This window comes from Musca vetustissima, unplaced genomic scaffold, assembly GCF_032173495.1.
Source record: "Musca vetustissima isolate MV318-11 ecotype Yass unplaced genomic scaffold, APGP_CSIRO_Mvet_v1 utg2274, whole genome shotgun sequence".
NCBI classification, from domain to species: Eukaryota; Metazoa; Arthropoda; class Insecta; order Diptera; family Muscidae; genus Musca; species Musca vetustissima.
In genome coordinates, this window is record NW_026879689.1 from 57098 (window position 1) to 189244 (window position 132147).

General features: G+C 34.2%; 6 protein-coding genes across 7 annotated transcripts; 3 read left to right on the forward strand and 3 right to left on the reverse strand.

The window, feature by feature from the left end:
- Positions 1-16238: 16238 nt before the first annotated feature.
- Positions 16239-44860, reverse strand: LOC133324750 (plasma membrane ascorbate-dependent reductase CYBRD1-like). The gene is made up of 4 exons (XM_061533590.1): positions 44743-44860; positions 25579-25782; positions 16471-16834; positions 16239-16404 (listed from the first exon to the last, which is right to left on the reverse strand). Exons 1-4 carry the CDS (start codon positions 44822-44824, stop codon positions 16239-16241), a joined length of 816 nt encoding a protein of 271 aa, XP_061389574.1. The 5' UTR covers positions 44825-44860.
- A 27851-nt stretch (positions 44861-72711) lies between these two features.
- LOC133324756 (protein ecdysoneless) lies at positions 72712-76172 on the reverse strand. Its single transcript, XM_061533596.1, has 3 exons — positions 75871-76172; positions 74200-75179; positions 72712-73518 (listed from the first exon to the last, which is right to left on the reverse strand). Exons 1-3 carry the CDS (start codon positions 76169-76171, stop codon positions 72712-72714), a joined length of 2088 nt encoding a protein of 695 aa, XP_061389580.1. The 5' UTR covers position 76172.
- Positions 76173-81886: 5714 nt separating this feature from the next.
- LOC133324753 (cleavage and polyadenylation specificity factor subunit 6) lies at positions 81887-93243 on the forward strand. Of its 2 annotated transcripts, XM_061533593.1 has the most exons (6): positions 81887-82028; positions 82105-82350; positions 84679-85152; positions 91624-91779; positions 91991-92829; positions 92957-93243. In XM_061533593.1, exons 1-6 carry the CDS (start codon positions 81972-81974, stop codon positions 93231-93233), a joined length of 2049 nt encoding a protein of 682 aa, XP_061389577.1. In that variant the 5' UTR covers positions 81887-81971; the 3' UTR covers positions 93234-93243. The 2 variants fall into 2 exon arrangements, with proteins under 2 accessions (XP_061389577.1, XP_061389578.1); XM_061533594.1 differs by lacking the exon at positions 91624-91779.
- Positions 88308-105075, forward strand: LOC133324755 (bax inhibitor 1). The gene is made up of 5 exons (XM_061533595.1): positions 88308-88311; positions 100804-100870; positions 103453-103906; positions 103971-104141; positions 105030-105075. Exons 2-5 carry the CDS (start codon positions 100815-100817, stop codon positions 105066-105068), a joined length of 720 nt encoding a protein of 239 aa, XP_061389579.1. The 5' UTR covers positions 88308-88311; positions 100804-100814; the 3' UTR covers positions 105069-105075.
- A 2799-nt stretch (positions 105076-107874) lies between these two features.
- LOC133324757 (gustatory receptor for bitter taste 66a) lies at positions 107875-115717 on the forward strand. The gene is made up of 5 exons (XM_061533597.1): positions 107875-108112; positions 113964-114847; positions 114910-115095; positions 115330-115419; positions 115490-115717. Exons 1-5 carry the CDS (start codon positions 107875-107877, stop codon positions 115715-115717), a joined length of 1626 nt encoding a protein of 541 aa, XP_061389581.1.
- A 13843-nt stretch (positions 115718-129560) lies between these two features.
- LOC133324749 (polyisoprenoid diphosphate/phosphate phosphohydrolase PLPP6) lies at positions 129561-130197 on the reverse strand. The gene has a single exon (XM_061533589.1). The coding sequence runs from the start codon at positions 130195-130197 to the stop codon at positions 129571-129573; it is 627 nt and encodes a 208-aa protein (XP_061389573.1). The 3' UTR covers positions 129561-129570.
- Positions 130198-132147: the final 1950 nt, after the last annotated feature.

Sequence of the window (132147 nt, forward strand, 5' to 3'; positions counted from 1 at the left end):
TTAAGTTAATTTAGATGAATTCCGTTAATTTAAGAATTTGAATTGTAACGTAAATTTCTACTACGCAGTCTATTTGAATAACTTCACAACAACAACCACTGTATAGATTTTTCTACATCCTTCCATTTCCTCTTTCATTTTCTATTTTGTTATTGTCGTACAATTCTTGTTAAACGTTATTCCTCTTTCTTTGTTATTCCCTCGCCTGTATATGTGTTGTTATTCCTCTTTCTTTGTTATTCCCTCGCCTGTATATGTGTTGTTGTTATTCCTCTTTCTTTGTTATTCCCTCGCCTGTATATGTGTTGTTGTTATTGTAAGTTTGTTTACTCAAGTTTGTTGTTGTTATTGTTCACTCAGTAAGTTTGTTGTTGTTATTGTTACTCAATGTGTTTGTTGCATTGGTAGATTGTTCGTGATCTAGGTGTTACCAGATCGTCTAGAAACTTCTGTAGCGACAGGCAGGGCTCATATAAATAGAGGGAATGGAAAGGCAGTGAGTCAGTTGTGAATCAGATCGCGAATTGAAACCGTCGAGTAAAGTAAAGTGCAAAGTAAAGTTGTGTGAATAAAATCATTGTAATAATCGTAATCAGAACGAACCCGCGTTTTATTTGGTACGAACGGTATCGGGAAATAAAACAACGTCTACACGGGGATAAGTAAAGTCCAAGAACGTAACAATATATTTTGCAACATTTTCGCGGATTTTTCTCAAAATGTTCTTTCATTAAAACATTTCCATTTCAATTACAGACTACTAACACAAATTTTAATTCAAATCGGTCCAACCGTTTCCTTTATATATATTTTTTGCATCATTCTAGACTTAATTCAGTACCCTATACCAAAATTCATGCAAATCGAAAGATATATAGGGACTTTGGTGCACCAATTACCTTAAAACGGACGAAAATATGTATGGGAGCTATATCTAAATCTGAACCGATTTTCACCAATTTCAATAGGGTTCGTCCTTGGGCCAAATAAAATGTCTCTAATTTCATTTGAATTTTGATATGAGCCAATAAACCAATGAGCGGAGCATGATACAACTACGACTGAGCTCTAAGTTTCTGCGGATCTATATTTCGGGCCTGAGTAATATTATTACCCTGTGCTATGGACCAGAGATCCCATTTGTATACCCTACATTTCTAAGAAAAAATCTAAATCAAAATTCCCGAAATACCGAATAATTGGGTGTCTGTTTAGATGGGGCCTACCCCTAAATATTGATGCAAATTTTATAACACAAAACAAAGGTTGACGGATCAGCTACTATATATACTTTTATCCGTAAATTTAGTGTTCAATATTTTCTCAACTTACACATTCAACATATTATGTTTTTCCAATATAGTTTTCAGTTCTTTTAAATCGTTGTCATAATCCTTCGATTTGAAATTTTCAATGCGATAACAAAGAAAGTCGAACTGCATTATAACCACAAATATTGTACATATTAGCAGCATATCGGAGCCGACATAGTTACACGACACGCTAAGCCCAGCCATTGATTGTGTGACATAGGCAAATATATAACCAATTCCACGGGATGCATCGAATGGATATACCATAATGTAGGGTAAACGTGTCACAAACTCAGCATTCTCCGCATCACTGATCAAATATTCGATTGTCGACTGGGCAATTGGAAAGACAATAAACATCACAGCAATGCTAAAGTGCTGACCGCTCATGAACTTTACGTATCGCATAATATAGGCATAGTTGTGGGCCAACCGAATCTCCTGACGTTCCTTTAGTGTCTCAGGGAAAAGTCGTTCAATATCGTTGAGAGCGGTATATATCTTTTTTCGTCCAATTGCAACGGATATGGTTTTGAAACAGCCGTTAATGGCAAACATGAGATAGATAATCCATTGAGTTGTGTGCATCGTATCGACGAATTCACCAAACACAAAAAACAAGGCCTTGGCCAGGAAACAGAAAAAAACGTTTATGCACAGAATCACAAAGATACACTTGTCCCTGATGGTCATGGAGTCATCTGCATTCCATTGAAACATCTTTATACCGACAGCACTATACAATTTCAACGGCAAGTGTATGAAGTCGAACAGAGTTAGAGAATTATCCGTTGCCAGTACCATTGCGATTGGATGGAAATAACACTATGAAGGCCTAGTTCACCTACCATGGCCACAATATATTTCCTGTTCAAAGGAATATTTTTTTAATTACAGGGGAAATTGCCAATTAACGAATTGCAGGAATGTTGGCAAACATTGAATTACACATTTAAAGTACCTGAAATCTGCATATTAACCATGAGCTAATTAAATGGTAAGTGTACAAATGCGGATTTAATCTGAACTCCTTGGGCTCTTCTATAATAAGAGGTAAGATATCAGAATTTTTGCGATTCAAAAGGTAGAGGAAGAGGTATCTGAATTATTGCTGATTCTGATCGTAATAACCATTTTATTTTGCGAAGAGGGAGAAAGAGCACGCCGAAGACGCCATCGCGGTTACCCCTGTATACGTTTTGTTGGGGAACAATGATTTAATGAATAATATAATACAGTCGACCTCATGGTCTGGGGTGGGAAATTCCAGCTTGCAATATGTAAGAACTCAGAAGTTCTTTAGTTATAGCCATAGACTAATGAAAATATAGACGATGAAATGCTCTCACCAGTCCTCTCGGAATGCGCTACTCATTTTTAAATGCCGATTTACTTAAATGTTTGAACCTTCTAAATATAGTTAGTTTTGATCAAAAACTGTATCCTCAGATAAAAACATTAAACAAAAATAGGCCATTTTCCCTAAAAACGTCTTTAAAAATTGTTGAGTTTTTTATTTTGAGTCACTTGACCGCGTATTTTTTTAGTATTTCGTCGTCTATATTTTCATTAGTCTATGGCACACCAACAATTGAGTGACACAAACTCAATTGTTGGTGTGTTGGTTTGTATGTGCATTATGGACTCGAAAACCGTTGAACCGACTTCGCTGAAATATTAACAGGAATACATTCAAAAAGTCGAAAGCCGATTTGGGTCGTTGTCGTTGGTGGGTGGAATAACTGACCACGCCTATTTTTGAAAAGTTTACATTAGGAAATCGTTGTAAACAAGTAAAGAAGATATCCTCCGTATTATGTTCAACACTAAATATAAATATTGAACGGTAATATACCCTCAGAATTCCTAATTTCATCTATTAAAATAAATGTTTCTTTTCGATACAGTAGATATTATTAACTATTATAAATACGAAGATTTTCATGTGTATTGATTTTAATTCTGTGTATTCTAATGTATATTTTTGCATGAATGTTGAAATTATAAAATTTCAGTTTATGAAAATATAAATCCTTACAGACTAGATTATTATAAGGTATATTAGGAATCTAATAATTCTTTAAATTTGTCTATAGTATAAGTCAAGGTGTATTTAATAAGGTGTATGCATCAGCTACAACAACTAACATTTTACAAAAACAACATTGCTGTTATAGAAATTAAATTGTCATGTTGACAATTAGTTTTTGACAAAAATAAATAAAAACAATTATCCATTTATGTTTATTAATTTTTGTCAAGAACTATTCTTTGAAGAATAATTAAGGAATTTGTATTTTTTTTTTTTTTTGGATTTTTGACAATTTTAAGTTTAAGACCCTGTCACGAATTATTTTGAAATGTTTCCAACGTGTAGCCCTTGGTTCCTGGTGATGTTGCTTATTGTAAATTAATTTTTTTTTCGAAGAATTGCCTTCAAATTTCGCCTCCTTAATGGAAGTTTGGTGGACGTAAATCCCCGGCCAAAGACTAAATCAAGGAAATTGTGTTGCCCTTGTGCAATCTGTCTATAGGAGTATATCAAAGACTTTCACCTTTGGATTGATTTTTGGAATCTGCCTATTATAGGCGTATGTGTAGCTAGGATTTATGAACAGATTTCACCACGGGATACAAAACGTAAACTTTTGGATCAAATCAGCGAAAAGGTTTAAAACTGATTTAAGCCTAGGTTTGCTTTTCTCCCTCTCTATGAACATATTTTTTTTTATCTAAATCCTAAATTTAAATTCAATTTTGTAAATCGTAATTAATTGTTGAAAATGTTTTTGACAATTTACTTTACAAAAAATAAAGAAAAAAGTTTAAAACCATATGATTGTCACTTACACCTTATTTAATACACCTTGGTATAAGTAAAATCCCAACTTAATTCTAAATTTATAAAATTAAATTCTTTAAGCATTCTTAAAATGGTTTTTTTTGACATAATTACTTTTATATGTTGTTTATTAAAATATTTAACAAATCTAAGCGACAATTGGTACAATTTTAAATTGGAGGTATGACTGAACCCGGAATACTGACATTTGAAATTAACATTCCTGTCGGAGTGTAGGATTAAGATATGTACGTAGTTTTGGATTTTTTTACTTATGTGTACTAGTTCGGCTTTGGGTGAATCGATTTGTTATTAGATTATTGTTGGAGTACAGGATTGACGAAATGATTTAGTTTTGGAAATTCATACTTATGGATACTAAATTTGGTACAAATTGAATTTTGGGTGAACCGATAGATTTGGAATCCTGAAATTTGAAGTTAAGATCACTGCTGGAGTGTAGGATTGGGGTATGTATTGAGATTTAGTACTAAGTGGTACAAAACTTGATACAATTTGGATTTAGAAGACCCGTTAGACCTGGCATACTAAAAATGTATATTATTGTTGGATTGTAGAATTGTATGTAAGTATTTTTTGGAAATTCGTACTTATGTGTACAAAATTACACTAAATTTAGTACAATTAAAATTTTTGGTCAACGATTTGAAGTGGAATCCCGAACTTTTAAGTCAGGATCTCTGTTATGGTGTAGGAGTGCGGTATGTAGGAAGTTTTGGAAATTCGCACTCAATCGTACTATAATTGGTACAATTCGAATTTAGGGTGCGCCGATAGGTCTAGGAAGTTTTTGTTTTGGAAAAATTTGGATTTGGAGAATCGATCAGGCTGGAATCCTGAAATTTTAATATAGCATTTCTATTCGATTGATGAGGAGGGTACTTAGGGAAATGTATATTAATGTGTACTAAATGACATTACATTTGCTAAACTTTGGATTTGGGTGAACCACTAGTGTTCGAACTATGAATTATTTTCGGAAATAAGTACTACGAGAAATTGGGCAAATGTACTCAACATTGCATCGATATTTGGTATTCATAGAGAACTCTCTGTGTCAAGTTACAGCTAATTGGATCGCAAAATGTGTCTAATAGACATAAAATACCTCAAATCGGTACTGTTATATGGGGGATATATCAAAACTTGGACCCCATTTCCCATACCAGTATTTGTATTGATTTAAAAACCATGTGAGTCAAATTTTGGCTGCCTATGTCAAGTGGGTAAATACTGGACCTACATCTGTAAATTTGTAGAGAACTCTCAATGCCAAATTGCAGACAATTTGATTGTAAAATCTGTCTTATAGACAAAAAATACCTTAAATCGGGAGGTAGGGTTATATGGGGGCTATATAAAAATTGGACCCCTGGGACGCCATATTCGCTCTGACATTTAAAACTTGTGAGCCAAATTTTGGCAGCCTATGCCAAGTGGTTCGGGTAAATACTCGGGTTTATATTTAATATGCAGCTTGTAGGTACATATTATTTGGATTTCATATATCAAGACCTGATTATGAATGACACAAATCAAAAAAAAAAAAAAAATTGGTTTGGCTTTTCAATATATAGAGAAGAGGGCAAATTTGTGTACAGTACTAATTTGTGTATACTTTCCAAATTACTTAAATTATGCCACCAGATTTTGTTTATTCTTGTAAAAATGTATGTAGAGAATAATCAAAAATGATTTTTCTGTCGATTTTGCATTTGGTTTTCATGATATTGGACTTTAATTTTTTCGAATGAATGTACTGTATGATCCGAATGCAAAGATGTAGCGATGTCAAATTTTGTGCATATCCTATTTAGAATAGTTGCATTACATCTGTAAGCAGAAATGTGTTCTAAGATTGCGGAAAAAAATCGGGGCTAAAAGGGTTAAACATTGCAATATGTTCTTTAATTTTTTTAACATAAGTAGGGTTTGCGAAGCGCCACGGCTTCAGGGGGAGTGAAAAACGCCCACTAAAAATGTCATTCCAATATCTTTTAATGCTCGGAATTAACATTTCCAGCATTTTTGATTTTACCTACGTTAATCATTTACGTAAACATAAAACTTTTGTTGAATCAAAAAACCAAGGGGGGTACAAATATCAAAATTAGTGGGTATAGCAGACATTGATAATATATTCTTTTTGTAAACCTAATCTATTGAATTGTATCGAATATACTAATACATTAACCACTTGCCACGATATTATTATTGATATTGCTCCACGTGCATGCATTTTTTTCTTTTTTATATGAGAACATGAACATCTTAACTTTAAATCAATGCAATAAAATAAACAATATTTATATGAATTTAATATAAAAAATAATGATTGTTAAATTAAAAAGGGTGAGGTTGCAAGTATCGAAGATAAAAGTTTCTTTTTTTAATAAAATGATTTGGATGGTTAATACTTAGTACGAAATCCCTTGTTATCTTTTAGAGCTTTCAAACTAGCCGGAATATATTATACCAAGTTTTTAGTTTCCTCCATTCTACTTGTAAATTATTTTTCAAACTTGGTTATGGCTTCTAATATTTTTCTCCAAAATACTCCATAAGTGGCGTAGGGGATGATAGATACCAAGCAACGGCTCTGATTGGCTTTAACATGGCGAAGTCCAGGCTTATTTTGGTCCCTCTTTCATCTCAATTGTGGACACTGACCTCCCCGCAGTGCCACCTGGGGAGCTATTCTCATCACCCGATGAAATAGTGTGCTAATATGTGCCGCGAGTTCACCCATAAGAACTATAAAAAATGGGTTGAGGCGTCGGTTTAGTTGCCCACTCTCGGAAAACCCAACCTACTATGAAAAAGCTAAGAAAAAGAAAACCGAACCCCCCTAATGTTGACGACCCCCGCAAACGTATAAAGGACAGAACAGGCGCAGTGTTCGCTTTGGCGGATATACTCAAGAAGTACAAAGCCGATATTATTGCCTTACAGGCAATAAGGGACAGACGTAAGTAATTCAGACGATTACGCCCTGTATTATAGCTGCCATGAAACGAGACATGAATTTGGCTGCGGATTTATGGAATAGAATAAAATACCTTGTCTCCAGATTTATCCAGTAGATGAGCGAATTGCTATAATCCGTATAAAAGCGAAGTTCCTTTACATCAGTCTCATTTGCGCCCATGCCCCGACCGAAGATAAAGAAAAACAGACCAAAGACAAATTCTACGAGCACCTAGAAACAGCATATGACCGTTGTCCTGGCCATGACATTAAAATTCTGCTAGGAGATTTTAATGCAAAAATCTGAAGGGAAAATATCTTTGGCCCCATCGTCGGAAAATTCAGCCTTCATGAAGAAACATCCGACAACGGCATGATTGATTGACTTAGCGGCAGCAAAAAACATGGTAGTTAGCAGCACCAGATTCAAGCATCTCGATATACACAAGGCCACATGGATCTCTCCTGATCAAGTAAAGAGAAATCAAATTGATCATGTTGTGATAGACGGAAGGCATTCAGCCAGTGTTTTAGATGTCCGATCGACCCGAGGGGCAAATATCGATTCGGAGCATTACCTTGTGGCAGCCAAGGTACGCAATTGTCTTAATGTTGCAGCAAAGGTGTGATCTAATACAACAGGGAAATCCAACGTCGAAAAGCTGCAAACACAACAGGTAGCCGAGGCCTACTCCGCTCAACTTACCCATCTGCTTGAAGAAAGCACTTCTTGTCCCGATAATAGTATAGAAGCACAATGGCAAAGAATTGCCCACTCCCACTCCCAAAAACCACCACCAAGAAACCCATGGTACGATCAGGAGTGTCGTAATGCTACTGATGTGAAAAACGCAGCATATAGGGCAACCCTGCAGACAGCAATTAATAGCAATTAATCGGCTCAAGAACAACAATGCATTGGAACCTCAGCATCCTGTGTCCCGTGCACAAAAAATGAGACAAGACGATATGTGCCAACTATAGAGGAATAAGTCTCCTTCCAATCGCATATAAAGTGCTATCCAGTGTTCTGTGTGAACGATTGAAGCCAATGGTCAATGACATCATCGGACCATACCAATGCGTCTTCAGACCTGGCAAATCCACCATTGACCAGATTTTCACTCTGCGCCAAATCTTAGAAAAGACCCACGAAAAACACATCGACACATACCACCTATTTGTCGACTATAAAGCCGCATTCGACAGCCCTATCCGTTCAGAGGTGTTTAAAGCCATGTCTGTGTTCGGCATTCCTGAAAAATTAATACGGCTATGCAGGATAACTTTAAGTGGCACAAGGTCAGCAGTTAAAGTAGGAAAGGACTTATCGGAGCCCTCAATACCGAACGAGGATTCAGACAAGGTGACAGTTTATCGTGTGATCTTTTTAGCATCCTGTTGGAAAAGGTCATATGAGACGCAAAGGTGAACAGAAATGGCACTCTGTACACCAAACAACACATGTTACTCGCCTACGCCGATGGCATCGATATAATGGGTCGAACATTGCGAGTAGTAGGAGTCTGTCAAAGTGGGTCTGGCAGTAAAGGGCGAGAAGACCAACCTCATGGTATTAACGCGCAAGACGTCCAGTAGACTCGGACCAACTGTGGAACTTTAGAACTACAACTGGAATTCTCGAAAAAAAAATCAGTAATTTAAGGTAAATACGACAGTTAAATGATTTGGGTGTACAAATGATTTTTATCAATGCCATTGAAAAATTGTCGGCATGACATGTTACATAGTCATAGATCCCGACTTAGAAAAACATAAACTATACATATATATAATAAATTTTTGGTATGTGTTTAAAATTAATTTCATGAATGACAAAGCAGCAACTACCTTAACCCTCTGAGCCCCGATTTTTTCCGCAATGTTAGAACAAATTTCACAGATTTAATACAACTATCATAAATGGATTATGCACAAAATTTGACATCGCTACATCCTTGCATTCAGGAGATACAGTACATTCTTTCGGAAAAATTAAAGTACAATATCAAGAAACCATATGCAAAATCGACAGAAAAATAATTTTAAATTATTCTCAATATTAATTTTTAAAAGAATCAAAAATAATTCTGATGGCAGAATTTGTACAATTTTAATACGAAGCGATGTAAATAATTTGGACTGTATACACAAATTGGTACTGTACATAAATTTACACTTCTCTGTTTTTACTTTTCTCTATATTGAAAAGCTCATAACTTTACCAAAATTTAGAATTTTTTGATTTTTTCTTTTGATATGTGTCGTCCATAATCTGGTTTTGACAAATGAAATCCAAATAATATATATCTACTAGCTACATATTAAATACAAGCTCTAAAACATGTTGTTGCCTGTGGGAAACATTGGGCCACAGAGGGTTAAGGGGACCTCCCCCATTCTCGATTTTAAATTTTCACAATTTTCATTGGGCTGGTAAATGAATACCAATGCATGGTAAGGTTAGTAACTTTACACATATATAATTGAATATTTAAAGGAGAAGAACAATAATTTGAAAATTTTGGTTGTTTTTAGTGATAAGAACATCAACAACCATATAACTACTCACTTGGGACATCGGAATCCGGAAATTCCAAGGGTGTTAGAAAGAGTACATGTCTGGCTCTGGTATAAACTAGGATTATTGACTTCGAACCTTTGATTTTTTTTGGAAATTCGCCTATATTTGGCTTTATCCTAGTTCACCTTAAAAGGCGGGATTTTCTGACTCCTATGATCAATGTTCAATTAATACTTAGAGTTAAATCTATATTTTTGACATTGTTCAATACCTTGACACCGCCATTGCGGATGTCTAAAGGAAAAACTGTATTTAAATACATGGAATCCTCAATCACTGCCTATGCTAAAATACAACATACCACAGTCTAAGAATACAGAACGAGTTATTAGAAATCGTACGTTCCCACGCCTCTCACACTCGCACCTGCTGACCAGGGGGCTAACTCCCTATACGCAGGCCGAACTAAGTCGGATTAGTAGTACACGATCCGAATTGAATGAAATTTGGCACCGCTCAATTATTTGGCCCAAGGACGAACCCTATTGAAATTGGGAAAACCGGTTCAGATTTAGATATAGCTCCCATATATATATATATATATATATATTAGTCCAATTTAATGTTAATGGTGCACCACAGTCCCTATATATCTTTCGATTTGCACGAATCTGATAAATGATAAATGACGTAACCTGGCAACCCGTCATTTCACTAGGCTCAGACCACCTTCCGATCATCGTCTCCGTAAACAGACCATCAGACTTCATAACCTCTGAAAGCAGTACTTTCCTGAACCATGGGAAAGCTAATTGGCCTGGCTTCAAAGAGTTTACCAATCACCGCTTCAGAGAGCTGCCCACTCCCTCAGATCCACGGGTAGCTGAGAGGAATTTCCGTAAAATCATCGCTACTGTTGCCGCTCGCTTCATACCTGCTGGTCGAATACCCGAAGTAAGACCTAACTTACCAGCAGAAGCAACGGTATTGGCTAATGAGCGTGATGAGCTCCGTCGTACTACTCCTGAAGACCCAAGGGTGCGAGAGCTTACTCTTGAAGTCAACAGATTATTATGCGAGCACAAAAGGAAAAAGTAGCTAGACCACCTGAAGCAATGCAGCATTGCCACCGGAACGAGTAAATTGTGGGCAACGGTTAAGTCACTCTCGAATGTCGTTAACCACCCACATAGTTCCTGAAGCCTGGAAATTAGGCAGGGTGGTCCCACTACTGAGGCCAGGCAAGGATGCCAGCAGGGGTGAATCGTACAGGCCGATTTCACTCCTGTCGCCGCTAGCGAAGACACTTAAGGCGCTTCTCCTCCCATCGTTGAGAAGCAGTTTTCCAGTCGCACAAAACACCAACATGGATTCCGTAAGATGCATAGCACAACAACAGCATTACACGCCATTTCCACACATATTAGAAGAGGACTCAACCAGAACAGGCCGTGCAACCGAACAGTTATGAACTTGACCTATAAAAGGCCTTCGATACCGTCAACCATACCAAGTTGTTCGAGGATATAGAGAGGACAAATCTCCGACAGTGTTTGAAACGTTGGATAACTATACTATACTGCTGAGAACTGCAACAGGGTGTCTCCTCATGACTCCAGTGGACCATCTTCATGAGGAGACGAAGATCTTACCCGTCCATCGTCACAATTATATGTTGTCGATGCAGTACATATCAAGCAGGTCTGAATGGTATTCATACGGATGCAGTCGCTCAGGCAGTAGAGTAATATCGAGTGAATACCATAATTAGAGACCACCCCCATCCATCGCAGCTGAGGAGAAGCAGCTGCCAAGGCAAACACGAGTAGTCTTAGCTCAACTAAGATCAGGATGGTGAAACCGCCTCAATTCCTATTGCGCAAGAATTGACGGCTCGATACCTAACACATGTCCGACATATGGACTAGGACCACATGACAAGTTGCACCTCTTCAATTGCCCAGCTAAGCCTACTCACCTATCGCCGAATTCACTTTGGACGCAACCCGCTGAAGTTGCAGCATTCCTGAATTTGGAGGTAGAAGATGCAGAACCAGACGATGCATGACATAACGACATGTTACAACAACAACAGACAGACGGACATGGCAATCGTCATAGAATTTTACGCTGATCAAGAATATATAGGGTCGGAAATGATTATTTCGATGAGTTACAAACGAAAAAAACTAAATTAATATACCCTTCATACTATGATGAAGAGTATAAACACGGCAATTTGAACGAAATGTTATTATTTCTTCCCAAAATCAAGTAGATACATAGAACTTTTTTCAGATGAATAATGTTAATTAGGTGAACATATCACAATGAGCAACGTTTGGATGAAATTGGATACTCAGTTCGTTTCATATAAGATTTACAAAGTTTCAAAACGCAAACCCTCTGTGGGGATGGGAGGAACTAGAAGAAGTGGACCGGTAAGTCCCATCTCCCAACATGGTTCAAATATCAGGTTGTGATTTGCATCCGATGCCCTCTTCACATGATATTATAAAATTTTATTTCAACACAATTTTGATCGTTTTGTGAAGGAGGTACTACAAGATGTGGTCCTATATTCCCCATCTTCGAACTAGATTTGAGTTTAAAAGAAATATTACGCTATGCAAAGTGTGCATCAAATCGGACATATCATTCGCCTATTATTGGATTTATTAGATATCTTGACTACACCCTGTTACTTCAACGGATAATATTCGGAATTACGTTAAAGCTAATATTGTAAAAACAGCTAATTTATAAAAACAACAAACTGGGATTCAGCTTGGCTTTTTTGCAAAAAAGTAAAAATATTTAATTTTAATCAACCACTGGATATATTTTCCTTCGGTATGAAGAGCCCATATTCAAAAACAAAACGATAGCCATATCAAACAAAATTAAGTATCTGGGAGTAATTCTAGACAAGAAACTTAAATGGAAATACAACATACAGCAAAGGGCTGACAAGGCCCATAGATACTGGTCTCTCTGTAGAAGAGCCGTAGTCACTAAATGGGGTTTCAATCAAAAGGTGATACACTGGATCTATAAGAGCGTTATTAGACCAATTCTAACATACGCGTCTGTTGCCTGGTGGACAGCGGTGGAAAGGATAAAAAATGTAACGTATAAGTGTTGCAGAAAGTCCAAAGAACGTGTTGCCTAGGTATATGTGGAGCATTGCGTACAACCTTGGAGACAATATTATATATACATCCAATGGACATCCAAATAAAATATGAAGCGGCGGTTGCAGCTTTAAAACTTAAGGAAATGGACGAGTGGATAGACACTGGACACAACATACCGCACAAAAACAGTTTACAGGCAACTGTTTTTGTCAACAATCAAAACCTTTGATTCAGACCGCATACCTGAAACGAGAGTAGTAACACGGTGCGAAAATATATTACCAGATAGAGAACAATGAAATAGTGGAACACCAGCTCAGATGCCGCCTGGTAACTGTTGCTACACAGATGGCTCTCGACTAGGAGGAAAAACTGGACTGGGACTTTTTATAAAAGAACCGGGTACCGAAATTTCTCTTCGTCTTACAGATCACAGCACGATCTTACAGGCGGAGGTTCAAGCTATAACAGAGTGCCTTAACTGGTTAAGTTCAAACCAAGGACAATATACAATAAATATTATTACGGATAGCAAACAAGCTATAAATGCAATTTCTTCCAAAATAGTTAAATTCAAAACTGTACTGGAATGTATAAATACCATTAATGATTTCTCACAACAAGGACCTGTACGAAGTATATGGGTACCGGGTCACCAAGGAATCATAGGCAACGAGATAGGAAATCAACTAGCCAGGAGGGTTACTGCACTACCCACAATAGATGTGAATACCACCAAACCCTTTAGCGAAACACGCCAAGAAATGAGGAGATGGGCGAATGACCCAAAAAACCCCTTTGGAAAAATGAGGGGACAGAAAATATCACCAAATGGGGTGACCCAAGTGAAGACAAAACTAAGCAAATCCTAAAGCTAAACAAAAAAGAAATAGGCCGACTGACGGGTATTCTAACGGGACACCTTAGCCTGAAGGCACATCTACTTAAGATTGGATGCGACGGTAGCAGCATATGCAGAACGTGTGGAGAAGACAGTGAAACGCTGGAACATTTCCTGTGCCATTGCCCAGCATTTACAAGCCTTCGGAAACAATTCTTGGGAAGTGACACTCTTCACGACTACCCGATCTGAAGGGGTGTGAATGGAGAAGACTGAAAGAGTTCACAAAAAATACGGAACTCCTATATTCACAGGGATATCAAACCCAAATGCTTGTTAACCCTACGGCCAATAACCAAAAAAGTATGTGCAGATCAATAACCGTAATACATTTGTACCCATCCAAAGATAGCTCTGTAATTCATTAAAAAACTGGGCTATCGTGAGGTTTTTTGTTTTAAATTAGTCTATACCGATCTGATCTAGATGTAGGAACTAAAAACTATACATATTTAAATCCATGCTTAAATGATAATCTATCTAAAATAATCATAGCAAATTCGTTATAGGTTTCGAATGGGTTAAGCTTTATTATTTATTTTTTATTGGGATCTTATTTAGGTGTTCCTCAACACTTCTGCAAATTTTTGTGGCCCTAGACAACATAGGACCATAAGGGCGACTCGTGGAACTCAGAAACTACCATGGTTTTTCTTTGGTATTCAGGGACGAAAAAAGAAACTTTCACTAATTCCAACTTTCTTCGCATTTTTAGAGCGCACGACTGGCCTCATTTGGCTTATGTGTATGTCCATCTCATGTTGGACATGTGGTGTTATCATTAACACTAGAACGCCGAAGGCGGTCATTTTGACCGCTTTCCAATTTCAAGTAAAAAAGCAACTGTGCATTTAATGACACTTTTTTTAAATTTGGTGACTTTTTGTATCTCATAGAATTACGTTTATTATAAAAAAATCACCAAATTTAAAATAAAAGTGTCATTAAATGCACAGTTGCTATTGTACTTGAAATTGGAAAGCGGTCAAAATGACCGCCTTCGGCGTTCTAGTGTTAATATGGCGTATTGGCTTGACGGCTTGATAAATTTGTTTGTAGGAAAATATCTAACCAGATTAATCTGCTCAAAAAAAAGTGCAGTCGTTGTCTTTTTTATAACAAAATACCAGGTACTAGAAGGAGTGAACCAATGGGTCCCAAATTTCGACTTGATCTAGGCCTGATAAAGAATATAGGTTTTGCAAATTTTGATTCAAATCCTATAGTCCGTTCGAAAATTTTATTATAGGCCCCATGATTCCTTGGACCAAATTCACTTCAGAGAATTTGGAGTCGTTTTATAAATGTCCGTCTGATTTGAGTCTTCGAACTTGATATGAGTTTGAAAGAAATATTACGCTTGTCAAATCTGTATGAAATTGGTTACTCCCTTCGATAGTTGTCGAGCGCACCAGACAGTCATTTATAAATTGACTCCAAATTGTCTGAAGTGAATTTGGTCCAAAGAAACATGGGGCCTATAATCAATATTTCGATTAGGTACATGCTTGCCGTATGAATGTGTATATACTCTCATCAGCCATAAGGGTGAGGGTATAAATATCAAATTGGAGTCAATTCGGTTGTCAAATGTGCCCAAAGTCACCAAAATAAGAGCTAATTCGTGCCTAAAGTCACTAAACTACGAAATATTGTGGGGTTACCTCTCTATGGGGACTGTCCAAAATGATGGGTCAAAATTTATCATGTTTGTAGGGAGATTTTCTACCCAATTAGAATGAAAAATATCAAATATCCGATTTTGCTAAATACCGAAATTTGGAACAAGCGTTACATGGAGGTTACCCTAAAAAGTTGATCAATATTTATAATTTATAGCCTTTATCGTAATTTCAGCAGATGGACAGACCTTTTTGCAATGTAAAGATTGCGATGTATAGAAGTAGTGCTCAGCTAAAAAATATTTTTATGCCAACAACATTGTTAGATTATGTTTTAATGAAATTTATATTTTGAAGAGTTGTTGTGTGTAAAAAATGATTTATTCGTTGTTGTTTATATAGATAAATATAATTTAATAATATTTATTTAATAATGGTATATTAGCATAAAATATATAAATACACAATCATATTGTATACATGGACATACATATATCATTTATTTGGTTAATCATAAAATAACATTTTAGTATCGAATTTTCAGTTTTGCAGGGAATAATAACAATTTCAATTATATTTCAGAATTTCTTTACTTTTGGAATAATCTATACAGTTATTTCTAAATCGCTTTAAAAAATTAAACAAAAGGGGTGTTTTTATTTCCCATTGTGTAGCACCACAATTCATTTTGCACCAACATTTTGAGCTTTCTTTTTGTAACAGAACTTTAAATGTTTTTTTACAATAAAATAATACAAATACAATTTTAGAACTTTACAACATTATATTAAAAAAATAAAGAAACAATAATAAAAACAATTGAGCTTTATAATTTTGTGACACCATTTCTTTACGTAAATCGAAATACAGATGTTAGAGACGCTTGCAAAAACCTTTAAAGCACCTATGCTCTATTCAGCAGAACCAGTCAAGATTACAGTATCCTCAGGTATGGGTTTTCGCTTATACGCTGGATTAGTTGCCAGATATATCACCAAGCCACCGAAGACCACAAACAGGACACCACAAAGATTGACCATAACAGCTGAGCTTGGTAACTGGGCATAACTGTTGCCTCTGTAAGAATAAATATGTCATTGTTTACATTAATTCAATTAAACACCATCAAAATAGTGGACTTACAATGAAAATATGGCCTTTTCCGTAATACCCATACAGGCCGATGCAATTGAAAGTACAAAACCAAACAGACCAAAATAAACATGCAATGGCATCAATGCAGCACGCAATGATTCCTTGGCACCGGGTGCCAAATAGGCCGTAAAACCAATCACATATTGCAATGAGAAAATCAATACAGCCGATAGCCCCAGCCACGAGTGCAACGAATACATATTTGGTATTGGTGTCTTAGCCAAATTATGCGAATCGAAAACAGTTTTTAAAGCGATCACAGTTAGTATAAAGGCGCCCATATGCAGCGCAGCATGGGTTACTTTCAATGTCTTTTTGCGCAGTGTACGGAAGCCACGATAAACCAAAATAGCTGAAAGCAAAGAAGAAAAACAAAAATGAATATAATTTAAAAAATGAAATTAATACAATAAAATATTTTAAAAAATTCTATATGAAAAACGTATGCCACCTTAAAATGCATTTTTACAAAGCATACTTTTAGGCTTATAGGAGTTATAATTTATCTGCTTTTTAGTTTGCCATAAACTATTGTTTTTGTTGTTATTCACCAACAATTTTGGGAACATCCATTCACGCTAAATATTAAATCGGTAGGTGGCTTTATATAGGGGCTAAGACTAAAAGCGGCCGATGTAGTTCATTCTCAAACCTAACGTTATAGTTTTTTATGTCGATATCTGCCGATGGTAGAATGATTACAACAGATAGCTAAATCTTCGAATTTCATAATTTGTAGGGCATAAACAGACAATTACGAGTATAGAATATTCCCCATAGTATGGTGGAATGCCGCTATACGGAGACAACCCCAAAACGCGGAATAAGTCAGTTAAATATTTTTATACTAGCATATACCCGCTACTTCGTTAGCGAATGTGGGAATGTATTTAAACCCTATATCGACCATTATTAAAATTTAAGAACCATTTAGTACGTATGTTCTGCTATAGTATGTTCTCAAATCTACCTCTTTATCTCAACCCTACATACCCATTCCGACCGCAACAGAAATCTACCTCTATACTAAATTTGGTGTAATTTTTTACCATTTGTACTCTTGTAATACTTATTTTGAAAAACATCTAATATAGCTTCACCCAAATCCAAATTGAGTATCAGTTAGTGCACATTAATATAAATTTCCATAACTACCTACTTTAACAATCATAAGTACGAATTTCCAACACTTCCCACATACCCCAATCTTAATTCCAAATTTCAGGGTTCTATCGGTTCACCTAAATCCAATTTGTATCACATTTAGTACCACTTAGAACACATAAGTAAAAATTTTCATTAGTACCTACATCATGCAATGCAATTGAAATCATGAATTAGATAAAATCTTAATTATAATCCAAATAGTATCAAATTTAGTACACAGTAGTACGAATTTCCAAAACTTCCTACTTAACCCAAACATACACTCCCACAGTGATCCTAAATCCAAGTTTCAGGGTTCCAACTCTATTGTTTCTATTGTTTTACGAATTTCCAAAACTTCCTACTTAACTCAAACCTTCACCCCCATAGTAATACTAAATCCAAGTTTCAGGATTCGGTTCACCCACAATTTAAATTGTACCAAATTTAGTACACAGTAGTACGAATTTCTAAAACATTCTACACACCCCAATCATAACCCCCCCTCCCCCCACACTGATTCTAAAACCAAGTTTCAGGATTCCACCTCTATCGGTTCACCCACAATTAAAATTGTACTAAATTTAGTACATAGTTGTACCAATTTCCAAAATTTTCAACATACCCTAATTCTACACCTCCACAGTGTTCCAAAATCAAAATTTCAGGATTCCACTTCTATCGTTTCACCCACAATTCAAATTGTACTATATTTAGTACATATTAGTATAATTTTCCAAAACTTCCTACATACCCTAATTCTAGACCTCCACGGTAATCCTAAATCAAAATTTCAGGATTCCAACTCTATCGGTTCACCAACAATTCAAATTGTACCAAATTTTGTACACAGTAGTACCAATTTCCAAAACATCCTACATATCCCAATCCTACACCACCACAGTGTTCCTTAATCAAAATTTCAGGATTCCAACTCTATCAGTTCACCCACAATTCAAATTGTACCAAATTTTGTACACATTGGTACCAATTTCCAAATCTTCCTACATACTCCAATCCTACACCTCCACAGTGATCCTGAATCAAAATTTAAGGATTCAAACTTTATCGCTTCACCCACAATTTAAATTGTACGGAATTTGGTACACTTAGTACAAATTTCTAAATCTTCCTACATACCCCAACCCTACACCCCCACAGTGATCGTAAATCAAAATTTCATGATTTCAACTTTATCGGTTCACCCACAATTTAAATTGTACCAAATTTAGTACACATTAGTACAAATTTCTAAAACTACACACACATACATACATATTTCAATCTTACACCTCAAGAGTGATCCTCACTCCAAATTTCATGATTCTAGCTCTATTAGTTTACCTAAAACTCTAATTGTATCAAATTTTGTACCATTTAGTACCCATAAGTATTATTTTCTTAAACTGAATCCTTACACTAATCCTACATCCCTACAATGATCCTATCTCCAAACTTCACTGTTCCAGCTCTATCGGTTCACCCAAATCCAAATTGTACCAATTATAGTACGATTTAGTACTTTTTGTACACATAAGTAAAAAAATTTCCAAAACTACGTACATATCCCAATCCTACACTCCGACGGTAATGTTAATTTTAATTTTCAGGATTCCAGCTCGATTTGTACCTCCAAATCAAATTTGTACCAAATATAGTACCATATTGTACTTTTCGTACACATAAGTACACGCTTTCCAAACCCTCCTCATATCGACCCTACTTCTCAACGCTAATTTACATGCCAAACATTACATTACGAAATTGTACCAAATTTAGTACATTTTCATACTTTTCGGATAGTTATAGTTCGAATTTCCAAAAACCCTTTAGTACATCTATCCTACACTCAATCAACGACCACCAACCCAAATTTCAGAGTTCTAGCTCCTCCGGTTCGCCAAATACAAATCGTATCACATTTAGTATTTTTTAGTACTTTTCGTACCGTTCTAGTACGTATTTCCAAAAACCCAGCCTTGTCTGTCCCATTTGGACCAAGAGTGACCCTCACCCAAAATTTCAAGATTCTAGCTTCAGCCGTTTCGTCTGGGCGTTGATGAATCGTTAAATCAGTAATCGTTACTCGTTTATTAGTATAGATTAGTACTTTTTAGTACTTTTCGTACCGTTCTAGTACGAATTTCCAAAAACCCAGCCTTATCTGTCACATTTGGGCCAAGAGTGACCCTCACCCAAGATTCTAGCTTCAGCCGTTTTGTCTGGGCGTTGATGAATCGTTAAATCAGTCAGTCAATCACTTTACTCTTTTATTAGTATAGATAAAAAGGGTGTATGGGGACTACCCCAAAAAGGGAACGAATATAAACAATTTTTGAGAGGGAGATTTGTTACCAAATTCGACTACAAAATACCAAATTATAGCGAATTCGGTTGAAAATTTGGGGTACATATATTTATAATTTTTGGTGGAAGGATTTGGTACCCAATACGAACCCAATGTATCGCAAAAAATCTGTTCCGAATTTCTATATCTTATATACAAGTAAGAAAGATGTACCAAGATATGTTACAAAATGTACCATTCATAGGAGAAATGTTAAAACGAAGTGCCATATAATTAACAAAATTTTGAGGAGGTCGTCCACTTTTTACTACTCTCAGTTATTATTTAATGCCTTCAAGATGATACTCAAATTTGAAATAGCAACAGTGTAAAAATGTGCATCTACAATCTACCGTATTACAGGCAAGTCAGCTATTAAAAAGACTTAAAACGGCCAATATGAAACCTTTTCAGAGACATGGACCGATATTTTCCGTTTTCAAAACCAATCAATCTATCATAAATATTATGTTATAGACCACATAATATGTAAAATTCGTTACAAGTTACTAAAATACCTTTAGCTGTGAACATGTCAACCAGTTTCAATTTCGATCGTCTATTTTCATAAAATTCGAAACCTACGTATTCGATATAAAATATGAATTATTGAAATTCGTTAAACTGAAAAATTGTTTGCTTATGAGAAGTTCGGATAACTGAAATTATTTTCAGTTAACCGAATTCCGCTTAAGTGAAAACATCGGATAACTGAATCAAACATCCAGACTTTTTTCCGTTTCAGTAAAGCGGAGGCGACTGTATTGGTCCAGCCCTTTTGGAACCTTACCCATAAAATGGTCAACATGTTGGTGCCTAAAGTCACCAAATTATGGTATAATGGCGGCTACAGCTCTATGGCGGCTACCCCGAAACATGGGCCAATATTTATAATGAACATTCAAAATACCAAAGCCAGAATTCTAAAGCCATTTCGGTTGTAAAAGGTGTCTAAAGTCACCAAAATTGCTGGCACCACTCTATGGGGGGATACACCGAAATATAGGTCAACATTTTTTATTTTAGGAGATTTTTTACCGAATGAAAATCCAAAGTAGCATAAAGTCAGCAAAATACGAAATATTGGGAGGTTACCTCTCTATGGGAACTCTCAAAATTTGGGTCAACATTTTTGGTAGGTAGATATAAATAAAATTAGAGCCGATTCGATTGAAAATCGTGCCTCAGGTCTCCCAAATATGGAATAATGGCGTATACCGCTCTATTGGATCTAAGTACCCCGTCAGATCATCTCACAGACGAAAAGGCTAAAGCTAGAAGCTTGAAATGTTGAGTGTGGGTGGTTGTTGGTGTGTAGGCGTGAGATAAGGCTGGGTTTTTGGACATTTCATCTAGAAAGGTACGAAATGTACCAAATATGGTACCCTTTGTATTAGGCGAACGGGATGAGCTAGAATTCTGAAATTTGGAATGTGGGTCACTGCTGGAAAGTTAGAAAGCTGTGCAAAAGTGTTTTGGAAATTCGTCTTTTATGTGTACTAAAAGTACTAAATTTAGTTCTAACTGTATATATATGTTGAACACATATAGCTAAAATCTTGAAATTTTATATGGAGTACAGGTTGCGAAGTGGTGTTGATATATGGAAATGGTTTAAGAATTTCGTACTTATCTTTATAAAAAGAACAAAATTGTACTAAATTTGGTACTATTTGCATTTATTGGACTACTGTTGTAGAACAGGATTGGGGTAGCTTTAAAAAATCGTACTTATGTGTATGAAAAACTTAATAGTACTAAATTTGGTGCATGTTGGATTTCGGTTCAAAGATAGAGTTGGAGTCTTGAAATTTGGAATTAAAATGACATTGTAGAATTGATGTAGCTTTGAAAATTCGTACTTATTGGTACAAAAATACTAAATAGTACTAACTTTAGTGCAATTTGGGTTTTGCTTGAACGGATGAGCTGAAAACCAGAAATTTGGAATTCAGACTACTGTTGAAGATTGAGCAATAGAGACATCTTTGGAAATTCGTATTTACAAAAAGTACTAAACGGCACTAGATTTGGTACAATTTGGATTTGGGTGAACGGAGAGAGCTGGAAATCTAAAATTTTGAATAATGGTTGCTTTTGGAATATAAAATTAAGATGTGGAACCATATTACTTATGTGTACTAAATGGTGTTTGGATAAAGTTGGACTGCAGAATTTTGGAATGTAGTTTCGACTTAGTTTAGGAAATTCTTAATTATAAAAACAAAAAGTACTAAACGGTACCAAATAGTTAAGAAATTGTTTTTGTGTGAACGGAGATCCTGAAATTTTGAATTAATATTACTGTTGGAGTGCAGGATTGAGATATGTCGGTAGTTTTGAAAATTTGTCATTACGTGTACTAAATTGGGTACAGTTTAGATCAGAGTGAACGGATAGAGATTGAAAACTTAAATTTAGAATGAAAATTACAGGATTAAGATAGTATTGGAATTTCGTAAATAGGGTACAATTCGTCTTGTGTGAGCGGGAATCCCAAAATTCGGAATTAAAATTAAGGGTGGAGTGTAGGATTGAGACATGGAGGTAGTTTTGAAAATGCGTGATTATGTGTATTAAATGGAACTAAGTCTAGTACAATTTAGATTTAATTGAAAGGATAAAGATAGAAAACGTATGTTTGAAAATGAAATTACTGTTAGAGTACAGGATTGAGACAGGGTTGAAAATTCAAACTTAAAGTACGAAAGTACTAAATGGTACTAAATATGCTACAATTTGGATTTATGTGAATGGATAGGGCTGTGATCCTGAAATTTATGATTAAAATTACTGTTGGAATGTGGAATTTAGGAAGTTTTATAAACTCATACTTACGTCTACGAAAAGTAATAAATGGTACTAAATTTGGTACAATGTCGTTGTTGGTGAACGCTTAGAGCTGGAATCCTTAAATGTGGACTAAAGGTTATTATTGGATTGCATGACTGAGGTGGTTTTGGAAATTCGTACTTATGCGTACGAAGAGCACAAAATTCGGTACAATTTGGACTTTGGTGAACGCGTAAAATTCGAATCCCGAAAGTTGCAACTTAGGTTACTGTGGGAGTGTAGATTTGATATAGTTTAGAATATGGGTACGAAAAGTACAGAATGGTACCAAAACTGGCACAATTTGGTGAACAGACGGAGCTGAAATTCTTAAATGTTGACTTACGATTACTATTTGAAATCAGGATTGAGGTACATTTGGAAATTCGTACTTACGAGTACGAAAAGTACTAAATTTGGTACAATTTGGACTCTGGTGGAATTAAAATTACTGTTAGAGGGTAAGATTGACGTAGTTTTAGAAATTCTTACTTATTAGTATGATGGTACTAACTTTGGAACAATTTGGACTTGGTTGGATCCTGCGATTTGGAATTTAGATTACTGTTAAAGTGTAGTATTGAGCTATGGAGATAACTTTGAAAACTCGAATTGATGTGTACGAATAGTAAATAGAATAGCAAATACACTAAATTTGGGTTTGGGTAACAGAGGGAGCTGGAAACCTAAAGTTTATAATGTGGGTCACTGACGGAGAGATAGAAAGAAGTACCAAAGGGTTTTTTTTTACTAACTGGTACTAAATATAGTGGTGGTGGTATGGAGGTAGTCTTGAAAATGTGTAATTATGTGTTCGAAAAGTGCAAAATGGAAGTAAATCTGGAACCTGTATAGTATTTGCTAAAATATATAATTGGAATTCTGATCTATTTTTGATCAGTATAATGGAAGTAAGAGAAATTTCGGAAAATAGTGCTTATGTGTATGAAGAATACTAAATTTACAGTATTCACGATTCCATATGAAATATTTTTTGTATTCCCTTTCCGCATACGAAGTAGTATTTAATATTTGAAACAAACTTTACACAACCTTATATTTAACGAAGAATGTATAATTTTGGAAGATAGCACCCATCGGTTCACTACTTCTAGAACCTAGCACACAAAGAATAAATATTAAAAAAACTTGTAAACCTCATTTGAAGCAAACGGAAAATCCAATTGCATCCAATCAAAGAACGAAGATGCGACCCGTCGGATCTCGCCTACGGGGAACTCTGTGGGTAGTTGTTGTGGGGAATATTAAATATAAAACTGTGTGGTATTTACTTGAAAGACCTAAATATTTATACTAAATAAAGATTGAGTGCAACTGTCGGCTACTCACAATTATGAAAATGTATAAAGTTTATAAAAAATAAATAATGAAATATCGAATAAGGGGGGGCTACCCGGAAACATTGCCAAAAAATGATAATTTCAGGTGGGGCATTTCCTACCCAATGAGAATTCAAAATATTAAATAGGTTGAAACACGTGATCAAGGCTTCTCTAAAAAGTGGACCAATATTGATTATTTTCTGTGTGAATATTTATTGTTGAAGTAATAACAGACCCTTCTCTGGAAAAATGCATAGCTGTCCCTCTTTAGGGATAGCCTTATAAAGTGGGCACTCCAGCGTTATCAATAATTAAAATTACCTCAAAATATATGATTCCTTGGATTCCGTTCTTATTCGGAATTAAACATTAGAACAAATATTCAACATTTTTTGTTAGCAAATATGCCGATCACTGTAGAACATTAATGAAACTTTGAGTGAGGTATTTACTCACCTCACTATCGTTAGGATTGCGGAAGACATTTTTGTATTCAGTCAACGAAGAAGCAGTGCAGGAATGCGAGATGGCGCACACTTCACATGTATGCACAGTATTTCCCTTCCGCAACATACTATTTAATATGGACTTATTTATTTTCAAAATAATCGAAACTTATAAGCCATAGTTGAACATCTTAAATATTTAATTTTATTCTTGCTTACCAAAATAAAGGCATATGACCAAATATGTGTAAGAGAGTTTTTCTTTTTTTTTAATTTGACTATATCAATTCTAATATTTGCAAATGCAACACATTGAAAACAAACACAGCAACAACAAAACCGAAATCGAAATCATCCAACCGAATCCCATCAAAATCAATAACAACCATAAATAAGAATTTAACAAAGTAAAAACAAAATATGTATGACTGTAGGAAGGTATATGCACGAATGTTGTTGGAGTAGCAGTTGTGTCAAACTCAAATGACACACCGGCCGCATACTAATCACATTAGGCAGCCAGTCAGTCAATCAGCCAGCCACTCAACGACAAAGCAATGCGCAAAAAATATCTATGCCATTTAATAAACAAACAAAAAAATAAACTTGCACAATATTTAGATGGCGGCTGCACCCTAACGTCATCCATGAAACAACACTCCAGTCATAGAAAAAAAAACGTATAGACCTTGCACACCTTTTCGTTCGAATATTGAGCCAACAAAATCGTAGCATCACTATTCCACACAGAGAACGGCAACAAAACTGCGTTATGTGTAGGATATCTTATGAGGCGAAGCACGTTCATTACGAAAGACGAAAAATAAAATTAATATAAGATGACAAGTGCAATCACCATCAACATCCCTAACTAATCTACACACGCACACACAATCATATATTCAACTACATACTATTTGCGATGTTGCACAGAAATTTTAATTTTATGAATTTCATTTGTTCTTTTTTCTTTAATACTTACCATTACCGTACAAGAAGATCAAACCGATTGTCATTAGCAGTGGGTGCCAATTGAACTCCAATGCGGGATTATCGGTGCCACCTACACCGCCCATGTGCACACCGACCCAACTACCCATCAAGACGATCATTGTCAGGCCGCATAGTTGTGTTAAAACATACAGCACTTTGAAGTTGGCCATTGCTGGATCGGTATCCGTTTTATCTGAAATTGAAGAAGAGCAACATATGTTAACTAATAATATGGCTCATACATAAATAACAAAGGGCATAAATCGATGGTATTATATGAGTCGTTTAGTTGGAAAGTGAATTAAGTCCATTTTTATACCCTGCACCATAGTATGGAGGGTATATTAATTTTATCATTCCGAAATATTTATTTCCGACCCTATAAAGTATATCTGTATATTCCTGATCATGGTAAAATTCTAAGACGCTCTAGTCATGTCCATCCGTCTGTCTGTTGTAATCACGCTATTTTCTGAAGGTGCTGAAATTTGCATATAAGATGATATCGGTCCACGTTTAGGCATAGCCCCCATATAAGGTTATTTTGGGGTTCTAGATAGCGTTTTTCAACCGAATTTGCTGAAATTTGCCACATTGGGTTCTTATTGGATACCAAATGTTTCCACTAAAAATTATTTTGGGATTAAAATTTTCGTAAAAAATAAAGTATATATTTTCTTGATCAGGGTAAAATTCTATGACGATCTAGCCATGTCCGTCCGTCCGTCTGTTGTAATCACGCTATCTTCTGAAGGAATTGAGACAGGATTCTGAAATTTTACATAGGGTTGTTTTTGTCTGTAGGTAGGCCAAGTTCAAAGTCCTCTCCTTATATTTCAGCGAAAAATGATTTTCCACTATCAAACCAAAATGTCAAATTGAAGTCACTTCGGTTGGAAATTCGGCTAGGACTATCATAATATTTAATTTGCGGGACTTTCATATTGGGGCTATGTCAAAAAAGGAACTTTATTGGCAATTTTCGGCAAAAAAAATTTTACCCACCAAGAACCCAAAATGCTAAACTACAACCACATTGGATGGAAATATTTATATGGGAACTATGTCAAAACATGGACCTATAATACTATTTCTGGCATAGATGTTGAGTTTGCATGTGACATATTTTAATTCTGAAGCTCCCATATATTGGACCAATGCACATAGGCGTGCAATTAGAGAAAGCAATTTAAAAACCTACCGAGGCCTGTTATAGGCAGGGGACCTTCTACATGTAAAAGGTCCGGCCTGCACAAAAGACATTCTTATTTTTATACCCTCAGTCTTATGGCTAATGAGTACATATTTTAATAAGGCAAAAATGTGCCTTATCGAAATATTGCTTTTGGACCCCATGATTCTTTGGGCCAAATTCGCTTCAGAAAATATGGAGTCTATTTACAAATGCCCGTCCTTGCGTCTGTTCGGCCGGCTCGTGCGAACGATAACGTTACACATCCAAACTTAGTCTAATTACGATGAATATCGGTCCACTGCTTTTGGTACCTCCGCCACAAAATGGTCAAATTTGTGATGAATATTAATTCCTTAATACCGTGCGAACAAACTGCCTACTACTATTATCTTTACCAAGCCCAGATCAAGTCCAATGATGGGACGCATTGGGTCAAAATAAATTTGTTAATCCAATAACAATGGTGTGGAATATCTGATTTAATGCCAAATATACGCAAACTTAATTCAGATTGCGGTTCCACACGTTCTTGTACCTCCCATACTAAATGTTCAAAACGGTCTATCCGATTTGAACTAATCTTTGCACAATCTAATATTTTAACTATGCCTTTCAAATCAAATGTTATGAATTCTAAATGAAATGTTATTAATTTCAAATATAATTTTATGAATTTCAAATGCAATCCTTTGAATGGAAGTATATGAATTCTAAATGAAAATCTATGAATTTCAAAAGGTTTTCACGAATTACAATTGATATGTTATGAATTGCAAATGGAATTATCGAAGTGCATTACAAATGGAATTCTCGAATTACAAAAAAGGTATAGACACTCAGGTTTGAAAATGGGAAAAGAACATCGACATATCGAAAATAAAACGGGCTATTTTAAAACTTAGGTGATCTATTAATTTTTTATTCACCACGAATACAACATACCCTTATGTAAGTCCTATATCAGAAAAAAATTTCTGAAAACATGTGTGTTCAGCCTTCAATATCACGGTATGATAAATTGCAGGCATTGCAATGCGAAAATACCTGAAATATACTGACAATGGTTTCCTTATATGGATCCTATGTCAAAATATGAATCATTTTCTTTAAACAGGTATGTCAAACATATATATGGGATGACGTTATTTTGGGGCTACCCTAAAAAGTAGACAAATATCAGTCTGTAAAGTTTTCTTTATTTCTTATGTTCTCTATGAAGTTTTTTATGTCGAGAAGTTTCTTTCTAGGTTTTATATGAAGATACGACACTTTACATAGATTAAACGACACATTTCTAATATCAGAATATAATTCATTATGTATGTATAAATTTAATTCTAATTTATAATAATAAACACGATATTGAAGAAATGGCTAGATGATTGTTTTGTTTTATTTTAAAACAAAAATAAATGTGTTTTGAATACACAAATTAATTGCGTTTTATAAACAATAACAAAATCAATAATTTTCGTGGCTACTTTAAATGGTTGTAAAATAAACACAAAAACAAAAATAAATTTAATAACGATATGAAAAACAAAAAATTATATTAACAAAGTTATGATATTTGTTGTTGTTAATAAGAGGCGACCACAATATACACACACTCACACCCTCCACAACCCAAACATCATTGTCGGTATCGACTAACAACAAAATGTTTGGAATGCCAAATATTTGATTATAGATCAAACCACAAAACCCAATGTGGAATGGAATGGGGCTATGGGCAATTGTAAACATATTCTCATTTTTTTCTCACTCGCATCAATTCTTTTTTTTTTTTTTTTTGCAATTTAATCGAAACGTTGAATAAATAGATATATACGTACTGGTACTCAGTGGTTTTTCGAATCGAGTAACGTCAAAATAAACAATACAATGTTCAAATTTCTGACAGTTCCATTTGCTAATGTGAAGAAGTGAATCATTTTAATCTGACATATGAGTTCACTTCAATAAGAGACAAGTGAAAAGAAACTTTGTGGATTTGGATTTATTCCAGTTATAAAAGTTTCTAAACCATAAATTTATATCGGTGATAAATCCAAACATCTGTTGCCACGTTATTGTTTAGTTTTTGGGAACCCTACTCACAGCTAGACGTCTGTTAGTTGGTACGTCTTAATGGTTGTACAGTTCAAATGGTTGTACAGTTCAATGGTATGGATCAATAAATGGAGTCCCATATTTCTAGTCAATCTGTATCTAATTAAAAATGTCGGATGAGAAATGTTTAGATATTCTTATCATTCAACACGACAAATAGAAAAACAATTAAAAAATGATAACAGACAATCAATTTGTGTTTTAAAAGAATGCGATAGATGGCAAAGAGATGAAACGCAGACGCCATTGATTTCGTAAATTTAAAAAAAGAACCTAATCTATAGTTTGTCAGCATACGCGTACTATGGAATCTAAGTTATTTTAGAGCATATGCAGGACGTCTTCAGGAGGGTTTTTCCTCAACTAATCTAGCATATGCTGGACGTCTTCAGGTGGTTTTTTCCTCAAGATATTGGAGGGTTATATATGTTTGCGGATAATTTTCTATATAAAGTTTTTTCTCTCATCGAAATAGCTATATATGACATATAATACTCCTGGCGAATAAACAATTTCTTTCACGAAATGATTACATATAGATAGTATCGTCTTATGATCTGGCAGACACTCCTTTCAGGTATTCGGTCGGACTGAAAGTTGCCGATTAAAGATCCGATTATTGTATGTATCATATTTTTTGTGAACTATTGTGTACGGTATCGATTCATTCGTTAATTGATTTAATTCTTAAAGCTGTGACGAACATATCCGATTTTATTTGGATATGTATTAATTGGTTGTGCATATAAAATAATCCCCAATATCCTAGTTGATGTTGTCTGCATTTCCCCCATTTATACCAAGGCAGCATGGTCTCTGGACTTAGATTGGGTCTAAAAACTTTCATAGATCCAGTGCAGTTTTTTTATCTATCTTCAATCAAAATACAATTTGGTCAATACGTTGGGCGCCAATTTCAATAATGGGAATTATTCGATCTTCTCCATTTCTTCTTAAAAATTTGGTATATCTTAAAAAATATTTTTTATTCCCTCAGCCTTATGGCCAATTATATACTCTTCGATACGGCAAAAATGTGCCTCATCGAAATATTGGTTTTAGACTCCGTGTTTCTATGAAGGGCAACGAAAAGGAAAACCAAACTTCACACTGTTGATGAACATCGCAAATTTACAAATATTCGTTCGTCTGATCGGCCGCGCATCCAATCTTAATTTTTTCAGGTTCAAATGTGGGGAATATCGGTCAATGAATATTTTCATAATTTCATTCACAGTTTATTTTTTCCATATTGTACATGTACCTTGCCTTGAATACAAGTAAAAATTCTTATAATCATGAGAAAGCCACAATTTTTCCTACTCCGCTCTACTTTAACATAGGGTGTGAAACGAAAGAAAATCTCAGAGAACAAATGAGAAACCGCCATATGAAATGACTTACTAAAAGAGAACGCAGAGAACGAACTTTTTTATACATGTAAACAAGCACCTGTTTCCATCAGGGATGAAAAATGTGAAAAGGTACCAAAAGAGTATTTTTTTAAATAAAAGAGTACTTTTTCAAGAAAATAAAAAAAAAACATTTTATTCAGTTCATAAAGATCAATTTCAAGATATCACTTAGTCTATCTTTCTAATGATATGAGAATTCTTGCTTCTTTCGATTGCATTTGAATTTGTATGCTATTGACTAATTTTAATTTCTCTTTCTCGAAAGCCAATATACCCCAAATAAAGTGCTCTTAAAATTATTGAAGTAATCACGATGACTAGGAATGTCATCAATTTGCCTACATCGGGAGATAGCACAGAGTATGCCATCTGACAAACATATCCGGTTTAACTTAATTTAATGTTTGTAATTTTAATCATAAGTGAACAGTTATCAGTCGTAAACTTCAAGAGAAGTATTGCAATCTTAATCTGCATACTTTTGTGGGTCAAATCCGTAACAAATTATAATCAAAAAAAAAAAAACCAGTAAGGAAAGTTGTAAAGTCGGACGGGGCCGACTATATGATACCCTTCACCACTATGGGTATATTAAACAGGACTATTAACATGAAATTGGATGAAATAAAATATGTGATATTTATCTACATGTGAATCTACCTAGATCTATCCATAAAGTATGTAAATCGACTTCAAACAAATAAAAATAGGTCATCCGTTGGGCTATGTCTGTACTTCTACAAAACCCAACTACGTAATTCTATGCTCAATTTTGTAAGTTGTGCAAAATTTGATGTCAATCTGACTAACATGAGGAGTTTGATGCCCAATTTACTTGAAATCGGGCAATAAAATATATATGGAAGGTCTATCCAAATATTAAGCGATTTCAAACAAACTTGTCACAGGTTAGGTTATACTAATTTCAGAACGTTTTGTTCCTACCAGCATATTGGTTCCTTGGTGCGTCAATTACTTAAAATCAATCTAAATTAAAAGGGAGCTATATCTAAATCTGAACCCATTTTCACGAAACAAGGCAGATATCACTCTAGGCTCAATTCAGTACGTTATGCCAAATTTCGTGCAAATCGACGGATATATAGGGACTTTGGTGCACTATTTATATGAAATCGGACGAAACTATATATGGGAGCTATATCTAAATCAGGACCGATTTTCACGAAACTTGGCAGACATCATTCTAGGCTCAATTCAGTACGTTCGCGCAAATCGAAAGATATATAGGGACTTTGGGGCAACATTTACATGAAATCGGACGAAACTATATATGGGAGCTATATAGAAATCTGGACCGATTTTCTCGAAACTTGGCAGACATCACTCTAGGCTTAATTCAGTACGATATGTCAAATTTCGTGCAAATCGAAAGACATATGGGGACTTTGGGGCACCATTTACATTAAATCGGACGAAACTATATATGGGAGCTATATAGAAATCTGGACCTATTTTCTCGAAACTTGGCAGACATCATTCTAGGCTTACTTCAGTACGATATGTCAAATTTCGTGCAAATCGAAAGACATATGGGGACTTTGGGGCACCATTTACATGAAATCGGACGAAACTATATATGGGAGCTATATCTTAATCCGGACCGATTTTCACGAAACTTGGCAGACATAATTCTAGGCTCAATTCAGTATGTTATACCAAATTTGGTGCAAATCGAAAGATATATAGGGGCTTTGGTGCACCATTTACATGTAATCGGACGAAGCTATATATGGGAGCTATATCTAAATCTGGACCGATTTTCTCGAAACTTGGCAGACATCATTCTTGGCTCAATTCAGTACGTTATACCAAATTTCGTGCAAATCGAAAGATATATAAGAACATTAGGGCACCATTTACATGAAATCGGACGAAACTATATATGGGAGCTATATCTACCGATTTTCACGAAAATTGGCAGACATCACTCTAGGCTTAATTCAGTACGTTATGCCAAATTTCGTGCAAATCAAAAGATATATAGGGACTTTGGGGCACCATTTATATGAAATCGGACGAAACTATATATGGGAGCTATATCTAAATCTGGACCGATTTTCACGAAACTTGGCAGACATCACTCTAGGCTTAATTTAGTACGTTATGCCAAATTTCGTGTAAATCAAAAGATATATAGGGACTTTGGGGCACCATTTACATGAAATCGGACGAAACTATATATGGGAGCTATATCTAAATCTGGACCGATTTTCACGAAAATTGGCAGACATCATTATAGGCCTAAATGATTAGCATGTATCAAATTTCGTGCAAATCGAAAGATATATAGGGACCGTTTACATTAAATCGGTTAAATATATATATGGGAGCTATATCTAAATCTGAACCGATTTTTCCCAATTTCAATATGGTTCGTCCTTGGGCCGAATAAGTGACCTATGCCAAATTTCATCCAATTCGGATCATAAATGCGACCTGTACTTTACAATTTAACATGGACAGACAGACAGACGGACGGACGGACGGACATGCATAAATCGACTTAGAAAGTGATTCTATGCATATTCTCAAAAGGAACCATGGGTCTATCTCAATTATTTTTGTCTGTTACAAACATATGCACAAAGACATAATACCCTGTACCACAGTGTGGTGAAGGGTATAATATATATATATATATATATATATATATATATATCATGGTTTAATGAAGAATTGGAATGGTACTGAAATGGTCACGGGGGTACTACGGTACTTTTTTCGGTAAAAAGGAACTAAAAAAGTACTATTGTACTGAATTTTCCATCCCTGGTTTCCATGGTTGAACAGGGCTATTTTACCACTATTGCGGTCATTTGTCCTCTCTCTTTCTGTTTTTTGTGACAAAAACAAATGTATTCCTCCAACCGCACCACATACCCCGTTCATTGATCATCTGTGTTTTGTTTTGGTATTGTCCTCCCCCCCTCACCACACTTGCTGGTTGTTAGTTTTGCAACCGATTGTTAGGCTACTGTTTCTCTTGCCACCGTCTCGCCATTCAATAGATTGTGGTTAGTTTTGTATTCCATTGTTTCCTTATTTCACTCACTGCTACCGAACTCTGCATTGGTGTTATAAAATTCACATATGCATTTTCCTAATTATGTTAGTATATATGATAGAACATACCAATGTGGCTTTAGGGCTGTCAAATCCACCATTGACCAGATTTTCACTTTGCGCCAAATCTTGGAAAAGACCCACAAAAACACATCGACACATATCACTTATTCGTCGACTATAAAGCCGTACTCGACAACCCTATCCGTTCAGAGGTGTTTAAAGTCATGTCTGCGTTCAGCATTATTGCAAAATTAATACGGCTATGCAGGATAACTTTAACTGACACAAGGTCAGCAGTTAAAGTCGGAAAGGACCTCTCGAAACCCTTGAATATCGAACGAGGATTCAGACAAGGTGACAGTTTGTCGTATGATTATTTTAACATCCTGCTGGAAAAGGCCATAAGAGAGGCAAATGTGATCAGAAACGGCACACCAAACAGCACATGTTACTCGCCTACGCCGATGACATCGACATAATGGGTCGAACATTGCGAGCGGTAACAGCCACAATTGAACAATGTGAGAAGGAGTCTGCCAAAGTGGGTCGAGCAGTAAATGGCGAGAAGACCAAGCTGATGGTATCAACGCGCAAGACGTCCAGTAAACTCGGACCAACTATAAAACTTGAAAACTACAGCTTCAAAGATTTTATATATCATTGTATTGCCATTAATAATACTAATGACATCAGTTTTGAAATTCGGAGAAGAATAGTGAGCCAAGTAACGGCCACAAATTAGATGGAAAGATAAAGTGGAAGAAAACATTGCCGAACATGGTCTTTCAAATTGGAAAAACAGCGACCGACGCGACTGGAAATCTTTTTAAGGAACGAAAGTTCTGTCACAAGCCAGCTAAGAAGTAAGGGGCCAAAATTATGTTTACTTCCGATTTCTCCCAGCAGAATTTTAATGTCATGGCCAGGGCGTCGGACATATGCATTTTCTAGACGTTCGTTAAAAATATTTTTGTCTTCCGTTATGGGCGCAAATAAGGCTGATGTAGAAAAACTTCGGTTTTATACGGATTATAGCAATTCACTCAACTACTGGAGTGAATATGGAGTTCTTTTATGTTCCTGTTAACCATAAATCCGTAGCCAAATTCATGTCTCGTTTCATGGCAGCTACTATATAATCTGATTTACTTACGCCAGTCCCTTTCCATCGTATTTCCTGTAAGTCAATAATATTGGCTTTGTACTTCTTGAGTACATCTGCCAAAGCGAAAACTGCCCCTGTTCTGTACAACGCGCAGATTCGCAGATCGTGGTCCTTTATACGTTTGCGGAGGTCAACATTAGGGGGTTTGGTTTTCTTTTTCGTTGGTTTTTCATAGTAAGAGGGGTTTTTCGAGTGTGGTCAACTAATTCGACGCTTCGACCCATTTTTTATGGTTCTTCCCCAGGTGACACCGCGGGGAAGTCAGCGGTCCACAATTGAGATGAAAGAGGGACCATGAAAAGCCTGGGCTTTGCCATTTTAAAGCCAATCACAACCGTTGCTTGGTATCTATTATCCCCTACGTCACCCACTTTGTCTATAAGGAATCGTTTTATTCAGCTTGTCTATGTAAAGAAACGACCCCTTCAGCACGTCCATATAAATATAACCTTTCTTTTCAATTCGCCTATACAAATACTCCCTATCTTCGGCCGTTACATGTTAAGACAATTTGCTTCAGCTATATATACAACCTCGATATCTTTAGGTCACCTGAAATAATTAGAATTCTTTCTCTCCAATTCGACGTTTTATGGACTGCATCTGCATCAGCTCGACTTTATAAAGACTCATTCTTAACTATAATCTTGTTCTTCTTTGTTGTCTTTTTCTTGATCGTTTTAGTCGTCTTATTGCAAATTCTTTATTAAATTAAAACGCAACAATTTGCGGTTGAACTGAAGTGTGTTAGTGTGTGTCTGTTTGTAGTTTTTGTGACTGGTTGCGGTTAATCGAGCGTATTAAAGAAGTCATTGTTGTTGTGGTTGCTACATTTGCTACTACTTCGACAGCTATTGTAGTAATTGTTATTACACACATAATTTAGGACTTGAATGCCAGAGAAGAATGTGACGGCTATGGCTGAATTGTGTGACAGCAACTAATAATAATTCACTCATCTCGTGATAATTCAATTGATTCGAGAAATTTCAGTTCAAAATCGAATGTGTCATAAATATGGCGACCACACAATAAATGACGAAGAGGTCAGAGATTAAAAAACGGCATTTTGTGGGAAGAAGCCACCAAATGCATGCCCTGAAAATAACTTTAGCTTAGGGTTGTATTTGAAAACTTTTTACATAGATACAAAAGGCAATATTTGTCGGCAATTGTACAAGCGCATTTTTTTATCTTTTTCAATAGTATTTTAATTTGCATGTACATCTATCTGGGTGATTCATTTTCCTTATCTTTACTATGTCTTAGGCGATGCTGATAACAATCTTTAATCAGTGATTGCTCCCAAACAAACTATGTAAAGATAGAGCACGCTCACACACATACACACACCAGCTGATTTTGTGAAAAGAAAAAAAACTAAATTAAAACATTTGCAGCAGATAGACAACCAACAACAACAACAAAAATATACCGACATATCAATGCACCGCCATCACTAGTTACAGGTTTACACTTTCGATTTTCAGTGCAAATTTTAGTTTAGTTTCACAAAGAAAACTGCAAACAAGAAAACCAGCAACAACAACAAAAAATCACAGTTTGCAAAAACAGAAAATTATTCATCAATCAGTGGTAAGATTTTCATGTTTTGGCAACATGCAACTTTAATGTTAGACCGGCATACAGTGGCCTCAAAAAGTATTTGACATTTGCAAAATGGTAACAAATCTTCGTCTTGCCTTTGACTCTTGAAAAAATATTGTTTAAAAAAAAAATCTCCACCTTGCATAGGTCCTTGAAAAATATTGTTTTAAAAATATTCTTTAAAAATACTTTTTTCAATATTCTTTGAAAAATCCACGCTTACAAAAATTAAAAAAAAACACTTTCTTGAAAAATATTCTTTAAAAAATCCACGTTATTTAAAACGTATTATTTAAAATATCCACGATTTAAAGAATATTCTTTAAAAAATTCCAAGAATTGATAATTCAATATTCATAACATTTCATTTGTAATTCGAGAATGTAATTGGTAATTCACTACACCTTTTTCACATGTTATTCAAAACAATTCAAATGTAATTCGAGAATTCCATTTTAATTCACAACATATAATTTGCAATTCACAACATATCAGCTGTAATTCGAGAATTTCATTTGTAATTCCTAGAATACCTTTGAAATTCATAGAATTCCATTTGAAATTCATAAACTTCCATCTGAAATTCCAAGTATTTGCGTTTGAAATTCATAAAATTTCACTTGAAATTAATAAAATTCCATTTGAAATTTAAATAATTCCATTTGAAATTCTTAACATTTGATTTGAAATACATAACATTTCTTCATAACATTTAATTTTAAATTCGAAAAATATTATTGGTAACACAAAAGGAATTTGTATGAATTTGAAATGAATTGTTATGAATTACAACTGAAATTTTATGAATTACAAGTATTTGTATTTGCTCTTAAAAAATATACCTTTAAAACTAAACACCTTTTTTTCCTTCTTAAAAAAAGAGTTCTTCAAAAATCTACAACTTGCTTTGGTCCTTCAATGAATATTCTTTAAAAATCCAAGCCTGTGGAGGTCATATAAATGATATTATTTAAAAAATCCACGACTGTGTGGGTCCTGCAAAGAAGATATTCCTTAAAAAACCAATAGTTTTCATTTTTTAAAAAAATGTTTTTATTTTAATCCAACCTAGCATTGTTCCTTGAAAAAATATTCTTTAAATGTCAACACCTTGCATTCGTCCTCAAAAATAACATTCTTTAAAAAATCCATGTCTTGCATTGGTCCTGGAAAAAATAATATTTTAAAATATACTCCTTATATTGCACTTAAAAAATATTCAACAAAAAAGTAACTCCTTTTCTCGTTCTTAAAAAAATGTTCTTCAAAAATCCTTAGTATTGGCCTTGAAAGAATATTCATTAAAAATCCACGACTGTGGAAGTTTCTTTCTTAAAAAATGTTTTTTTTTAATTCAAGCTTTGCATTGTTTCTTGAAAAAAATATTCTTTAAATATCAACGCGTATAAAGGTTTAAATATCAACGTATTTAAAGGTCCTTAAAAAAATAATCATCAAAAAATCCTCTCTACGGAAGTCCTTGAAAAAATATTGTTCAAAAAAGCCACGTTTCAGTGATCTTTGAAAAAAATTCCTTAAAAATCCACGCTTTATATTCGTATATTTTCGCCCATATAAGTCCTTAAAATATATATTCCTTAAAAAAATCCCCGCCTAAGTAGGCCCTTAAAAAATTATTCTTTAAAAAATTCACGCTTATGTAGGCCCTTAAAATTTTATTCTTTAAGAAATTCTCGCCTATGTAGGCCCTTAATGTATTCTTTAAAAAAATCCACACCTATCTAGGCTCTTAAAAGAAATATATAAATAAATACCCGCAAATGGGCACCGGGTAGATATACACCCCTTGGATATTTACCCGGTAAATACCATCTCTAATTATGGAGGATATAAAGGAGGATTGGGCACGACCGATGTTATTTGTTTGTTTCTTGATATGCGGTATAAAACGAAGTCCTTGGGTGTCATGGCAGGGCTATATGGCAGATGACCCATCAGCACACAAATATCTAAGTTTATCGATGCTCTCTCGCCATGAAAATTCCATCTTTAGAGTACGTTTTGAGCAAACCATTATCCAACAATTGAATGGGCTGTTATTTAATTTTTTTAGTAATCAATGAGTAGAAAATTACTGTAACCCTCATTATTCGACAATTTTCAGCCAAATTGGCAATAGTTGGAAATTTTAGATTTTCATTGGGTGCCATATAAAAGTCCCAATAGATTTAAAGCACTTTGACTGTCCACCCCACCGAAATTTAACGACTTTCTCAGATGTTTCACGTTGAATCGAATTTTTGAGGAATGTTGAGAATTCTTTTATTCTTTCCTTCATTTTCCCACTGAAATGGTTCTGGAAGGTGGTTCTCACAAAAAGTTCTCTGTGTGTGATCCCGAAATATTGCCCAGAAATCTATATATAATATATCAAATATTTACCCACTGTACCAGTAAATAAATCCTAAATGCGCATTGACTAAACTATCGGAATATGTGCTTCGAACTGAAAAATTTTGCACAACATTAAGCAACTGCAACCACAACAACAACGATAATAATAAACATGAATAACGTTTAAAACTTTTCCATTGTCTAAACATAACTCTACACAAAAAAGTAGTTTACAAAACGATTTTTTTATTTTCCTTTTTGAAAAATCTCTAAACTCAAACAAAGATACCAGACAGAAAAAAAAAGAAGCGAACAGGTGAGTGAACAAACGCATCATTTGAAAATCAATTTAAATCACAACAAACACACAGCAGACAGACATAAAACTAAATGAATAAATCGGTGGATGAATATTTGGCCAAGACTCGCTGCTTCTATGAAGCTGTACTTGTAGTTATGCGCCGATGTGTGTACAACGTGTTGAAAGTAAGAGTTTTCTTCATTTGCGGTTTCATATGAGAGGAACGTGCCCGCAGTGCAGTATGGAGGCAAAGTTATAAATATAAATATTAGCGACAAAAAAAATCAGAGGCGACCAGTTTTCATGTATTGACCTGAACCCATGGAACCATATGTTAACATGCAAAAGGAAACGAGATAGACACATTGTTGCTTTTGGAGAATATGCATAGAATCACTTTCTGAGTCGATTTATGCATGTCCGTCTGTCCAGGTATTTGTGTGTCGCATTTATGACCCGAATTTGATGAGATTTGGCAAAGCTAATTTGTTTGGCCCAAGGACGAACCCTATTGAAATTGGAGAAAATCGGTTCAGATTTAGATACAGCTCCCATTTGAAGTTGCGTCCGATTTTATGTAAATGGTGCACCAATATCCCCATATATGTGGCCGATTGTGACAACATTTCGCACAGCATATTGAATTAAGTCCAATTTGATGCCTGTGAAGTTTTGTTGAAATCGGTTTAGATTTAGATAGAGCTTCCATATTCATGCAAATAGTACACCGAGGAGCTTTTGTTTACATTGCAGGAAGTATTGGATTGAAATATGTTGAAGTATTGGATTGAGCTAGTCAGTCGTGCGTACAGACCTGACATGACAAGCCAAGACTTCTCTTTTATCCTCGCAAATCAAGAACATAATGCGTGCTAGACGATATAAATGTTAAATAATCGCATTTTGATTATTAGGCCAGTAGTAGTCCAATCGGCTTAATTGCGAACCTTTTAATTGAAAACTCCGGTTAATTGAAAAAAATATGTTTGAACCCAATCATTTTTTAAAATTTCCACATATATTGCACCGATTGATTATTAATAATTGAAAACGAAATTACCTCCAAAAGGTCATGTTTCTTTGAAAACCCGGCCTAACATTTTATACCCTCCACCATGATGATGACAATCAAAATATCTAAAATTAATGGTGCTCCTAGGAGAAAACTCATGTTATTATAGGACCTTGAACTTACCGAAAACACGTGAGAAAAACATGATTGAAATTCTCAAAACATTTAATAGTATTATATTGAGGGTAACTACTCACTGGAACATCGAAACCCGAAAATTCCAACGGTGTTAGAAAGGGTACATGTCTGGCTCTCGTATGAACTAAGATTATTGACTTCGCTCAAAAATCAACAAAATGGCGGACCATTGAAAACATATTTTTTGAATATTGCAAAAATTTTCAAAAATCCCCAAAATACCGAAAGTACCGTTATATGGGGGCAACCCTGAAATTTGGGTCAAAAATAATAATTTTTGGTACGGATATGTGTTATTCAATGAGAACCCAAAATACCAATTTACAGCCAATTCGGTTGGAAACCCTGCCTAAAATCCCCAAAAACCGAATATTACACCAAAACGTGGACCGATATATGCCATTTGCACCACCAAACATCGCCAATCGCGTTTTAGATATGAAGCTCTCACTATACATCACTAGCTTCGATCCATAGGTATTGAATATCAAAATAAATAACTGTGTGGTACAGTGTATTATGTCTTTGTGCATATGTTCGTAACAGGCAAAAAGAAAACGAGATAGACCTATGGTTCCTTTTGAGAATATGCAAAGAATCACTTTCTGAGTCGATTTACGCATGTCCGTCTGCCCGTTCGTCCATGTATTTTTGTGAACAAAGTACAGGTCGCATTTATGATCCGATTTGGATAAAATTTGGCATAGGTCACTTTTTTGGCCCAAGGACGATCCCTATGGAAATTGGGAAAAATCGGTTCAGATTTAGATATAGCTCCTATATATATATATTTTCCTATATATCCGATGTGTGTTAAATTAAATGGTGATATACACCTTAATATATGGGACACCAAAGTACTATATATCTCGATTTGCACAGAATTTGGCACAGCGTAATCAATTAAGCCTAGAATGATGTGAGTTAAGTTTCCTGAAAATCGGTTAAAATTTAGATATAACTCCCATATATATTTTCGTCCGATTTAATGTAAATGGTGCACCAAAGTCCCTATATATCTTTCGATTTGCACGGAATTTGGCACAGCGTAATGAATTAAGTCTAGAATGATGTGAGTTAAGTTTCCGGAAAATCGGTTCAGATTTAGATATAGCTCCCATATATATTTTCGTCCGATTTAATGTAAATGGTGCACCAAAGCCCCTTAATATCTTTCGATTTGCACGAAATTTGGCACAGCGTAATGAATTAGGCCTAGATTAAGCCTGAAAATCGGTTCAGATTTAGATATATATGTGTGTATATATTTCGATTTGCAGGGAATTTGGCACAGCGTAATGTATTAGGTCTAGAATGATGTGTTAAGTTTCCTGAAATCGGTTCAGATTTTATATGACCAAATGAAAAATTTAGTATAGGTTGTAGAATGACATATTTATGGATCCAATTTAATTTTACTGGTCCTTTAGAAATGGTGGCGTCTGTTAGGATTCATCTGTTGATGAAAGTGGTGTAGGGTATCATATATTCGGCCCCGTCCGACTTTACTACTTTCCTTACTGGTTTTGTTACAAATGTTTTTGTAATATCTCCATTGTAATAGATTCGGCATTTTGAAATGGGGCACATTCGGCCATGTACAGATAGTGCAATATTGTTTCATTAAAATGTTTTTTAATTTGTCTTTAAAAAAATCATTTAATATGGTTCGAAATTACATATATAAGACCAAAAGTTATTGTATTGTCGAAAATGCGATAGAAAAAAAACGTATGTGGCTTGAGAAATCAACGTCCGCCGCTAGAAAATACAACCTTAATTGTTAAACATTGAGTCGCGTATTAAAACAAAATAGAATCTTTAGAGGATCTGAATTCCCACAAGACTAATAGTGGTGATAATTACAAGTATATGACTATGGTGCCGAATGTGCCCCATTAAATGCCGAAGCTACCCCGGGTAGGGGCACATTCGGCGAATTTGACTTTTTTACAAAAGTGTAAAAATGTTTAACTAATACAGGGTGGCCCAAAAAAGAGTGAAGGATTAAAAATGGTTATATCTTTTTTGTTTTTAATATTTTTTTGTTTTTGTCTTTTTCTGGTTATTTACTGGTTCTTGGAGGTAAATCATGGCTACATATGATGTGCAGAAACGCGTCAAAATCATAGAATTTTTTTATTCTTCTGGAAGGTCAATATTTACAACTCAATTAAAATGTCGTCGTCATTTTAATGTCCGAACAGCACCCAGTCACAACATGATTAGGAACTTAGTCTCCCGTTTTGAGGAACATGGAAGAGTTTTAGATGTTCCAGGAAGAGGAAGATACCGATCTGTGCGCAATGAAGCAGTTGTGGAGGCTGTACGACAGAGTGTAAACGAAGATCCATCTGTCTCTACTCGTCGTCGTTGTACTCAATTGGGAATCTCCAGAACATCCCTGCAAAGAATTTTGAAGCGGGATCTTAAAATGTTTCCGTATAAAATTCAAATGGCACAGCAACTGCTGACACGCCTGCAATATGCTATTCGAATAATTTCCAGAAATTGTGATTTTGCTTGGCATCTACGTTCACCAGATTTTACACCTCCAGACTTTTTTGTGTGGCTATTTGAAGGAAGTTGTGTATATCATAAACCCCAAACAATTCAAGGGCTTAAGTGCAAAATTCAAGCAGAAATAAGCAACTTGGCACCAGAAGCTATACGAACAGTAATGGAAAATGCGGTTAAAAGAGTAAATTTTTGTTTGCAAGAAAATGGACACCATTTGAGAGATGATATATTTCAGACTTAAGGGGACCCCCCCCCATTCTCGGGGTCAAATTTTTTTTGATTTAATTCGAATCTACACTAATTCAAGAATGTCCCTACAAATTTTCAAATGAAAATCGCAAGAACTCTTGAAGATATAGACGATTTATTGTGTCAGCATCAAGTGACGGCTAAAGGGCTTCTCAAACTTTAAACGCGTTTTTCTCTTTTGCGAATTTCAAAAACTAATAACCCAATCGATTCCAAATTTTTACACGTTTCTCTGTGAGTGTACTGCTATCGTATGAACTAGGATAAAGCCAATCGGTGAAGATCTTCCTTATTTTTTTTAACTTGGCTTTTGGTAAAAAATATTTTATATTTTTTCAAAGGTCCACCATTTTGTTAATTTTAGAGCGAAGTCAATAACCCTAGCCAGACATGTACTCTTTCTAACACCGTTGGAATTTTCGGATTCCGATGTTCCAGTGAGGAGTTATCATGCCCGCCATCAAAAATAAGGGTTTTTCTTTGATCACAAAAAACAACAACAAACATTTTTTGTAAATTATTTTTTTTATCTTTTAAATCTTCAAATATATATGTGCAAAGTTAGTTATATCTGTTAAGTAAGTACTGAGATATAGGGCTCTAAAAAAGTTCCGAATGTGCCCCAGTCTCCCCCACCAACAATTTTTGTGCAAAATTTCAGATATCTGTGTTAACTATTGCGATCTCTATCATGATTTCAACAGACAATCAGACGTGATCAAGAATATATACTTTGTGGGGTCTCCGGCGAATATTTCGAAGTGTTGCAAACGGAATAACAAATATATTCCCTTCACTGAAGGATATAAACATATATATGTGTTACATTTCAGCCATGTTATTTTTATGTGGTGATTAATTTTGGGAACATTGGCTGATCAATCACGAAAAATCTGACCATATATGGACCAATATAAAATGGACTGGAACTGAACTCCAAGTGTGAAGAAAAGGCCTTCTTTTTGTGGTTTTAGTTAATATAAACATTATATTTTTTCCAGCAAATACGACGTTATTAATTCAGCCAGTTGATCGGGGGAGAATTTTATCAATCAATATCGGAAAAACATTGTGCCAAAACTACTTCTGCATTTGGAATGTAGATTTTCTTTGAGGAAGCCGAAATTTGTGAATGGGGTAACATACATGCAGAAGCTATTTCAAAATGTTTCAAAAAATCTTTATTCCTGGTATTTCAATACCAGATTTATTGAAAATCGGACTTCGCATTATTGAAAACACTCTGATAATTGAAACAAACTCACTGCAGCCCTCTAAGGTTTAGGAAGAAAAAAATTCTGTCATGCGAATGAATTGCCAATAAAAGTAAATGTTAGGGTAAAATTACTCATTTAAAGCACCATCCTTTTTGATGTGTTATTTGACGGATTTGATAATTAATTCGCCATAATTTATAATTCCCAAGATCACGTACTATTTGTATGCAACGGTTAAAATCCGATTTTATTATTTTTATTATTTAATTCAAGATCTACACCTGAAGTTAACTTTTTAATCAGAGTTTTTTTAAGAAGCTATGTCCCTTGTATCGAAATCTGCTCAGAAGTTATGCTTCCCCTTCTCACCATTTAACAAGGCACGCATAGCTTTTGCAAATGGTTTATTACTTATATTTTGTTGTTGTTGTAGTTTTAAATGCTTTTGTTGTTGTTGTTATGGTCGATTGTGTGAAAATCACATTTAGTGAAAATGGATTTAAGCCAACCACTCTTGCAACTTTTACTAGACAACATTAAATGTTCGTGGTTAACGTATCGGGGTTTCTGGCCAACCAACATTTCTGGGTGATAATTTAAAGTGTAGAGGGGGTTGGTAATGAAGTTGCATGCAACTTGCATCATGTGTTCCAGAATGTGCAAAAAATGTGGTAAATACTTTTTTTAGAATTTTCCATGAAATTCTGTCGCGACCTTACCTTTGGTAATAATGGTCACTGTTGTTGTCACCGTTGCTGGTGCAGCATTTGGATTTGGCTGCAATTGTTCATTTATATTCATTTTCTTAAAATCCACGGTATCCTCTGTTTTGGAGGGTGCTTCGGCAATGGGTGCCAATGGTGCAGGGGCTGGTGTTGCTGCTGACACCACCGACGATGGCATTGTTTCTGTTGTCGGACTGGTGACAGCGGCTGTTATTGTTTCGGTTGCCACTGGAGCTATAATGGGTATTTCAACTGTCATCATATTCGAATTGGAATTTTCGCTACTAACATTTTTTTCCACTTCCGACATTTTGTTCGAATGGTATTTGTTTTTACACAAAAATTAACAAAAAAATTTTTGCAAAAAGAAAAAAAATGTTTTTTTTTTTAAGTTTCACTTGTTATTATTGTCCGTTCTTTATTCGTTGTTATTTGTTTTTTGTTTATATATACATATGCGTGTATGTGTGTTTTCTTTGGCGTTGCGTGTTTTGCTTCAGTTATTCGCTATCACAACTTGGCGTATTCGCTTTTAATTCACGACTGACAGTAATTGAATTTTTGTGTTTAAAACCATTTTTACGCGCTCAAAATTGCGCTGCGCCAGCGTTGGAGCAGCAGCGTGCATAGCTTCAAGTCAATAGCAAAGCGCTCTCTCTCCCACATGAATTTGTACAGTGGGCGTCATAAATAAGGTACATAAATTGTGAGGCGAATATAAACATTATTAAACCCTCGTATTATTGAATGTATATTGAATTTTCAGTTCCAAACACGAAATAAATCGATTAATTAATTTCGGGCTTTAAAATAGGTGTGTAATTTGATAGTTCGGGTCCTTAGACGAGGGAGAACATCTGTAGAAAATGTTCACTATAACTAAATATAACTATAAGTTTTTTTAAAAGTTCCCATATAAAGGAAGCGCCCTATTTTCGATATTTTAAACCGAAGTAGTTTTAATTTGGCATTCTGATTTCTTGGCTCAAAACCGCTGTGGATGTTATTTGTTATTTCGTGTTGTAGCTTGTTCGCTAAAAAATGACACTAAAGGTCCATGTTTTGCCACGATTTTGTTATGATCGATTTTCCGTATCTAATAGGTCCTAGCTGCATTTTCCAACATTAGTGTCTATAATTTGGTATTTCGTTTTCTCAGATGTTAACAATGCCTCCAGGCAGTATGAATATCCCGACCGATTTTAGGTATTTTAAGAGTGAACCTCAAGTTGGAGCGTATGAAAACTTCCACCTGACCGAACTAAATTACTATTTTAATTGTTTCAAAATAATAAAACCATACATGGACCAGGAAGCCTAAAGTTCGCTAGAATCGCACCATTTAGGAATGCTTTATCGGTCTACAATTTCCCTTAGAGCCTTAAGTTTGTTCCGAATGGACTGTAGGAAGAAACCTTAATAATAATACGATTTTTCCTACATGGTCCCCCTGGGGACCTACGTTCGTTCAACTTGGGCCGTAACTTCTTTTCAAGTTCACCAATAAAAATTAATTCCAAATAATTTTTTTTGTAAAATTTTAAACTGGTATTACATTTTTTGACGCTTACTGTATATTTTTGCTCACGTTGATTAGAAGAGATTGTAGCATGCTACGGCATACATACACACTCTTATACACAACACGATTATTTACATGAACAATCTGATTTATCTTAGATATCAGCAACAACATTTTCTAACACTGTAATTACAGTTGGCGTGTGATCGCACTGTACAGTGTACAGAACAGTGGAACATAATTATAACCTCAAACTTAAGGCGATTGTACAGTGGTCACAGAATTAAAACATTTACTGTGGTAAACATTTTTTGATCAGCCCTCGATTCGTTTGAAGTATTTTTGAAAATTTTTTAATTCAGAACACTTCGATATACTGCACATAAGAGATGTTGTGTGAAAATAGAAAATTATTGCATGCAATTTTTCCATAAATAATGGTTTTTATGAAAATACATCGACTTTGAAGTGGCCATATAATTAAAACATTGTGTGATTTTTTACTTTACTGCATTTTTTTGAAAATACGTTTAAAAATGCTCTTTAATTTAGTTAAATTATGTAAACTAAGCACTGATAGAATCATATACAGATAAAAATTTCTGAAAAAAATTGTAAAATCTATCAAAATTGCCTCAAATGTGTACAGTACACCTAACATTCAGAAAACACCCTTATTATAGAAAATAAAAGTCCGAATGCACCAAAAATAGCTAGAATTAGTAGAAAACAATAAATAATTATCAAAATAAATAAATATTTGAAATAAAAACTCAAAAAATGGGAATTAACCTAAAGGAACGATTCAATTTCTATAGCCTTTACTAAAGAGGGCCGGAATATTTTTGCAGTATGTGAGAAAATATCGATTGATATTGGAATTTATTATATCAAACCGAGTAGAAAAAACACAAAAAAAGTAAGTTTTCGGCCCACCTCATCCCAAATGTGTACAGTACACCTAACATTCAGAAAACACCCTTATTATAGAAAATAAAAGTCCGAATGCACCAAAAATTGCTAGAATTAGTAGAAAACAATAAATAATTATCAAAATAAATAAATATTTGAAATAAAAACTCAAAAAATGGGAATTAACCCAAAGGAACGATTCAATTTCTATAGCCTTTACTAAAGAGGGCCGGAATATTTTTGTAGTATGTAAGATAATATCGATTGATATTGGCAATTTTGATAGATTTTACAGATTTTTTTTCAGAAATTGTTATCTGTAAATGATTCTATCAGTGCTTAGCTTACATAATTTAACTAAATTAAAGAGCATTTTTAAAAGTATTTTCAGTAAAGTAAAAAATCACACAATGTTTTAATTATATGACCACTTAAAAGTCGATGTATTTTCATAAAAACCGTTATTTATGGAAAAATTGCGTGCAATAATTTTCTTTTTTCACACTAAATCTCTTAAGTGCAGTATATCGAAGTGTTCTGAATTAAAAATGTTCAAAAATACTTCAAACGAATCGAGGACTGATCAAAAAATGTTTACCACAGTAAATGTTTTAATTCTGTGACCATCACTGTATATACACTGTTATACTATAAGCCTTGTATGTACACTTTGTCCTTGGTAATACTTTCTGGTAACTCCGCCAAGAAAATGTTTGCTATGATTCCAAAAAATGGGCAACTTAGTAATGTAGGGGTGATATTTACCAAGCAACGGTTCTGATTGGCTTTAACATGGCACCATGGTCATCATTCATCTCAATTGCGGACACAGACCTCCCCGAGGGTCACTTGGGGAAGCTGCTCAAAATTTTCACGCAGAAGAGATGGACACGAATTCGATGGAAAGATCAAGTGAAAGATAACATATCGCACTCATTGTATTTCAATCTTTTTTAAGCAGGGCTTATGGAACAACTCGAACCAGCTAAGTAACACATTGACCATTAAAACCCGTTTTACTTTGGATTTTTTGTCTCCTAATCTTAATACCGCAAATGGTACTAAAAATAGTACCCACATGAAATCAAAAGAATTATACAGTCAAAAATATCCACTTGATTTTTTTCATTATGGCATAAAATAAAATTGCCAATATTTATATAAATCTATATATATATATATATATAAAATAGAAAAAAATTGTTTGTTTGTATGTTACCGATAGACGCAAAAACCGCCGAACAGATGTTAATGAAATTTACACTGTATGTCATGACATGGCCTGAAAGCAACATAGGCTACATAAACTTCTAAAATTCCGCGTGGATCCAAAGTTATAGCATCAATAGTAAACATACCTCAATATTTCTGAACATGTAATATGCGTATATCTTAAGAAAGGTTACAGATATCATCTTCAAAATTTGTCTGAATAATGTAGGTATAAATACACATCATTCATACAAAAATGGGCGTGGTACGATTAGGAATAAACGCACTCCCCTTTGCACTTAAATAATTTACATGTAGGAAAAAAAATTGTTGGTCTCTAGACTCAAAACCGTTAAAGAGATTTTACTGAGATTTTCACCGCATGTCTTGCCACCCGAGGGAAATAACATAGGCTATATAAACTTCTAAAATTTCGCGTGGATGTGGAGTTATGGCATAGAAAGAATTATATCTCCGAAGTAACATTCATTTTCTAAGCTTATATCTTAAGAAGGTTTACAGATTCCCACTTCAGAATTTGTCTGAGTAACATGGTTACAAATAAACATCATATGTACACAATTTAGCGTGGTACAATGGGACAAATTTAATCCCCAAGAAATTTAATACCTATATAGTGCATATCTATAAATATTAGCTATTGAACTGCATACAAATAGTTTTCCTATGGTAATCACTTTAGTAGGGGCAGCGAAGCGCCACGGGTCCAGCTATTCAATATAAAAATAATTATTATTAAACAAAAGCAATTGCATGCATGGAAGTTAAATATTTCATCAGCAGTTTTTACAATTTTCTTATTTGGACAACCATCGTGAAAATTTGGGACCCAGGGGCGCCACACAACGATTATCGAGAGTTCTTCACTATGCTGAACTAGGAAAATCTCAACAGATCTCGATCTGATGTCCGAAACGTTATATTGAGGCACAAAACCTAAGTGCACCTAAAATTGCTGAAATTCGCAGTGAAATGTCTGAAAAAGACATCTAACCCAGAAATAATTCGAAAAATTTCCAATTTTCGTGGTAGAGTTGCACTGAAGAAGCCAACCTGTTTTTTTTTTTGCTGATGAAAGCAAATTTAACTTTAATGTCTTGCAACCTAAGCAAATCTAATTCCGACCGTAAATCACGCATGAAGTTCTGCAATGGTATGGGGATGTATGAGCGCTGCCGGAGTAGGAAATTTCGTTTTTATTGGAGGATTTATGGATTTTATCAAGATAATGACCCCAAACACAAGTCGCAGATCGTTCGAGAATGGATGCTTTATAATTATCCAAAAGTGAATTAAAACACCTACTCACTACCCGAATTTGAATCCTATAGAGAACTTATGTAGTATTTTGAAGAGAAAAATATAAGAAGCCATAACATCTCAAGCATACCAAGTCAAAATGCTTTACAAAATGGACAAATTCAGACATCTTACACGGAAAACATGGTAAAATCTATGCCGGCAAGCTGAAATCTGCAAGGTTGAAATCCGCGTGTTAAAAAAAAAACTTTTATCTTGGATACAGTGAGGAAAGTGTAAAGTCGGACGGGTCGACTATATGATACCCATTACCACTTTGGGTATATTCAAGAGATGCATCCTAACAGACCTCAGATTTTTTAAGGACCATTGACATGGAATTGGACTAAATTAAATATGTGATCTGTGTTAACCGAAAAAATTCGCTGTTGCAAACAAAAATTTACTGTGAAAAAGATTCATTTCGGGGGGGGCCCGGGCCCCCCGAGCTCCCCCCCCCCTACGTACGTCCCTGCCCTGTACCACAGTGTGGTAAAGGGTATAAAAACCAAGTGGATACTTTGACTGTGACTCACTGTACTTCGTTGGAGTATTGGGGGTGTTAGAATAGATGCTAATATAATTTAGAATTTTTAATAAATAAAAAATCGACTTATAAATTTCGAGATTCATCCAATTTTGAAAATTTAATACGACTTGTTTATATCCAAATAATATAAACATTGTATTTCCCATAATTGCTTCCCTTTGACCAGAGATCTAAAAAACGACTGAGCCAATTATCTATTATTCATTCTTAAAGAATTCACTACGTGTGTATGTATAAATGTATGTGTATGGGAATATGTTGTGAACTGAAAACAATGAATGAATACATCATTAATTATTGCAAATTTAATATTTATTTTAATAGATTCATTTAAATGATTATAAACTTGAAAACAAAAACTCTCTGAATTTGCTTTACATCGTTTTGTAGTAGATTTTGTACCAATATGGGAAATTTCAGAAAAAAAACGGACCGATGATTAGATGAGTAAGGATAATTTTTTAGAAAAGCTGAAAAGCGGATTTATAGATAAACTGAATTATGTAATCCTTATAGAAGAGCAGTAGCAGTTTATTTTTATAGACGAGCTGATAAAGGTCGGTATTATAGACGAACTGAAAAAGGTTGCCTTTATAGAGGTAGAGGATCGAATTTGTCTCCATGGATGATCGAAAAATGTCGTCGTTATAGACAAGGTTAAGAAGGACATTTTGGTAAGAATTTTACAGAAAAAGTCATTCGTGATGTAACAGAAAGAAAATAGACTGAAAAGAGTTAAGAGCATGGCCCAAAGTGGTGAACTGCCGAATTTGGTTTTCTTCGATGAGAAAACAATCGTTGTCCAGCAGTTTGTAAACAAACAAAATGATCATGTCTACTTGTCGAAGAGGAACCTTCGGTTTACCACCAAAACTCAAGCGCCGGCCTTGTGATGGTGTGGGCCGCCATAACAACCGATGGTAGCTCTTCGCTCGTATTAATCGAGCAGGAGGAGGGTGTATTATTACGCAGGAGGGTGTATTAAAGGCTTGGGCACGCAAATATTTTGGCCGGACAATCCAACAGAACCATCCTGAGTGCGATGGTGGACGCGCCAACCAAGAATGGTTACAAAATGACGTTCATCGCTTCATTTCCAGCGCACAATGGTCACCAACATCTCCTGATACCAATCCGTTGGACTATTGTGTCTGGAGTATTTTGGAAAGCAATATTGGCACTACAAAATACCAAAGTGACGATCACCTCAAGCAAGCGCTTCGCCGGGAATGGGCCAAAATACCGCAGAGCAACAATCGGGCAGCGTGTGATGGTTTCATTGGCCGTTTGAAGGTCATAATTCGCTATATCCGACATTTTTGCTATCATTCAAAAAAATTTTAAAAAAGTAAAAATTATGGCGCTTGACTTTGTTGCAGTTTTTTTATCTAACCCTGTACAATTACTTAGAAAGAAGATTGTCTTTATTGGTTGTTTTTATATCCGAGCTGAAGAGGGTGACAATCTGAAGGTAATTTTTTTAAGGTCGATTTGAAGTTGACCTTTATTGGTGAGCTGAGATCCTTGAAAGGAAGCTGAAGGTGATCACAATAAATCCAACTGAATTATTAATCTGTTTTATTTTCTTATTAAAATATCTCTTGAAATCTACGGAATGTCTCATATGATGCATATTTGTTGAATATGTCATGCAGGCACACTCAATTCATCCAACCAGTGGAATTCTCAGCTGGAAATATTTAACGACAGTAGAAGCTGTAGGTACCCTTGCAACAACAACAAACGTCGTCATAAAAAAACAAAATCCGCACACAAATAAAATTTAAATAAACGTTTTTGTTTCATTCATTATTTTTTTGTATATTGCATTTTAATGCTGTGGCGGGAGCTATTTATTATAAATTTAATTTTCGAAGACGCATTCCATTGTCCGACCATAGTGGAGAACAAAATAAAAAAACAACTCTTAATAATGAGAACTGTAGTTAGACATCCATCAATGTTGTTGTTGTTTTTGTTGTTTTTTTTATTAAAATGAGAATTTTTTTGCGGACATTTATGTCGTCGACCAGAAAGACTTGATGTTGTTTCACGACGTAACCGCCAATTGTTTTCTGTATTTACTATTATTTGTTTTTTTTTTTTTTTTTAATGGATAATTGTGTTTAGCGTAATAACCAGGCACCGGTCATAACAATTATTACAACTAAATGGCAGGCTACGAATGTTATGATGTGTTATATCGTACCGTCACCATTGGTAACGTCGTAAACTGTATATAGGGGGAGGTCGTTGCATTTAATATATTCAATATACAATAACAACACTTTGGCGTTAATGACTTGTTTCACCGGTCAATATGTGAAGGCGGGTCAGGGAAAAAATCAATTATTTTTACTGGGATTCCAGATTATTAATTAACGACCAGTAAGCGGAATTCTTAAGATGATCTTTAAATGTATTTAAAAAGTTTATATGGAACAAAGAGGACCGTCGAAAATCGTCCACTTCGTTTATAAAGAAATATTTATATATATTTAGAATATATTTATTTTCGAATTTCGGAAAGATGAATGTTTTACTAAATTGTATCGATTTTTTTTTTTTTTTTGAAATTCGAAACACTGACGAAGATGTTCCAAAAAAAAAATTATGCCCTTCACCACACTATGGTACAGGGTATTATGTCTTTGTGCTTATGTTTGTAACAGGCAAAAGGATTTGAGATAGACACATGGTTTATTTTGAGAATATGCATAGAATCACTTTCAGAGTCAATTTATGCATGTGCGTCCGTCTATCCGTCTGTAGATTTTAAATTGTAAACAAAGTACAGGTCGCATTTTTGACTCCAATTGGATGAAATTTGGCACAAGTCACTTATTTGGCCCAAGGACGAACCCTATTGAAATTGAAGAAAATCGGTTCAGATTTAGATATAGCTCCCATATATATTTTCGATTTAAGGTAAATGGGGCACCAAAGTCCCTATATATCCTCCGATTTGCACGAAATTTGGCATAGAGCACTGAATTAGGTCCAGAATGATGTGTGCTAAGTTTCTTGAAAATCGGTTAAGATTTAGAAATAGCTCCCATATATAGTTTTGTCCGATTGTATGTAAATGGTGAACCAAAGTCCCTATATACCTTTCGATTTGCACGAAATTTTGCATAGTGTACTGAATTCAGTCTAGAATGACGTGTGCCAAGTTTCGAGAAAATCGGGTCAGATTTATATATAGCTACCATATATATTTTTTTCGTCCGATTTAATGTGAATTGTACACTAAAGACACAAAGATTTGCAGACCGGCACACAATTTTGTGCAATGTACTAAAGGTACTATAACCTTTCTATAACCTTTTATTGAAATTGGTTCAGATTTAGATACAGCACCCATATATACTTTCGTCCGATTTTAAGTAAATAGCTAGGCCGATTACAAAACGTACTGAAACTAATATAAATTAATCTATGGCAAGTTTCCTTGAAATCTTATTTTTGATAACCGTTTTTGAGGTATTGCAATTTCGAAAATATTATTATTGTATAACATTATATATATATATATATATACTTTCACAATTTACCGAATTTTGATATTTGCATATAAAAGAGCTTAGTGTTTAGTGAGTCAGTGACTGACAGATCATCGCTCAGACGAAACGGCTTAAGCTAGAAGCTTCAAATGTTAAGTGTGGGTTGTTGTTAGTTTGTAGGCGTGAGATAAGGCTGGGTTTTTGAAAATTTTATCTATAAGGGTACGAAAAGTACTAAAATGTACTAAATATGGTACCCTTTGTATTAAGCAAACGGGAAGAGCTACAATTCTGAAATTTGGACTGTGGATCACTGGTGCAAATTTCAAAAGATTTACAAAAAGGTCTTTGGAAATTCGTCCTATACGTGTACGTAGTGCAGTGGTGTTGATATATGTTAATGTTTTTAGAAATTCGTACTTTCGTGTATGAAAAGTACTAAATTTGGTACTATTTGCATTTAGTTGAGCGTATAGAGATGAAATCCTGAAAGTAGGAATTATGATTACTATTGGAGTACAGCATGGAGGACATTCCTACTTATGGGTACCAAATGTTATAAATGGTATACAATTTAGTACAAATTGGATTTAGGTGAACAGATAGAGCTAGAGTCCTGAAATTGGAAATTAAAATGATTGTTGGAGTGAAGGATTGATGTAGTTTAGGAAATTCGTACTTATGGGTACGAAAAGTACTAAATGGTTCTAAATATAGTACAATATGGATTTTGGGTTAACGGATAGAGCTGAAAAGCTAAAATTTGGAATTAGGATTACTGTTAAAAATTGAGCTATAGAAACAGCATTGGATATTCGTATTTATGTGTACTAAAAGTACTAAGCGGCATTAAATTTGGTACAATTTGGTATAATGGTTGCTATGGGAGTGTAGTGGAAGTATATTGCTAATGTGTACTAAATAATACTAAATATGCTACAATTTGATTTTGTGTGAAGGCATTGAGATAGAATCCTGCATTTTCGAATTAAAATTACTGTTGGAATGTACGATTGAGGTAGTTAATTAATTCATACGTATGGGGACAAAAAGTACTAAATGGTACCACATGTTTCTTTTGATTGAGAGAGTTTTTAATATGGAATTAAGATTACTTTTGGAAATACAGAAATTAAGATTACTTTTGGGATGCAGGAGTGAAGGAGTTTTCAAATCCGTACTTTTGGGAATGAAAATTACTAAATGTGGTACAAACGGGAAGAGGTAATATCAGAATTCCACCTCAGGATTCAAGTCGCATCCGTTTCCACAAATTCGAATTATACCCAATAAGAATGACTTTAAAAACTCTCCTTGGAATTTGTATAGTGGAAATAAGAAAGACATTTCGGAAATTAGTGCTTTTGTGTGTAAAGAGTACTAAATGGTAATGAAATTTACACATGGTATAATTATAGAAGGTAACAGCAAGTGTTGTTGTACAAAAAACGATACAACAACCACATGGAAATTTGTTGTTGTAAGTTCTACTAGTGTCAACTCATTTGACAGAAAAATGTAAACAAACAAAAAAAAATTATAATCAAATTATTTTTATTTTGAAAATGAAATATTTTCGAATCCTCAAAATAAAAATTGAAAAACATGAATGAAAATCTATCAAATTTATATTTCTATCTATTCCACATCTTTCCTATAATTGAGCCATTGCCATATAAATGTGTAACTCATATGAAAATGCTGGAAATAGCGAATTATTCCTTTAAGAAAGATTTGCTTCCCCAAACTTTCCCAGCAGGCAGATTGAGTAAATTGAATACAGGAGCACATTTAATAAAGAACACTTTTAAATTGTATGCGTTCACAATTTTCCTGTTGGGTGATTTTTAAAAACATAATTTGTCAAATTCATATTGACACTAGTATTACGTTGGAATCAAATCACCTGGGATTTGCTGTTACCTTTTATAATTGTACCATGAAATTTACATTAGATTTTGACATATTATATAACATTTTCTAATAATAATAATATAAAATATTATTTATTTGTTTTGTATTCCTTTCTGCGTACGAAGTAGTGGGCACTTTGCTAGTAATTTTTTATAAAATATTCCAAATTAAAATTACTCGAAAACGGTTATAGACATTGAAAAATTTAAACGGCACATTTGCTCAGCTTTCACATTTCAACACAAGTTTTTTTTTCAAAAATCGATAATTGAAATTCAGGTATATGTTCGAAAATTATATTTTTTCGTAAGTGGTAAGAAATATCGAATAATGTTAACGGCTCAATTGAGCAAAGGATGTGTTTAATTCCAGTCAATTTTAATTTTTCCGAAATTCGAAAATTGTAATTCTACCATACATTTGAAAATATCGATAACGGCACAATTGAGCACGACATCTAATACAGCACAATATCATTTTTTTTTTTGAAATTCGAAAATTGGAACTTTATGAAAATTATCGAACAAAATTTTTTTAAGAGATTTTTTTCAAAAATAATTTTTTTATAATATATTCGAAATTACAAAAACTCTAAAACGGTTAAAGAACTAGAATTTTTTTGAACTTCGATAATTACACTTATGGCACATGTTCGAAAATGGTAAGAAATATCAAACAAAATTTAACGGCACAATTGAGCAAAGGATGTGTTTAATTCAGCACAACTTAAGTTTTTTCCAAAATTCGAAAATTGCAATCCTGCCATACATTTGATATCGAAAAAATTTAATTGAGCACAAGATGTCCCTAATTCCGCACAACTTTTATTTATTTATATATTTTTTATTATTATTTAATTTCTAACAAAAATGTTTTTTTCAAAAGTTTTTTTTTGTAAATAATACGAAAATTGCAATAACTTGAAAACGGTTATAGATTTAATATCTACTTCTGAACGGCGCAATTATGTGCTCTGCTAGCACAATTCAGCAGAACTTTTATTTTTTTCGAAATTCGATAATTTCAATTCTAGTACATGTTCGAAAATGGAATTATTTCAAAAGAAAGAAAGAAATACGTAAAAAAATGACGGGACAATTGAGCACAAAATGTCCTTAATTCATCACAACTTTAATTTTTTCGAAATTTTCAATTCTGGCATACATTCGAAAATATCGTTTTTTAACGAAAACGATATCGAACAAATGTTAACGGCACAATTGAGCACAAGATAACCTTAATTCAGCAAAACTTTCATGTTTTCGAAATTCAAAAATTGCAATGCTGCGAACGAAGTTCAAACAAAAATTTGTTTCCAATACCTTTGTCAGTTTTTCGAATTTCAAAAAAAAAAAAAAATACGGCACAACTTTAATTTTTCGAAATTTGAAAATTGAAATTCTGTGAAGATTTTTCGAACAATAAATAATGTTTTTTTCGAAAATCAACGATTTTTCGAAAATAATTTTGTTTTTTTTTTCGAATATCAACGATTTTTTCGAAAATAATTTTGTTTTTTATACCCTTCACCACACAGGGTATTTTGTCTTTGTGCATATGTTTGCAACAGGCAAAAATAAACGAGATAAACACATGGTTCCTTTTGAGAATATGCATAGAATCACTTTCTAAGTCGATTTATGCATGCCCGTCCGTCTGTCTGTCTTTTGATGTTAAATTGTAAACAAAGTACAGGTCGCATTTTTAATCCGATTTGGCTGAAATTTGGTACAGCTCATTTATTTGGCCCAAGGACGAACCCTATTGAAATTAAGAAAAATCGGTTCAGATTTAGATATAGCTTCCATATATATTTTTGTCCGATTTTTGGTAAATGGTGCACCAAAGACCATGAAAATCTTTTGATTTGCACGATTTTTGGAATAGCGTACTAAATTATGTCCAGAATGATGTGTGCCAAGTTTCGAGAAAATCGGTTAAGATTTAGATATTGCTCCCATATATAGTTTCGCCCGATTTAAGGTAAATGGTGCACCAATGTCCCTGAAAATCTTTCGATTTCTACAAGTTTTGGCATAGCGTACTGAATTAGGTCCAGAATGATATGTGCCAAGTTTCGAGAAAATCGGTTCAGATTTAGATATAGCTCCCATATATAGTTTCGTCCGATTTAAGGTAAATGGTGCACCAAAGTACCTATATATTTTTCGATTTGTACGAAATTTGGCATAACGTACTGAATTGAGCTTAGAATGATGTCTGCCAAGTTTCATGAAAATCGGCCCAGATATAAATATAGCTTCCATATATAGTTTCGTCCGATTTCATGTAAATGGTGCACCAAAGTCCCTATATATCTTCCCATTTGCACGAAATTTGGCATGACGTATTGAATTGAGCCTAGAGCGATGTCTAGATATATATTTCAGATCTATCAGATCTAGATATATATTTTTTCGTCCGATTTAATTTAAATAATGTCCCAAAGTTCTTATGTTGCATAACGTACTGAATTTAGTCCAGAATTTTGTGTGCCAAGTTTCGTAAAAATCGGTTGAGATTTAGATATAGCTGATATGATGTAATTGACGCACCAGTAAACCAATATATGGCTGATAGGAACTAAACGTACCGAAATTAGTATAACTTAACCTGTGACAAGTTTCGTTGAAATCGTTTCATGTTTGGGTATAGCTTCCATATATATTTTTATCACATATTTTAATTCATCCAATTTCATGTTAATAACGCTGTTTAATATACCCATAGTGGTGAAGGGTATCATATAGTCGGCCCCGTCCGACTTTACTACTTTCCTTACTGGTTTTATAATATATTCGAGAACGGTTATCGATATTAAAATAATTTAAACGGTACATATTTTCAAAATTAAAAAATTGAATTTTTTTCAAAAGATTTTTTTCGAAAATAATTTTGATTTTTTTTTAATATTCGAAACTGCAATAACTCGATATTGAAATAATTAAATGCAAAATGTAGTTCAGCATAACTTTATTTTTTTAAATTGAAAAATTGCAATTCTGGTCTCACTTTTTTCAGTTCGTCTTTAAGGACTTCAACTAGTTTATAAAGACGACCATCATTTACTCTAGAAAAACTTCAGTTCGTCTTCTTCTTCAGTTCGTTTTCTTTTGGGCATCGATGTTCTATAAAGACTTCAGGACGTCTATAATAAAATACCAACAGCTCGTCTATAAATACGACTGTCAATTCGTCTATAAAGACTCCCTTAAGCTCGTCTATAAAGAATGTCTTCAGGTCGCCTATAAGGACTGTCTACAACTGCTACCTTCAGCTCGTCTAAAAATACTCACTTCATAGTGTCTAAAAAGCATTCCTTCAGCTCGTCTAAAAAAATCTCTTTAACTGTCTAAAAAGACGCTCTACAGCTCGTCTAAAAAGACTCCGTTCAGCTTGTTCAAAAATACTCCCCTCAGCTCGTCAATTATTTCGATATATCACTTTGTGGTCTTTCCTAAATATCTAAACGTAAAGGTGTGTCATGGTTACTATGAATTCCACTATATTTCCATGCAACAACAACAACATTCCACCTGCTTTTGCTGTAGCTGATGATGTTGTTTACAACAACACCATAGAATACCTTCTGTTACAAATGTACGACGATTTGTGTGTGTGTTATTAGCCATTGGTCTTCGCAAAAAAGGGAATCACGATTTGTTGCTTCTACGCCGCGAAAGCCTGAATGGCATTTCAATGCATTTGGAAGAATAACCATCACCCGGCAAATGACAGTAGAAAATATTTATTTGTTGTTGTTTTCCTTTGGTTAGTGTCATATAATCACTGTATTTATATCGGCTACCGAGAGACCTTTTTTATATATACTGGCAAATTATAATTACAAGCGGGTGTGTAAATAAGAAATGATGGCCGGGTAGCCGAACGACTGGCTGTTAAAAAGGCGACTGGTGACAAACTGTGCCACCGGTTTTACGAATTTATATTGCGTTTTAATTATTGAACACAAATGACTATGCAGCAGTCCCATAAAAAAGGCTATACGGCTATCTATGGTGATAGATGAGTTTAGTGAACTTTTGGCGCATTGAAAGGGTGTTTGTAGTAAAGTGTAATTTTTCAATACTTGAATGTGTGTGCGTTCGGCAAGTTGTAATAGTTATATAACTTTACTAGAAAAAATCTTGTGTCATGTTTTCTTTAATGATATTTCACTTCCTACGAGTGGATCTGAAGTAAGAAGCAACCTTGGATAAATATCTCGGTTGTATTTTTCCCTTAAAACTTTTCTTGAAAAATTCTGTTTGTTTGTATGACCGAAAATGTTAATTTTTTGCACAGTTTTGACAATTTTGTGGTGGAGGTACCAGAAAGGGTGGACCAATGCGTCCCATCTTTAAACTTTATCTAGGCTTGGTAAAGGTAATAGGTTGTGCAAAGTTTGGTTCAAAACGGACATTCCATTTGCTTGATATTGGTATTATAAATATTGAACATTTTGACCCTCTGTGGGGGAGGTACCAGAAAGAGTGGATCAATGGGTCCAAAAGAGAATAGGTTGTACAAAGTTTCGTTAAATCGGAATGTTATCGGCGTACCGCCCATAACATCCGATTGCCTCTCACTTTTTAAATGAGCGGGTCGCAGCCGATTCCATCGGCTTAAACCGACTAAAAATCGCGCGCCAAAAGTTTTTTAAAATAGTGGCGGGCCGATAAATTTTAATTGAATTAACCGATTTTTTGCTTTGGGTTTTCGATAACATTTTCCCGTACTGCAAGAATCTGCAAGGTTTTACGATTTTTTTTCGATGTGTAAAAGAAAAATTGTTATCCTAGTAAAATATAGTAGTTTATTGTAGTACAAGAAAAGTTTGTTTTCGAGACGGTTAAATAGTCAGCGCGCCACCGCCGATAGGCTATACGGTCCGCTTCGTTGTCTGGGCGGAGGTAATGGAAGGAGTGGACCGATATTCTTCGAATTTAAACTAAGTTTAGAAGAAATATTAAGATGTGCAAAGTTTGAATGAAATCGGTTGCTGCCTTCGATAGTTATCGTGCACACCAGCCAAACTGTCGGACATGTGTAAATCGACTCCAAATTTTCTGAAACGGGTTTGGTCCAAAAACACATGGGGTCTAAAACCAATATTTCGATGAGGCACATATTCTACGCATCAAAGTGTACATACCCTCATTAACCATAAGGCTGAGGGTATATAAATTAGTTTTAATTTTTCACGGGGTTCCCTGAGCGGGTACCAAAAAAAAGCTTTTGTTTTAAAATATTTATACATGTGTAAAAATAACTGTTATTGTGTTTTAGTTAAATTATTTATATTTTTTTATACCCTTCACCACACTATGGTACAGGGATAGACACATAGTTCCTTTTGAGAATATGCATAGAATCACTTTCTGAGTCGATTTATGCAGGTCCGTCCGTCTATCCGTCTGTAGATGTTAAATTGTAAACAAAGTACAGGTCGCATTTTTGATTCGAATTGGATGAAATTTGGCCCAAGTTACTTGTTTGGCCCAAAGGACGAACCCTATTGAAATTGGGAAAAATCGGTTCAGATTTAGATATAGCTCCCATATATATATTTTCGTCGGATTTAATGTAAATGGGGCACCAAAGTCCCTACATATCTTCCGATTTGCATGAAATTTTTGCATAGCCTACTGAATTGAGTCTAGAATGACGTGGGTCAAGTTTCAAGAAAATCGGGTCAGATTTAGATATAGCTCCCATGTATATTTTCGTCCGATTTAAGGTAAATGGGACACCAAAGTCCGTATATATTTTTCGATTTGCACAAAATTTGGCATAGCGTACTGAATTGAGTCTGCCAAACTTTGTGAAATTCGGTTCAAATTTAGATATAGCTCCCATAGAACTTTTCTTCCGATTTTATGTAAATTGTGCACTAAACACTCAAAGTTTGGCCGATTGGCGCACAATTTTGTACAATGTAGTGAAGCTAATATAAATTAATCTCTGGCAGCTTTCGTTGAAGTATGTAAAGATTTAGAGTAAAACGAAATTTTGCACAACGAATAGAATTGGGACTATAATGACGTTATTGCGCTGCTTTTATATAATTTTCAAACGGATGTCTGATTGAAATTAAATGTGGATAGTTCGGCCTACCGAAAAGCGTGTATCAAGCGTGCTCTAAGTAGATTTACATAAATTTGTCCCATTATATGCAAACGACTCTAAACTTGCTCAAATGAAATGAAATTAAGCTTAGTACAAGAAAGATATAAATATCACATATTCGAGTTTCTTCAATTGCATGTCAATGTTCTTTCGAAAGGCGACGTCTGTTAGAAGACATATGTATATAGTCGGCCCAGTCCGACTTTACTACTTTCCTTACTGGTTTCATTTTATATTCATTCATTTTAAATTATTGGTAATATTTGATGTATTATGTTGATTCACTGTTGAAACATGGACAACATTTTGCCTTCCCAAAAACTCTCAATTGCAATTTGGATTGCTCAACTCAATTTGGTGGAAAAATGGCGCGCTACTTGACGATTGGTTACTCTTCCTTCAATTATTGGCACATACAAATCTCCAGCAAGTTTACGCAAAAATTGTTTTCTTCTTGTTGTCTGGCATTCGAGCGAACAAGAAGTGTGTTTAAGTAACCCAGCGGAAAAATATTGTGAAATTTTAAGGTGAACAATACAACATTTGTTGTCTTGCTCTAGTGCGATATTTCAATTTTCTGACTCTGTCAGTTTTAAACAATTGTTGTTGGGGTGCTTCGGTGTCTCAACAACTAGTATACCTAGTGCTCCTTGTGGGTAGTGGACATTGTTTTCGTTGACGGTTGTGCATTCCATTTGGCTTTCGAGTTCGGTTTTTCGTTTTGATCAGTCGTGGGATTCCTTGTCCAGGGACTCCCTTACTAAACAAGTTATCGTTGAGGCGCTTCCAAGGTAAGTCCTTCATTTCTTATCTTGGTTGTTGGGCGTGATGCCACCTAAAGTGGTAAGGAGAAGGAAGGGTGCGGATCCTCCCCCTAGTGATGTGGGGGATTCGGAAACATCTGATGGTGACATGACCGCATGCAGCGGTTCCTCTGCGTCACTGATGCCTCCTCCGGCTGCCAGGCGGTTGAGGCATACGGAGAGCGAGGCGAGTAGTGAGGGAGTAGAGTCGGATAGTAAGAGAGTAAAATTGGGCTCACCGACGAAGAAGTCGCCTGCAAAGAAGTCACCGACGAAGAAGTCGCCTGTTAAGAAGGCGCCAGCTGCTGCGAGAGAGAAGGTAGTGGTCTCGGGCAATGTGCTGCTGAGGTCGAGTGAGACGGTGCCTCCAGTTGAAGAGAGTACAGAGCAGCCTTCTGGTTGTGAGAGGCCTGTGGCGTCTGAGAGGGAGAGCCGCCCTCGTGTTAAGAGCGGTGCTCTTAGTCCATGACGTCAAGCCCACGAAGAGTGGCGGTGCGGTTATTCGTACTCCATCTGTTGCGGAGAGGGGTCGGTGGTGGTGAGGGACAAGGGTGGTGCCTCAGCCTCTGAGGTCGTAAAGAAAGTGGTGGAGGAGGTGGGCCCAGCGCTTAAGGTGAGGGTCCATGACGTCAAGCCCACGAAGAGTGGCGGTGCGGTTATTCGTACTCCATCTGTTGCGGAGAGGGAGAGGATCGTGGCGAATAAGAAGTTTGCTGATGTTGGTCTGGAGGTGACGGTGAGGGATAGGCTTGGCCCGAGGCTGGTAGTTCAGCGTGTTCATGCAGAGATGTCTCCCGACGAGTTTATGGAAGAAATGTATGACATGAACTTCAAGGACAGTATGTCGGTGGAGACCTACAAGAAGAGCGTGAGGTTGGCGAGTGGTCCGTGGAAGCCTCCAGTGAGCGGGGACACTCGGATCAATGTGGTATTAGAGTGTACGGAGCGTGTGGCGGAACAGTTGTGTGCGAGCGGCGTTTACATCCGTTGGTTCCGCTTTGTTGTCCGTAGGCAGGATCCAGTCCCCGTCTGCTTCAGGTGCCTCTGTGTGGATCATCGCGTTAGGGACTGCCGGATGAGCACTGATGTGTGCAGACACTGTGGAGGAACGGGCCACTTGTCTGCTGAGTGTGTCAACCCTGCTCATTGTAGGAATTGTGCGTTTAAGGGACTACCAGCTGACCACTTGATGTTGTCAATGGCGTGTCCCGGATATGCTAAGTTGGCTGCGAGGGCTAACGCACGCCATTAAATGAAGATCCTTCAATACAATTGCCAGCGGTCTGCGAGCGTAATGCACGAGTTCGGCCAAGCTATCCTGAGGATGGGCGCTATGTTTGCGTTGGTGCAAGAACCTTACTGTAGGGATGGTTATGTGCGTGGATTGCCGGGGGGGATGCGAGCCTTTACGGACGAGGGATGTGGCTCTGCTATAATAGTTGTGGACAGTGACGTCGACTGTACTGTTAGAAGTAGCCAACCTGAGGGGGTGTGTGTGTCCGTTGAATGGGCGGGAGGGAAGATGTTGCTGGCTAGCATCTACTGCCACTTCAGCTCACCACTGGAGCCATATTTAAGGTATATGAATACGAACTACTCCTCGAGAGTAGTTGTCCGCTAATCCTAGGGCTAGACGCGAACGCAACCTCCTCGCTGTGGTTCTCCAAGATGACCAGGTCGACATCTGGTCATCGGAATCGCATCCGAGGAGAGGCGCTTAGTGAATGGGTGTTAGCGAGGGGCGTCGAGATCTTAAATGAGCCCTCGGATCTGTATACCTTTGATGGTCCCTCCGGGGTGAGTGACATAGACGTGACGGCTGCAAATGGGGCAGCAATGACAGCTTACCAGTTTAGTTGGAGTGTTTGCGAAGACTGGGGTGTGAGTGACCATAACCTCATTGAGATTTTGGCCACTCCGAGGGGACGTACGCAGGGAACTGAGCGTTTCAGGGGTTGGAAGGAACGAGATGTGAACTGGGACCATTATGCGAACTGTGTCAGGGAGTTGGCTTTGCCACTTGTGGACTTTAGGGCACGGACCATAGATGACCAGGTCAGCTTGTTGAACGAGTGGATGAGCAGCGTCAATGACGTACTCCTCGGTAGACGCCGTCAGGCTAAGCCGAGTAAGGTTAAATGGTGGACCCGCGAGCTAACTACCAGGCGGCGGCAGGTCAGGCGTCTTAGGCGGCGCTTCCAAAGAGCCTGGCGTGCCAATGCGGAAGATTAAGCGCAGCGTAAATCCGAGTTCCTTGCTGCTCTTAGAACGTACAAAGACGAGCTGTCTAGGAGTAAAGAAGACAATTGGAGGAAATTCGTACGGGACAATGGAGATGATCCATGGGGTATAGTATACCGTGTGTGCCGGCATGGTGGGTCTAAGAGACAGGTTGACCTACAGGGGTTGCGTAGCAGCTCTGCGACAACCACCTCGGGGTGGGTGGAGAGCGTAGGGCTTTTGTTGGGAACATTCTTTCCGGACTCGGAGACTTCATCATTTCCTCCGTTTGTTGATGAAATGAGGGAGCCTCCGGGTTTGGATCGTATAGAAGTTGTGGACAGTATCTGCCGAGTTAGAAGTAGAAAATCGCCAGGTATTGATGGTATGACTGGAAGGATGGTGAAAGCCATCTGGAAGGTTATGCCGGAATATATCGAGTCCGTTTTCAGAGGCGTTGCAGGTGCTGCTTGGCGCCGCGCCGCTTGATCTTGAAGTGAGATGTAGGGCTATCATGTATAAGCTTAAGCGTGTTTTGCAGTTGGACGAGGATGATTGGCTCAGGCCTTCTGATTTGGTGGATGGGGAGAGTAGGCGGTACAGCACTATCCTTCGGGACTGTGTTGTTGATAGGTGGAGGACTAGGTGGACGAACAGTGACAAAGGGAGGGTGACGTACGAATTTATTCGTGACGCTACGTTCGTAGTGGACCGGCCAGACTTTCGCTTCGGCTTAAGTACTGGTTTCTTACTGACGGGGCATGGCTCTCTCAATGCTTTCCTGCATAAGAGAGACCTTGCCTAGACGGATTTATGTGGGTGCGGGATGACCGAGGACTGGAAGCATATACTAACGGAATGCTGTTACTATGATGACATTAGAGATTTAGCAAGTATGGGTATATCGAATGGAGGGGCGGGGTGGGATTTCAGTAGGGCACTTGAAGACGATCGGACCTTTAGTTGTTTAAGTAGTTTTGCTCGTGAAGCATTTAGGAGAAGGACAGTACTTAGCGGAGGTGGTCCTCGTACATAGCCCCCTTGCAGTTGGGTTTGGTCGGTTGCACCGGGTGGTGGTGGGTAGGTGCACCGGTTGGCGGTGCTGGTCTGGTGCGGCTGTCGGCGGTTGGTTGCGGTTGTAGGTGGTGTACGGTCTGCCTGCGGTTATCTGTGCATCGTTGGTGGTTCGTGGTGTCCACTTATGTGCTTCACTCGTCCTGTGGATGTAGTGTAGGCTGTCCGTGAGGGCAGTCCGTTGGGGCCCTTGGTGCAGTCCGTGAGGACAGCATGTTAATTGTTTGTGTTTTTGTGTATTTGTCACTGCTTGTGGCCAGGTTTTTCCTGGCCACCTGCGGTTATCTTCGTTGCTTATTGTTGTTTTGGGTTACCAGCCCGGACGTGCGTCAAACTGGAAGAGGCCTCGGTCTCGAGCCTGAGCGGAGGTTTTCCGTACCGCGGGTGTCAGGTGCCCCTGGATCTGTTGATCCAGCCTGACAGTTGGTGTGGCCCCCTGGGGAGCTTCGCGGGGGTTGTGGTTTCGCCCCTCACCAAGGGGGAGAGTATGCCTTCTGCATGCTCTCCAATTGGTACAGTACTTCGGTGCTGGAGCGCTGGTGGATGCTTTTCCGCCTGTGGCTCAGCCACTGTGAGGTAGGCCTATTGACAGGAACTCACATTAAACTCTTCAAGATACTGTTGTCTGGCATGAAACAGTTCTGTTGTTCTCATAAGATATTATGTATGCCGCGAAAGAGCTAATATCAAGCATATTGTAAAAAAACAGTTTTTTGTGTGTCTCTGTGTGGTATCTCCACGAAGCGCCTGGTCCATAACATCCACGCCATCTTTCGTTCTGTTGTAAAAAATTATGATTTCTGGTTTGCCGTAGTAACATTCTCGTGTAAACCAAATTTGCTCATCCCAATGGTCCAACTCTTATCGTCTCTCATTTTTGTTGGTATATAAGCTTTATATAATATCCATGGGGATATTACGTCCGCTATTATGATATGGACGTAATATCCCCATACCACTCTTTCGCCCTTCTTATTGGCCTTTTAGGTAGCAAAATGCTTTTAGATCAGCTTTTACGAACATTTTGAGTGCTTGGAAAGGGGTCAAAGAAGCATTTGTTTCATAGGTCTGGGAATGCGCTTTTGTATAGTTACCTGCCATTGTTGGTAATTTTTCTATTTTTTTGCGAAAGTTTAAGGCATTTTCTTCCCCTTTGTGATTCTGTGGCTCTTGTTTTTTATAGAAAAGCTGAATGTGTAAAGTATTCTGTAAACAAACAAGTATGATACTGACGAATCCTGATATATATCAAAATTGCTTTTGAAATTATAAAAATTGCAGTAATGTTGGCGGTTAATTTGGGATACCATTTGTATTTTGTTTTTCAAAATAGTCAGGCTGAATCCCAGTTTGTTGTTTTTTTAACAACTATTTATTAGAGTGGAATGTATGGCATTGTCTGCCGAGGAGTAAGGCAGGGAAGACTATAGTTTCGGATCTCGCTACTTATTTTTTTGATTGCGATATTCTCCCCAGAAGCTATTACAAACAAAAACCTTTCATACCCAAATGTCTCTTGTGACAATTCGAAGTTCTTACGTTACCAGCGATACCACCTCAATGAGAAGTTCGTTAGTGCCTGACTTCGTGGTTAACAAGGCATTTGCAGACAACTACAATACATTTCCCACTGCTATGTGTCGTCACTTTGCGACGAATGCACATAACGTTGTTGTTGGTATTGCTAGTTAAGGCAATAAACCAAACCGTTTGACCGTGCCTGCGTCTACAACTTCAGTAGTGTTGGCGGGTTATTTAGGATATTATATGTATTTTTTTTAAATAATCAGGCTGAATGCAAGTTTGTTGCTTTTATAAAATAACAACTATTTATTAGTGGGGAATGTATGGCATTGTCCACCGAGGGGTAAAAATTAAATTGCTTTATGTGGAATAGAAAGTCGACTTTTCAAGATCGACTTCCAATTTTTTTTTTTCATAAAAACTTGGTGCATTATAAAGAGATTTACCGGGTAAATACCCAAGGGGTGGGTAAATACCCATTTCCGGGTATTTTTTGGGTATTTACTATATTAAATCGGTAACACAACATCGTATACCCTATTTCTGTATTTACCCAAAAAATGCGTTTAAACCCATTAACTGGCGAACCACCAAGTGGATACTTTTGTAGGGCTCTGGGCCCCAAACTTTTGGTCCAGAACAGACACAGCCACATATTGCACAATAACGAGAGCTCGCACTCCAATAGAACCTATATTCAATACCAAACATCATCTCTGTCGGACATAGCTAAATCGACGTAGCATTTTAATATGATCAAGAATATGGGGTCTCCGGGAACATTTCTAGGTCTTGCAAGCGGAATAGCTCGATTTAATGGTGGAAAGTATAAAAGATGAGTATTCATTGATGGCTAACATTAATTAAGTTAATTTAAGAGGTCTTGCAAGCGGAATGACTCCATTTTATGGTGGAAAGTATCCAAAATTAGTATTCGGTGATGACTAACATTAACTAAGTTATTCTAGTGTCCTACACGTTTAAATATGAACAAGCATCAAAAAAGCTAGACAATCCCGCCAAGTCCAGCCAGGCTGCCAGGCACAACGCTCCCGAAATTTGGCACAGTGGAGCAAAACTAAAGAAACTTAAATGTTTACAAAGCCCAAATTTTGGAATTCCAAAATACTTGTGGCTCAAAGAAAAATTTATTCGGGATGCATAGAAAGCTCTTTCTTTTCATATAGTCCACCCTGTTTTTTTATATATTTTAAACTGGCATGACATTTATAGTATGTTTACATATAACCGGATTTCGTTAACCCAGTGGGTTTCAATTGTCAATTCCTTTGCATCTATTGTATATGCCATTTTAGATTTCTTGCAACATCTGCAAATGTCAATAATTGCCAAATTCATAGGAGTTGCGAAATGGTAGTATGGTGCAAAAATTGGAATTTGTAAAAAACTATGAAGAAAATGGATTGAAATGTAGACAATTGAGCACAAAATACAAAATAGATAAATCAACAGTTTGTATAATAATAAAAATTAATTCTATAGTTAAAAAAGCTTTAAATTCGGGTAATCTAAAATATATGATTTAATGAAATGCGTGGCAAGAATGTGGTGGTGGCAAGCCAATTTCCTCAGAATATCAGCATTTTGATAACGAACTGATTTGCTATTAAATGTTGCAGATATTTTGAACGATGTGGTTTCGGACAAATCGGTTGAAGAATATCATAATAATATTCATGATGGGGAATCCACTGTCGAAGGTATTCATTGCAAACAACCCAAAGTTATTTTAAAAGAAGTTGTAGATTACTTTGAAATCATAAAAACATTTTGTACAGTTAACGAAATTGAACAAAACTCATTTTTTGAAAAGATAGAATCGTTTGTTGTAAATTCCATAAAAAAGAAGCGTTCTAAGATTACATAATACTTTTAAAAATTGTGAACAATTCACATTTAATTTAATCCTCCAAAAGCTTAAAATGAATCTCATATTTAATTTTTTCATTACAATATGCTTTCAAAGCATTTGAATTAAAACAAACAATATGCTATTGTTTAAACTATTGATTTAATTTAAATAAATATATGAATTTCTTTTTAATAAAGTTTAATTTTATTTAAAAATGTACATACGTTGTATAGTCCATGACGTGTATTATATCAGGATTCAGTTATAGTCCATTAAATGGCTTAAAACGAAATTCGGATATACAAGCATGTCACAGATTCCGATAGGAATGGTTTGAATTCCGCAATTGCATTTCGATCGATTTTTTGTTTTAGCTTCTTTAGATTCCGATCGATTTTATGAATTCCGAAAACTGAATCGAATCGCTTTGCTTAGTTGAAATATGGCAACATTGCTATAATCAAAACAAAACCATATGATTAAAAACAACGTAAAAGAGAATCGGGAAAAAATGTTGCATTTTAAAGTAAAGTTTCTTAAAATCCCAGTGAAGAACACAATATTTGTTTATAAAAATTCCGTGAGTGTCTATTGTTTCTGTGATTGGGGCTCAAATTAATCAACGGGGTATTGAAAAAGTACTGTTTTAAGAGTACATGGAGCCAAGGTATATTTAATAAAGTAGGCGCATCGGCCCAGCTGTTGGTGCAAAAAAAATGTTATTGTAATGTTAAAACAAAAAATTAAAAAACAAAATTATAAATGAAAATCTCCGAATTTCGAAGAACTTGTTGGGCAATACTTTTATTAACATTTTCTACAAAAATTTGTATAAAAAACATCTTGTGAATCTGTTTGTTTTGGCAAAATATTTTTGGCATATCAAAATACAACAACCGATGTTTGTTGTAGAAATTCTTCTATGCGGCTACCTTGTATATCTACATTGTTTTAAGCCATTTGATGTTGGTGGCATCATTTATTGATAAATAACAATTGAAAACTAAAATTAATTCCACTTCCGAATGGAATTCATTTCTGTGACATGCCTGATCGTCCTAGTTCGCTTATAGTCCAAAAAAATTGTGCAACTATAGTTGTGGGCCATAAGCGAAAACTACTGTAGTACAGAGAGAAAGCCGCTTTTACACTCTTTCGGTTCAATATAGAACTTGCCTAAAAATATAAAGAATTAGTTTCTAATTTAATGAAACTTTGAATTACTTAAGACTTTTCTTCCATTTTCTGTAATTTTTATACAAATTAATTTCAAATTGAACTTTGCAAATGAAAAAACTGTTTGTGTTTGGTCATAAAAAAGCTGATCCAAAAGCTGAGTTTGCATAAAATTCTTTCAGTAAACTCCAGTTACTGGAGTCCAGTAAGTTTGTTGTTATTGAACTGTCATACTTGCTCTCTCACTTGACTCTCTTTTACTGTATTTTTTGGTAAACAGACAACATTTGGTTGTTGTTGTAACAGCCCTATTGCTTTTACACAATGGGCTGAGGTGACAGACGTTGGCCGCGTATAACTACGAGTTTATCACGCACATTGTTGTAACAAACGCCAAGAGGTATGCAATGTACAAATATGTGTATGTTTGTTTTATTATTTTGTTAATTAAGCAATAACTTTAGATGAAGATTTACAAAAATAAACAAACGTATAAACAAATGATTTCAACACTAACTTGTTAATATTTTTTTGTTATTTTATAGAATATTTAATTCTAATTAAAAAAACAGTTTTTTTATATAAACAATATTTTTTGTCAATAACTATAAGCAATGAAACGCCATTTCTACACTGCACATTTTTTATCTCGATCTGAGAAATCGATCGACGATGTCTCATTTATGGAAGCTATATTTAAATATGAATCGATTTCAAATTTAACACAAAACATTCTAGAAGAAATTACATTCCCGCTGCCAAATTTCATAAATATGAAAATATAGTCTCTTCGTTGCATTATTTACATAAAATCGAACAAGTAATATATCGCAGCTAATTTTTACAAAACTTAATACCCATCACTTTTAACTTAATTCAATACCCCCTGCCGAATTTCGTGTAAATCGAACAAACAAGCTGACTTCCAAAATGTATCAATGCATTGTTTGTATACAATAATACTACGGTATTTAATTAATATTAATATTTTTATTAAATTACTTTTGTGAATCTGTCATTAACTTTATTTCATTTAGATATTTAATTTTGTGCTTGTAAACAAACAATGCATCAACTATAAAATCGATGCCTGTTTGATTTTTAAATACGTATCAGCGACAATTTGAAATGGTATGCAATGTAAATATTTGGCACTGTTGCATTATGAAACAGGATGCTTTGTTCGAATGCAAAGCAACTGACATTTTGGAAGTCAGCCACATAGACTCTTCGGTGCACTATTTGCATAAAATGGGACGAAACTATATATGGGAACTGTATCGAAATCTGAAAACATGGCTCCTTTTTGCACCGTTTCCTTTTACCTGTTACAAACATATGCCCAAAGACATAATACCCTGTACCACAGAGTGGTGAAAAAATCCATTAAACCTGTTTTTAACCCTTTGACGTATTTCCACGAATCTGACGCGTGGTACAATTTCTGTGCCTAACATGATTATGATTCGATTCTCATAATAATACGAATAAAACTAGTAGATGCCGTGCACAACATCTAATCTAAAATAAATAGTTTTATTACATGCATTCACATTTCGTTTCGTTTTGCGGCTGTTCTTAACCATCAAAACCGGTTTACTTAGTGCAAGTTGTGTGCTAACAGTTGGAAGCGAACTTCGTTGCGCTAATTGATACGTCAAAGGTTTAATAGAGCTACACTTTATAATCCATATCGAAAGTTGTGAAAATTATCACTCGATAGTGATTATGAATTCCGTTTCTTGGCAAAATAATTTTTCAAATCAACACAACAATTGGTCTTTCGACAAACCGTACTGAGTAATGTTATGCTAAAAAATTTTAAACTTTACAATGAAAACACTGTACTTGCACTTTTACCCTCGTAATTTTTTAATAAAAGAAATATATTTTTCGAGACCTTTGGAAGACGAATTAATAAACATATTTGATATAAATTATATATTTTTTTTTTTTCGAAAAAAGACTGTCGATTTATTAAATTTCTTCTTATAAAGATGAGTGTAGATAGAGAGACTATTTTTTTTTTTTTGTTAATTCTCTTGAAGAAGAGATATTTAAATCATAAGTACCCTGTATTAGAAACTGCGACGGTTATTTTTTATAGTAAAAGCAAAAAAGTATATAAATTTTTGATGCTTTCTTTTTTTTAACATATTTTTCTTTCATTTAAACACGAAGAAATGCTTAGCAAAATACTTTATACAAATTGAAGAAGAAGATATGTAAGTTTATACAGATGATTCTTTCAAGTCATCTGTATCATCTGCAGTAGCAGCGGCGGCAGACATTCCAACTCCCATTGCATTCAGTAAATTAGAAACTGGTCCACTACCGCCAACTTGTGACTTGTAACTGTCCATCATATTTTTCAATGTATTCACATTAATATTAATTGGTTCGAAATCTTCGATATCATCAAATTCTTCGGCGGTTGCCAACTTGGCTTTGTTGTGTGTTTTTGTTTTATCAAATGATTTGCCAATTGTTGTATTGGCCAATTCGCGATCCATTTGATCCATATAGGCCTTTATGTCGGCATCAATTTGTTTGTCAACTTCATGCATGGCAGCAAAGTTACGTTCCATATCCTCTTCATCTTCGTAGTCGCTCATTTCGGAATTTGAGTCCCATTTATCTTCGGGTATGACAAAATCTAAAAAGCTCTTCACCTGTGTGGTGAAACTGTCTTCGTGTTCTGAATTATTTGATTTGTTTAAATTGACTGGGTTTTTGCGTGTAGCTTGTCGCATTGAATGGTTCTTTTTGACTTTAGTTTTCGAAGTGGATGCATTCATTTTTTTGCGTTCCTTCTCCTCGGCATGTTTTTCCTCTTCACCGGTGCTGTAGTCATCGGAATCACGTTCAACACCTTCCAAAGCTGACTCTTTTTCAAGAAATTCAGAAATATTTTTGGTAAATTCTTCAGCATTTATGTCACCATTTGATTTGTAAAGTTTTTTGGGCCCATAACGGTCGAGCAGCATAGCATCCAATTGTTCGGCACTGATGTTAAGCCAATCATCACTATCACTTGGCTGGAAAATAAATAAAAAAATAATAACTAAAAAAATCGTGATAGAAAAAACACTGTGGAATAAAATAATACAATGAGACAACGCGAAAGAAGTATAGAGGCTTTAGTGCACCAATTACATAAAATCAGACGACAATATTTAAATCTGAGCCGATTTTCACAAAACTTAGCATACATAATTCTAAAAACATTTCAACGCTGTGCCACATTTCGTGCAAATCGAAATAAATATAGGGACTTTGGTGCACCATTTACACAAACCGGGCGAAAATATATATGGGAGCTATATGTATATCTATAATTCTAGACTCAATTCAATACGCTGTGTCAAATTTCGTGCAAATCAAAAACAAAATTTAGGGACTTCGGTACACCATTTACATTAAATCGGACGAAAATATGTATGGGAGCTATATCTAAATCTGAACCGAATTTCATCAATTTGTATAGGGTACATAAATCGACTCAGGAAGAGATTTTATGCATATTCTCAAAAGGAACTGTGAGTCTATCTCGTTTCCTTTTGTCTGTTACAAAAATATTCACAAAGACAATATCCTGTACTATTATGCGTGTTTCAAATATTTCTACAGAGGTACATCACTCAATCGACTCGTGATCATGGATACTACATTTAATCTTAAACACATATATACACATATTTATAATATTTGATACTTACCCTCAAATTATTTTCTTCATCTCTTAATTCATCAGCGTTGACTTCCGTTGATCTAAGTAAATCCAAGATTTCTTTACCCACCAATGGTGCAGTACGGAAACGACTTTGATTATCTCGGAAAAAATCTTTGGCTTGCTCCAACAAACGTTGATATTCAGCAGATCCTTCAATGTTATCCCTAAAATATCCTTTGGCTTGTAAACTTCTAACGTATGCCTTCCATGCCGGTGATTTCTCCTCACTATTTGCATCCTTTGCCTGAGACGCTAATATTTCAAAACCACATGCAACCTTAATGCCCAGCAAATCCTCTTTGTATTCTTCAGAATTTGGATTGCCCTTCAAATTCCAACCAATATTACGATCTGGAACATAGCTGCTATGCATAATCATGGCATATAGGCATTTGGTAAAGCACACATTAGTTCGAACTCTCTGTTCGGGTGGGAAATAACGCATTGAACGACATGCTTTCATATCAATGGGGTCACGTTCGCAGAATGATCTCACCGCCGCTGAGATAAGTGACGGTTTCTTCTTTAAGAGCATGGCAACACCCAATGGTAATCGCACAATCTGGTGATGAAGTGCATCATTGTTGATACTTTGGAACTCTTTAACTCTGCCGTCAATACAATCCTGTATTTCTTTTGAAACCTTATAGAGTGTTGGATTATTATGAATCTTGTCAACAGCTTCAGAGACGGACATTAATTTGTTAGTATTTGTGGAAGAGCTTTTAACCAAATTTATAAAGCCTTCACATATATAGACACGTTGTTCACAGGTATCGGGATTGGCCCATTTGGGCAAAAAATCAGCCGCTTCAATTAAAAGAAATTCGCCATCAGAGTCGATGACACGAACCACAACCGTTGGTAATTCTTGTGAGATTTTGCTTAACAAGTATACAATAAACCATTCATCGGCAATATTATCACCATAATGGGTAACACCGTGCAAGTGTGGTGGCAAGGAATCTGAAATAATAAAAAACAATTAATAAAAAGAAACAATAATTATTAAAAAAATAAGATCGATTCTTTGGATGACAGGTGTTCTTCTATTTTCACAGATTTGTGTTTATGTTAAAAATTCCACAATATTTATTTTTTGCATATAAAATATTCGAGTCGCAAAGCAAAAACAAAAAATTTAATTAGGATTTCTAATTTTATTTTAAAAATTTATTTATTATTGTATGCATACGGGAGAATTATTAAAGTTGCAAAGCAATTATAAAAACATAGAATTACGATAAATTATTTTAAAAGGTCCCTTGGATATATGTATGCATGTGTGTATAAAGAAGCTTTGTTCAAAAAAAAATGTCAATGTACTCCAAATTTATTCAAGAGTCATCATTCAATGCAAAATAAACAATGAGCCTTTAACTATAATGTATGTGATGTTGGGTTTTTTGCCTTATTCACTTTTGTTGACGCCTTAATAATGCACACCCATAGACACATATATGTGTATATATGACAGCAGAGCAGCATCACACTATTCCCACCCTCCTTACATTGACCCCATTTTTAAGAAGTGGTCACAGACAAATAAACAAAATATATAGTGCGCCTGATACACATGTATGTATGTGCTAGGTATCCAACATAGATATGTGTGTTCACATGCAAAACATACCTTGATCTGTTTTTTGTTTTTGGCCGAGATTTGCTGCCTTTTCCTTTGTTGTCGTCGCCGTCGTCGTTGACTCATCGTTAAGCAATAATTCCTGTGGGGTACACGTTCGTACACGCAATTCAAATTCATCTTTGTGCCATATATAGTTGCGTTCCTTTGTCAATTTATCCACAATATGCATGCAGCGTGTGCGAGTGTTCTCCAATTGCTGACGGAGTGTATTTTCATCACTGGCATCCGACAAATCCAACTTGGGAAATATGAAATATTCTACGTAATCATCTTCTCGCACAAATTCAAGATTCGCACCAAAAATTTTATCCATTTTAATTCAGAAGAGTGTAAAAATCCTTCGGCCAAATATGACTGAAAGAAAATGTTTACTCGTTTTAAATACAATTATCACAGAGGATGCAATCTTGTTATCTTTGTTAACTAACGTGTTTTGTCTGGGTAGCAATTTCTATTTTGTATTACTCAGTCCTTATTTCAATCGTATCCCCGTCTGAACTGTATGAACTGGGTCCAAAACTGAGAACTGCAGAAATATTGAAAAACGTTCCACCTGTTACGAATGGGATGGGATACAAAATGCCCGGTGAAGAATAAGTCAAAAAAGAAGACGGAAATTTACGAATGAGGTGGGATGGAGACTAAAAGGAGTTTGGATTGTTTACGAATGAGGTTTAGGGAGATTATGATTAGGGATCTAGAAGTCGAACTGGCTCCCAAAACTGTAGAGTTGGGTAGTTCCAGAATGAACTAGTTCATTGGAACTATTTCTCTGTAATTAATATAGTTCCTTTTTTCTGACCACGTTCCGTTATCATTTTTTTTTTTTCATTTTTGCACAATTTTCAATTTTTGCATTTATTAACAAATCAACACGGAACTATGTGAGCGAAAAAAAAAACAAAAAGAACGATGAAAGAGAGAGAGATTCAAAGTAGGAAAGTAGAACTATGTAGGAGTCGGAACTCTATGCAGTAAAGGAACTATAAAGAGCAAAGGAACTGTATTGAGCAAAGGAACTATATATGGAAAAAACGAAAAAAGAGAGATTCAAAAGAACTATGAAGGAGTCGGAACTATACGAAGCAAAGGAACTGTATGGAGTAAAGGAACTATATGGAGCAAAGGTACTATATGGATCAAAGGAACTATATGGAGCAAAGGAACTATATGAAAAAAAAAAACGAAAAAAAACAAAAAGAACGTTGAAAGAGAGAGACTCAAAGGAACTATTACGGCATTTACATTAGAACATTTTACTGGGTTAACCTACTTTATGAGGATTTATTTGGCATATATTCAAAGGAATTGAAAATTCAAACCCACTGGGTTAACCAAATCCGGTTCAATGTAAACGAACTCTATGTAGGAGTTGGAACTATATGGAGCAAAAGAACTCTTTGGAGCAAAGGAAATTGTCAAAATTTGGAAAATTATAGATAATTTCAGATGTAGTCTATTGTTATACCCTCCACCATAGTATGGAGGGTATTGTAAGTAAGCCAACTTTCGACTAAACGATTTTTTATTGAGTTTTTTTTTTCAAAGGTAGATTAAATAAGAACAGAACAGCTGTTGGTGCAAAGTGTTGTCAATAATGTTGTTGCTATTTGAAACAAAAAAAAAATCATTATAAATTAATATTTATACTTTTATAAATTAATATTTGCACCTAGTACACACTGTGATAAATAGCTATCCGACAATATGGTCTGTTCCCGTACTGCAAGAATTTACTATTTGTTACTACCATAAAATTTTTTTCCTTAATGATATCGAACAAAATAGTAAAAACTCGTAAATTCTTGCAGTACGGGAACATACCAATAATAAGGTGATGTGTCAAAACAAAAACTTCTGTTTTTATTTCGATTATCTATCAAAAAGTGCTTTTCCAGATTTTTATTTGGCAAACTTTTTGTTTTCTCTTTTGAAATTTTCGCTTGCTTTTCCAATAAAAAATTTTTGTTTGCAAATTTGCGAATCAAAATACAAAAAAAGAAAAAAATTATTTTATTTAGTTTTTTATATATTTTATTATATAAATTGCAAAAATTAAATTTCACTTGCACAAATTAAAGCAACAGATTTGTGAAAATCGACGTGTAATACTGTCATGGTTGACAGTATTACACGTCGAATTCAATTACAAACTATGAGCTTTGGCAATTAATCGGATTGGCAGCTATGCTATGCCAATTTATTGTGCGGTGTTTTGAACTTGTATTTGACGTGCAATGTTTCCAACCATGGGAAATAAAAAAACAGATGTTTTTGTTTGATATAACACTTTATTATTGCTTGTGTATGACCATGGTACAATTATAAAAGGTAGCAGCAAATCCCAGCTGATTTGATTCCAAAGTAATACTAGTGTCAATATGAATTTGTAATGTTTTTAAAAATCACCCAACTGGAAAATTGGGAATTTGTTATGTTTCATATGTCAATATGAATTTGTTATGTTTTTAAAAATCACCCAACTGGAAAATTGGGAACGCATACAATTATTAAATGTGCTCCCGTATTCAATTTACTCAATCTGCCTACTGGGAAAGTTTGAGGAAGCAAATCTTTCTTCATGGAATAACTTTCAATTCCCTGGATTTTCATACGTGTTACACATATAAGTGGTAATGGCTTAATTATAGGAAAGATGTGGAAGCGATAAAAATATAAATTTGATAGATTTTTATTCATGTTTTTCAAATTTTATTGTGAGGATTCAAAAATAATTCGTTTTCAAAATAAATATAATTTGTTTGTTTGTTTACATTTTTCAGACACTAGTAAAACTTACAACAACAAATTTCCATGTGGTTGTTGTATCGTTTGTTGTACAACAACATTTGCCTTCTATTATTATACCATGGTGTATGACATGGGAATTGATAATAACCCTTTTTATTCTTAACTCATACACATGGTATAATTATACTAGGTAGTTTCATACAGTCATATGTTTCCAATTTTTTCATAAATTTGTTTTTGAAAACATTCAGTTTTCAAAATTTAAATCAAAATATCTTCCTTTGCAGCCCTACCTAAAATTCATAAAATTCAACTAGGCCGTTCGACGTTATTCGCCACAAAAATAGAAAACATGTATTTATATGAATGTTACCGAAATATGTCGACGTATGAATTTTCAAATTGAAAAAATTTAATTATGACAGAACATGGATTTGATTTTTTCTTTTGTTGAAAAGAGAAACAAAACAAGAAGAAAATATCAATTTTTAAATAAGAATGTGAAATATTTGAACACTTTTTATAATTTTTTTGTCGATTTTGTTTAGTTCGCTAAGATATGTGGATTCGACGTATTTGGGTAATATGGCCGTGCAAAACATTTTGCCATAGTGGGGAAGTCGAATATTTTTGTACGCTTCGTTGGAATTTAGGTAACGTTGTTGAAACTTTACCTAAATTCCAACGAAGTGGCAAAATTTGTTAAGTACTTTATATTTATTAATACAAATATTTCGTGGTATTCCCTACTGTATTCTGGAAAGAAATCATTCATTTTCGCGTTTTTAGTTATGTGTTGAAAAATGTCAAATAAACACAACCACTTGTTGCGTACATTTATTTCATATTTTGACAGAAGAAGCCACCAACAACATAGTTGCTTTTTTTGTTATTCAACTCAAGCTGTCCTACTTTGTTTTATTAGAATTAGAAATATTTTATACGCTTATACAATTTGAGCTTTACAATATATAGGAACCCGGAAAAATACAACACTATTTTGTAAAATGTTTGCCATTTATGTATATTCTGAAATCTGCAGAATATGGACAACTTTAGTATCGGCTTTTTTTTCTTAGCAGGTTTTTAAACAATGAAATTAATATTAAATAGTGTTAATTTCGCATCAACAATTACTATTTTTAAATAAAAGAATTAGCAACAGAAGTTCACTGTCCGTTGGTTTACAAATTAGAACGTTTGCGAGAAAAAATACTATTTCCAACGCTGTTTTTAGCGTTTGTCTACATATGACAATAACTCGGTGGAAAGTACTGGAAGCGATAGAATTATAAATTGTCTACATTTTCATTCTTTTTTTTCAATTTTCTCTTGCCAGAAAAATATTTCAATTCGAGTGAAATGAACAAATATTCTGCAGCCAACTTTAATTTGCCCCAAAAGGATGACGGAACACAATAGCAAGGTTTATTCATATGGTTAACAGGAAGGGGAATTTGAAATCCAAAATATATGTGCACATTACTCTTTTTCTGAAAGATATTTTGAGTTTTTATCCTGTTCTGGTTGATATTTTTTAATTTTAATGAACAATGGTCAAACGAGAAAATGAGTGTGGGGAAGAATTAGAAAAGTCGTAAATGAAATTATTAAAGAAATTGCGAAGAAAATTTGTCATGAAAATTTGCTCGCGTGACTACTGACATACGCTATGGAATTGACATTTGAGATCGAGTGGATTTCGTAACTCCTGATTTAGATTAGACGAGTTTACTTCCGGCAATTCTTATTGTTCTCTTTTGAACTTGCTTCATGCGTCTATACAAGGCAATTCGGTTTCAACAATATTTCTTTTTTTATTTGTTCCAATAAAATAAATAAATTTAAAATGTAAAAAATACGAAATACACAATACGAATTGCCAGAAAATTGCCATTTCTATTCCCGTTGCCCCTCCCTCCTACAAACAAAGACTTGCCGCAAGTAAACTCGCCTAATACGGCGTTTACATTAGAACTTTTTACCGGGTTAACCTACTTTATGAGGATTTATTTAGCACATATTTAAAGGAATTGACAATTTAAACCCACTGGGTTAACCAAATCCGGTACAAACTAAACGTACCTTAATCTAAATTGGGACTAAATCTAAACGTACATTAAACTCATTGTACATTAGAACTTTTTACCAGGTTAACCTACTTTATGAGGACTTATTTGAAATATATGCAAAGGAATTGACAATTGAAACCCACTGGGTTAACGAAATCCAGTTAAATGAAAACGTACTATTAGGGCATGAATTCGCCTGGCTGTTATCCTTATGAATAATCCTAGCACAAAAATTTACAAAACAGTACAAGCATGACGAATTAACTAAGGTCTACCTGGATGCGAATTCACAACTTAATCTTCTCTTGTCAACTTTTTATTCACGAAATACAAACCAGAGCAGGATAAAAACTCAAAATATCTTTCAGGAAAACGCAATGATAGTAATGTGCACATATATATTAATATATTAATATATTAATCCTACAGAACAAGGTTTATTCATAAGATTAAGGTTGCTGTCAACATTTTAATCGTGAAATACCAACCAGAACAGGATAAAAACTCAAAATATCTTTCAGGAAAACGCAATGATAGTAATGTGCACATATATTATGGTTCGAATAAAAATATTTTTTTGTTTATTAATTCTTCAAATAATAAATTTGACAGTCAACGAAGACTCACTCACTGTTAACCTTATGAATAAATTATTATTTTTAATAAATATTTTTTTTACACTTTCTGCAAAATTCTCTTGAAGCCAAGGCGTCGTTAGATGTCGCTACAACACTCAACGTATTGACATCATATGGCAACTCCCTATGTCGGAAGTGGTTAACCAAAAAATGTGACCGATTATCAAATAAAGAAAAAACACAACATATATTTGTCCTGCTCATTTTTATTCCATTTTAGTTTTTCATTCGCTGAAATTTAGGCTTTGAATTCGCTAGGGAAATTTTCAATTCAATTTTTTTTTTCAATTATAGAAGCTAGAAAAGTTCATATTTTTTATGAAAAACTTGTTACGTGTAAAGGGAACAGTGAATACCATCCAAATAAACAATTATTTTTAATTATTAGTCAATTTATGTGAGCAGAAACTGTACAGAAGAAATTCTACTGAAGCGAGGTACAAGTTGAAAAGAAGGTGCAAGCTGTCACCGGTGTCGGTCGGTGTGTGCTCGCGTAGTACGCGTGTGTATGTGTAGAAAAAATTATTTGAGAAAAAAACAGTGGAATATTTAATCCTCGGTCACACTCAATATTGTGTGTTTGCAGCAGATAACTAAACTTCAGACCATATTGGGCAAATCAATTCCGTGAAAATAGGCGAAACAAACAAATATGGCTGACGGCGTGGTATTAGATCTTTATGCCGAAGATTTGGATACACAAAATCAGGTAACGTGTTGTTTTTCTATTAACAAATAAATCATTGCGAAATGTCTAATGTGGTGAGTTGCTTCTGTTAATGTAGGATGAATTTGCTGGCGATGGAGTGGATTTATACGATGATATAGGTGGGGCGCCCGAAGCCAATAATAGTGGTGCTGCAATCGCACCAGCAACGGGTGGTGGTGAAAGCCCCAGTTCGGGAAATAATGGCGCAGAAGGTGGTGCTGGAAATGCCGGAACAAACGGAGTCTACCATCAAGGTGCTGGTAGTTTGGCTCCCAATCAAGCTGGTAGGCGTTTTCAATTGTATGTGGGAAATTTGACATGGGTAAGTGTTGTATCAAGATGTTATAATAGAAATTTGGTTCAAGGACGTGTAACGATTTTTTTAATGACATGCAAATCTATGTGCAGTGTTAGAGTTGTGATCGTATAAACGTATTTTTGTTGTTTTTTCTTGAATTAACTTACTTTTTATTAGTTGAGGTTGAGGTGGCGCATAGAACCGGCCGCCGTGGGATTACAACTCACCCTCAACTACTACTACTACTTTTTATTAGTACAATTTTGACAAATAATAATTACATAAATTGCGGTTTGCAAAATAAAAATTCATTGCAATATTCAATCAATTCATTGAATTACAGTTATGTGTATGAAAAGTAATAAATGGTACTAAATTTTGTACTATTTGCAATTAGTTAAGCATATAGAGATGGAATCCAAAATGACTGCTGGAGTGTGTGTATGAAAAGTACTAAATGGTACTAAATTTTGTACTATTTGCATTTAGTTGAGCATATAGAGATGGAATCCAAAATGACTGTCGGAGTGTGTGATTGAAGTAGTTTAGGAAATTCATACTTATGGGTACGAAAAGTACTTAAAGGTAATAAATTTAGTACAGCTTTGGAAATTCGTATATTTTGGCACGATAAACTACTAAACGGCACAAGATTTAGAACAATTTGGATTTGAGTGAACGGAGAGGGCTGGAAACCTAAAATTTGTAATAATGGTTGTAGTTGGAGTGTAGAATTGAGATATGAAAGTAATTATGTGTTCTAAATGATACTAAATTTAGTACAATTTAAACTTGAGTGAACAGATAGAGATGGAAAGAATTTAATTTGGATAGTGAAATTTGGTAGTGTTGGAAATACTTATAAGTACTAAGTATGGTACAATTTGGAGGTATGTGAACGGATAGGGCTGAAATGTATTATTAAAATTACTGTTGGAGTGTAGAATTGAGAAAGTAGTGGAAAATCGTTCTTACGTCTACGAAAAGTAATAAACGGTACTAAATCTGGTACAATTTGGATGTTGGTAAATGGATAGAGCTGGAACCCCTTAATGTGGACTTAAGATTATTATTGGATTTGATTGGAGTTGGTACAATTTGGACACAAGTAGAACTGGAATCCCGAATGATGCCATGAAGATTACTGTCGGATTGTAGGAGAGAGAGTGGAATATGGGTGCGAAAAATACAGAATGGTACCAAATCTGGTACAATTTGGATTTAGCCGAGAAGATAGATCTGGAATTCTCAAATTTGGATTTACTATTTTAAAATAGGATTGAGGTAGTTTTGGGAATTCGTACTTTTGAATACTAAATTTGGTACAATTTGGCGTTTGGTGGAAATAAAATCGATTTAGAGCGTAGGATTGATTTAGTTTTAGAAATTTTTATTTATGAGTAATTTATGTGTAAGAATAGTACAAAATGCACTAAATTTGGATTTGAGTAACGGAGAATGCTGGAAACCTATAATTTGGAATGTGGGTCACTGACGGAGAGTTAGAAAGAAGTACCAAAGGGGTTTCGGTACTAAATTTATTAAATGATTGATATACGGTGGTAGTCTTGAAAATGTGTACTTATGTGTTCGAAAAGTACTGAATGGAACTAATTGTGGAACCTGTAGATATTTGCTGAAATATATAATTGGAATTCTGATCACTTTGAAATCTGTATAATGGAAATAAGAAGGATATGCTTATGTGTGTGATGAGTACTAAATGACAACAAACTTGATAGTAGATGTAGGATAAATGGTGCATTTTGAAATAATAGTGTAACAAATTATACAGTATTCAAGAAAAATAAATCCATTATTATTATTATTATTTTTTGTACAAGATTTAAAGCTGTTATGGTCGATTTTTATCTCCTGGGCGATGTTACAACTCCTAACATGCCGGTCAACATCGACCATTTCTCCGATTTTTGATGACCGGCCTACCTGAGCGAGGTGCATCTTTAACATCAAAAATTCCTAAACGGAATTTGCTATTTCATATTTTTGGATGCCATTATATGTAGACCTTTTTGCACCGTTTTAAATTGTTCATATTTTTGTTATTCTATATCGTTATTATTCCAAACTCTATAAAAATGTTTCAACAAACATCTTTAACATCAAAAATTCCTAAACGGAATTTGCTATTTCATATTTTTGGATGCCATTATATGTCGACCTTTTTGCACCGTTTTAAATTGATCATTAACTTCCTATCACTACACTATTTTCGAACACATTATCACTTGTTATTCTATATCGTTATTATTCCAAACTCTATAAAAATGTTTCAACATTGATCTATTTTTATGTAAACTAAACTATTTCTTCCTCATTTTACATTTACAGTGGACAACTGATCAAGATATTGCTAATGCTATACGCGATATAGGTGTCACCGATTTTCAAGAGGTGAAATTTTTCGAGAATCGTGCCAATGGTCAATCGAAAGGTTTTAGCGTTGTTTCATTGGCATCGGAAAACAGCATGCGTTTGGTTTTGGAGCGCTTGCCGAAAAAAGAATTGCATGGCCAGGCGCCAGTTGTTACATATCCAACGAAGCAGGCTTTAAATCAATTTGAGAGTCTACAAAAAACACGTCCAGTACCACCACCGCAACAAAATGGACCACCAAGAGGCCCAGCACCACCCAACATGATGCCGGGCGGACCAATGCCACCACATCCAGGCGGGCCACAAGGAGTACCACCGGGACATCAGCAACGTCTGCCCATGAATCCGAATATGCCGCCAGGTCAATTTAGGCCACAGCATATGCCACCACAAGGACCGCCCGTTGGTCAGGGACCTCCCCGAATGCAGGTATGTTGTTAACTAGCAAGCAAGCGTAGCCACAGTACCATAGAACGTATTCTAGTCCTCTATACACATATTTGTCCAATATAACAAACAAGTATAGTTTACTACTATAAATTATGGGTAGTTTATTTTTATATTTGTATTTCCCACACAAAGACTGATATGTTTAAGATAACCAAACATATTGTTGTTATTTTGTTTTATTAAATTATAATATTTTTAATGTTTTTTTCATCTGATTATGGTAATGGTATTTTTTATTTATTTACATATTTCCTTTTTATTAAAAAAGCTATCATTTCTATTTTGTTTTTGTATATTTTTAACATTATCTCAATTGTTCTGAATGCCTTTTAAGTTTCTCATCTACACTCTTTCTGTTATTTCAATTTATCATTTTCAAAAACAACGTCTCATCTGATGATATTTCATACAAAACTAAGATTGTTCAAAATTATTGTTGTTTCGAATAAGATTTACAAATAAGTGTAAATGAAATGTATTTCAGAGCAATTAAACATAACTATTCGTTAGTCATTATTATCCTTTTTTAACCGAATTTCTAAACACTTTTTTATAAAATATTAAGTCTACTATCCATTGTTTATATAAATATATATTATATAACAATTAAACACATATAGTTTTGTTTAAGAAAAAACTGTGATACCAACAGCAGACAGCCTCATTGTTACCACAAAATATTTTATATTGTTTCTTGCTGTTCTTAGTTGTAACAAAACTAAACGATCGTTTACAAACTCGTGTCTGTACTTCTCTTCTCATTGTCTTTGTTATTATTTTTTTTTTCGAAAAAAAAACGCAAGAAAAGTACAAAATATGTAATAATAAATTAAATAAACAAGTATATTTAGAGAAATATTTTTAAGTGAACTTCTTGTTGTCAATATTATCACCCTTTTCTACAAATTTGTTTGTTTCTATTTTTTCTCTTCTATTTATTCTGAGTATGTGATGTCTGCTGGCAAAAAAAAAATAATAATAAATACAAGAACACAAAGGCAGGCATCACAACAGCCACAGAAGGGAATATTGAAATGTGATACCATATTAAATATTATACGCATATATATTATTTTTGTTATTCCATAATCTCTTAGTATTGTAAGATTTGCATGTTATTTATTTTTTTTTTTAATGAAAATCCGTTTTTTTCATTCATAACTTTTTTATATACAACAACACGTACTTCTCACTTATTATCCATGTAAATATCAGTGATGTGTACTTAGTACTTAAAAAAAAATAACAAAAATATACATATATATTTCTTTATAACTGAAAAATATGATTTAAAACAAAAAACAAAAATATTTTGAAATTGTCTAATAACATTCTACCTAAGTACAAATTGTGATGATGATAGACAAAATATGTTTTTTTTTACATACATATGTTTAAATGTTGTTGTTGCATATTTTTTTGAAATTCTGTTTGAAATCAAAAGAACAAAAACTACTCTGTTTAATGGAAAATAACAATTTAATAAAAAAATGATATTAAATTTCAGTAAATAAAACATTTTTATTTTATGTGGGGGTTTTGCTTCGAATTTTTAACTCCTGCTTTTGTAGAAATTGTTTTGGATAAACTCAAGGTGTATTAAATACACCATGGATAAACTGTTGAATTTTAACTTCACATGGCTCTGAGCCATGGTATAATAATAGAAGGTAACATTAATTTGTTATTTTTACAACCACATGGAAATTTTTGTTGCCAAGTTCTACTAATTTTTATTTGACAGAAAAATGTAAACAAACAAACAAATTATCATCAAATTATTTTTATTTTGAAAATGAAATATTTTCGAATCCTCAAAATAAAAATTGAAAAACATGAATGAAAATCTATCAAATTTATATTTCTATAGCTTCCACATCTTTCCTACAATTGAGCCATTGCCATATATATGTGTAACACATATAAAAAATGTTGGGAATAGCGAGTTATTCCTTGAAGAAAGATTTGCTTCCTCAAACTTTCCCAGCAGGCAGATTGAGTAAATTGAATACAGGAGCACATTTAATAAAGAACAATTTCAAATTGCGTTCCCAATTTTCCTGTTGGGTGATTTTTAAAAACATAATTTGTCAAATTCATATTGGGACTAGTATTACGTTGGAATCAAATCAGCTGGGATTTGCTGTTACCTTTTATAATTGTACCATGGCTCTGAGCAATTACTTGTACTACGAGAAATTAATTTAGTTATTTTTTATAATTTATTGCAGTTAGTTTGCCACACGATATATTTTTATTTACAAAAAAATAGGGGATCTATAAAAAAATGTTTCATCATCTTTGTGTTTACAATATTTTAAATAGTTAAAATGTATTTTAACTGTATGTTTCCAAATTTTTCATAAATTCGCCTTTGACAGCATTCAGTTTTCAAAATTTAAATGAAAAGGTCTTCCTTCGAAAAGTACGCAAATCATGTTCTTCTCAGTGGCAAAAATTGTATTTATAAATATTTTGAGAGTAATGTATTACCCACATACGTAAGGACTTTATTTGCATCTGTGCAAATTGAAAACGGGAAATTGAAAACGCAATGCGTATTTGGATAACATTCATTGAAATACATGTATTTAACTTTTGAGGTCAATAAATTCGTACGCATACGCATGAATTTAGGTACGACCCTGAATTCGAAATTAAAAAGGGTTGCCATCATCCAATTCTCAAATGAGACTACCTTCAATAATTATGCCATGATTCTGAGCATGAATTATGTTTTTCACGTTTTCCGGACCGACTTAATAATTTGTTATTTGAAACTGAAAAGACGAGTAGCACAGGAATTTGTTTAAATTGTTGAATATTCATGCGTAATGGGTGAAAATGGATGTCCATTAAACAGTCGAAGATAGTTTAGTTCATGTCTTTGTGACATAGGCGTCCAGACAATTTGAATAGTAATTCTGAAGTCATGATTGAAAAAATTAATTATATTACAAGAGAATTATACAACATTTCAAATTTTAAACAATTTATTACGTTTAAATATATGTCGAATGTAAACAAAATATATATATAAATATAAATTTACAGCCTTGTTTTCTATTTCGAACGTAAATCAATGCTAAAGAAAGTAACTCACTCACTTTCGTTTAAAAAAGCGTTCATGTATTTCGAAAGCTATAGTTCGTTTGCGTTACGTATACCATGCGAAAAACTACTAAATTAAATGTAAAGTTTTACAACAATGTTCAATAAATGAGAGTCCCATTTGAGAACAATCACAGTTTTGAAAAAAAAATTGTTCAGTATTTGTACAATTTTATTTTCCAAAAACATGAATGAAAAATCCAAGCGATGCCTATAATACATGTTCCAAAAATTTTTATTTTGCATAGAGATTGTATTGTGTGAAAGTGCTTCAAATAAACAAAATTTTTAAAGAAAAAATATATGTACGTTTACGTTTTCTTTCGAGTTGTTTATCGTTCGTCTTCCTTTGCCTGTAACAGGTTTTTACATGAACCAAAGAAACCTTTCTTTCGAAATACATAAACAGGCTGTTAATTTATTTTCAAAATTAGTTTTGTATTTTCAGAATAAAATTGAAAAGCATGAATGAAAGTCTTGCAAATTTATAATTCTATCGCTTGCAGATCTTTCATCAATTGAGTCATTACCACAACTGTAGAGAAAATAGCAATTTTCCATTGCAAAGGGATTTGCTCCTTTAAATGATCCCTTTAGGAAATTGAAGTAAATTGTAAACCAAAGGGCAACGAAACTCTGCTGCGATTTTTTTAAATTTGATAATGTATAATTTTTAACTCGCGATTAATATTCTTTCAAATTATGTAAATGAAGTTCTCATGCCAATTAATAAACTTTAAATCGGTTCAGAAAAAATTAAAAACGTATTCTACATTTTTCCATCGCCTGCAGATTTGAGAACATGGCAAAGATAAATGTTAAACAATTCAAAAAAAAAAATATCTTATTTCAAATAAAATGTGTACACAATTTTCCTAATGGGCCGTTCTACAGAAATCAAAGATGTCATATAGAACTTGACACGAAAATTACGATACAATTAAATCAGCTGAGTATTCTACATAAATCAAAGATGTCATATAGAACTTGCCACGAGTATTACGATACCATTAAATTTTGCTTCCCACTGACGATTATAGCTGATGTAATATTTCAAAAGCTAGGTATTCTTGGATTATTTCTGCTGTCGGCCGAAAGACACAGACTCAATATTTATAAATTAAGGGGACCCCTGCCCATTCTCGGTTTCAAAAAATTGATTTTCTATATTTTTATTTAATATAACTTCTCACGAATGTCTCATTTAAATTTCATGTTACTCTGGACCTACATAGCTATTTTCCAGCTTGGTTTTGTGCCGAAATAATCGATTTTCCAAAATATAAAAATTCTAGGTCCGCCATTTTCCTAATTTTCGAGCGATGTTAATAAATCTAGTTTTTACCAGAGACAGATATGTTCTTTTTCTAATTGCGTTGGAATTTTCAGATTCAGATGTTTAAGTGATCGGCATTCATATCCGCGTTGAGAAGAAGGACTTTTGTTTTTTATTTGATTGGAACCTACACTAATTCAAGAATATCCCTACAAAATTTCAAGTGAAAATCTTAACAACTTTTGAAGATATAGCCGATTTATTGTGTCAGCATCAAGCGACGGCTGAAGCGGGGGTTCCCTTAAGTGTTCAAATACGTGTATGCAAAGATACAAGTCTTTAATATAATTTAAATAATTCTTGCAGTACGGGAACATACCAAATGTATACTCATTTGCCAGCCGGTTGAAACCCGTCGAACTTTGAAATCCAGAATGGGTGGGGTCCGCTTAATACTATTATAGCGTCAGAGTCTCATTTAAAATGATTAAAATCCTTATGTCCTCCAACCAAAAATCATGGAAATTTTCAAAACCCCTTTATAATTTATAAAGAAAAGTCGAAAACAATATCGATTTAAATAAGTTTTCCAGGCTCTGGGGAAGAAAATTACTACATCCCGGAAAAATATTGCATCGACACACCTGATTATAACAACAAACAATTTGACGCAAACTAAAAAAGCAGCATTTTTTTAGAAAAAATGGATAACAAGCCGAAAATTGTTTTTGTTTATAAATACATGCGCTTTCTTCATCCATTTTAATGTTTAATGATACGCAATCAACATAAAATTCACAAAACGATCAATTTGCTTGAGAACAATTTTGTTGCTTGTTTACAAGACATAACAAGACAGCTGATTAAACATCAGCAGATGGAACGAGAATATTCTTACTGAATATTCTTACAGTAATACAACTGTCAAATCTACTTTCTCAATTCACTCTCTTTTACTAGACATTTGGGTAAACGAACAACATTTTGTAATAATTTGTAGAAATTTGTACAAATTATTGAGTAAACGAACAAACCTAATAACAACAACAACAAGTGGACTAAAAATATACTAATATGGATCATTTAATGCACAACGACTCCCTTCTCAAAATATGTTAATTTTTGTTATCAAAAAGACTTTGTATGTATACGGTTTAATAGTTTATGGCCTTCCCTTCAATCAATATTCTGAAGATATTTATAATATTACCTTCAAAACTCTGAGTAGTACTAAAATATGAAATAACTGTAAATATTACAATTACATCATTGCCTACTCCACGAACGTATTACACAAACATCTCGAATATATACATTCAAGTAAAATAATTAGAATCGAAGACAAAATTATAAGGCTTGTCATATACTCAAAATTTTTTTTTAGATGGATACGTCGAACTTTACGTATCGCTATAATTCATCAGATTCAAACTTTCATATTTTTTTAGCTACAAAATTCGTCAACGTCGTCGTTATAAGCGAATTTGAACGCACGTTACAGATATATCAACTTACAGTTATAAATATGTTTGAATGTATACATAAACTAAATTTTAATTAAGAAACATGCCATATTTCGTTAAGAAAAAAACCATATTTGTACAAATTTTTATTTTTGTTTTAATCAACATTATCATTATGGTTCACTTTATTTCCCTACAATTTTATTTTTAATAAGAGCATTAACTATACAAATTTCATTTTTTAATTATAATTCTTATTAATAAGCTACATACATATTGACATTGAAATTTCTTAGACATAGACTTATATAATATTGTAGCATTATTTAGTAGTTGAGAAATGTATAATTTTAATTTACACCTATACCTATATGTTTACAATCTATTATAGTTACTATTGTCTATTATTTCTTATTCCATGTTCATCATCCTCATCATTCAACAACAACAACATGTTTTAAAAAAAATTGAAAAACAAAAATCCAAACCAAACCAAAATTACGTTAATAAATAACAAAAAAAAAAAAAAAAAAAAAACAATAACGCTCACAACATTCAATTTCAATCGAAATCCATCACATACAAAATGATGAAATACAGCCACCTATGCATCAGGGACCACCAATGGTACCACAACAAGGCATGCAAGGACCACCACGTTTTGGCCAGCAACAGTCACAATGGCCGGGTCAGCCACGTCCGAATGGTCCCCGACCAGGACCCATGAATGGACCGCCACAACGTCCTCCGCAAATGGTAACACCCTTATTTTTATAAATATGTTTAATTGTATTGTATTTTTTTTTTTACTAGAATGAATTTATTGTTATTAGAATTTAAGCATTCAGAATGTTGAGATAATTAATTGTTTTAATTAATTTCAAAAATTCGAGGGTTTATTTATATTGTTGTTCATTGAATCGAGTTGAAAAGATGAAGCGTTTGAAAAATGAAAATTTATTTTTAGTTTCAGGGACCTCCTGGCGGTATGCCAATGCGTGGCCCGAGACCTGACTGGAGACCTCCCATGCATGGAGGCTTTCCGCAGGGACCGCCTGGTGGCCCACCCCAGGGGCCACCACATATGCAGGGCCCTCCTAGAGGTCCTCCGGGTGGCCCTCCACAAATGGGTGGTCCTGGTGTTCCTCCACCTGGAGGACCACACGGCGCTCCTGGTGGTCCGGCTCCACATGTCAATCCCGCATTCTTTAATCAGCCTGGCGGTGGTCCTCCACAACACCCTGGTGGCCCACCTATGAGTGGAGGCCCGCCACATGGTCCACCCGGTCCCCAACAGGGAATGAATATGCCACCCCAGCACGGACCACCTCCCCACTTTGCACAGCAGGGTGCACCACGGGGGCCTTGGCCTGGTCCGCCGGGACCGGTTAAGCAACAAACCTTCCCGGACCAACAACAGCCCATGGGACCTCAACTAAGTGAAGCTGAATTTGAAGAAATAATGGGTCGCAATCGCACAGTTAGCAGTTCTGCAATTGCAAGAGCGGTATCGGATGCTGCAGCCGGTGAATACTCCAGCGCTATTGAAACATTAGTCACAGCAATCTCATTGATTAAACAATCGAAGGTGGCTCACGATGAACGTTGCAAAATATTGATTAGCTCACTGCAGGACACATTGCACGGCATTGAAACGAAAAGTTATAATAGACGTGAACGATCAAGATCACGTGATCGATCTCATCGACAGAGGCCGCGACGTGAAAGATCATCATCACGGTATCGTGAGCGATCACGCGAAAGGGAACGTGATCGAGAAAGGGAACGAGATCGTGATGCTGGAGGGTAAGTTTTGAGTTGTTGCTCTTTTATCAAGCCTTGAGGCAAATGTTTGTTGAATCTTCACACATTTCTACTAGATGCTATTCAAAAAAATAATTCCAAATATTTATTTGTCTCGCCTATTTTCCAGTTATCGCGATCGCTCTAGAAGCCGTGAACGAGAACGTCCTAGTACCAATGATCACTATCGTGATGATAGTTCCAGCCGTTCGGCAAGAGCACGAAAAACTCCCGAACCAGCGGGCGGCGATGTAGGCACCGAAGCACCATCGAAGCGTAGTTACTACGAGGAACGCTATCGGTCATCCGATCGTGACCGCGAACGTGAACGGGATCGTGATCGCGAACGTGATCGTGACCGTGATCGCGAGCGTGAACGTGACCGAGAACATCGTTCCAGACATTAGTCATATTGACATATAATGAAACAAATACACAAATAAAGATTATTTAACTTGCAACAAGTGATCATCGATCGTTACCTTTATGAATAACCTAATCCCACAACCTCACATCCAATTAATAATCCTATGATTTACCAGATATCATTATCGGAAATTCAAAATGCATTGAAAACAAGAGACTACTACTATTAACATTTGGGTTAGCTACAAAACTGGACAGCTGATATGGCAATATGGATTAAACGAACGTGGATAAAGTCTCTGAACAAGAAAACAACAAAATGCCCAAAAAGGAAATTAAAAATGGAAGACAGTTCAACAACAATGACTATGCAAAAATCTGTGGCTGCAATTTCAAAGCATTACATGATTTACTATTAGCCGGCAGCAACAAATCTTTCCATCACCACTCCTTTTTTTATTTAATACCATCAAATAATTAGACACTTTAATTAATAACTACGCGTACACACATACATACATACATTGTTTGTAAATTGATATTTCAGTTTATTAATAAAAAATATAAATATATGAGATAATTACAAAAACAAGTGTTGAAATTTGTATCACTAATAATCCCAAAAAAGAGACACATTTGTATCATTTACCAAAGAAATAGAGTTTAAATCTATGTACATAGAGTTTAACTTAGTAATTAAGAAATCTTGTTTCTCCACCGTTTTTGCTATACATACCATTTAAATTAATTATTGTTATAATGTAATATTTGCCAAGGCAAGTTTGTTCTTTTTTTTCTACTGTTTGTGATTATTTTTTGTAATCTTTCGAGAAGAACAAACTCTACAATGTATAAAAAAATGCCAAACAAATTCTCATCTACAAAATAAGCATATTGATTAAATATGTGGCCTTTAAAACATACATTAGCTGTCATTATTGTGTTACTGCTCCCGCTATTTATGGAACATGAGTGTGTAAGAAAAAACATAAATTTATATCCATGACAAAAACAGAGGTGAGTAAAATAATAATGTCATTTCGTGGACGGTTGCCAATTTAACCCTACGGTCAATAACCAAAAAAGTATACGTAGATCAATAACCGTGGTGCATTTGTACCCATCCAAAGATAGCTCTGTAACTCATTAAAGAATTGGACTATCGTGAGGTTTTTGGTTTTAAATTAGTCTATACGGATCTGATCTAGATGTACGAACTCAAAATTATATGTACATTAAAATAATATATATTTAAATCCATGCTTAAATGATAATCGATCTAAAACAAACATAGTAAATTCGTTATAGCTTTCGAATGGGTTAAGCTTTTTTAGTTTTTTTATTGAGATCTTATTTAGGTGTTCCTCAACCCCTCTGCAAATTTTTTTGGCCCTAGACAACATGGGGTCATCAAGGCGTCTCGTGGAAATCAGAAACTACCTTGGTTTTCCTTTGGTATACAGGTAATTTTAAAAAATTTTAAAAATTTTAAAAATTTTATATATGGAAAATATTTATAATTTTTTCTTCGATTATGTGTGAAAATACCTCAAGAATGATTCCTCAAAATTTGATCCAAATATCTTTATTATTAAAAGTTTTACAGCATTTTTATTCGAAAAAAGGTACAAATGTACCCGCTTATTGACCGTAATGTTAAATAACTCTCAATACTATATTTTAAATATTTATGACTTTGCTTTAGGTTTTGTTCCTTAATTTTTATTTGGGGAGACGGTGATAGTATCGAAGGAGAAGGTCAAATTTTTTGAGCGAGAGAAAAAGTTTAAAGCACTAAAGTTTTATTGCAAAACATGGTACACTCACAAATTAGGTGTTTGATCTGCTATATTTCCAGTTCCTTTAATTTATCGGAGTCGAATGTTCTTTCATGAGAAGATGGACAGTAAATATATGAGGAATTTTCATAAATCGTTGAAAGCGAAAAAATCCGCTATGGGGAAAATTAAGTCATTCAGAATTACAGATTTTTTCGCTAATAAATTTTAAGGGGTATGACTATAAAAATATACAGCCTTATTCTGGGCATTCGCTTGGAAGATATCTCGCATGTAAACAATTTTCGCTTTCACATTTTCGTCGTATTCAGTATGAATAGGGAGACGCAAGAAATGCGAGATGCGGATTCGAGTTTTCGAAAATGGTGGTTGAAAAAAAGATTGTGTTGCCTATTGTAATTTAAGTTGCAATGTTTGTTGCCCCATTGTAATTTAATTTTGCAATATTTTATTTATTGATTTTTTTATTAAAAATTGTTATTTTTATTTAAACTTTATAATAATACAAATTTGATAAATCAAGAATCCGCTGTATAAATGTTTTGTAATTAAAATAAAATGAATTAAAGTTTGAAAACATGGCAACCTACAATATGACATGTGAAACAGCTGTTCATTGTTTTGATGCAATTTGGTGTAACAACTACAATAGATTACAAATAAAAGAAAAAAATGTTGAAAGAAAAAATCCAACGAATAATGGGAAGAAATCTGCGATTGAATTAATTCACAGTTTATTATTTCACTACATAATTGTGTGCCCAAATTCTTAAAGTTATGTTATGATTTGCTCCTACTTCTTTATTTCTTCATTTGTTCTTTCATAATTTTTATTTAAGTTTTTCACTGTTAGGCGGCTCATTAGGCAAATTTGGTTTTTCAATAATTTTTACAATTTTTTTCTTGAGAGACAGATCCGTTATCAATAGGATTTCCAATGGCATTTTATATGTTGATTTCCAGTTAAAAAGTTGCATACAATCATTTATAATATTCTAAATCGTCATAGTATAGGTATTGTGTAAATATTTTTCATAAAAATATTTATTACTTATATTTTTGTAGTCAGCTCTCTTTAAATTTATTATCGTAAAATTTCGCACAAAATGTCATCACATTCTCCTACTCCCTGTAATCCAGAATACCTAATTTTTCCCCAAAGCAGATTTTTTCCCTTTCGAACTTCATTCAGAATAAGGCGAAAGAGAATACGAAAAAAATCACAGGAAAATGTTGTTCAGAATAAGTCGAAGGGGAAGAGCGAGTAAATTCACCTGGAATTGCCTGATTCTGGATATTTGTTAGGGAAATTTTTCGCATGAAAAAACTGTTTCGCTTTCACATTCTCACCTTATTCAGAACGAATGGGGAGAAGCAAGGTAGATATACAAGGTAGCCGCATCGGCGAATTTCTACAACAAACATCGGTTGTTGTATTTTGATATGTCAAAAATATTTTGCAAAAACAAACAGATTGACAAGATTTTTTTACACAAATTCTTGTAGAAAATGTTAATAAAAGTAGTGCCAAAAAGGCTCTTCGAAATTCGGAGATTTTCATTTATAATTTTGTTTTTTTAATTTTTTGGTTCAACATTACAACAACATTTTTGACATTTATTTGTCCAACAGCTGGGCCGATGCGGCTACCTTATTAAATATACCTTGGGGAGAAGCAAAAAATGCGAGATGTGGATTCGAATTTTCGAAAATGGTGGTTGAAAAAAAAGATTCGTGATGCCATATTATAATTTAAGTTGTAATTTGTGTTGTCATATGAAAAAATGCGAACAAACTCGCATCGAGTTCTGGTTCAGAATAACTTTAAAGGGAAGTGCGAACAAATTTACGGTGGATTGATGCCCAGAATAAGGGTGATAAAGTATTCCGAACTTTATTTCACAGACTTTGTTTAAATATTCAGCCTTATTCTGGTTGACAATTCCACGATTACTCGCTCTTCCCCTTCGACTTATTCTGAACAACATTTCACAGTGATTCACATGCCATGTTGAATGTTGCCATATTTTCAAACATTAATTTATTTTCTATTAATTACATAGCAGTTTACAGTGGATTCTTAATTTATATATATATATATAAATTTTTCGTGATCGCTAACCTCAAAAAATATTGCACCGATTTTGACTACTACTATAGACCGATTAGCCTTTCTTCCTTTCTACTAAAAACTTTAGAAAGGTTACTAGACTCAAAAATTAGAAATACCATTGACCGTAGTAAACTTAGTAAATCCCAGCATGCCTACATCAAAGGCAAATCAGTGGATACAGCTCTGCATGAGGTGGTTGGATGCATCGAGAAGAATATGGAGTCCTCTGGCTACACGTTGGCAGCATTCCTCGATATCGAAGGAGCTTTCAACAATGTGAAGCTAGAGGCAATCCAATAGAATGCTGGAAAGCAGAATTATCAACTCATCCTTAGGAGAGAGTTCCGTGAGGAAATCTGCCAATAGAGGCACACCTCAGGGAGGAGTACTTTCCCCACTTTTGTGGCTTCTGGTGATAAATGAGATACTTTTGAAATTCAATCATCTCAGGATAAAAGTTGTAGCCTATGCCGATGGTGTAGTCAGACATCCTGGAGGGTGCCCTTTCAACCCTGTCAAATTGGGCTTGCACCAAGGGTCTTGGTGTAAACCCCACTAAAACAGAACTGGTGCTCTTCACTAGGAAACACAAAATTCCTAGTTTCCGCTTGCCATCACTTGGTGGAGAGACTTTAACCCTTTCTGATGAAGCTAAATATCTTGGCAATATCCTAGACCGCAAGTTACTGTGGAATAGGAATGTTGATGAACGCTCCAAAAAGGGATTGCTGGCACTCTATTCATGCAAGAACTCCATAGGCAAGAGTTGGGGATTGAGACCCGGAATTATACACTGGCTGTATACGACGATTGTCTTACCCATACTTACTTATGGTTGTCTTGTCTGGTGGCAGGGGGTGAACAAAAAGAAGCTGCTGACAAAACTGAACATAGTACAGATATCGGCTTCAATTCTGATCACCAGAGCATTAAGAAGTACACCACAGGCAGCCTTGAATGCAATCTTGAATCTTCAACCATTGCATATTCTGATCAAATTCCAGGCGGCCAGGTGTGCCCTGAGACTCCGGGAAACAGATGCCTTGAAATCGCTGAACTATGGTCATGCCAGCATCCTAAACATAACGCCAGGTTATGACCTTTTTAGGGGGGATAGTCATATCAGTGATTATATTCCCCCCCATAGGGACTTTAATGTCATCAAAGTTGAATTTCCTAGTAGGGAATCCTGGACTAGTGGCTGTCTACCTCTGCCAGATCTGTCAATCTTCACAGACGGGTCCAAGATGGAAGAAGGCACTGGTGCTGGCGTCTACTGTAGGGAATTAGGTATACAAAACTCATGACAGTAGCGTTTTTCAAGCAGAGATTCTCGCAATCACGAAAGCGGCCGAGATAGTAAAAGCACTTAATGCCGACATTACGGGACCGGTGACTATTTATGTAGATAGTCAGGCGGCCCTGAAAGCGGTGAAGGCGCATACTATAAACTCGAAAGCAGTTCATGATTGTAAGACCGCTCTGAATGATATACGACAAATAGTTGGGCTATGCTGGGTTCCAGGACATAACGATATTGAAGGGAATGAGATAGCCGACGAGCTTGCTCGAGGGGGGTCACAGCCGTCCAGTCTTCTGATTGAGAGATCTGCATTTTCATATGAGTTGCATGTATTAGTGGCAATGGCTCAATTATAGGAAAGATGTGAAAGCGATAGAAATACAAATTGTATAGATTTTCATTCATGTTTTTCATGTTTTTAGTTCCGTCCCAGAACCTAAAAGAATCTACAAATTTTACAAGTTTTGCTTTTTACTCGAAAACTGGTAAAACTGGTAAAAAATGAAATTTAAGAGAACACAAAACAAAATGGCGTTCTCTTTGTAAACTTTTTACTCGAGAAATTTGAACTAGTAAAAGTGGTAAATAGGAATGCCTACTTCTGATTGGTTTTATGTGGATTTTGAAGTATTGCCGTCTATTTTTGGCATATTTACTAGAGTTGCGTTCCCGAACTTTTCAAATTATTTTGTACTCTGAGAGCGATTTTTAAATGTTTCCCTTTTACTAGCTTTAAAAAAGTACTAGAAAGACCAAAATAAATATAATTTGTTGATAATTTGTTTGTTTGTTTACATCTTTCTGTCAAATGACGTTGACACTAGTATAACTTACAACAACAAATTTCCATGGGGTTGTTGTATCGTTTGTTGTACAACAACACTTGCTGTTACCAAGGCGCATTTAATAAGGTGTAAGTGACAATCATATGGTTTTAAACTTTTTTCTTTATTGTTTGTGAAATAAATTGTCAAAACAAATTTCTTCGACGTTTCATTTCCTTCAAATTTAAATTATGCTCAACAACAAAATATACATTTATAGGAAAAGAAAATGTTACAAGCCTCAAATGACAAAAAATATACGTTTTACATTGGGTTCCTGATTATAGGCCGCTGAAATAAGGAGCTTTAAAATTTGCAAGGAGCCTGTTTGCCACACATTCTGAAATATGGGCCTCTATAATGTCCCTAGTGCTTTCTCACGAAAATATCATAATTTGCAAGATTATATTGAGTAGCTAATGTTTAACACTGTACCTCATAGAATTACGTTTATTATAAAAAATTCATCAAATTTAAAAAAAAGTGTCATTAAATGCACAGTTGCTTTTGTACTTGAAATTGGAAAGCGGACCGCCTTCGGCGTTCTAGTGTTAAAGTCCATACGTGTAGGGTATGAATCCTCAACCTCCCTCAAACCCAATGAAATTGAATATTGGAATCTGCCCATTGGTATTTGCAAAATCTTCGACGGATATCCAGCCTAACTCATAGTTAGGCACAAAATCTTTGCAATAGTTTTTGTAGTGGATCTTTATATGTTATTTTAAATTGAAAAGCATTTGTGGATAGCCGTACTTCAGCCCGAGAATTTGACATACGCTTATGACAATATTGGTATACTGAATACGTAGTACAATCTTCATTATTTTGGGGTCTTTGATCGGCGATTTATGGCACACAACTTTTCCACTGAGAAGGTCTGATTTGGAAGCCACAGTTTTCCATAAAAACAGAAGATTTCAATTCCTCATAGATTATTTGTTGACAAAAAAATGAAATCAAATAAATATTTTTTTTTTTTTTTTTGAAAAAAACTAAATGGTACCATGACAATTTAATTTCTATAACAACAATGTTGAATTTGTAAAATATTTGTTGTTGTATCTGATGCATACACCTTATTAAATACACCATGGCTGTTACCTTCTATTATTATACCATGGAATTTGCGTTGCCTTCAATACCGTAAATTTGATTCCGCTTTAGGTGTGGTACACACCAAATACAGTAAAAAAAATTGTAAACAATGCACATTTTAAAATGTGGCAACTCTACATTAAGTGGCCACTGACGTGTCCCACCACCTAACCGCTTGCTACTAATTGGAATTTCACCACCACTAAAATCAATTGCAATCGTCCCAAAGCAAAACAAACATCTAGAAAATCTGCGTTTACGAAAAACATAAAATAGTACATATTCAATAAATTGAAAACGTCGAATAATTTGTTAATAGATCACAATCAAAGTAGTTTGTGCAGCACACTGTTACTGAGAACGAGTGTTTTCAAAACCATTTTTTGGATATAAAAAAATCTATTTGACAAATTGTTGTAAAATAAAAAAGTTACATCGAAAACCGGGCATACGGAAAGTGTATTTGCTTGCAGTAAATAGCCAAAATGGAGGCATTTCAAGAACGCTTTACAAGATTCACAAATGGTCTAAACCAGAAATAGTAAGTACATTATTGGGATTGTTCGTATTGTTGTAATTATAGATTGGTGCAATTTTCAGAATATTTTGTTGCTTTAAAAAATTTGGTATTCTATTAAGTAGGCGACAATATAAATTACATACATATATACCAGACGCAAAAAGTCGTGTCCACAAATTTCGAGAAGAATTCATAATGAATCAAAATGTTTTCTTATTTTTCTGAAAATGTTTTTTTGTATGTGTGGTTGTAATGCCCGAGTTTTCGTAAGGTGTTCTATTTTATCTTGTTTTTTTATATTACATATTTATTTCTATGGCCTTTAGTGTGTACGTTGGACTTTGTGTCACTGACCTCACCAAGCTCCAATGAACAAGTGTGTAAGTCACGATGACATTGAATTTATTGAAGCATTGTAATAAAAGTACACGTAGTGTATAAAATTTTATATGTATTAATTATTAATATGTTTACAGTATTCATTTTTAGAGCCTAGGCAAATAATACGTTCTTACCTATGAGGGTTTGGGGGATAGTAATAATGGTGGTTTAAACAAGTAGTATCACTCTTCGGGAATCATCAGGTCTGATATTTCTACCTAGGAAGATATAAGAAGACAAATTCAAAGATAGAAATTACATACCATTATCGCCGATATTGCATCTTTCAATTCTTTGTTCCGTTTTTTAAGTTAATCAATGTCATTGTCTCTCATTGTCGTGTTACTTTCATTGTATACAAGTTTATTTCCACTAGTATTATGTCAAAGACGTAAGCATGGCGACTTTGTTCCACCAACCCTGGATGGAGCGCAGCTTCAGCACTCGCCCGAAGGAAAATACCTTGGTACTATCCTCGACTGTTAATTACAGAGGAAAACGAATGCTAAAGACGTTGTACAAAATTGCGTGCCAATCGGCCAAACTTTGGATCTTTAGTGTACATAATACATTAAATCGGTCGAAAATATATGTGAGAGCTATATCTAAATCGAAACAAATTTTTACTAAACGCAGCATATAACATTCTAGACTAAATTTTGCAATTTCGTGCCAAATGAGAGATTTATAGGGGCTTTGGTGCTCCATTAACATAAAATCGGACGAAAATATATATGGAAGCTATATCTAAATCCGAACCGGGTTTCAACAATTTCCTTGGGCCAAATAATTGAGCTGTACCAAATTTCATCCAAATCGGATTAAGGACGGATGGACGGACATGCATAAATCGATTCAGAAAGTGATTTTATGCATATTCATAAAGAAACCATGGGTCTATTTCGATTCCTTTTGGCTGTTCCAAACATATGCACAAAGACATAATACCATGGTATAATTATTACAGGATAGGGCACAGCTACCAACTGATTACAATTTTTTCTCAAGGTGGATTGTTCCATCAAATCAAAATACATATTTTGTGTATGTGTGTGTATTGTTTTGAATACTATGTCAAATAAATTGAAATATATTCAAATTTAATTGAAATTAAAGTTATGTTTTTAACATGATCGTCAGGAAGTAATTATTTTGTTATGGATGAAATAAACATTTTATGGTATTCCCTACTGGATTTTGGGAAGAAATCATAACCTTTCATTCATTTTTCTCGTTTTGCGTTGAAAAAATGTCAAATAAACACAAACACCTGTTGCGTATATTTAATTTATTTTTGGCAGAAGAAGCCACACGTGCATAATTGCATAAATTTTGTTATTCACCTCAAGCTGCCCTACCTTGTATTATTGTACCATGCATAATACCCTATGCCACAGTGTGGTGAAGGGAATAAAAATTGGGGACCTATTGATTATACACTGACACCGTGTTTAGGTCCTTCTTATCCCATGTATCTCTTGTCTGGTGGCATTCTCAGCGCCAAAAAACGACATCCACAAAATTAGACAAGGCGGAAAGCGCAGCCTCGATTCTTGAACGGGAGCTCCGAGGAGCACAACCCAAATGCTCTGAACGCAATGCTGAACGTGATCATAACATTAAATGCCAGTGTACCCCAAAGCTGAATGAACAGAATCTTTGTCGCAATTGTGCCTATGAACATAGATGTATCCTGTACGAGTCGGATATCAATGGGAACCATCCTGGAAAAATAAACGACTAAACGACCAGTCCAGAGATTTGTCGATGTAGATGTCGTTATCCCTCGTGGAAACGACTGTAAGAAGAATATACTGGGGCTGGCGTCTACTGTGAAAGGCTAATTCTTGAGTACACTTACAGGTTAGAGAGCGACTGTAGTGTATTATAGGCTGAAATCTTCGCAATTTGTAAGGCAGCTCTTAAATCCATCAAGTTTGAGAGCGTCCTTGAGTGTAGAACAGCTTTGGAAACACTAACTAACAGCTATAGACTATGCTGGGTACCAGGACACGGAAATTTTATGGGAAATAAGGACGTCCTTGAGTGTCGAACAGCTTTGGAAACACTAAGTAATAACTATATACAATGCTGGGTACCACTGCGATTTAATGAGAATAAATCTTGCAAACCTAATAACACACATCTTTATATTTTTTATATTTATTAAATATTATTTATATATGATTTTAATAGTTTCCCATTTTTTTCTTTATTTCCAGCGAACCATATGTCCAACAACATCTTGCCAAAGTTTACATGATGTTGGGTGGAACATCTGCTGTGACCGCCATTGGTTCTATGCTACAAATGAAACACTATATTGATTTGGGCATACTTGCGGCATTGGGTACCTTGTTCTTAGTTTTGGGTTTACACTTCTATCGTGATAATGGCAAAAATTACTATACACGTGTTGCTATGCTGTATGGATTTGGTTTCTGTTCGGGACAAACTCTAGGACCCCTTTTAAGTTATGTTGTCAGTGTGGATCCATCGATTATTGTTACTGCATTGGTGGGAACATTTATAACATTCGCATCGTTGTCCATAGCAGCACTTTTGGCTGGACGTGGTCAATATTTGTTTTTGGGTGGTATTTTGATTAGTGTAATCAATAGCATGACACTTTTGAGCATTCTAAATATTTTCTTCAAATCAATGTTTGTACAAATGGTATGTGATTTTGAAATAATTTTGTATGTCTACTTTGTCTAATACTTGTTGCCTTTTTTAATAGGCTCAGCTATACGTTGGTGTTATTGTTATGGCCGCGTTTATTCTTTTCGACACCCAAAATATCGTTGAGAAGGTTCGCTATGGCAATCGAGATGTTGTCCAACATGCATTGGATCTGTTCTTCGACGTTTTGAGCATGTTCAGACGCTTGTTGATTATTCTGACACAAAAGGTATGTATAAAAAAAAATTACCAAATAGTAATAAAAAATCATTACAAAGTTGGTGTAAATTAGAGGAAAAAAAAACAAGGTGCGGAGAATGATTAAAATACACTCTTTCTAACGAATGCTCACGGCGAGAATTCGAATGTTTTTCAATTTATCGCGAGAGATAAAGTTACAATGAATGCACAAGCATTTGCATTCTCTCGAGAATGTTCGCATTGTACGAAAAATTCACGAACGATAACATTTCGCTGCAAGCGTCGTCGATTCGTTCGTTCGCGAGCTTTTGTTGCTGAAGAATATTCTTTTGAAAAACTCAAAAAAAAAAAAAAAAAAAAAACAAATGTTCGCGAGCACTGTTAAAAACAACCACAAAAATATCATAAAAAAGTAGTAGTGTAGTGTGAGTAGCAGAAAGTGTGTGGAATAACAAAACACATGTCCAGCAACTATTAAGTTTACGAACGTTTGTTGTTGCTGTTTTGAGCATTCACGAGAATTCGGGAAAGTTTGTTTTCATTCGTGAGAGAATGTCAGAAAGAATTTCAACCACCAAGCGAAACGAACGATCGTTGTTGTGTGCTCTCACTCGTTTGCTATGTGTGTGCGAACATTCTTTGGCGAATGCTCGTTTGGTAAAAAATTTATCGCCATAAATTCATTCCTAAAATGAACACAAAACGAAAAGAATGTATTTTATTTTATTCGCGAGCGAATTTTTGCGCACACTGAAGAAAAATAGTGGTTAATCGTTAATTCATTTATATTCGTGCCTGAATATAAATACTGTAATAATACTTTTACGATTAGTACTCTTACATACTCATTAAATATAAGTGAAATGCGTTGCAATTTTGAAAAATGCGTAATATATATTTTAATTTCTTATTTCAGGAGGAACGCAGACGTGAAAATGAGCGCAAACGTCGTTAATAAAAAAATCTCAAAAAGAGACTGTTCTCTTTGCGTAGACTGTTTGGTAATGTTCATCACCCTACATACATGCGATAATTGTAGCCTGAAGTTTTTTCGTTGTTGTTATTGGACTCATCTGGAAATCTAAATTTAAGAACTTTGTCATTGCATTTTTGGCATAATGACATTTAGTATAGTCATTCATTTTCGTTAAAATAAAAAAATCTATTAGTGTACGAAAATTTGTATGTTTTTTTTTCTTCAAAATACGTTTTGTCAATGTTGAACATTTACATTTTTACAGACATTTTCAAACGGGTTCTATACAGACCAATTGGTCCATATAAAGTCCAGCGGTCTCAATACAATCCAATTGACAGTGTATGGGCTATAATGAAAATACGGTTATGAAATAAACCCCAATAACCTGAAGAAAAAATGAAATATGATATTCTGTCACACTAAATGAATGCAATATATTAATAAAAGCGATGAATTAAAAAATAAATGCATTAATTAATGGAAAAGTTGATGTCACTCAATACCAAATTGTGTTTATAAAGTTCGTTCGAAACTATTATAGCCAAAATATAAACTATTTTTAAGTACCTGAAATTTTTATTTTTATTGCCAATTGCAAATAGTCGAATATTTCCGATTTGGACCATTTTTGTGGGAAGTAGGCAGATTTAAAAGTGAAATTTTATAACTTTAACATGTGGTACGAACCATAGTATTCTATGGATCTATCCACATCAATTAAAAAAAATTATATCTAACAAATGGGTTACTATTGATTTAATTTAGACGCCTGACTTAATCGGTCGATTAACTTTAGAGTTATTCACAAGATTAGATTTGTGTTAGCAGATATATACAATTCGAGCGGAAATATTACAATATGGTATCAGGTAAATATGACTCAAGACATACATAATTTACATACAGCCTTATTCTGGATATTCTGGGAGAGCGAGATCGCTTGTGAAAAAAATATTCGCTTTCACATTCTCTCTTTATTCTGAATGAATTGGGAGAAGCAAAAAATGCGAGATGCGGATTTGAATTTTCGAAAATGGTGGTTGAAAAAAGTTTCGTGTTCCCATATTGTTATTTTAACTTTATAACAATTGGTCTGTTCACTTACTGCAAGAATCTACTACTTTTTACTACGATAACAAATTTTCCTTTATGATATCGGCAAAAATGGTAAAAACTAGTAGATTGCAGTACGGGAACAGACCAAATATAAATATGAAATTAAAAGAAAAAAAATTAATGTTTAAAAATATGACAACGTACAACGGCATGTGAAACAGCTGTTTATTGTTTTGCTGCAACAACTACAACGGATTACAAATAAAATAACATTTTTGATGATACCAAAAACCGCATTGAACGCTGTCAAAGACACAGCGAATAATGGGAAGAATTGTGCGATTGAATTAAATTAATTCGCAGTTTATTATTTCTCTACATAAATCTGTGTCTTTTTATTTAATTTCGATATGTTATCTCTCCAAATTCCTAAAGTGACCAAATATATGTATTAAACATTTTTCATAAAAATATTTAATACTTATATTTTTGTAGTCAGCTCACATTAAATTTATTAGCGAAAAATGTCGCAAAAAATGTAATCACATTCTCCCACTCCCTGCAATCCAGAATAACAAATTTGTCCCCAAACCGGATATTTTCGCTTTCGAAATGCGAAAAAATTGATTGCAAATTCTGGTTCACAATGTCATTAACCCTTTGTGGCCCAATGTTGTCCACAGGCAACAAAATGTTTTAGAGCTTATATTTTATATGCAGCTAGTAGATATGTATCATTTGCATTTCATATGTCAAGACCTGATTATGGACGACACATATCAAAAGAAAAATCAAAAAAATTCAAAATTTTGGTAAAGTTATGAGCTTTTCAATATAGAGAAGAGGGTAAATTTGTGTACAGTACTATTTTGTGTATACAGTCCAAATTATTTAAATCGCTTCGTATTAAAATTGTACCCTCAGAATTATTTTTGATTCTTGTAAAATTGAATATAGAGAATAATATAAAATGATTTTTCTGACGATTTTGCATCTGGTTTTCTTGATATTGGACTTTAATTTTTCTGAAAGAATGTACTGTATCTCCTGAATGCAAGGATATATCGATGTCAAATTTTGTGCATATCCTATTTAGGATAGTTGCATTAAATCTGTGAACAGAAATTTGTTCTAAGATTGCGGAAAAAAATTCGGGGCTCAAAGGGTTAAAGGGAAGAGAGAACAAATTCACGGTGAATTGATGTCCAGAATAAGGCGGTATATGTATTTGTTTATGGCATACCATAAAAAGGCCACTATAATGCACCCCTTGTCCTTTGTCAACGGACTGAGTAAATAGTTTTTTTTTTTACTACATACAAATAACGCATAAAGATTTTAGATCTTATTAAAAACAATGTTGTACGCTTTACTGTGTCAAAATTGTTTAATTACAAAATACACATCCACACATAAATGACAATTGCGCCACTATCAAAATATTATTAACGAATCATGAGTGTCAATGTAATAAATATCCTTACATTTGTTTGTCGATAAAAATCGGTTAGTAGATTTATTCATTTTTGATAAGCGGCAGGGAGAGGGAAAGGACAATATGTCAATTTTAATTAAATGAAGTGCAGTTGTTAACGGCAAGCATGTAATGTACTCATTATTCATTATATACATACGTATCGTATATCCATTTTACCATATTAAAAGATGGACAATTCTATTCCCCAATTGGTAGTTAGTGTGTCGTGAATAACGGAATTGAACAAACATGTCGCAACAACAAACGGTCCAAACAATACTTTTACAATTTTCGGAGTTGTTTTTGCTTTGCAAAATATTGGGGATTTATCCTCAAAATTGGAAATTATTTCAACGTCATCATGAATTGAAAAAATCCAATAGTGGCGCATTGTTTGTGGTGTTTGTAATGCTCGTGATTATTGTGCTGTACAATTTGTTAATATTTTCATTTTCTGAAGAGGATAGCACACTTAAGGCATCACAAAGTATGTATGTGGAAAATCATTCAACAAGTGATGATGTGTTTTTAATTTGTCCTGGACTGAATGTTTTATAACATTTATTAAGTTATAATGTAATATATTATATAGAAGACATACAAAACGCCAAACTACTTTTTTATAATAGTGAAGGAAATATACGTTGGCCAATCTATGAAAATGTGAACATGATAAATCAATAACCAAATTTAGAATAAATAATTAAAATTCTTCATAGTATTTTAACCCATATTAAATGTGAGTCCAATAGTGGAATCTCTTATAATGTCTAGGAAGTCCGCACTCTCTATAGTATTAACTTCGCATAGTATTGAAACGTAAAGGTACTAAGAATTCATTTTGATACAAAATTCATTTTGAAATAAATTTTGAGGGTCGTACCATGGTACAATAATACAAGGTAGGGCAGCTTGAGGTGAATAACAAAAAAGTAACTATGCACGTGTGACTTCTTCTGCCAAAAATAAAATAAATATTCGCAACAAGTGTTTATGTTTATTTGACATTTTTTCAACACAAAACTAAAAACGCGAAAAATAAATGAAAGGTTATGATTTCTTCCCAAAATCCTGTAGAGAATACCATAAAATGTTTGTTTCATCCATAAGTCCCAATTTAGATTAGGCGAGCTTACATGCGGCAAGTCTTTGACTGTAGGAGAGAGGGGCAAGGGAAATAGAAATGGAAAAAATTGCTCGTACCGACAATTTCTGGCAATTTGTTTTGTGTATTTCGTATTTGTTGACATTTTATATTTATTTAAATGTGAAAAAACTATTGACATCAAATGAAAAAAGAAATATTTTCGAAACCGAATTGCCTTGTATAGACGCATGAAGCAAGTTCAAAAGGGAACGATAATAATTGCCGCAAGTAAACTCGCCTAATATAAATCAGGACTATCAAAGTAAATACTTCTAGGCGAACGTGTTAATAACATCATTTTCATTTCAATTAAATTTGAATATATTTCAATTTATTTGACAAACAATACACACATACACAAAATATGTATTTTGATTTGATGGAACAAGCCACTTTGAGAAAAAATTGTAATCAGTTGGTAGGTCGTACCTAATTTATTGCGCTCCGTACGAAAATACTCACCTTCTCACCTTTATAGGGTTTGTTAGACGTCCATATTACCCAAATACGCAAGGACTGTGCCAATTGAAAACGGCGAAAATGGATGAAAACATTTTTTTAATTGATAGAAAAATGTTTACTTTTATAGAATCACAAAATTTTCAATGACTGAAACTCAATTTTCAAAAAACAAAAAATTTAAAATACGCATTGTCAATGTTAAAAATTTTCAACTTTATTTTTTTATACGCAATGCGTATTTGGTTAACATTCATTGAAATACATGTATTTAACTTTTGAAGTGAGTAACGCATACGCATGAATTTAGGTACGACCCTCAAAGGGATAAGGGAATTGCCTCAATTTTCGTTAGGACAAAACTACAGGAAATAGAAATGAGCTCTCAAAAATATTAGTTATTTTTACAGCTTTTTCAATTTTTATACATAATTTTTCAAAGGATTTTATAAATTTCGACTAGCTCGTTCGACGTTACTCACCACAAAAGAAAAAAAACATGTATTTAGTCCTGATTTAGATTAGCCGAGTTTACTTGCGGCAATTCTTGTCGTTCTCTTTTGGACTTGCTTCATGCGTCCATACAAGGCATACATTGTGACAATGTTCTGGATTGGTATTTCAAATTACTGACACTACAAACAAAATAAACAAAACAAATTGCCAGAAAATTGCCGGTACTAAGCTTCAGTACTCCATTGCAATTAGCTAACACCAGTTCTGTGATATACCTAATTTTTAACTGTGATTTATTTATTATTTATTGTATTATTTATTTTTATTATTTATTGTATTATTTATTTTTATTATTTATTTTATTATTTATTTTTATTATATAAATGTTGTTGGAGTCCCGCTTTTTAATCTAAGTAAATAATAGAAAAATGACAAATAATTAATGTAAGTTAAAAATAAGTGCAATATTTAAAATGTAATGAAAGAAATTACATCTTCATTTTTGGTTTGTCAATAGATCAATAAATCAGCTCTTGAAAATGTTGGAAAAAAGCCAACAAAACGTCGAGCAAAATATGAAATAAAAATCGTTTTATTTTTATAAAAATTATCTGACCAGAAAAGCCAAACAAAAAACATAAAGATTTAATAACGAACAATTTTATTTTCAATTTATATTCCCCTTGCCGCAAGTAAACTCGCCTAATCTAAATTGGGACTTATATGAATGTTTTTTTTCTTTTGTTGATAATATGAAGAAAATACAACATTTTCAATAAGAATGTGAACATTTTATAATTTTGTTTAGTTCGCTAAGAGATATTAATTCGACGTATTTGGGTAATACGGCCGTCTATATCAATAGTGACAGTTCAGCACGGAGGGAGACTGCAAAATAACATAAGTTCGTGCATATCAACAAATTAGAGGTCTGTTCCCGTACTGCAACAATTTTCTAGATTTAACTATTTCTTCGATTTCATTATTCTTGCAGTACGGGAACAGATCATAAATGTTTCTGGTTACTTTTCCAGTAAGTTCTATTTCAGAGAGTAGGCCGTTTTTATTCTCTTCTGGATAATACTGAGAAAAGTAAACAGACAACATTTTAGTAAAAATGCTTGAAATTTAATATTTAGACTTATTTAGGAATAAAATTAAAAATGGTTTTGACATTGGTCAAAAATTTAAAATTAACAGCTGATTGAAATACATAAAATTGTGCTGGATAAATCTTACTAGAAGAAATTTACCCAATAACATTCAGTAAGATCTCAGCGGAGAACTGTCAATCTAGCTCTCACGCCACAGTATTGATAATTATATTGGGTTGTTTTTCGATATATTTACGAGGTTTATAATGTAATGGATCGAATTAACTATAGAAATATATTGGAAAACGCTATGGTTCCCTTAGCTGAAGAAAATATAACGCTTGTTTGGGGTTTTCAGCTTGACAATTACCACCAAACATGTACCAAAACATTTCAAAGATTGCTTGCGAGAGTAAAAAACAGGGTTTTATTATGGCCAACACAATCATCAGAGGTTTATAAAGTAATGGATCAAATTAACTATAGAAATGTGTAGAAAAACACTATGGTTCCCTTCGCTGAAGAAAATATAACGCTTGTTTTGGTGTTTCAGCTTGACAATTACCACCAAACATACACCAAAACATTTCAAAGATTGCTTGCGGGAGTAAAAAAAAACAGGCCAACACAATCATCAGATCTTTACCCTATAGATAAATCTTTGGAGTCTCATAGATAGCAAAATCAAAAGAATTTTACAAACAAACAGAAGAACGCACTCACTATTGAACCTGAGCAAAGCTGAAATAAGAGTGATGATAGGAATCATTACTGGTCACTGCAATATCAGGCGGCACAGACTAGTGGGTGCCCATTTTTTGCCGAGTCTCAGCTTCTTCTCAACAACCGAACCTGCTCTAATCTACAGCATAATTATAAACCTAAAGTGACACGTAACACATCTTCTGTCTGATTCCTATAGCCATCGACCTTATTCCAATCTTACCTTTTTTATATAATATAATTATATATATAATGCGTATGCTGCACATCCCCAAACCTAACCTACAAACAAAGACATAACCTCTTCCCAATTGTTCAGGATGCGAATGTGTGCTGGCGTAATGACAAATAATGCGTATGCTGTCGATTATTAGCAACAAAAAAACAAAAAGTTGCTTTAGTTTTTATTAAAAAATAAATTTTGCATTTATAATTTTTTGTTTTTTTTTTTAAGTGAATTAATTACCTATTTCTAAAAAAAAACTTTCACTATCAGCCTTATTCTGGATATTCGTTGGGAGATATCTCGCATGTAAAAACATTTTCGCTTTCACATTCTCGCCTTATTCTGAATGAATAGGGAGACGCAAAAAAATGAGAGATGCGGATTCGAGTTTTCGAAAATGGTGGTTGAAAAAAAGATTCGTGTTGCCATATGTTGTAATGTGTGTTGCCAATTTTTTTTGCATTGTGTCTCCCTATTGGAATTTAATGTTGTAATATTTTCAATATTTTATTTATTGATTTTTTTATTAAAAATATTTACTTTTTATTGTTATTTAAACATTATAACAATACAAATGTGAAATATCAATAATCCGCTGTATATATGCTTTGTAATTAAAAGAAAATGAATTAAAGTTTGAAAATATGGCAATCTACAATATGGATTGTGAAACAGCTGTTCATTGTTTTGATGCAATTTGGTGCAACAACTACAATAGATTACAAATAAAAGAACATTTTTTATGATGACAAAAAAACAACGAATAATGGGAAGAAATCTGCGAATGAATTAATTCATTCACAGTTTATTATTTCACTAAATTCTTAAAGTGGCCAGTTATGTTATGATTTGCTCCTACTCCTTTATTTCTTCCTTCAAATCATGCATAATTTTGAAAAAAAAAAATTGTAGCTTTATTTTTGTTCTTTAATAATTTTTTCACTGCGGCTCATCAGTCAAATTTGTTTTTTTTTAATGATTTTTTAAATTTTTGCTTGAGAGACAGATCCTCACTTGGCAATATGTGGTTCAGCTTTGTTATCAATAGGATTTCCCATGGCATTTTATTTGTTGTTTTCCAGTTAAAAATTTACTTACTATCATTTATAATATTCTAAATCGTCATAGAACAAGTGTTGTGTAAATATTTTTCATAAAAATATTTATTACTTATGTTTTTGTAGTCACCTCCCTTTGAATTTATTAACGAAAAATGTCGTACAAAATTTCATCCAAAATACCTAATTTTTCCCCAAAGCGGATTTTTTCGCTTTCGAACTTCATTCAGAATAAGGCGGAAGGCAGGAAAATGTTGTTCAGAATAAGCCGAAATGGAAGAGCGAGTAAATTCACATAGAATTGACATCCAGAATAAGGCAGTATAACTTTATTTTCAAAAAAGTTGCAGGCCATTTATTCAGTTTGCAATTTAAGTTGCTTTAGTTTTGGCCACATACATATATATTTATGTATATACAGCAGGGCTGTCCACACTAATACATTCAAGTTTTGTGATTGTATTTGTTTGAAATACAAAAATTTCAAAATTTTTGTTTCTATGTCATATACTGTGAGAAATTTTGTAAAAATATTATTTTCAAATTTTAGGGAAGAAATCTACTTTATATTCAATGCAAATATAGCTGTTGATGATACATTTTCCCATATAAATATATATTTGTTTCTGTTTTGCCCTCCCGGCCACATATTTCGACTTGTTCCGAACTAATGTTTGCCAAAAATATCCCCATTTTTTCGGTGTAGTGTATTAAAACAATAAGAAATGAATGAAAATTTTGAAAATATTTTTTTTTATTTTCAAATGTTTCTCTTTTATAATTGTATGTGTGAGCAATTTGACATACACCGACAGCCCATGGGACCTATTTTGGGCACTGCTGATATACAGTATCGATATAAAAAAGCAAATGAATGTTTATTTAAATCGCTTTGTTGGCATTTGATATTCCGGGTTCTTGAAAGATAAAAAACTAACTTGCGTACATTTTTCGATACATATTAAGATTCCGCGCCATTTCTGGTATTTTAAAGTTTATGGTACGAAATTATGTATGGAAGACTTTTTTGTATCTGAACAGATTTCAACCATATTTAAGTTAATTTATTCTATTTTATTGGATTATAAGAAGATAAACTAGGACTACGATTCGTAGTCCTAGGACTACGAATTGTATTCAATAAAACCTTGAATGATAACTTCATTGTTTTCCAGGTACTCTGACATTTGTCATTGGAATATTTCTAACCTATATCGGTCTGGTAATGATGGTAACGGATCAACTGAGCGCAATACGAAATCAAAAACATTTAGGTGAAATCTACGATCGTATACGGAAAGTCGACGAACGTCTCTTTAGAGTTGGGTGTGTGGTGAATAATTCCGTTTTAGAGATACGAATACGCATCATGATCGTACTGACTTTTGTGTGTGAAATTACAATTATGATTGCGGCCTATGTTGTGTTACTCGATCACAGCAAATTGAGTTCTTTACTGTGGATATTTTCGTGTTTACCAACTCTGTACAATTCATTGGATAAAATATGGTTTGCTACCACACTGTATGCATTGCAACAACGTTTTGCGGTAATTAATCGAGCCCTAGAGGATATGGTCGAGGATCATGAAAGATATAAAGCAATGATGGCACACAGAAGCAGAAGTGGCAGTAGCAATATGGAAAAGAATAAAAACATTATTAATGATCTACTGTTTGATATTGCCCAGGAAGACATTTTGAAATTGAATTACTTACGCAACGAACTAAGTGGTAGTGGCCTTGCAAATAAGTTTGGTAAAAATCGTATTAAACCTGTAATAACAGTTGCTAACTCAATGAATAACTTCAATCAATTTCAATCCGTTAAAAAACAACCCAATAAATCGGCCATTAACATCCATTACGAGAGTGAACTGTGTAATGTGAGCCGGGTCGAGGAGAAGCTCAACGACTTTTGTCAACTGCACGATGAGATCTGTGAAATTGGTAAAAAATTAAATGAATTGTGGAGTTATTCAATTTTGGTATTGATGGCATATGGATTTTTAATATTTACGGCACAACTATATTTTCTTTATTGCGCTACACAGGATCAGGTGAATAGTGGATGTGGTTTTATTTTGAATTGATAAAATTTGATATTTTTATTTTTTTTTAGCCCATTCCATCGTTATTTCTTTCGGCAAAAAATGCTTTAATCACAGCGACATTTCTCCTGTATACAGCTGGGAAATGTGTCTATATAATCTATTTGAGTTGGAGAACTTCATTGGAATCGAAACATACCGGAATATGTTTACACAAATGTGGAGTAGTGGCCGATGATAATAATCTATATGAAATTGTGAGTAATTCTTTAGATTATACGTTCTTCTTAGAATACGGTGGAACCAGAACACACCGGGTGTACTCTACATCACTAGAAAAATGTATTTAAAGCGACCTAATTTATATTTATGTAAAAGATTTAAGATTTATATTTATGTAAATTTCTGTGGCGATAGCATCATTAATTATAATAGTCTGAGAAAAAAATTGAAGCTACGAAATGTATGTTACTTTTTCAATATATTTATAGATCAATCATTTATCGCTGAAACTTCTCAATCATTCGGTAGATTTTACAGCCTGCGGATTCTTTTCATTGGATATGGAAACGTTGTATGGGGTACGAAATACACACAAATATAAATATGTATAATAGCTCAAATAATACCAATTCTATATATTCGTTTCAGGTTGCCGGTGGCATTACCAGCTATTTGATAATATTAATACAATTTAATTTGGCTGCACAACAAGCAAAGGATGCAGCGGGCAGTCATAACACCAATGATCCATCGCAATTGTCAGACGGAACCGAAAACTCTTCAGAAACTGGCAATGACTATTCCACTTCGTTAACAACCTTATTAACACCTACTTCAACTGCAATATTTACGTCTAGTAGTCCAATTCCTAATTAAGATGGATTTAATATGATGAATTTGATTGATTGGCGAAAACGTGATAGTAATGGATGTGTTATGATATATGTATTAACAAAAAAAATATGTTAATGTGACATTTATATTTATGTTTTCAATGTTAATAAATCGTAATAGATAAGCACTGATTTAAACAAGTTTACAACTATTTATTATTATGACATTGAATTACATTCACAGCTTCGATGAGTTTGTTTGCGGGTTAAACCCCGTAACCAACCTCGAAAGAGGTAGAGGAAACAGTTGCGTCGAGACGCTCGCAGAGACAAGAATCCATTTTCGCATACAGAAGGATTTCTCAGTTGACATAAAAACCCGCAAGATCTAATTTCTAACAGGGGTACAGCAGGGTGGTTTAGAAAACTATGTTGAAATAAGAGAATGAAATAAAAAGAAAATGTATTATATTAAGAATAACATTTTAACCGCCACTGTCTGGAAAATGTGATGTCACTCAATACCAAATGGATCAGCTGTTTTATGACCAAACACAAAAAATTTTTCTAAACATTTTTTTAATTTGCAAAGTTCAATTTGGAGTTAAGTTGTACAAAAAAATACAGAAATTGGAAGAAAATTCGTAAGTAATGCAAAGTTTCATTCCTAATTCCTTATATATTTTAGGCAAGTTCCAGATAGAGGGCAATGTATTGAAGTTCTTCAAAGTTCTTCTACATCAGTCTTATTTGCGCCTATGGAAGGGGGAAGGGAAGGGAGAATATCTTTGGCTCCACCGTCGGAAAATTCAGCCTTCATGAAGAAACAATTGACAACGGCATGAGATTGATTGACTTTGCGGCAGCAAAAAACATGGTAGTTAACAGCACCAGATTCAAGCATCTCGATATACACAAGGTCACCTGGATTTCTCCTGATCAAGCAACGAGAAATCAAATTGATCAATTGATTTCTCGCATGGATCGCGGAATCGACATAGTCAGTCGTATTGAGCTGCAGCGACTACGATGGCTAGGGTATGTTGAGCGAATGAATGGGAATGCCCCAGCTCAAAAGGCATATAAAAGCGAGCCTACTGATGGTTCCCGTAGAAGGGGAAGGCCACGAATCAGATGGAAAGACCAAGTAGAAAACAACATCTTTGAACGTGGTCTTTCAAATTTGCGGAAATGAGCAAAAGACCGACGCGCTTGGAAATCTTTTTTAAGCTCGGCTTATGGAACAGCCGTTCTGTAACAAGCCGGCTAAGTAAGTAAGTCTTATGTAATTATGACTCAAGACATAAATACTTTATATACAACCTTATTCTGGATATTCACTAAGATCTCGCTTGTGAAAATTGTTCGCTTTCACATTATTCTGAATGAATAGGGAGAAGCTAAAAATACGAGATGCAGATTCGAATTTTCGAAAATGGTGGTTTAAAAATGATTCGTGTAGCCATAATGTAATTTAATTTGTAGAGTGTGTTGTTATAATTTAATTTAATATCAAGAATCCATTCGGTAATCCTTGGCTTAACTATGACGTGTTTAATTAGGGATAACCTATCAAGTCATAAATATCAGCTTAGTGAAGCTGAACTCTTTTTTAAGATTTTTTAGACTTTGTCTACGCATAAACAAAAGAACATTTCATTTTTCAAAAACCGCATTGAACGATGTCAAAGACACTACTAATGGGAAGAATAATGGGAAGAAATCTACGATTGAATCAAATTAATTCGCAGTTTATTATTTCACTACATACTTGTGCGCCTTTTATTTAATTTCGATATATTATTTCCCCAAATTCTTAATGTGGCCAATTATTTTATAATATGCTCCAACTCTTTTATTTCGTCTTCCAAATCTTGCACACGATAAATTTGAAAGAAAACATATTTTTGAAGCTTTATTATTGTTGTTTCATAATTTTTATTAGAGTTTTTCACTGTTAAGCGGCTCATCATAGTTTTAAATATTTTTTCTGGAGAGACAGATTCGGCTCACAAAATGTCTTTATTTCGCCTCCAAATTGCAAATTCCAAATACATTCCGTGGCAATATTTGGTAGAGCATGCGTCGTTACCAGTAGGATTTCCAATGACATTTTATTTGTTGGTTTTGATTTAAAATATGCATACAACCATCTATAATATACAAAATCGCCATAGAAGAAGTATTGTGTATATGTTTTTCATAAAAATATTTAATAATTATATTTTTGTAGACAGCTCCCTTTAAATTTATTAGCGAAAAGTTTCGCACAAAATGTCAGTACATCCTCCCACGTTCTATAATCCAGAATACCTCATTTTCCCCAAAGCATTTTTTTCGCGTTCGAACTTGATTCAAAAAAAGGGGAAAGTAAAAATTCGAAAAAAAAGTCGATGTGAGTTCTGTTTCAGAAGAACATTAAAATTAAGAACGAACAAAATCACGGTGAATTGATGTCCAGAATAAAGCTGATTGTAAATATCAAGATATTAACACATTAACGAGATATTAACTCATTAACAACTTTTTTTAATAAAATTAATTTATTGATAATTACTAGACTATACTATATATTTGTCCAATCATATTTTAAATAGTAGTTATTGAAATTTGAAGACACCTACATTATATTTACCCCGCTGTATAATGTTCAGTATTATTGACCTTGATACCGGTAATTCTGCCGCTAACCCACAATGTTTCACTTGTTTTTGTTGTGTTTTTGCTTAATGCTGCTTTCATTGTTGATTTCAATAACCTGCATAACCAGCGTTCAGTGCTATCGTAAAAGCTTAACCATTAAAAACGAAAGTATTAAACTGAATTAGAATGGTCGCCAGGCATTTGGAATGTTTAATGGAAAATATTGACATAGCAAAACAAATATTAACATATTTGGAATACCGAGATCAACTGAATCTGACACGTGTGTGCAAACACTTTAAAAATATAATAATTAATTTCGTATGGAAACAGAAATATCGTCATGTGAAAATTATAAAAAAGCGCCACATAAGTCTAATAGCAACATTGTCCCATGAACATACAATCGAAAGGAAACAAATTTTAAGTGCACATGATTTGGAGGAGTTTTTGTCACTGAATACTAACAATATTAAATATTTGGTGTTGAGCTGTAAACTCGGTCCAAATCAAAATTCGGATTTCTTGGAATGTCACAGTGAATTGAAACATGTAAAGGCATTAACCTCACTCACTTTGATTGGAGTTGTACTAACGAATTATGATATGCGTATCGTTTGTAAAAACTGTCCTTACTTAGAGGTACTATCACTGGAAAATTGTGTAAATTCCAAGTTACAAACCTTGATTATTGGACACGATATTAACGTAAAAACTATTACAGAATTTCAAAATATAAAAATGCTTACCATAAAAAGTCCAGTTTTATATACTATCGACATGCATTTGTATAATTATCGTCATATACGGGATATTATACGAAACATACACGTTGACGATTTACATTTGAATGTTGCCATTTATACGGATAGTGATGGATATAAATGTAATGATTTTCGAAAGGACAATGTTTCAAGTTCTACATACCTGGAGGAGAAGAATGAGCAGGAAGCAGAAGAAAATACAAACTCAATGGGACAATTGAAGAAACTGGATATTGGGTACTTTGTAAAATATGAAGATTTTTGCAAATTTATGAAAACGTTTTCAAGCCAATTGCTAAATCTAGTAGATCTCAGTCTTAATGGTTGGCCATTTCCATCTACCGTTATTATAAACTGTGATTTCTTTCAATTGATCTACTCACTTTGCCCCGGACTACATAGATTATCGTTAAATAACTACAGTATAAATGATGTTTTAATATCAGAAAATCTTCAGGAATTAATTCTAAGGGACTGCAAGGGATTATCTGCAACACACTTGGAGACAATACTTAATAAAATGAATTTGCATAAATTTATAACACTCAGAACAAAGTATTCCGGAAATATTCGCCAACAAATATATTCAAAATCGCTGCAACATATGGAACTGGATTTGGATGCCAGTCATTTTGTAAATGCATTCTCCCAAAGTTTTCCCAACATGAAAATATTACAATGGCACAATTGCTATGAAAAGATTCCAAATGTGGCATTGGATATGCCAAATTTAGAAATGTTGACGTTAACTGAAAATGCTATAGATATTCAAGATGCACTACAACTCAAAGATCTACACAGCTTAAAACTTACCAAATGCCAAGAACTTGATAATTTCACACAACTTGTACAACATTCAAGTTTAAAAACATTATCACTGGAAGGATTTGCGGATAGAATAACAAACATAATGTCCTCTGTCGGCTTATCAACGAATTTGATACATTTAAATATTACCAAAGGCTTATTAAACGTTTTACTCAACATTTGTCTTGAATTATTGTCAGAAAATCGTCAATTGATATTAACGATCAACTGTGATAAACAATCGTTTGATTATACATTTCTCTATAATTTAGTTACCAACTCAAAATTTCCCGACAGAATTAAATCCATTCAGATATGCGGAGTTGGAATTGGTAAGATTTTTTTATTATTCATCACCATCTCCAAGCCTTCAATATTAAAGCACATTCATTTGCCAGCCGGATTAATATCGTTAAAATTTAAAATCGAAAATAGGGGGTCCCCTTAATTTGAAGTATTCACTTATTGTACTTACAATGTACTGTACATGGTATTGTACATTTATATTCAGCTATTTTATCAATTTTTGAGATGATGGCTGGTAGTCCAAACTTCGACTTTGGACATTTTAGAATAAATTAGTATGATTACACTCTTATGGATTTCATTATTTTGGATGTTAGCTGATAGCAACCGTTCGGATATTTTCTGTTGTTAAAGTATGTTTACATTTAACCGGATTTCGTTAACCCAGTGGGTTTCAATTGTCAATTCGTTTACAACCCGGTAAAAACCCGGTAAAAAGTTCTAATGTAAATGCCGTTTTAGTCTAGAGTTTGAACTTACTGGTTTATGTACACCGTTATGGCATTAGAGGTTCAAGCCTGAAGAATCGTACTGTGACCTGGCAGTCGAAGAGAAATACGAGTGTCAATAATCAGTGTGGTTATTATATGGGAAATTACAAAAATCTTTTAAATTCCTTGAAGCTGAGGTTTGCAAGGTTATAACTCGCGAAATATGAACATATTGCATATAATTTAAATTCAATTCTATAAAATGAAGTGTTCTTGTCAAAATCTTAAAATAATGATGGTGGTAATGTAAAAAAATGGGTGAAAATGTGTTGAAGCCAACGAGTTTTTTTGTGTTCGTTCCCGATTTGTGGCTAAACTACACAACGCACGCACATGTGATCAGTGACTAAGTTGCAGAATACCCCATGGACAATATGGTTCTAATGTATGATTTTTCGATATAATCACTGCATCCACCCAAAATGGATGCTGAAATTTTGAAGCCGGATTTTCCATGTTTTTTGAATTTTTCTTATAATTAGGATGCGCATAAAGATAATAGAATAAACTATTTATAGGATTGTAGAACTCGTGATTCTGCTTCGTTTAGTGTATATCTCATGAATGTGCTCACTGTAGCTTCTTTGCAATTGGGTTCCAAAGACGAAAATTTGGTGCGTAAATTTTTATAAAAAACCTATTTTTTGAGCCCTAATTTAAGAAGGTCCATTCAAATTCCGTGGAACCCCGCGTGATTTTAGTTTTTTTTTACCATCCATGTTCAATTCCGCCCAATAAAACGGCGGATATAGGTACCTTGAATGTGGGAAAAACTGCAAAAACTTATTTTGACAAATTCGCGTAAATAATCGCGGTTTTCTTCGAATTAATTTTACATGCATTTATGCTTGTATTGTCAAATTCGCGAGTCTGTGTGGAAATAGGTCAAAAATACATCGATACGCGAATAATATGCGTATTTTATCCAAAATTGATTGTGGAGGCAAATCCGCGGTTCTTAACCCATCCTTTTAAGGGACCCCCCCCCCCCCCCCATTCTCGATTTTATTTTTTCAAGATTTTCAATGGGCTGGTAAATCAATACCAATGCTTGTTAAGGTTTGTAACGTTGCACATATATAATTGAAGATTTAAAAGAGAAGAAAAATAATTTACAAAAAAATTTTGTTATTGTTTTGTTGTTGTTTTTTTGTAATTAAAGAAAAGTCCTTATTTTTGATGGCGGGCATGATAACTCCTCACTGGAACATCGGAATCCGAAAATTCCAACGGTGTTAGAAAGAGTACATGTCTGACTCTCGTATGAACTAGGATTATTGACTTCGCTCTAAAATTAAGAAAATGGTGGCCCTTTGAAAAAATATTTTTGAAAAATCGCGGATTTTTTACCAAAAACCAAGTTAAAAAATAAGGAAGATCTTCACCGATTGGCTTTATCCTAGTTCATACGAGAGCTATACACTCCCAGAGAAACGTTGCAAAATTTGGAACCGATTGGATTATTAGTTTTTGAGTTATCGTGCCCGCCATTCGCAAAAAAATGTTTAGAGAAAAACGCGTTTAAAGTTTGAGAAGCCCTTCAGCCGTCACTTGATGCTGACACAATAAATCGGATATATCTTCAACAGTTCTTGAGATTTTCACTTGAAATTTTGTAGAGACATTCTTTAATCAGTGTAGATTCGAATTATATCAACAAAAATTTTGACCCCGAAAATGGGGGGTCCCCTTAAAATAAGTGTCCTTTGGCGTATTTTCATAGGAGATTACTTAAATCGGATGCGCATAAAAATCGTATGCACGTTGCGTGATTTTTAGCCATTTTTAGGGTTTTTGCATAGTAAAGTGCATCGAGTGGCACACTTTTACCGCTAAATTAAACATCAAAAAATTAATAATTATTTATACGAAAATCGCATGCGCATCAACTGATTTCAACTAATTCGCGAATTGTATGCTTCTAAATATTGGTAATTTGTATGTATTGTAACTGCAATATATTTAGCCATTAACAATCATCTAAAAGAATTTGCAGAAGAAAGCGTCGTATACTTTAGAAGATTAAGGCAAAACCGTATCCTCTTAACAATACTAAAAAAATCGAAAATTCAAAAAAAATTGTTTTAATTCAAAAATTAATTTATTTTATTTTCCGATATAGTCATGTTTCTATTTGTTTTTCGCGACTATTAAACCGTGTTTCAGTGTGATTTGACTAGTATGCAAAGAAAACAATGGTGTTTAACCATTTGTGAAGAAATTCGCGAATTACAACGAATTGGAATTCATTTAATTTATATTTGAAATACAAGATTTAAAACCGCTATAACTTTTGTGCGCAGCATCCGAATTTGTGAACGCGAACAGATTTCGAATCAGCATATTTTCCTTAACCTATGTACCAAAAACAATAAATTTCAATTTCAATTTCAATTTCAATTTATTTTTCATAAACGAGAATCTAGCCCAAAGGGCCAAAAGCGATTCAAAAAACAACAAAATATAAACTACTCCAAAAACTTAAAACTAACAGTGTATTAGCTTAATGTTATCTTAACGACTATTGAGTTGGAGGGGTTCAGAACCATTGTACTTCAAAAACATTTTTATTATTATTATTCCATTATTTGATGCAGCGACCTATCACATAGGGCAAAGGACTTCAATATTATATCTACTCTCAACCACTAAATTCAATTTACAGGTTCAAATATCTTATTATTATATCACAATTATCAATTAAAAAAAAATAAAATAAAAAAAATATAATATATTATAGTTAAATTTATTTAAATGTTGAAATCAGTTATGCAATAAAAACACAAACAAATAAGCAAAACCTATGAATTTAAGATGAATTGAGGTTGAAGTAATCGTATAAATGAGTTCGATAACATTTTAAGGAAGAGTTAAATGTTTTAAGAGAAGGCGGTAAGGTGTTAAAAATTCTAGAAATTCGTACAAAAAAGGCTTTTTCCAATAAAGGACACAAACGCGGAACAAGTATTTGTATGTTTCTAACAGATCTAGAAAACATAAACAAATCAACTACAGAGGAAGGAGTCTGCAACTTAAAAACCTTATAGAACAACAACATTGACCTTAAACTCACAAAACTTTCAAAGGTACAACCGAGGAACTCTTTAACGTAAGGAGAAATGTGATCACGACGTTTAACACAATATACATATCGCATAACCCTATGGAACAATAGTTTAATTTTACGTAAAACATATCCACAACAACCCCCAAAAATCTCAATACAATACAAAAAATTTGGCATAATCAATGCATGGGCCAATTGAATTCTAATGCTCTTAGGCGGAGCCATATCCAAAGAGTACAACTTTCTTAAAATAAAGTTTACCTTGGACACCAAAGAATTAACATGCACATCAAACACCAAACTACTATCAAGAAACAAACCAAGACATTTCATAGAGCTTACAACATTTATAGAATTATTATAAATGGAAACATTTACTGAATTCTCTTGCAAGTTCCCAAAAAACATAACTTTACTCTTACGTGTATTAATTGAGAGTCCGTTTGCAGATAACCACGTTACTAACACATTGATATTAAAATGTATAGAGGACTGCAAAACATCTAAAAACACATATTCTCCTTTAAACAAAATCTGCAAGTCATCAGCAAATGCAAATGACATGCAGCTCCTACTACTAATACAACTTAGCAAATCATTAACATACATAACAAACAATAGAGGCCCAAGTACAGACCCCTGGGGTACACCACTACTCACAGGGAGCATTCCAGAAACAACATTCCTACAACAAACATACTGCTTCCTTCCAAACAAATACGACGAAATAAGCTTACAAGCTGAGGACGAAAAATTGAACAAACGATGCAATTTTCTTATTAAATTAGCGTGATTAATTTTGTCAAAGGCTTTCTCTAAGTCTACTGACAACAACACACAACAACCTCCCGTACCAACAGTCTTCCTTATATTGTCAGTCAATCCAACGAGAAGAGATGCAGTGCCGCGATTACTCCTAAACCCATACTGGCTCTCATGTAATAGAGAATTTTCACCAATATAAACTAGCATTTGATCTTTCATGACATACTCAACCATTTTAGAAAGAATCGGCATTATAGATATAGGCCTATATTCACTAGAATCACCATTCTTTTTTTGAATTGGCACTATTTTTGCAATTTTCCACATCTCTGGAAACACAGACATTGTTAACATAGAATTGACAACGTGCAACAAAAATTGACCAACAAGGGGGAAAACAAGTTTTAGAAATTTTAGCTGAAATCCATCATAACCAACTGCCGTGGACTTGATTTTATTGAAAGCATCAACAATCTCAGCATAATCAATTGCACGAAAGGAAAAACCATCAAAAGCATCAACAGGAATACAAGAAACATCAAAAACATCTACGGATTGATTCGAAACAAAAGCTGAATTCAGAGCCTCAACATCAACATTCCCGACTTCTCTGTCATCAGTACACAAACCGTTTTTATTTAAAATTGACCACACTTCCTTTGTGGATTTATTAGCAAACATATCCCTATGAGCAATAAATTTTAGTTTTCTTATAGTTTTTTTGGCTCGGTTACGACAGCGACAAAACAATTTCCAATTTTCAACACTTTTGTCCCGAAGATAGGACCTATAAGAAATGTCACGAAGAGACAAGTGATACCGAATTTCAGCAGACTTAAACCAGTCATCTTTATTAATTTTACAAAATCTCCTTTTGACAGGAACTACACTATACAAGTGCCGAAGACCACAGTTCAATATATCAAGCTGGGCATCAACATCTGCCACAGAATAAAGCTCACCAAAGTTGTATGTATTAAAGGCGCTGGAAAGCGCCACAGGATCAACAGAACTGAAATCTGCATATTCATAAAAACTCTGCACACAAAAACTGGGAACATTAATTGATAGAAAGATGAACGAGTGATCAGAAATACCAGGGCACAAAAACTGATTTGAACATGCTACCAAACTCAGACACGACACAAAAAAATAATCCAACAAAGAAGTAGAGGTATGCGCAATATCGACGTGTGTGGGCATTGAGTTGTGGACAACAGATAAATTTAATCTGCTACAAATTTCCCTTACAACTAAACTTCGCTGCAGATCAAACATATTATTATTGAAATCTCCCATAATAATAACATTTGAGTACCTAACAACAAGATCAGAAATTTCATTTTCAAAAGCCACAATATCGCCATGTGGCAAATAAACCACACCAACAAGAAACACACAATTGCTTACAATTACCTCGCAGAAAATATATTCAACAACTCCATAAGAACTTCCTCTGCACACAAATTTATGTTTAATATTCTGAGAAACATACATTACAACACCACCTCCTCTATTACAAGGACGATCACTCCTATAACAAAAATAACTTGGTATTTGTATAGCTTCTGTGGAAACAATAGGCTTTAACCAAGTTTCTGTCACGCCAAAAATGCCAAGATTATTACCCTCTAAAATATTTCTCAATTCATGGATTTTAAAAGTATTCTTACTCAAATTATAACTTCTGAGATTTACATGACCTACATTAAGATTGTTTTTAAAATTGCATAACTGACTTCTAAGAAAACTATTATCGCTAACAATATAACCTAAACTAGTTGAAAAATTCATTACCTGACTGTATAATTTGAATGAGCGTAAGAAACAAAATTAAATCCAGGAAAAAAAATAAAATTAATAAATAATAAATAAATAATTCAACTACTCACACAACCTTCACTTATGAACTACCAACAATACTATCTGCACTTAACCGTGAAACAGCAGACGAATCCAAACCGCATGAGGCAGCACTAGCAACATTAGCTACACCAGCAGAGACATCATCACCATTATCATTCAACATACTAGTGCACTGATTTATATCAAGCTCACCCTCTCTTCCATCACGGAAGACAACCAACGCTTTAGGGTTATCCTCACTCTTCAGCTTGAACTTTTTGATTTTATTATTTCTCCACAACTTGCGACAGAGATACATTAATTTTGAAGCTGTACGATTATGATGGTCATTCAGGTACACTCTACTTCTTACAGCCACACCAGTGATATCACCAAGCATTAGAGGATTACGTCGCTTTTGGTAACTAGCCATTAAACTGTCTCTAACGAGAATGGAATTAAACTTAACCAGCACGGATTTACCCTTTGAGATGTAGCAGCAATGGTTTATGTCGCCAGGGTGCAAATCAATACCGTATATAGCTGCGATTTTTATTATCGGGTCTCTCAATCTCTTGATCCCATCAGGCAAACCACTGACAATTATGTTTGACCTATTGAGACGCCTAGTTAGTATATCGGCTTCAATTACAGACTCTTGCTTAGTCTGCTCGAAAATCTTAATTGCAGCCTGGCAACTCCGCACTGATTCCTCCATTATTTGAAATCTACTGTCAACCTCTGAACGAATCGTCTTGACCACATCCTTAATTTTCAGCATAAAGCTTTCAAATTGCTTCTCCAAACATAGCTTATATAGATCAAATTCTTGCCTCAGAGTTTCATAAACATCCTCATTACCGCTTTGTGTATCAGTACCTGCATGACTAGAAGCAGTAGCATCAACGCTATTATCAGTCTTCTTCTTAACACAGGTTGGGCATTTGAATAAAAACATCATTGTTTTTCTGTTCCTGTATAAGAAACTGTGTTGCTCTTTAGTCACATTAACACAGTTAATATGAAAAAACATTCCACAGATACAACATCCAACACTATTTTGGTTGTTCTTGACAACACTACTACAAGTTGGGCACGTATATGTTTTTGTTGTAGTTGGCATGGTTTCAGGATTGGATTTAGATAACGTTCCAGATATATTATCGAACACAGATGACAACCGCAACGACATCAGCTGCAACACAACAAGGGGGATCAGCTACAGCAACACAGCAACAAAGCAATTGAAACGATAAACCACTATAGCAGTCACCAACTACTCCACTTGCTTGTAAACAAATTACACCAACGCAAAGGGTACATAGCTCAATTTATTCAATATCAATCAGTATAAATACAGCATTTGTTCCAGAGACACTGCGCGGCAATTTGATGTTGAATTCTTCTTCTTCTTCCAATCAGCTATTGTTTTATTTCATTTACAATTTGGTATTGTAAATCACTCCTCCAACACACAACTGATGGTCGCAATAAAATTAATTTATTAACGCAAAAAACCACTTAATTTGCACTGCTATGCAAAAATTATTTATTAAATTTTATAATTTCCCGGGAGCAAAAATATTTACTGACACATCCTATAGGGCTCGCAAATTCGTTTTTTTCAAATGTGCTCGCAAAAAATTTTTCAAAATTTTTTTAATGGAATTTTAAAAGAATTTTGTAATTTCCCATATATGCATAGAAAATAGATATTAGTTCGGAGGTATGATTACTTTTGGTGCTAAAACTAGGCATCAGCTCGGAATTTTGGACGTTTATCTATCCATGGTATGGCATTACTTACTGCGATAATTTCAGTAAAATCTATTCAGCGGTTTTTGTGTCTACAACAATGCAATGTGAAGTATATTTCCCCCATTGTACCACGCTAAATTGTATAGATATGATGTTTATTTGTAACCAAGTTACTCAGACAAATTCTGTAGGGGAATCTGTAACCCTTCTTAAGATATAAGCTTAGAGAATGAATAATACTTCGGAGATATAATTACTTTCGATGCCATAACTCCACATCCACGCGGAATTTTAGAAGTTTATATAGCCTATGTTATTTCCCTCGGATGGCATGACATGCGGTGAAAATCTCAGTAAAATCTCTTTAACGGTTTTGAGTCTAGAAACCAAACATTTTTTATTTCCTACATGTAAATTATTTAAGTGCAAAGGGGAGTGCGTTTATCCTAATCATACCACGCCCATTTTTGTATGAATGATGTGTATTTATACCTACATTATTCAGACAAATTTTGAAGATGGTATCTGTAACCTATGTTACTTTCAGGCCATGTCATGACATACAGTGTAAATCTCATTCGGCGGTTTTTGCGTCTATTGGTAACATACAAACAAAGAATTTTTTTTCTATTTTATATATAGATGATATAAGACTATTGTTGTAAAATTATGAATTATAGTAGCATCATTTGTGTCCCAAAAGCCTGGACCAAAGTGGATGTGAACAGAATGGAAATGAGTATCACTAACATTTTGCTCTGTAGCATGTTGCCGTACCATGAAGTTTTTTTAATAGATCAATTCATTTTAATTCCTTTCAAAAAAGAACTAAATTATATTGCTGGTATTCTATGGAACATTCGACAGTCCTCTAATATCTTTTACGACTGTTCGATATTCCGTACAGTAGAACTTTCAGGATCTCAATAACTTAAACTGAATATTTTTCGTTATCTTTTTATATTTCACATCTAATATTAAGCTCTAAAAGAGACAACAAAAATTCAGGGATTACCCTGTAATTGTGGATTTAAAATTTACTTATAGAAAGATCTTAAAGATTCATTGAACAAATTACAATTACATTTCTATATTAATTGTAAAATTTTACTTTTTACATTATTCCAGATTGTGAAGATATAAAAACCTCGTTGGAACTTACAAAGAAGGAAATTGAACTTATCGTAGCAATATTAGAAACCGGACAAAATGATATTACTATTGTGCTCTGAAAATATTCTCTGAAATAATTAACAAATTCTAAAATTATCCATGGTATGACGCAATCAACCACAATACTCTATTTATATATAATGTAATATATGTTTAATCATCATTTATTGTTGTCAGAAATATTACATTTTAATATCAAAAAATCGGTTGTTTACATATTTACAGTCAAATAGATGATATTTATGTTAGATTCATAATAACTACTCTACATATATGGTTATTCATCTTCTCCACCTGGCAAATGGTCACTTGACATTGAAGCAATTATACTTTGAGCTGTGTCCTTTCCAATCCAAATAATACACATAACACCGATCTCTAATAAGCCAACAAACATACCGGCCACAACATCAAGAATATAATGACGTTGAATTATGATACGGGACAAACAGACAGCACAGCACCAAGCCATAAGTGGCATCCACCAAATCACTGAAATGGGACTTAACAATATAAAGAATAAAGCAACGAAAACTGCTCTCGAGGCATGACCAGACGGAAAGCTAAATTTATCAGGTCCAAGTTGCATCATGTCATTGCAGGCCGTTGGTCGTCTACGTCTGAATGCTGCCTTCATTACAGCGATCACTACGATATCGAAAATCAGGCCCACAAGCATATTCAATTGAGATTCATAGAGATCCTTGTCACTTAGCAGCCAAATAAGACCAATCCAAGATGCCAACCAGACAATGCCATTGCAGGAGATCTCTAGGGCCTTACAGTGTGTCTTCAACGATTTCAGAGTCGTTTGACTAAGCAAAAAGCCGACAAATTTCTTGGTCAACTTCTCATCGTATTGCAATATCGTTTCTACGATTTGTGGCTTTTGTCTTTTGGCCATTGTCACTGGACTTTTACTTAAAACTTAAAAATAAATTAATAATGACAGTAATGCTATGAATGACAATATCCGGACATTGATAAATATAGTCTAATCGACTTTTAGACGAGTAGATTTTAAAGAAATCGATTTTATGAGTAATTCGATAAATCGATTAAAGAGAAATACAGTCAAAAGCGGATAAATGAAATTTTGACATTATGAGTCCATACACAATTGTATGTTCCCGTACAGCAAGATTCTACAACTTTTTGTTATTTTTCCCATATCATAAAGACAAAATTTTTATAGCGGTAAAAAGTAGATTCTCGCAATACGTTAACACGACACAGTTTTACGTGTTAATCTTACAAGAACGAATTTATAAAGCCGGTAAAAGTTATAATTTTCGTTTATTTTAAAATATTTTCTTTGATCCTTTGGTCGGGGTTTTAAATATTCCTCCTACAATTCGAGCTTAAGTAAGGGGACCATACGCCCTCTTTTTTAGAGGATAATCATCATTTTAACTGGCCATCATCTATAAAATGACATGCATTTCTATCTGTCATCTATTTCTATGTTATTTTAAGCCATCTATATTTTTGAAACATTGATAATTATTTGAATAGAAATTGTCTTACAGTGCTTGTACAGTTCAAACTCTTACTGAACTCCAAAAATGTTTACATACTTTCTTATAGTCATATTTATGCTTGCACAAAAATATATAGATGTTGAGTTTTCAGAACCTATAAGTATATCTAACAGCCCTACCTAAAATTCAACTAGCTCGTTCGACGTTTTTCACTACAAAAGTAGAACACATGTATTTATATGAATGTTACCGAAATACTTCGAGCGTAGAAAATTTAAAGTTAAAAATTTTCAACTTTGACAGAACGTATTTTTTGTTTTTTTTCTTTTGTTGAAAATAAAAACAAAACATTCAGAAAATATGAAATTTCGAATGTGAACGTAAAATATTTGGATTACTTCAATAAATTTTCGATTTTGTTTTGCGTTTTCTATTATTCGCTTGAAGATATGGATTCGATGTATTTGGGTAATACGCCCGTACAAAAAATTTTGCAAAAGTGGGGAAGTTGAATTTTTCTGTACGCCCCGTCGAATTTTAGGTAACGTTGTAAGTCTATATTTTTATATAAATATTTTCTTTTCCGGTATTAAAAAAGTGGTAAAGCTTTTCAAATGTATAAAAGGAAAATCGAAATCAATTTTGATTAGTACAAGATTGTCGCAGGTTCCTGAACAAAGCAATATATATTTATTTTATTATTATTATTTTCTAAGACGATCGAAACTCTATTCGAACGAATTATAGCCACTTCAATTCCAATCAGATTTGGTTTCTGTAACAACTACAGTATAAAAATTTGTCAAATAGAAATGTATGAGCATTTGTAATTGTTTAATAAATTTTGGATTATAATTCGCGTCTTTACAATCGTTTCGAAAGCTATGGAGCAAGTGAATGATTTTGACATTTTGATTCATAGTCCAATTTGTGAGAAAAGGACTACCTTTACGTGTTCTTTCGATAAATCTTTCGTTCGAATACATTTTCGTCTAGAGAGTGAATAAAACCCAATTTGATTTTTTTTCGAATGGAAGCAAAAAAACTTTTCGTCTTATTGAAACAGGCTGTAATTTTTTTATTTGGAGCACATCTATCAACTTGAAATAATATTAAAAAAATCCTTAAATTTTATGCATATTTTCAATAAATTAAACAAAATATATTTTCTAAAGCTGAACATTGCTCACAAGATTTAACCATGGTTGTTACAACTTATATTTATAAGTTTTAGTGGCAGAGAATTTTTGCCTCTGAACACATGATATGCGTACATTTCGAAGGAAGATATTTTCATTTAAATTTTGGAAGATGAATACTGTCAAAGGAAAATTAATGAAAAATTGGATACATGTGACTGCATGAGACTATCT

Bases quoted from the DNA above. Each gene is read 5' to 3' on its own strand.
- LOC133324750 (XM_061533590.1), bottom strand. From the start codon at position 44,824: ATGAATATAAATGAACAATTGCAGCCAAATCCAAATGCTGCACCAGCA. The intron at 16,835-25,578 runs GTAAGTATTAAA...CTTTGCTTTCAG, and splicing joins GATCTTCTTGTACGGTAATG to CTATTTTGGTTTATCGTGGC. The intron at 16,405-16,470 runs GTAAGTCCACTA...TTATTCTTACAG, and splicing joins GAAAAGGCCATATTTTCATT to AGGCAACAGTTATGCCCAGT.
- LOC133324753 (XM_061533593.1), top strand. From the start codon at position 81,972: ATGGCTGACGGCGTGGTATTAGATCTTTATGCCGAAGATTTGGATACA. The intron at 85,153-91,623 runs GTATGTTGTTAA...GATGAAATACAG, and splicing joins AGGGACCTCCCCGAATGCAG to CCACCTATGCATCAGGGACC. The intron at 92,830-92,956 runs GTAAGTTTTGAG...CCTATTTTCCAG, and splicing joins CGAGATCGTGATGCTGGAGG to TTATCGCGATCGCTCTAGAA.
- LOC133324757 (XM_061533597.1), top strand. From the start codon at position 107,875: ATGTCGCAACAACAAACGGTCCAAACAATACTTTTACAATTTTCGGAG. The intron at 108,113-113,963 runs GTATGTATGTGG...ATTGTTTTCCAG, and splicing joins CACACTTAAGGCATCACAAA to GTACTCTGACATTTGTCATT. The intron at 115,096-115,329 runs GTGAGTAATTCT...ATATATTTATAG, and splicing joins ATAATAATCTATATGAAATT to ATCAATCATTTATCGCTGAA.
- LOC133324749 (XM_061533589.1), bottom strand. From the start codon at position 130,197: ATGGCCAAAAGACAAAAGCCACAAATCGTAGAAACGATATTGCAATAC.
- LOC133324755 (XM_061533595.1), top strand. From the start codon at position 100,815: ATGGAGGCATTTCAAGAACGCTTTACAAGATTCACAAATGGTCTAAAC. The intron at 100,871-103,452 runs GTAAGTACATTA...CTTTATTTCCAG, and splicing joins AATGGTCTAAACCAGAAATA to CGAACCATATGTCCAACAAC. The intron at 103,907-103,970 runs GTATGTGATTTT...CTTTTTTAATAG, and splicing joins AATCAATGTTTGTACAAATG to GCTCAGCTATACGTTGGTGT.
- LOC133324756 (XM_061533596.1), bottom strand. From the start codon at position 76,171: ATGGATAAAATTTTTGGTGCGAATCTTGAATTTGTGCGAGAAGATGAT. The intron at 75,180-75,870 runs GCCAAAAACAAA...TTATTATTTCAG, and splicing joins GGAAAAGGCAGCAAATCTCG to ATTCCTTGCCACCACACTTG. The intron at 73,519-74,199 runs GTAAGTATCAAA...TTTATTTTCCAG, and splicing joins ATGAAGAAAATAATTTGAGG to CCAAGTGATAGTGATGATTG.